The sequence below is a fragment of the Xiphophorus hellerii genome, chromosome 3, assembly GCF_003331165.1.
Source record: "Xiphophorus hellerii strain 12219 chromosome 3, Xiphophorus_hellerii-4.1, whole genome shotgun sequence".
NCBI classification, from domain to species: domain Eukaryota; kingdom Metazoa; phylum Chordata; class Actinopteri; order Cyprinodontiformes; family Poeciliidae; genus Xiphophorus; species Xiphophorus hellerii.
In genome coordinates, this window is record NC_045674.1 from 21,335,101 (window position 1) to 21,479,279 (window position 144,179).

General features: G+C 37.2%; 4 protein-coding genes and 2 long non-coding RNA genes across 9 annotated transcripts; 1 reads left to right on the forward strand and 5 right to left on the reverse strand.

Moving 5' to 3' along the window:
* Positions 1-1,493: 1,493 nt before the first annotated feature.
* Positions 1,494-13,224, reverse strand: LOC116717369 (secretagogin-like). Its single transcript, XM_032558706.1, has 11 exons — positions 13,048-13,224; positions 12,707-12,777; positions 10,066-10,158; positions 6,129-6,218; positions 5,419-5,475; positions 4,866-4,943; positions 4,293-4,348; positions 4,127-4,172; positions 3,279-3,338; positions 2,327-2,395; positions 1,494-2,025 (listed from the first exon to the last, which is right to left on the reverse strand). The coding sequence occupies exons 1-11, from the start codon at positions 13,115-13,117 to the stop codon at positions 1,897-1,899; spliced, it is 819 nt and encodes a 272-aa protein (XP_032414597.1). The 5' UTR covers positions 13,118-13,224; the 3' UTR covers positions 1,494-1,896.
* Positions 13,225-13,399: 175 nt separating this feature from the next.
* Positions 13,400-66,934, reverse strand: LOC116717368 (F-actin-uncapping protein LRRC16A). 4 transcript variants are annotated; one of them, XM_032558701.1, is made up of 40 exons: positions 66,497-66,934; positions 61,516-61,613; positions 47,711-47,761; positions 44,718-44,777; positions 42,382-42,503; positions 41,580-41,674; positions 41,310-41,380; positions 41,079-41,152; positions 40,800-40,875; positions 37,076-37,164; positions 36,627-36,721; positions 35,425-35,511; positions 34,091-34,194; positions 33,048-33,125; positions 32,441-32,517; positions 31,037-31,141; positions 30,475-30,544; positions 29,557-29,568; positions 28,642-28,723; positions 28,445-28,544; positions 27,831-27,885; positions 26,253-26,425; positions 25,827-25,895; positions 24,289-24,382; positions 24,042-24,140; positions 23,697-23,825; positions 23,331-23,462; positions 23,053-23,228; positions 22,875-22,962; positions 22,547-22,687; positions 21,909-21,926; positions 21,018-21,084; positions 20,347-20,573; positions 20,071-20,183; positions 19,675-19,929; positions 19,389-19,599; positions 18,688-18,724; positions 17,985-18,245; positions 17,733-17,873; positions 13,400-16,889 (listed from the first exon to the last, which is right to left on the reverse strand). In XM_032558701.1, the coding sequence occupies exons 1-40, from the start codon at positions 66,534-66,536 to the stop codon at positions 16,717-16,719; spliced, it is 4,245 nt and encodes a 1,414-aa protein (XP_032414592.1). In that variant the 5' UTR covers positions 66,537-66,934; the 3' UTR covers positions 13,400-16,716. The 4 variants fall into 4 exon arrangements, with proteins under 4 accessions (XP_032414592.1, XP_032414594.1, XP_032414595.1 ...); XM_032558703.1 differs by lacking the exon at positions 29,557-29,568; XM_032558704.1 differs by lacking the exon at positions 21,909-21,926.
* A 2,769-nt stretch (positions 66,935-69,703) lies between these two features.
* LOC116715238 (tumor necrosis factor receptor superfamily member 6B-like) lies at positions 69,704-71,767 on the reverse strand. The gene is made up of 5 exons (XM_032555872.1): positions 71,695-71,767; positions 70,974-71,355; positions 70,651-70,830; positions 70,441-70,522; positions 69,704-70,341 (listed from the first exon to the last, which is right to left on the reverse strand). The coding sequence occupies exons 1-5, from the start codon at positions 71,701-71,703 to the stop codon at positions 70,116-70,118; spliced, it is 879 nt and encodes a 292-aa protein (XP_032411763.1). The 5' UTR covers positions 71,704-71,767; the 3' UTR covers positions 69,704-70,115.
* A 4,474-nt stretch (positions 71,768-76,241) lies between these two features.
* On the reverse strand, positions 76,242-102,058 carry LOC116717801 (tumor necrosis factor receptor superfamily member 11B). The gene is made up of 6 exons (XM_032559423.1): positions 101,939-102,058; positions 88,311-88,538; positions 87,740-87,884; positions 80,505-80,705; positions 78,256-78,474; positions 76,242-77,638 (listed from the first exon to the last, which is right to left on the reverse strand). Exons 1-6 carry the CDS (start codon positions 101,984-101,986, stop codon positions 77,244-77,246), a joined length of 1,236 nt encoding a protein of 411 aa, XP_032415314.1. The 5' UTR covers positions 101,987-102,058; the 3' UTR covers positions 76,242-77,243.
* LOC116717802 (uncharacterized) lies at positions 93,949-98,862 on the reverse strand. Its single transcript, XR_004338811.1, has 2 exons — positions 94,731-98,862; positions 93,949-94,618 (listed from the first exon to the last, which is right to left on the reverse strand). It is a non-coding gene; the product is annotated as an uncharacterized LOC116717802 (long non-coding RNA).
* A 23,056-nt stretch (positions 102,059-125,114) lies between the features above and the next one.
* Positions 125,115-126,178, forward strand: LOC116717743 (uncharacterized). The gene is made up of 2 exons (XR_004338797.1): positions 125,115-125,195; positions 125,271-126,178. It is a non-coding gene; the product is annotated as an uncharacterized LOC116717743 (long non-coding RNA).
* Positions 126,179-144,179: the final 18,001 nt, after the last annotated feature.

Genomic DNA, 144,179 nt, shown 5'->3' on the forward strand with positions numbered 1-144,179 from the left:
TAAAAACAGGGTTTATATTCTCTTCTTCTCTTCCCACATACAGTATAAGCTTGACAGATGTTCAGGATTGAGAACACCTCCTCAAATCTATATATAGCATCTATAGATGATGTCTTTGCATTAGTTTATTAGCGATATTGCATATATTGCTAATAGATATACACAGTACAGTTATTCCATTACTAAAGGATACAGCATTTGCTTTAATGCTTCTGATGTTTAGGTCTTCAGTTCACATGCCAGGCCTTAAGTGAAGCTCTTAGGAAGATGAGATGCATTTTAATAGATCATTACTTTCGAATGAAATGTTTCCTTAATGGCCGAGAGTAACGTTGTTTGACGGCGGTTTCACTTTGAGGCCACGTTTCTCAAGCCTACTAGCAAAAAAAAAAGTGTGAACTTTTCAGATTACAAGGACTGAAAATAAATGTCAGAAGTCATACTAGCAACACAGATCATAACAAATTCAGCCAAATAATCAGAAAATACAAGAATCAAACTAAGCATAACTCTAATTCCCCATATAATAAAATGTAAGAGTGAAGCTTTAGTCAATGTTATTTCTAACGTTTCGCGTGACAAAAGAAACACTATAGCTCCACTGATTCTGAGCCATTCAGTGCTTTAACCTTGATGACAATTTGTTTCATTCAAGTTTTCACTCCAGCCTCGCTGCAACTGTTAACACATACTGAGCTCAAAGTGTTTGCTTTGCAGCAGCTGCATGTGTCTCAGCTCCTCCTCCCACACAAACACAATCATAACCCAATAACTGTACTGCTACACAGTATACAAGAAACTAAAGCCATGTCCTGTAGAGTAAAAATACATTTAAACTATTTACAGTGCTGGTGGTATGTTTAATTGAAATACACATATGAATAAATGGAGACCATATAAAAATTACACACCATGTTGGCTTTGACTCCAAGTGCATCTCAGTCTGGTGAAGAAAGCTTTTAGATCTGCACCATTAGGTTCATTTTAGTCACTGAAAGAACTTCCAGCTATGAGGTTGAAATTTTCTCTCTAACTTGGTACATGGCATCTCATACAGCTGCACTTGAAAGTCACCAAACATTTAGACCCCACTGTGAAGTTGTTTTCTCCACAGTGTGGAGAAAGAAAATTCAGATTTATCAAAGATAACCTGAATAAATAAAAAAAAGACTTCTTTTAAGTCAGTGGTTCAAAAATCTTTTTCTGCTGGGCCCCCCTTTGGTTATTGAGAAAATGTTCAAAACAAAATGTTTCATTGCATGCAGTATTTTCTGTTGCTCCTGCAATTAAATGCATTTCAAATATTTACCACATTAATATCTAAATGGAAATTGCCACGTTTTCTTTCTGGTAACTGAAATGGATTTGATTGCATTACATTTTGTTGTGCACTTTCATAGCTCCAAATGCATTTGAAAGATCTTTTTTTTAACATTTCTTTATAAATATCCAGTGTAGATGCTGAAGGGAAAGAAGAAAGACAAACATTAATATCCCATCACTTGTCATTGTTTATTTTCTTTATAGCTCATTACTGTATATTATACACCACACAACATACCATTACATTTTTATAGAAACATGCAAATGTAAAAGCCTCAACAAAGAACTTTATATTCAGCAAATTTTCACTTTAAAAGAGACACTTTCACTTTGTTGACCAGCACACCAAGTTACCCTCAATTACAAGCATCTCACACCAGCGAACAAAAGCCTTGTGCTACCTTAGAAACCCAGTATGAAGAGTCTAATTTGTCATAAAGTTCATTCTATTATTTAAGGATTAAGTTCAATTTGATGCATGAAAAATTAGCGAGATTATGTGGATAACATTCCATTATTATCAGACGTACATCATACAGTCAGTTTCATTCGAGGAATGTGATACAGGGTTTTCTAAGGTGTTGGTTTCACTCCCAGACATAAAGCCAGCTCATTTTTCTGAATCTTCCCATCCTTGTTAACGTCGCAGTGACGCAACAGAACGGCTCGCAGTTTGTCAAGATCAGGACCCGTCAGGTTGGGCTGAAGTAGACAGAAGGCAAGAAGTAGAGCACTGATTAGTGAATGAGAGATTAAGAATGGAGGAAAAATGTTTTACCATTTTCAGCTTTTCATCAGGAGGTCAATCACATTTTACCCTCAAAATTAAGAGGAAATTCAGGTGCAACAGCAGACCCCAGATTGTCGAGAAGTGACAGAGAATCAAAAAATGTAGTGATATACTTGCATACAAATCAGAAAAAGTCTTAGAAAATGTCAATAAAATAGTATAAAATGGTTTTACAAAATTTTACAGAGGAAAACGAATAACTAGGACTCCTACCCTGACAAGCCCCATCATGTCTTTGACGAACCCATCCACCTCAGGACCTTCCAAGGCTCCGGTCTTACTCTGGAGACGGATAACCAGAGGGAGGAAATATAATCAGATAGAAGGAAACCGAAAGACGGGACAATGGCAGAATAATATGGCAGCAAAAATATAATTTTAGGCTTTTCCAAAAATCCCAGAGAACTTCAGTATAATTTTTCCATGCAGAACTATAAAAAAACAAAAAAATGAATCATTGTAATAAAAATATTACGGTTGTATTGAAACAGGTTTTCAAAGACCTTAAAAAACTTTTAGGAAAATAAGTTTTCCAAAAAGACTTGGTCTAAACAAATTGAAACATCTCAAACCTGAAAACATGTCTGTCTCTTTATGGCAACAGTTCAGGCACACAGTACTTGTTCTCCAGCTAAACTCAGATCAGACTTTGTCCATTCACACTTTGCCTAGAGTTTGATAAACCAGGTCATACAAGCATAAAAACGAAGATGCAAGTCTTTCACACTCTGCATCGCATTAACATTAATTGCATTGGTACTGCTATTCTGAACATCGTCTCTGTAAAAGCCAACAGGTTCAGTAACAAAACTGGTGGCCTTGAAGCTCTTCATTCAAAGATTAAATGGTGAATGAGCAGAAAAGGTTCTCAGGCATTTGGTTTCACAATCGAGACGTGAACCTGTTCAAGAGTTCTGATTTTACATGATATAATGAACCAGGGTGTGACTTGATCACATTTTAGCCGTTTTATCTTATTACGTTTTATTACGCAAAATTAACAAAGTAGATTCATTTTCTCCGTGCTGAACTTAATGTTACAAAACGTCCTTCTGTAAGATGTTCATTTACATTTTTCCTTTCATTATTTGTTGCGTAACCTAAATACATAAAAGTGATGATTTTGTAGAAGATAATTTCCCACAGAGTTTCTTAATGGACTTACAACATCATAGTGGACAAAGATCTTCTCAAAGTCCCTCTTCCTCTCCAGTTTACTGGAAGCCTAAAAGAAAATTAGAACACATCTTTAATCAAACAAATATGACGGTAAAACTAGATAGGTGGGTTTATTTTTATATTGGTTTTTTTTTAAAAGGGACTGTATTAAGTAAAGTAAACTTTTTTTTAAATGAAGATGTCACTCCCTCATCAAAACATACCTGGAGTGTTGCTTTGATTCTCTCATGCATGTTTGAGTAATCCTTTAATCTCCCCTGTTAGCCAGAGGAGCAACGGGCCAAGCCCAAGCGGTAATGGATTCAGAAAACGAGTGGTGAAACCGAGTATTGCTTTGAAAAGGCAACATTCGGTTACACCACAGAGTGCTGATCCCAGAGTCTCCGAGCCGAGCTTCTGCCTCTCAGAGCACACCTCCCCTGCGATTACTCCACATTGCTCCTTCAGACTAGCCAGCAGCAATTAGCAAACATCTGGTGGAATCTGCCGAGTTCATCAGACAAGCTACTTCTCACTGAAACGCTGGTCAAAAACATTTTGATGGCATTCCTGATAGTTTTCCTTGATAGAGGAATATTGTTGTTATGTGGCAGTGTAGGAAAGAGCAAGAGCTTCTTAAAGAAACAGAGGCTCAATTCCAAGGTGTTAAATTGTGAAGTCAAATTTCTTTTAACTTAAGTTTGATATAAAAAGCATTTTTACAATAAATGAAAAAATGCTTTTTTTCAGCAGTGGCACTGCACAGTCAATGCCATTTTTGACTGTGCTATAAAATGGCAGTTTGTGCACAGACAATACATAATACTGCCCCTTCAAAAAGACTAAGATACTTACATCCATCTGGAACTGAAGCAGAAAGTTCTCTTCCAAAGCCAAGATCCTTCAGCATAAGCCCAAGTATTAATTTAATTAATCATAAAAGGAAAACAAACAGACATTGAAATGTTTTATAAAGCTTTAAGTAGTTAGCTTCTGGCACAAAATCTTTGCAGAAATGTACCTGGCTAAATCATTCAGATCCAAACGGCCGTCCTTGTTTTTGTCAAATACTTTCATCTGAAAAGAAAGGATTTGTTAGTTTTCAAAATCACAGAAAATTCACCTCTGCTCAGTTTTCTAGACTTTTACAAAATGCGAATGTATAAAATCAGAAAACTAACTTCAAATGTTGGCTCTCCCCAAAAATTTATAAAATTGATTATACCAACAGTAATTGTGAAGAGAAAAAAAAGTTTGATGTTTTTAATCTCCCTTTTGATTATAATACAAGATAATCCATAACAGGAAGATTCAACTCTTACAGGAGGATGTACATTTGAGTTTGTAGAATAATATTTTTGCAACATGAGAGCTGTTCTCATCTCTGAAAATCTGCTCAATCAAAGAGATGAACAATAATTGCACCATCTAAACAAACAAAGCAAATACTGCCTGGTAAGTCCTAAAGGTATACAGTGTTAAAATTAATAATTCCTTTGAATAAAAAAATGTTCTATAGCTTTTTGAATTGGACAATCAGTCAAGTTTTAATAAAGTGTGACTATGTGTTGAGACTGCGGCAGAGTTTTTATACCATTGCGTCGGTGTATTCTTCCAGTTTATCAGGGGACACTTCTTTGTGGTGCTGCTGAAATAAATCTTTCAAAAAGGCCTGGGAGAAGAAAAACCAGAAAGAAAATAACATTTTCATCCATTGAGCTCGATTCCCTGCAGGGGCAACAGTTACAGTTACTCTCAGATCGTTGCTGTATTTTCTATTCGACATTAAACATATTTTTTACCTTCCATAATCAATACATTAAAAAGGTGTACAACTTAAATATTTAATGTACATTTTAGCATTACTACAATTAGCCTCGGCTAATTGCTTCCTGGAATTCATTACTAGTAGAACGTTTGAAGGTATTTTAGAACAACAGCTATTAAAGCATGTACGTACAAAACATTTATACACACATGAAATAATTTTAACTGTGCCACTTTACCCATTTTGGGAATATCCTTTCCAAAAATGCTGTAAGTACTGTATTTTCAACTATTTATGTTCTACTAAGAAAATGTTGAAGTAAGCTGCATCATATCTAAGATCCAAAAAAAAAAAAACGCTCGTCTTTGATTAGTCTGACCTTCAGCTCCTGGGCTGATATGTAGCCGCTGCTGTCGATGTCATACTTCCTCCATATCTGCAGCGGACACAGCAACACAAATCAGAAAATGTTATTTATAGCAATAAGAAATTATTCTAGCATTAGTCTGAAAAATGACAAGTCTGCAGTCAATGAACTGTCAAAACCAGCTAGACTGTACTGATTATTTATTCAAAAATTCAGTTTTATGCATTCTTACCCTTTTTAGAATTCAACCTTTTACAAAGCAAATTTCTAATCATCTAGAAATTTCTTCAAGACATTGACCAATATGTACGTGCCACTCAGTCCAGGTCCAAGTATCCACTTTAAGAATAGCTGGTTTACGTGGCAATACTTTCATTAACAGATGAAATGTTGAACTTTGTATGCTGTCTGGACCACGATGATATTATAAAGCAAGTGAAATAACTTTTAAGGCAAAGGTGGAGTGATGCACTCGTACTGTCTTTTCTGGTCAACAGCACCATTTATCATAGGCATGACCGAATAAAGTCATTTTACAGAGACTTCACATTGATCTAGGCAAGATAACTTCATGGATGTCTCAAGTAAATGTGTTTCTAAAGGCTAGATTGACATCCAAATGCAACAGCATGTGGTTACCAGACCAAGAAACCTATCAAAGTAATCTACCTCATCATTGAGCAACATCTTCTTCATGTTTATGTAAATGTGTGCATCTTCACCTTCATGAAATCAACGCTGTTGTCCAGTGGAGCTTCTCTTCTGAAAACTAACAAGAAGTTTTCTTCTTCTGGCAAAATCATGTTGGCCAGCTAGAAAACAAGACAGCGAGCAGAGATCTCAGTGAAACAATGCATACTTTATGTACTGAGTGCTTTATTCCGTTTTTCTGTTCGAACACATGGAACATGCAAAAGAAAAATGTTGGCACGTAAAGAATGGGCAGGAACAGATTGTTGTATAAGATAATCTAAGTAGGCTGGAGCCGAGCCGAGTTTTATGTATCAGTGGCATCAAGTGATTGTATCTCCGTAAGCTTAAAGGAAGCCATTCAACTTTTGATGTGCAAGATGTCTGCTACCTGTTTCAAACCTTAAAGCACAACGATAGACAATATTTGAGGATCGAAGATTTCTGGTATTTGAGAAGGGGGAAAAGCTAAACATATCTTTAAAAAAGATAAACTGCAACTCGATTTCCTTAGCCGGACACCATAACGGAAGATTTACAAACCCACCGCTGAACGACCTCTGCACCAGCTGACCTGGATCCGCTCCAGTTCATGTTGAGCCAGTTTTACATTAATAGATTAAACTCTCCAATGAGAACGGAAATAAAGGATGCACCCCACAAGCAAACAAAGATGAAGCCATAACAAGGACAATGCACCAACAGTGCTGTTTTTTTGCAGAGATGTCCTACAAGGCCTTTTCTACACACTTTATATGGAGTAGATGGATTAACTATTTAAGATCATTTTCTAAACAGATGACAGCTAAAGGCAGAAAAGGTGTTCATCAAAAAAGTTAATAATCTGATTATTCTCCAATTCATGCTTTTGTAAATGATGACCATGTCAGCACAGCTCTAAAATAAAACCAGAAAGTGGTTTCCAAGAGCTTTGCTGGTAAAAATGCCTTCACATGGCAGCTTTACATCACTGTGAGTTGAAAACCGCTCAACATGAGGATTGTTCACAATGTAGTCACATTTCCTAAGTTTGACAAGAGTGGTCATCGTTAAACTTTTCTATACTCGATATGCTAGTTTTCACATTTCACTTATGGGGCAGTAGAGGTTGAATGTAGTTCATTTCTCTTTCTTCTGATATAAGTGAACAGACACTGAAAGCATGCCAGCACTTCGTGCAACTTTGACAGGATCTTGTGGCTTGCAGATAAAATTGTGGACTTCCTCTTTGACTTCTATGCATCTGCAAAGACATCTTATTAAGCAAGCTTTCAAGACTGCTAAATCCTTTGTACACACAGAATATCAAGTAGAAAAGTGACAACAGTGGAGTTCACTTGTGGAAACGATTTCATTTAAAGATGCATTTCAGCACAAGACGGTCTGTTAGAAAATGCTGTAACAACAGGACATTGTGTAAGACAGAATGTTTGTTGCTTACCAATGGTTGTTCAGGTCTAAACATCCTGTTTACACCAGTAGCTTTTCTTGTTTTCCAGAAAGCATTAGTAAAAGTTTAAAAGTTTCAGTTGCCTTTAAGCATTATTTGAGGATATTAGAATTTGTAATGTGCGGTTATTCAAATGAAAAAACAAAACACACTGTATGCTGCACACAAATTAGGTTGATTTAGCTTTAAAGTTCATTTTGTTTTGTTAGGTTCAGTTTTGTTTGCGATTTCATAGTCACGGCCCAGGATTTTTCCAAAGGGTGCCAGTCATTTTGTGCCTCACTCTAATATAAAATCAACCACCATGGGTAAAAACATTTCTTGCATGTGAGATTTTGTTTCAAACAATCAATTGTGCTTTCGCAAAGAGTGATTTCACTTTGTTGCGATTTGTTTCATTAGACCCATTTGACCCAAACAGGGATCAGAACCACAATGAATTGAAGGTGAAATATAAAATATTTACTACATATCCTTCTAAACTAAATCCTACTTGAAATTTGAGCATTTACATGCACACATTTTAAATTCACCCAGAAATAATTACTAAGAAAAACACGGTGATACACAGATATAAATAACAACTAGTTTATTTGCAGAAAGCAGAAAGATATTGGCTTCATTGCTGAGGAAATGAAGAGGGAGTCTCCTGCACCCACGCTTAATAAGCTTGTTAAACCATAATAACATTGCAAATGATATACATTTTTAGCATTTACAGGACATCTTGTCAAAGTTCTTGTGGCGTTACAGCTTCAGCTCCAGAACACATCATTCCTAACCAGTTAGCTGAGGAGGAACCTAATTATTAACCCATTAACCTTTAAATCCAATGTAAAATCTGGGGCATTTTACCGATGGGTTTATTAGACGATTTTTCTTTCTTCGTTTTTTACAACAGCAGGATTTCTCAACTTTTGCTATAACTGATGCAATAGGTCTAATGACAATATTCTTAGTATATTTTGCATTGAAAAAATGTGACGTGCCATGAAAACCAAATGACAAAACACTTAAAGTATCCCAATTAACACCCATACTTTCAAAGTTTTCTAAAAAGAAAACATATTTTAGTTTAGTTTTTGAATGATTACTAATTTGTCTTTTTTTTTTTACATTTTACATTTTACATTGCCTTTTTTAAATGCCCTCACATTACAGCTGGTTTTTGCAGAAACTACCTTTGGTAAAGATGTAGGGGTCTTAAAATATGCTTAAAAAATTAGAGCTTTGGCATTATAAGTTAAAATGAAATAAATGTAACCAATCAATACATGTACATAAAACTTCTAATATAAATTAATTTAAAGTTACAATCATATCGAGCTCCTCTAAGAAAGATCAGTGCAGGTAGATTTGAAATATAGAGCTTGTAACCTGTTAAACACCTGAAACTGCTACAACAGCACTTGTTGGAACTGATTCTTGGCAGGAGCTGTGAGTTATGGATTCAGAATCGTTTTTTTAATAAAGAAAAAAGTCAGATAGGCAGGGGTGTACCATGTTGAGCTCACCGTTCCTGCTTCAACTACAATAAATCACTGCATGTAACAAGCCACTAATAGAAAATGCATATTGATTTCTTCTTTCAGTATTAGAGCAAGCCAAGGCCTTTGGTTCTGTGGGTGTAATTCATCAAAGGAGTGATCCCAATGAATAGTTTCTGTCCTCTGAAATAAATAATACACTTAATTACATTGGAGAGGAGCATGATATCTTACACTATGAGATATCCTGATTAACTAGGCTGCAGCCTGGGATCAATGTGAAAATAATAAAGGTGACTTAAACCAGTAAGAATCAGTTCCAGCATATCAGAAATTACTAGAGAGAACTGAAATAAGCAGCATTCAATTATTAAATGTGTATTTTATGTAACACAAAAAACCAAGTGAGGAACAATTGAGTTCTTTTCACTTTGGAGCTTTTGAGAAGACAAGATGGTTTGGACGGCAGTTCTTTCATATGTTGCACAATGTTGGTGTTAATTTTAAATGCTTTCAACAGTAAGGTGGTCAATTAAAAAGGAATGGGGCTGAAGACAGATGATAGCCTACTGCTGTAGAACAAAGAGGACGTAAGCTCAAAGCAAGCAGCTTTTAAATGTGTCATGTTTGACAACAACACAGAAGTGTGGAGAGGAAACTGAAGTTACAAAAAGAGGGCCAAAGGTTAATAGTACCGTAATTACATTTTAGATTAACTAAAACACAGCTTTAAAGTGTATGAATAATACATATATAATGCTGTATTCCAGTCCATCCAAATCACAACCAGTCCCAAAGAGTTTCTGCCTACGTGGCTTTGTTGAGACAACCTACTTATTGTCAGGCCTGAAGCATTCGTCTTTTATCATTTAATTATAATCGGTCCTATTTCAGATCTGCTACTTAAATCAATAAACCTGTGCCCAAACCCTCCATACTACCATTCGTTTTTGTTTAAATGGAGCAGCATTCTGTTAGAAATATCTTTAAATTGGTTTCTGGCTAATATAAATGAGGCATGAGCAATTGTACCTCTTGAATCTGTAGTTTACCATCAGCAGTCACATCATAGGCGGACATGAACCTCTGCTTCAGTCTCTGAACTCTCTCCTCAGTGGCTTTCTCCTGTGGAAAAAAAAAACAGCAAATCAAAATGAATCAATGATTTTTAGTTTTGCTTCACTCCAAACCAAACTCAGGGTAAATAAAGTCTGATTTTGAAGGAAATACAACAAAAAATTTTAAATGTAAAGAATATAATATAAAGATATAAAGAACCAGACTGCATAAAAAAACAAGTTTACATCTCCAGCTTAGTCACATTTGTTTTTGGTATCGTTTCCATGGATACACCTTTAATCTAAGACTTTTTCCTCCCTCAAGATCTGCTTTTTGAACTCAAGCAAACTAACAGGGTCTATGGCACTTGACCCTAACCATGTCATCCAACAACAGAAGTTGTTTGACATATCCAATAAAGCAGAAATCCTTCATTGACTATTTGGCTCTCTGCAAATCAACTGTCCCAAATTGACTGCTTGCTTCAAGAGATGTAGAAATCAGTCAGTAGCATTTTTAAAGAACGTCACTGTGAGGGTTATCTGCAAATAAAAGACCTATTCTTTTGTGAAGGGCTGCAGATAAAGAGGTAAGACTGACAGCAGCACTTCAGTTCCCATGTGACCCTCTGGTCTCAGGTGTAATACATCCCACTAATCAAGCAGAAGTAGTGTCCTGACATCTCCAGACCTGCAGGGGTCAGCACTCTGTCTATACAGTTTCAGACAAAAATAAATAGCAACAAACTACTAACACTTAGAAAATGGGGATAGAGTAAAAGTATGTGTAAAACTGATTGGGCATATGAAAAAACAGTTTGAGACTGAGATCCATTTGTTTTGTTTTTTTATATGTTTGTCTGAGTTTTTCCAAATATTCTATAAAACTAATCTCAATTTAGGTTCCAGTCACATCTGAAGGTAATTATACTTTCAGGTGCTGAAATTATTCTACTTAGCAACCAACTTTCCAAATTATACACTCTAATTTCCAGTCACCTTCCTGTAACTATGGAAACATGTTGATCCATGGTGCTTAAACCTGAATGATCACTTTGTGCACAGCAGAGGACACAGTCTGCAGACCATAAGGTGCCACAGAGTTATCACGAATCAAGATCAAGAGACACACTATAACGGTCACTCAGAGAATGACACTGAAAACAAAGGCAAGCATAACATCTGACAAGTCTCAGATAAATACAACTACATGTTTAAAATTATATGACAAAAAAAGTTAAACATCATGTGGTTTACTGCTTCCCCAAACCACCTGCAACATTATGAACACATTTTGTTTAAACTGAATGATTTTTAACATCATTTAGATTCCCTGATACAAATTTCCTGTCATGCCACGGCAACAGTTGTTTGATAAATTACCTTATACTGTATTTTAACCTTGGTTCGAAAGAGAATATAAATAATTCACAGTCATTGATGTGTTCAGGTTAAATGGATAAAAACTGTAACCCAATACAGTATTTTACTGTTTTTTTCTGTTTTTGCATCCAAACTGACTCCATTTCAAATTTCAAAACACAGACTTGTCAAATCAGAACTTTGCAATTAAGAGGCATTTTCTTTCTTTTTTCAAATCGTAAATCTCTGAAATTGATGTGTTTATATGTTATACAGTTGCTGAGTTATTTTATGTCTCTTCATACCCGACATGTTTCTGTCTTCGTCAGAGGTGTCACAGCTGTTCCCTTTTTCTGTTCATGTATCCTTTTGATTATACAAAAATGTGTGTGTGTAATTTAACCTGACAAAATGTTAACTCCACATCAGATCAAATATCAAAATTACTTATACAGCAGTACAGTACAATGAACAGAAACTAATTATATTGGAGTAAAGAAAAAAAAAAAAGCCGACAAACCACAGTAAAAATTGGCAACAAAATGATGCACAACAGTAAACGGCAGACAGAGCAGATGGGATGGCTGTGCAGTGTCTTTGTAGCTTGACAGAAATCCATTGAACATCATCCCTCCTGAGGGCATTAGTGGCAGAGAGCAAACATCAGAAAAGAGAGAGTAATATAAGTGTGGTAATCTGTTTGTTTTAGTGCAACCCAATTAGTATCCAAGGGAGTCTGCTCAGAACGCTGAAGAACAACAGGCAGTGGATGTATGCTTATTGGAGTTTCCATTAAAACTGGGCAGGAAAAGGGCTTGGCCATTACTCGGCTTAACCACATTTAACTTTGCTCTGCAAACATGATGTGCCATTAGTGAACATGGCCAACAGGCTCTTTTTCTCCATCTCTGTTTGGAACTGTATCGACTTAGATTGTTCTCTGATAGTTTCCAGATGTTTTTAAATGTACTGTCCAGCATCACTACAGAGACCTTGCCCATTCAGACGGCTGCAAACATCTTTGGCTACCCAGACAGCAGAGTGCTCCATAAAGATGTGAACCTATTAACCTTTCAAATAGGGAAAAAGACGAAATGACAACTTCAAATACAATTAACTGCACCACACTGCTGTTGCTTTCAGGTTGTACAATTAGAAACGCATGCAGATGATGCCACAAATTTTTGCTAACTGTCTGTGAAAGTGTATTTATAAATTAGTGGCACATTTCTGCAGATAAAATATTCACTTACCTGTGGCCCCAATCTTTTCATCATGTGCCGGAAAAACTCATCCAGCTCTTTACCCTCAATGTAGCCATTATCTACAAAAACAAGAGTAAAAATCAAACAGTTGGAATATGTAGCAGGTTATTTTTTTGTGTGTATAAAAAGTAGATTCATAAAAGATTTTCCAATAATAACCCATAAAAAAACTCTCTTACTTGTTCAGTGCATACTTATTTGTAACATCTCAGTTGCCTCTATATCCATGATACAAATAAACCATCTGAGCTCTAATAATGCAAGCCCAACAAAATTGTCAAATCTGAAACTGGTTCATATTAAAGAATAGCAAGATGAAATGTTCTCACCATCTGCATCAAAGTGTTGCCAGATTTCCAAGAAACCTGCTGCATCAAGGTTGTCAAAAGAACTCTCCATCTTTCCAAAGAAACGCAAACTTAAAACTTTTACACGTAAAAACAAGGACGTCTGAAGAGATGAACTGTGCACTCCTCAGCCGTCTGCTTGCTTGACATATGCTCTCTCAACTAAAAACCACACCTCCTTCTTCTGTATGTCAGTAAGTCAGTCTGTTAATGTCGGATTTTACAGTACAAAACATATGCGCCATCTAGTGGAGGTTTTGTTACACTGCAGAGCAAAATAAGTTCTAAGAGGCTGACTGGAAATGTACCAAATGAGACCAATGAAAACATGAAGCAGAATGTAAAATAATTTTAATCAGTATTAATAGTTGCATAAAAACTCCCAACACAAGGATGATTAAAACATGCCAAGTCATGACAGAATAAGAAACAATTTAATTAAACAGATGACCAAACATTCAATTTCTATCATGTAGTCCCAGGTAAAGTTTGTTTCATTTTCTAAAACACGTTCAAAGTGACAACAAACATAAAAATCGACAAAGAACATCAGCCTTCAGTTGCTTTATTTTATTTCAAATAAGTTACAAACAGATCCCTAGTATAGTAGTGCACTTAGTACAAAAACAACGTAGGATTTCATGTGTTCACATAGGCGTGTGAATGTGTTACATGAGCTTATGTTACACACACATAAACACACGGGCCCTATATGCAAGAAAGCACATATGTACATACAGAAAAACTCACAGCCACATCATGCAGTCACATACAAACTGGCACGTCTAGACCGAATGCTATTGAGTACTGGCATGTTTGTACACTGAACAGCAACAGAAAGAACCAGACGCTCATGTTGTTGAATAATTCTCAACTTATTTTCAGTCTCCATCACAATGCAACAGAAACTCTGCTGCATTGTGCTGCTGCTGCTGCTGCTGCTACGGCAAAAAGAAAAACTCAGAAATGGCAACTGCACACAGCCACATATGAGTGCATTAAAATTTAAACAACATGCAATGTAGAAGCATCCTGTCATTTTTGGTGTCCAGAGACACTTCAGAGACAAAAAAGGATGATTCTGTAGTCATGTACATCCAGGACAGATTGACTATATACACTAGAAATAATATCTGTAAACCGTGAAGAGTGACAAGAAAAGGAAAGCCCCCCCGTAACGCCGTAAAAGGACATCATCAGACACCACATTGTGGGAAAGGTGCACTAGTCAGAGCTCTGGCCCCGACTTCAATCTGGATCTTTTAAAGTGAAAACAAAAAGGGCTGCACAAACAAATCCGACTCTTACTAATGAAACTTGATCATTTAAAGCAAAATTTGTGTTCTGGGATAACATTTTCTTTATTCTTCTTTTGCAACTTTTTGAGGAAAACAAATAGGAATGAAAGAAACGTTCTTGATATTTAGATATGAAGCAGGATTTAGACTCTGGAGCCTGTTTCTAGTCTTTTTGTCAGGTTTTAAACTGGACTTGGTTTCTGGCAGTAATCGAAAAAATAAAACATTCAATTAAATAAAATTTAAGTTTTAATTTGATAAATCAAAAATTGCAGCTCTGATAAAGTCAGTTTTCTGAAATTTTGGATTTTATCAAACTTTTCTGTCAATTTTCCAGATTTACCCAAATATGGACAGTGATTAAAATCTGATTCAGGCTGCATAGTTAGGAGCCCTGTACACTTTGCTGCATGCAAATGCATTCACACAGTGGCAGAATGCGCACAAATGCAGACACACAGAAAAAAATAAAAATACAGCCATGTGCCCTGGAAATCTGGCATTGTATTTCATTAATCTGTTTTTTTTTTTATCCCAGCAACAATTATGTTTCCTTGTTTGTTTCTATTTATTCACAATAGTCACAGAAAATTGAGAATTAAGCCAACACAATCATGACATAGCAGAACAGAAATATAATGATCATCCCATACTGTTTGTATGGCATGGAAATATTTGAGAAAACAATCAAATATTTCAATTGTAAACCGTGCACTGCTAATCATCATTCATTTACGCTAGAGTTTTTTTTATTACACAAATTCATTTTCAGAATTAGTCAAACTCTACAGCAGTGTGAAACAGGTGTGTCGTCTTAAAACCAAAACAGAAGAATCGGCCTGACGGCCAAACTGATGGCACACAATTAATATACACCCACCGACAATTCACTTTCACCCCACACAGTGCATTATTGTTTTTGAAACAAGCAGTACGATTGCCGCCTTTATTCTGTGCATTTCTCAATTCTTAGGCATAAAGGAGAATTAAGAACATTTTCAAATTGCTAATCTAATGAAGCAAAATGAGGCAGACTTTTACGAAAAACTTGTGTGCTGGAGTTCCTTCAGTGTTTTGCTTTTACACAAAGAACGAAGACTGTCTCGAACTGTCTTTTTCTATTGAGATTTCTTTATGTAACAGGCCTATTTTACAGTAAGTTCCTTGTCGTCACTGGACATGTAGAACACTAGCATAGTCTTAATGAATGGGATTCAAGTTTTTCTAGGAGCAATTCAAATTCTCAATGTTATTTATTTACAAAAATAACAACAAAAAACAAAGTTCAAAACTTCTTTTAAGAAATTATACTACAGATATGCTCCAGAAAGAACCAAACATAGCTCTCTATTGCACTTTAAATATATTCCCAAAGCTCCTCTCCCAGATTAAAAAAAAAAAAATGTTTTCCACAGTGTTTGAATATAAAAGAGCAATTTTTTAACAGTTCTGAAGCCATACTGATTATCAGTAAAGACAAAGTGTACCACAGTCCTCTCAAAGCAGTAACACATCATATGGCCACTCCAGCTTTCACATGGAGTAATACACACTGTTGCTTAGTGTGCATCAGTCTGCAGCTGTTCCACTTATAAAGTAAACCACACATCTCTGATCTATGTCTTTGCTGAGACACTCAGCTGAAACCTGCTTATTCCTGTAAATAATAAAAAAAGGAAATTGCATAACATTTTCAGTCACTTTGAATCCTATTTAGTAGCACATACAGAAAACAGAGTGTTATAAAATCCATCAAAAATATATCAGAAACGGTCCTGATTTGCTAATATGGTTTGGCTTCAAGTACAGTGAAGTGGTATGTGGCGGTTATTCTTGTGTTTGGTCCCTGGGTGTCAAGCTGTCGCAGCAAGCAGTAGAAAATAGTAGTTAGTTATAATCACACTCTCTCAAAGCACCTTGCTTTATTTTTAGAGATTTCAAACTTTAACTACACTTCATGATTTATTATTTACGGTCTAAGTGAGTAGGACCAAACCCTGATGATTCATCTTCTCAGACCCTGAAGAGTTAGTAAGAAAAGTGAGGATGAGTAAAGTTGACAGGACATCTGGAGAAAAATACTGTTTGGATCAAGGAAGCTCTCATGAGATGAAGCACAGTTTTGGTTTTTTCTTTGGAGGCGTACTGCATCCACTGCGGTCATATCGGTCATGCATTAAGGTCAAAACTGTGTTTCTGCTTCTAGAGCACAGCTCATGCCTACCAGGTCTGACTTGTACTTTGTGGTCAAACTGGACCTGCAGGTATGTACCATATTGTAAAAATAAACCATGGGAGATGTGTTCCCTTGGAGTTAGTTTTATATAAAGGAGCCTGAGACTTGGTGAGTGGCTCATATTAGTATAAAGTCCTTATCTGCCTCTTCCCCCGAGTCCGAGGACTTCTTTCTGGTTGCTTTGCTTTTGTCTGTGTTTGCACAGTTGTCCTTGGTTTTAAAGGAGCCTGGGTCATCAGTGTTGGTGCAGTGAGGGCTGGATCTCTGAGCAGCGTCTGATGCCGACTTCACTGAAAACAACAGACACAATAAAATAACATTAATAATGTAACTGGAACAAATGGAAAAGAAAACAAAAATAAGCCAAAATCCCATAAATTTATATGGATATTTTGCCATATTTCTATGACCTATTATCCGAAGATCGATTTACCATTTTAGAAATTCAACGCTATTCTTTAATAAAAGACAAGAGGAGAAAATGGGAGAAAAATTCAGGGATCGAAATTTGATGTTTCTTCCTGTCACTGTGGTTGATTGCTAGGAACCCAAACACACCTTTCTTTAATGTCGGTCTTCATTAATCAAATAAATACAGTAATTGAAATCTTATAGTGATCTGTTTTTTTCCAACTAAAACGAACTGTCAACTACTGTGTGTACCTCAGTACATGATCTATATTCTGATCTGCTTCATTCATGTTTTACAGAGCGAAAGCTTTTATTCACGAAAAAACCTTTTAGATTTTAGTTAACAAGTGAAACAACAAAATGTTATAACACTACATAATCAGGCTTCAAGGTTTAAAATTAGCCAATTATTTTTGCAAGAGTTCTTTTTCTTACTTTTAAATGCAAGGTTCAACAGTCTGTAAAAACAGATTTTAAGGATTGCTCGATACAAAAAAAAAACAGTAAAACAATACTTTGCTGATTTATGATGCGTAACAGATAAAATACAGTTTTAATCAGAATCTGCCAGTCACATCGGTCACTTGCTAGACACAGAGCAGCAACATGAGGTCACAGGGGAACTAACTCTGTTAGATTAACACAGTTAAAACTGTTCAGAAGAGGCTGCTAAGATTATTTAGTGTTTGAAACTGAAAGTTTCAGCTAATTTTGCGACTCACCTTCCTGAGGGCTTTTATTGGTGGAAACTCCGGTCTGCAGAATGGGCTCCTTGTCTTTTTCTGACATTGTCCTTTTTAGGGTGGATGGCAGAATTTTGGGAGATACATGGCCGCTGCCGATGGGGGAAGCTGAACTCTCATCTATGTGAAAAAACAGGCATGAAACATACCTTTGTAAAATTTGGCTGTTTTTAAAGTGATTCAAAAAGCCTGGCAAGGCTGCAGACAGCTTGTGCAGACTGTGTATCATACCTATGCTCCTGCTGCTGTTGGCCCTCGGCTTCTGGGGGATGGTGGGCCGTGCAGCCAGGGCTGGCTTTGCTCCTTGTGGCACTGGTGGCTTAGGGTTTACTGGTCCTGCAGGGGAAGTTGAGGAAGACGTAGCTCTGGGACGAGCGGAAGGTTCAGACTTGGCTTCACTATGGGGTGAGGACTTTTCTGCAGCAGCAGCATTGGTTTTGTTAGTGGGACAACTGGAAGTCTTGCTTTCAGTAGTTGAGGACTGGGACTTGGCTGTCAACAAATTTAAAACAAAAACAAGAAAAAGAAAAAGGATAAAATAGTAACTCTTTGAAATCACCACCAAAAACCATCTAAGCACATTGCCTTGCAAAAGTATTTCCTGAACGTTGCCGCATTTTATCCCAATACAAACCAAACTTTAATGTATTGTATTACAACGTGGCACAAAATTATGAAGGAGAATAAAAAGCCTAATTTGAAAAGGATTTACAAAACTCAAAATGTGTGGTGTGCATTTGTATTCAACATTCGTAAATCATTCCATTGTACGGTCATTAAAACTCTTTTCAGTCAGACTGTCTGCTGTAAGAACTGAAAACTTTTCAAGTTTTCCCACAGAGCCGACTGGGCCATTCTGACATGAGGATGCTTTGATCTACAGCAAACGTTTTCTTTGCTAATTTTTAATCATAAAATTTTCCTTATAGCTTACCTGCTGCATTGCTGTCAGGCCTGTCAGGGCTGGAAGACTACAAGACACACAAAGACAAAATATGGAATCACTGCCTGTTACAAACAGATGTAGATATTCCTCTTTAATGCAGTTTTCTAAAAGAACACAAATTTACAGCTACATCTCAGAGGATAAATGACCGACATGGTGAAACACAGACGATGCAGCTCCTGCTCTCTTTGACCTTCTTTCAGAAAACAGTGCTATCCATTTCACCTGCACACACACCTAGAAACCTGCTAGAACAAGCAGAAGGTTGGAGCAGCTCTGACTATTTATCTACAGTCTAAAAATAATAATGTTGCAAATATGAAGCACATGCAGGGAATTACAATGGGATGACTTGCTGAGAAAAAATAAATCATCGGGAGGAAAAAATGTCCTGCTCAAATATAGAGTCAAAGAAAAATATACAATTAGTGTAATTTTGCCAACAACAATTGGATCAGACATTCATTTTATGCAAAAGTTCTGGTTGAAGTCAAGAGTGTTGTGTGATATACAACAATACTGAGGTCATAGTTTTCCAGACTCAGATTTCTAATTACTTATATGTTCTCAAGGTGTTCAAACTAGTGTGCACAGAAAAAATAAAGAAAAGGAAGATTCCTTGTAGAAAGTGGATGGATGGTTTTATTATTCTCTAAACTACCACATGATTTTTGCTTGACGTTGCTCACCTTGTATGCTCTCCTCTCATGTTTTGCTTTCATCTCTGCCAAGAGGCCACTTCCCATCATCTGCACTCCAGTGTACCTCTTCCCACCTTGAGGACTTCCCCTGCCGTCTGAACCCTCCCAGGGTTCATCTATGGAGTCCGGAGTCCTCAGTTCTTCGGACCGGTCTGAGCTGCTGCTGTAGTCTGTGGGCTGTGAGCGGGTGGAGGAGTCTCTGGATTGGAGACAGACACCGTTAGAGGAGTTGAAACTGAGGCACACATTATGTGTGATCAGGTGTTAGCTATACCTTGACTTTGGTTCAGGAGGTGGGCTCCTGACTGCCACCTTTGGAGAGGAGGGCTCCTCTGGGATCGCAGAGGCTGCAGCAGAGGCTGCGGGCGCACCACAGGATGTTGGAGCTGCTTGACTTTTCTCTGACTTATCTGATTTGTCAGATTTATCAGACTTATCGGATTTGGAGGATCGCTTGATGAGATTCAGAAATCCTCCTTTACTCTTCTTCTTTTCTCCATCTTGAGATTCCGAGCTCTTCGAAGACCGTCTTAAAAGAGGCAGGAAGCATCAAATGTTAAAGTCAAAACTAAACAGATGATCAAATACAATATTAGAATATGTTCATGTTTAACAAAATGGAAATGGGTTTATCTGAACTATTTTGTCCTTTTTTTCAGTAGTTTCTCACTTTGAATCCATCTTGGTGACTTTCTTAGAAAAAAACTCATCCACTCCTTCATCCACTCTGCCCATCAGACCATTTTGTTCACCGCCATCTTGAGATGGAGTGCTGTTAATTTGCTGAAAGACAAAAAGCAAAAAGAAGAAAAATCCAATATCAATGATCTACTCTTACCTGTTTATTTCAGCACTTGCAAGGCCAACAACTTAAAATTATTGACAATTGACTTAATAACTTTTGACTAGTATTTAAGTCGTAAAAGAGAAGCAATGTTTTACTTACAGCTACTTTACTAGAATGCATCTTTTTGTTCCTTCGCGGTCGTAGTTTGGTGAAATGCTGCAGTTTCTTCTCTTCCTCAGACGGCAGCTCTGCGATCGCTCCGGTCGGACGCTGCTCCGCTTTGGGCCCACCTACAGATGGAGTGGGAGGAGTTTGGGACGAAGTGGAGGCGTCTTCCATGTAGATGGGAACATCCTCCAGGGCCTTATCGAGATCAAACTCCATCTCTGCAGGTTTGAATTTTGATAAGATTCTTAAACACATTCGTCATTCCATTAACTTTAATAAGCTCATACACCAAACAATTGTTACTAATAAAACACTCAGGAGCAACTTAACTGCTCAGAAGTTAAAATAAGCTCATTAAAGATATTGATCTCATTAATTTTGTGCTTTTTGATTTATCTGAACTTTGCTTCAGGCTGAAATGATCATACAAGGAAACAACTTAAATAAAATTTGAAAATAAGATGGATGGAGCTATGAATGTATTGTGGATCAAATCTAAATGAAATGCTAAAATATAGCATTTAGTTGAAAGTCCCTTAGCAAAAAACACATTACAAGCTATATGGGATTTGTAGCTATTGACAGCACCAGCACTGTGTCTAAGCTTATTTCAAAAAATGTTATTGATACATTAAAGTTAAATTAAGAACGAAACAACTTACCAAAGGCACGAGACACAGGCCGCAGCATTCTGCTGTGAATGCTTTTCCTTTTCGACTTAGGAGTCATCTGAAGAGAACAGCAGAAATTAGTCATACATCTCAACAGCAGGAAAAAACTTTGTGGTTTTTAACAAGCAAGCATTTCTAGTACAATGCATGTAGAAGTCCATTAAGCTCACTAAGTTTGTGCAAATTAAAAATAAATCAAAAACAATAAAAGCATGTATTCTCATCCACCAAAACACAGAGCTACAAACATCATCATGAACTTTCATTTTCTTTGTAGACTGCATGGCAGTGTGTTGTAACATTCTGTCTTTTATTTGTACAACTGATAGAGGTCAGAATATCATAATATTTGTAAAACATTCCTCCCAAAAACCTGAGCAGTTTTGCAGGTCATTATTATAAAAAAGCATAACTTCAAAAATACCAACAAAAGACTGTAATTTCACAGTGTGTAAATCTTAAAACACTAAGAACTGGATAATAATGGAATATTAAGTGACTGAACTGGGATATATCTCTGGATCATAACATGCTCTCTGTTCATAGTGACTTCTTAATGCATCCCATTTTGATTCTGACCCACATTCACATAGTGACAGCGACAAATGGTGCACTTCATGAAGAGGAACAGAGCAGTGTGACAAAAAAAATAGTGCGGAGGTTTATGAAATCTATTATTCAACAAGATGATAAGAAGAACAAATTACCGTTAGTCAAATAAAGTGCATTTTCTGTACAGAGTTTTAAGCAGATGAAACAGAGCAGCTTAGAAGCCACAGAGGACTGTCCAGCAAGCAAGCACATTGAAGAGAGGTGAAAAACAAAGTAAGACAAAAACGGAAGAGAAAGGAGTGTAGAGAGGGGCAGTCCTGCGTTACTTACGCTGGTGCAGCACAGAATCTCCAAGGAGCAAAGGTAGAAAGGGCAGGAAGGAACAGAAGAGAAGATTGAAGAGAAAATAATACACCATAAGGTTTAAGGAGGAAAATGAAAAACTCATGCGGCAAGAGAAGTGGAAGAAGAGGAAGAAACTGGATCAAGAGCAGGGGTGAATATACTTATGGGCACAAGTACTATAGAAAAACAACAGATGACAGGAGACTGTGCTGCACTAAGGCTTCCCTGTGAAGTCATTCAAATAGTTTCACAAATTAAAATGCCACCAAAGTAAATTAGATAAAATAAAAACGATAAAAACGACTCAAGCTAAAAGTCAGATCACTTCCTGAAATATATTACAAAAAAAAAAAACACTTCAGAGGAAAAAACGATCAAGGTAGTAATAAAGCCAAAGTATAGAATAAAAATGTGTTGAGAGAGGTACACTGACATTTTACAACTTTACACAATATAAAAGAAATTATTTGCACAAAGATGTGAAAGGAAACCTCAATTAATAATAATAATAAAAAAAATTACAATAAACGGTACAAAGAAAAAAAGTGGATTTAATAAAATCCTCTGTGTCCAGTGCTGGCCAGTGGACTGGTTTACCCACAAAAAACAAAGTGGTCACCTACCATGCATGTTTCCAGATCCTCAAGCCTTTCTGCCTCTAGTATCTCAGCCGATGCTCGTTTAGGAATTTTCTCCTCAGGCACGTCCAGATCCATAGACTCCTGCTGCACCAAGCGGCGTCCTCGTTGCACAAGATGGTCTGCCTGATGAGACCAGTTAGGAGAAAAACCAGAGAGAGACTGTAGGCAGGGTTCGGCTTTCCTGAGCATGAATAATAGTAGCAAACATGAGGTGTTAACTTAAGAATCTCATCAACTTGGCTCTGGATTTGTTTTATTTTGATATATTCCTCCGGCTGTGGCAAGATGAAGTAAACTGGTGTCTTCTTACCAGTGTGAGTTGTGATGTGGAGAGAGCCTCTAAGATCTCATCAACGATGCGATCCGACAGAAAGGAGGCCAGACTCAGTTTCACTTCACTGAGTAATTTCAGAAGATGAGAGAAGGTAAAAAGTCAATATAAAGATAAAAAAAAAAGCATTCAAAGCCAGTGTAGTGGAGATACAGACCTGATCTTGTTGATAATATCCACCCCAGACTGCTCCAGGAGGGTTTGAGTGACGAAGCATTTAGGTACAACCATCTTAGTTGAGCTTGCCTTCATCAACTCTGGACGAAGATTTCCCCTCTTCATCACATGTGGACACAGAGACTCCGCAGTGTCCATCATGGACTCTAGCAGAGACTGAAAGCCCCAACCACATCACAAAATGATCATGCCAATTTTGTTTAGTTTCCAATGGTTATAAATATTTTTTCCCCCAGATGCTTAGCCCAAACATCCCACCTGGAGTTGCTGATCCATGACGGTGGTGACCTCTCCAGCCATGGACTCCAGTTTCTCCTGGATGGGACCTGCTGATGAACTGTTCAGCTCCTCTCTGGATGCTGATCCAAGGTGGTAAAGGTTACGGAGCAGCTAGGATCACGCAGAGAAGTCAGTATTCACAGCAGCACCACAAACATGTTCATTCATTCTTAAGATAAGCTGCAGTGATCTAATGTGTTGAATCACATTAGAGTTACACTTTAAAATTAGAGTCATTTGAATAAGCAATTGCTTATGTAAAGTATTTTTTATAGAAAGTAAAAGACAAAAAAACCCCAAAACACTAACACAGTGTGCAGCTGAAATTATTGCATGTTTCCTCACCGTTTTAGAGTTTCTTGCATCTTTGATGAGATTTTCCGCTGATCTGACGTCTTCCAAGATGGCGTCAGCCTCGGAGTTCTTCAGTGAGTTCAAATGGTCTTGGACTTTGACACAAATTCGGTCTATCATCTGGAAAACAAGACCATGACGGTTGGTCGTTTACTGTATTTGCATTTAACAAACAGTCACATCCCCATTATAGACAAATTGTTCAGAACAGAAACCAATGAAGGTCCAAAACTTTTTAAAAATCAATCTATGGCATCATTGTGGAATTACAAAAAAAACAAACTTAAAACAGTGCACAGTGTAGTTCCTTGTCTTTGTCTATTTGTGGTCACTCACCTGCTGAGTGGTTGTGGTTACGATGCCCTGCTGAAGGCGATAGGCCTGCTCCTGGAGGTACTTTCTGGTTTCATGATTCCTGTATAAATACGTCTCAATCTGCGAAGAAAAAACAAAAAAACAGTAAATGTCTGATTTATAAACACTGGTCATGAAAATCTAAAATAGAGTCGGTGTTTTGTCGATTTTACAGATTTGTTTTAATGAGGTAGGAAAAAAAGAAGAATTTAAGTAACCTGTACTGTACCTTTAACAAGGCATCCTCTGTTTTCTCAGGGCTGGCCTTCAGGGCCTGCGAGGCATCGATGATTGGGATGGGCATGAAGCGAATGGTAAAATTTCTAATGCAATACACAGAGCATTTCATTCCAGTATGAATTCATATTATGCAAGAAGAGAAAAATATGTAAAGACTTACAAGAAAAGAAAAAAATGTTTTCTGACGCTGGAAAAAAAGATTACCGTACATAAACTATATCTACTTGTAGTTAATTTAAGTAAACAAAAGTATAAGCATCGCTAAAATTCATAGGTAGTAAAACAGGGTTTACATACATTTATCATAATAAAATTTTATACTTTAAGAGCTCCCAGTTCATTTGTTAATGAAAATAAATGTGAGAATATGAATGCCAGATATTTCTACAGAGGTGAGGCTTTTGAAACTGATCCTATAAAACCATAAAGTGGATGGAGGAACATACTTATTGGTTCAACAGTCATCTGGATGTATAAAGACATTAGGAATGGCTGAATGAAAAAATAGATAAAAGGACAGACAAACAGACAGGATGGACAAAATGGATAAACGATGAATACATTTGGACAACGGCCCAGGGCATTAAACATATAACTTCTCATATTCATATATTTTCTTCATACTTGTGAATTTATTTAACTTAAATTCCAGTCTGACTAGGATCTCGATAAAATACAAAGCTTCTTCTAAAACAAGCATAAATTTGACATTCTTTGCAGAACTTCTGAAATAAATCTGGAATGAATGAGCAGAGCTGCAGAGACAGAGGAACATTAAATGAATGGATAAAAACACACGACTGCTGCACAGAATCATGATCAGGGACAAGGAAAAAGAAAAAAAAAAAAGACATCATCCTTTGAATAATGCAACCCAGCAACTCAAAGGGGAAATGGGGCGACACACTGCTGGGAGAATCAGAGCTGCAAAGAGAGGACATGCTTGCATCTGAACAGCCACCAAGAGCTCAGATACTTGTCCCAGAAATAAATGCAGCCGCTTGGGAAGATTCAACATTTAAACAGAAGCATCAAAAAGCCGATATCTGATCTGTTCAGTCCTGATGTTTTTCTTACTCTGCTGTGTTTCCCTTTTCCCTCATAGGTTGTATTTTGTCATCTGACAGTTCCCTGTTGAGACTTTGCCTTTTTCTCCCCTGCCTTCCTTTATTTTCCCTCCTTCCTGTCTATAAGTTTCTCTATTTTTCTTTCTGCTCAGCATGAATGTAGAAGAAATCACTGCTGTAACAGCTAACACAGATATTTTAACTTGGGTAAGAGGTAGAAAAGCTGAGTGATGTTCATCTTTTCACTTGCTGTGCATTTTTTTAAATACACGTTTTTACTCATAACATGTAGGCACAGGCTCAGTGTAACCATGTCAAATAGGTTAATTCTTAAATATGTAGATCTAGAATAGCTTTATGTCAAGATGAACATTGCTAATTGTAGTCATGAGTAAATCTGTCAGTGAAAACGTTAAGCTGTCATGATTGGTGCATAAAAAGATTTTACAGTACTACTTACTTCTCCAGAGCGGTTGCTACATCCTGAAGGCCCTGAGGGCTGGTGTTGTTTTTATCCCAGATTACAGTCCTGTGCAAAAACAAAACAAAAACAAAAACAGACAACTCTATTATCACAAAAAATAATGGAAATATGGATTTTGAAGCATGGAAGTTATCTAAAGTGCATGCTACATAAGCATAATTCAACTAAAACTTGAGTTGTGATTCACTTGTATCTTTTAGTCACTGTAACATTCCGAGGTTGTTACCAATGTATTTAAGTCTGTCATACTGTTTTGTTGTGCTTATCAATAACCCCTTAAACAATAAAATTTTAATGGGAAGCTAGCTGATTGGTCACTGCATGTAGAAGGAATATTTTGATGAGTCCAAAGCTGACAGACATGTGGGATGGTCTTTTGTTCCTGAACACCCTGGGAGTCACCTGAGTTTCGAGTTGATTTGCAATGCCTTCGCCAGCATCTTGGCTCCCATGTCCCCCATAGCGTTGCCGCTGATGTCCAGCCTGGTGAGCGTGGAGTTGCTGCCGAGGGCATTGAGGACGATGGTCAGGTCACTTTTGAGTCTGGAGTCTGCTAAAGACAGAGAGGTGAGGGGCTGGGGTAGAGGGGATGGAACGATAGGAGGAGGGGAAGACAGAGAACAATGAATCAAATCACAGTATCTCTGTCTGAAAAAGCTGCTTGGGAAAGAATAGGCAGTAGGAAGTAGGCTAAAATATCACAAGTGCCAAATAAAAAATTTGTTTTGGCCCTTTAGATAGACTTTCACTGTCCTTTTATACGTAGGAATTTTCACCTGTAATATCTCAAGGTTTCCTAATATTTTGCAGCACTAGATCATATTAAGAGAATGAGAACTGCACTCACATGACAGACTGGCAATACCTATAAAGTCAGCATGGCAATGCAGATTAATACTCACTGAGGTGTTGGCTCTACAATAATTCCCTTTTAAAAAACATTGTAGCAATGGAAAATGTTTATATTTTAAAGTTAATGGTACAAATTGGAGTTTTCTCAAGAGTAAAAAAAAAAGAAAATACAAAAGTGAGCAACACAACAACAAAAATACTGCTATGGGCTCAAATGTAACCCCCCAAATAAAGCAATTGTCCCTCAAGTGCATTTGTACACTGTAATCTGTCTTTTTATGTTAGTTTTGGAGTAACGGCTTCTTCCTCTCCATGTGGCCATTCAGTTCATGTCGGCGCAGGACTTTGTGTTACTGACAATAATGTGCATCAGCTACAGGCAGCATCTGCACATGCAAAAACATACCACTGAAATAAAACAATAACTATGTGTGCAACAATGTATTTAACTGTATAATTTTCCAAAAGCCACACAAGCATTTTATCTCAACAAGCAATCACTTTAATGTCAGATCTGGTTGTTAACTGCTTGTACAATGCAGTAACAAAAAAGTGCAACTTGCACATACAAAAAAAGAAATAAGTGCTCTCTTATTTGGTCATTGCTATAATTATTCTTTATTAAAAAAAATCCACATTTCCTTGCTGTTCACACACTGAACATCTTTCCGTTAACCATCTTAATTCACCTTCCATCCATTTTAGTTTCTGTGTAGTTTAGCCAGCTAAAATACCAGTAAAATACCCCCCCCCAACACTAATGATGCACCTGCACCCTCGCTGCATAAGCACCAAGAGAGAAATTGAACTCATTGCACAGAAGGACCATCAATCCATCACGGGGGCAGAGAAAGAAGAGCAGACACCAGAGTAAAACCTGTTACAGCTCTCATTACAGGGTTAGATAAGACAAAGCAGATGGATAGAGGGACTGTGAAAGGTTAGACTAATTCTTTAAGTCTCCATAGGGAGAAGGGCTCATCAAGCGTAACAGTTCCTTGACATGGCAGGTTACACACTCGCAACACAAAACCTGTGCTTTTATGGCTTCACTTCAGCATTATCGATCGGTGCACAAAGCTACACTCATGACTCACAGAGAAGAGGGTGGAGAAATTAAATACTTACTAACTCCTCTTCTTGAATCATGTGAACCAGGCCATCCAATACTGGAGCAAGGTTTCTAATACAAACAAGACAAGAGGGAGGAAAAAAATTGGGGATTTTTTTTTCTTTTACAGGCAGTGCAATGCAGCAGTTTTAACAAAAGTTGGAGCTTTTTCTACATTTCGTCATGTTACAACACAAAATTTCTGTGTATTTTATGTGAAAACTCCCACATAATTTAGCACATAATTGTAAAGTGCACTAATAATTATTTTTAAAAACAAAAATCTGAAATGTAGCCTCCTTTGCAGAACCACGCTTCATTTCAAGCAGTGCAGCAAGTCTTGTTGGGTTATGTTAGGTGACAAGAAAAATGAACTTGTAATAATTAATAATTCATGTTGTAGTAAACATGTTGTAGATTTATTTGCTTTTTTGCTGCTAAAGCTGCAGCAAATAAATCTCGCTGTCACTGTGCTTAGTATGTTTTTAAAGACCATTTGTCCCTTCACTGTTGAATGTCAGAGAGAAAAAATAATCAGATCAAATTTTTATGTCAAGTTTATTTTAATCCTAACCAGTCATACCTCCACCATCAAAATCCATATTTCCCACCCCTCCTCCTGCATGCTTACTTGGACTTGATGTTGTTGAAGTTCTTTCCCAAGGACAGGTGTTTGATGGAGCGGTTCTTGGCTAACCAAACAAGAAGAGTGGACAGCTCCGAGTCCAAGCCTAAACAGAGAGATTATTACATTTTTATTGATGTTTTTCAAACATCTTTGGTGATTTTTGACTCAGAAGTACACAAGCATAGGCGTTGCCATCGCACCATTATCTGAAAGATCCAGACTGGAGATGTTTGGGATCTCTGCAATACAACCTTCAAGGATCTGTGAACCACCCGAACGAAGCTGAAAAGAAAAACAAAAAAAGGCAGGGAGAGTTAATGTGTTATTAGGAGACTTATAACATATATTGCAAAGTTTTATAAGTTCACTAAAGAGTAAATGTTTGTACACATTTCAATAACACATAAAACATAAAAATGTGCAAAAAAAAATTAAATGGTGAGATTGGAGATAGTCGACTTGTGACGTGTCAGGAACTAAAACATCTGACCGTTTTATGGTCAGTGCACACATCATACTTAACCAGTACGATGTAGGATTAACAACAAAACTGCTCAGTTCCAGTGAGGCGTAAAAGTGCAAGGTCAGAGATGGAAAACACTGCATGTAAAAGTGAACAGTTATTTATGATATTAAGACATGTCTGTGGGCCAGTCAACATGCAACAAGGGGAAAGAGAGCATGACTTTGGCAGATATTCAGAGAACATGCACAGATATGTTAGCTGTGTGTATCAGATCCTACACACATTTGTTCTAAAATGGAAACACCTTTATGGCAACTTTTTATTAAATACCTCTCTCACACACTGTTTTGCAATGATTATTCAACATATAAAAACTAGGAAAAACCTTTTGAATGTTTTTTTTCTAAATTACAGTTACTAGAGAAGTCAGAATAAAACTGATAGGGGCAAGTCCTAGTTTTACAAAATCCAGATATGGGAAATTTGCTACAAAGTTGTGATCTCCCTGGTTTATTCATATAGGTGCTTTTGTCTAAGATGTAAAAAAATAAATTATGATCAGCAGGAGAAGAAAGTGCTGAAGCAGACGTGCAAAAAAAGAGGGAAGAATGAGACATTCATAAATAAGATTGAGCGCATAGATACTTACACAATGCCCAAGCTTACAGAAGCATTAGGAGGAGAAAACAGCATGTCAAAGCCAAGCCAGCAATTACCAGCAACGAAACCCACAGATGCTTAATGATCATTCTTGTGTTCAAATACAAAACTCATCAAAGACAAACACACTGGCATGCAAAACATGCTCAGCAGGGAGTAGCAGAAAGGCTGGATTTTTCACACCGTTTTGCTCACTCAGAGCAGCTCAGGGCCGCCTCTGTCTAACGGTTCATTACAGGCTTTGAAAAGGCATCATTTCACCCCGAAGATTCAGTTGGAGAAGATTTTTAGAAGAAGACATCCTGTATAATTTGTATTCATGAGCTATCTTTAGTCATTATGTTCTGCAGCAATCTGTCTCTGTTCAAACAAGGGAGAGAGGAGATGGCAGCAAGCCTTAGTGCATCCTGTGATGAAACAGAGGGAAACTGGACCCCCCTCCTCTCTTTCCCGCCTCCTCCATCACCCACTCCCTGCTGTATGCCAACGAGTCCATTATGCTGCCTCTTGGCACTGCCACTGGCCTGTCAAGTGGTTTTCAAGTGCATCCTAAAAGCTCCATCGCATTGGATGAGAAATACTTCGAAATTGATGAAAACTGGAATCACAAAACTTAAGCTAACAGAAGCAATCAAAAAGAGGAGAGTGCAATAAAAAATACAAACCTTGGTTCCAATGGTTGAGTGTTCTGATTCATCCAACAAAGTTTACATCAACTAGTCAGGTTTAATTATGTGATTGAGCACCAATATTCTCAAATGGATCTAAAAAGCTCTCCTCATATGGACGTGTTAGTGCACCCATCATTTAGACTGGTTTTTATTGACACAAACTGAGCAAATAAACAGGTAATTAATTCATGTAGAATATGAGAGTGATTGTGCGCTGGGTCTTAAAACGGTCTTACCTCACAGCAGCTGAGATCCAGTGAGACATCCTTCAAACTGGGATTACTGGCCAGGCCGAGTAGAAGTGCTCTGTTCAAAGTTTACATGGTGAATGTAAAATGCAATAACTTTAATATACAGAACAAGGGAAATATTTACAGCGTCAACTTAATATTAGTGTTTATGAACCAGGATTTTTTTTTAAAAAGTTGTTGTATAATAATAAAAAAACACCCATTGATTAAAAAAAATCAGTTCAGTATGGAGTTTCAGATCCAATCTTTTGTCATGTTAACACACAAGAAGTGCTTAATTACAAAAGAGAATTGCAAAAAGTTTAACGGTAGAGGTACCAATTAGTGTGGTACACACAATTCACCTAAAAACTAAACAAAGGTTGAGTTACACATGTATTTATTCTAGAGTGAAAATGCCATTTTAATAAAAGATGAATAAAAAGGTGTAGGTCATTACCAGGGATGCTGATAAAAGTAGAAATTGCTATTTTGAGAATCATCTTAAAGAATTTCAGCTGAGACGTAAGGGAATGAATATGAACTCGTGAATGAATTTCTGTCTCACTTGAGAGCCTCTGGCGGCAGCTTGGTTCCCGACACATTGATGGAGCTGAGAGACGTGGCGCTGCTGAAGAAATGCTTAAATGATGGAGGCACCTCTTTGCCTTTCCTGTGCAACCCAAAAGAAAACAAACGCAATAAAATCAGTATGACCTACAATTTAAACCAGCATCAATATTTCGATGTTCTTTTCATGTAGAAGACACCCGTGACCCAGAGTGTATTTAATTTGTCTTTTACAAAAAACATCTGTCTGAGCTCCACAAACAGTTATACCATGAGAATTTTAATAAATGAGAGTTGCAAAATACGAGGACACAGAGAGAAAAACACGTAGAAACATTCCAGGTTGGCAAAAGCACAAACCCCATACAACATGGGCACTTTCCCTTGCATGTATGATGTAATTTCCCTTGGTAGCCAGCAGGTGTCATACACCAACATGCTCACTGTGATATACAGTAGACGTTGGAAGTAGAAAAAGCAGCAAAAACAGCAGAAAATTCTCAGTATACAGTTCTATACAGAAAAAAACCCCATCCAGGCTTCAAACACTTTTTTAATCACAAAATTTAAAACTTTACTGAAGTTTAAAAAACTTTGCAATCTAACCTGAATTACCCATTTACTACGATCTACAACTCTTGGGCTTTGCAGATAAGGATTGGTGTATTCTACACTAAATTCACATTCTATGAGATACAGTTTGTACCTGTGATTTGTAAAGGAAGCTGCAAAAATAATGAGATTCATGGCATTTATGACATTTTAGACCAACAACCTCAAGTGTAGTTCAACATGGATTTGAAGTTTGACGACCAAAATCTGTTTGGTCTGGTTAGATATTTAATCAGTGTACATGTAGTCTGAAAGTAAAAAAAACATCACTGATTTATTAAAAGTAAATGTGAAAACCGCTGTGATACTAAAGCATTATTAGAAATGTCTGTTTTTGAAAAAGGAAGAAAGGAATAAGATTTCTATTTTCCATACTTATCCAGAACTGTAAAATAATAATGGAAAACATTTCCGTACATTTCAAGATTGTGTAGGACCCATGGATATCTCTACCAGCTCAAAGACAGCACAACAGCCAGAACAACAAAGAATGATAAAATACAGATTATTCCAGACTGAGATCACATTAAAACATATTCCAGATACTCTATCTAGGACCTTCAACTGTCTAGTTGTAACCAACTCACATTGAGCCATTTTGGCATTTAAATCCTTATCAAAAAGGCCCAAATATTTCTATCAAAGTAGGAAATAACAGACTTTGTTCCTCTAGTATTGATCTGGTCAGCTTTTATTTTAACTCACTCGTTTCCCAAGTACTCACAAAACATTTGGAATATACAAATTTCCTCGTTCCGTTTAAGCTACTAAAATGTTGATATTTATTTACCTGTGAGGGAAGATGCTTTTGGACACATTGAGAACAGAGAGGTGTTGAGCTGAGCCTCGCAGCAGAGCTGAGCAAACCTGAAACACAACAAAACCCTCACATAACTGCAATGGTCTCTGCAACGTGGTGTTCAAATGACAGCGAGTTTGAACATGTGGGCAGTTTTCATGGTAAAACGGTTTTATTTGTCCACATTTCCATCTGACTGTGAAACGACAAAATATGATTTCAGGCTTAATCGATAATTTCAGTGAATGTATGACAGCTGGCTACATCTCAAACCAATCAATAAGCCGTGGCTGGCTCTCAGACCCACATCAATATATCACCAACACTATTCAGACCACTTCATCGTGCAGTGACCTGCAACAACAAATTGAATGGGTTTGCAAAATTAGATTACACCTCCCACTACAAAGTTATTCATTGGCCAGCAGGTCATTTTCCACGTAGCTACAACCCTAACAACACGTTATAGTTTACAGAAAGAAATGCTGAAAGTTTTAGGGGTAAGTTCTGCTATGAAATTCTGTTACGATCGATGGAAATATTTGCTCAATACAAATACATTTCATCTAGCTACTTTCTGTTAGTCTTGCAGCCTCACCTGATCCAGTGTGCAGTCTGTGTTGGAGAGGTCTAGTGTTGCCAGGCTGTTGGGTTGACCGAGGAAGTTGTAGAAATGCTAGGAACAAAAATAAAAAGGCCACAAATTAAAATGTTTTATCTGGTGGAAAACGGACACTGTACATTACACCAAAAAAAACACAACAAAAAAAACACAACAAAAAAACACCTCCCCATCAAGCATCGTCCCACTGTGGGATATTTTTTCACTATTGTTTAGAGTTGATGGAAAGATGGATGGAGCTGAATATATAAAGTGGAATGAGACGGTTTACAGGCTGCAAAAGACTTTATTCTGGTGTGAAAATTCACCATCCAGTTGAAGAAAGACTCTAAACATACAATCAGATCAAAGCACATTTCATGTGTTGTGATTGTCTAGTTGAAGTCTAAATTTAAGTCTACTTACCAATATGTGGCAAACATTGATAACTGTTCTTCATATGCTCTCAATTCAACCTAAACCAACTTGTTCTGTATTTTCTAATAAGAATGGGAGCAAATCTCAGTTTCTAGTTGTAGAGACAAAGGGCTGTCAGCTGTGACTGCCAGCTGAATACAAATGTATACCATGCTTTTTCCAATTGTACTGGTAAAGACTTTTAAAAGCATGCATCATGTCTGTCACATACACACAAGCAAGAACACCCAAATGTACTATGCTCAGTTCCAGTTTCTCAAAATTAAATCACATTGAATACTAGTGAATTTGCTTTGTGTTCTTTTATAACACAGAAGCAAAATGTTGTATTTTTTTGATTTTAGAGAAAATGGTTAACTATATTTTATCCATTCTCTTTTTTTTCCTCAAACATGCACCTAACTTCTTTCCAAAACTTTGTTCTTGTGTCTGGTGTTACTACTGTAGACTTGTCCAGAGAAAGAACAGATGCACTTCTTACATGCAGGTCACACAAGTCACTGAGCGTTTTCCAACATGCTAGGTATTACTAATGTATTAATATTTGTTTTCTTTTTGACACTTATATTTAGTGATCCAGCTTGAGTGGGAGGGTTATTCACCTGCATGTCGTCTCCTCGGAGCATGTTTCCTGAGAGGTCCAGATGGACTAGGCTGCTGGCGATGGATGGGTTGGCACTCAGTGACTGGCAAAGGCTGTTCACCCCTAAAGCCCAAACAGACACAGGCAAACACACAAACACGCACAGATAAACAGCCCTGTAGTGTTTGGCTTTATCACTACACTCAAATCTTCACTTGACATTTCTGAAATCATTTTGAAGGAAATGACAGAGGAAATGAGAAGCAGGTGAAGGCTGGAGACAGACGGGTCTGGTTGTTAACACAAAAGATTCTGAATTTTTATGGTTTTCAAAAGGTAAGTCAATGTCCTGCTACACAAAATCACTTTCTTGCATTATATACTTTTAAAAACTCCAAAAACAGAAAGGTGTCTCTGCAGATAATGCATCATTGGATCACTTCAAAGGTGCCCAGTGGTTTACATATTTGAAAAATAAAAGCTGTTTCTATGGCAGCCTGATGCAGCTATGTGTTCAGCCTCTGATTTGTGCCATGACCATCACATGACTGACAAGCTGATTTGACAAATTTCAGCAGTGATGTCCTGACAGACTGTCAGGTCATAAATCCCGAGACTCTCCCGATCAAGTTAGACAGATGGAAAAGAATATAGCTCGTGTTGAAAAATAAATAGTTAAAATGATATTTAAAATGTGCTATTAATTCTCTGGGGCCACAGAATATGGACTGAGCCTTTGGCAAGGGAATCAGGCTACAGTTTAGGCAGCACAGGACCTTTCAAACATTCAGAGTGGAAACATGATAGCTCTATCGACTTCCTGAGAGCAGAACATGTTGGCAGTGAATCCCGACAGGCTGCCTGGTACTGAGAACAGGGATGGGAAACATCAGCAATGAAATCTGCATGTAATGTTTGATGACAGACACATTCATTCTTTCTAAACTCTCTGTTGTGTGTTCATCCCATTTTGATGAGTGAAAGGACTTCCCATTATGTAAAACGGTGTTTAATTTAATTAACTAAAGTTAAACGCACCAGGGAACACTCATTATGCAGATAGAAATACACAATACGCTACTAAACAGCTTGTGAACACAAATCGTCTCCTTCCTTTTTCATCTTGACTCTATTAGTGCTGTAATAAGTCTCAGCAGCAAGTCAGCTGGAGATGCAATCAGACTAATGAAAGATATGAATTGTATCTGGTATTAAGGGAAATCAAAACAGCAACAATTCAAAATAAAATAATCACAAAACACTACAATTTTATCTATCAAAACACAGCTTCATTACAAACAACACATTGTCTTCTCTATTGCCACAGCTGTGCAACTGGAAAATTGCACATACCTTTGGGTGAGATTGAGGTTTTGGAAAAGTTTAAATGCTTGAGCCCCAAACGAAGTTTAGCAAACTGCACACCGAGAGCAGAAACACCTGCAGCAAGCAAAAAAACAAACAAACACAAAAACATGTTTATTTTATATCTGTAACAGGATGTGTCAATTACCTTTTAACTTTTAAATACAAAGTGCTTTACGGGCTAACTTAACAGGAGCTACATTCATTTTGATGCATTTAAATTGCTGACTGGCTATAATTTTGACAATTGCGGGTTCCAACAATAACTGCGATTCCAAACACAAATTAAAACATTTAGCTTCTTTAAACCCAAACTCAGACCCATTCAAAATAATGGACTGCTTGAACCTCAAATTACCTGCAAATTCTGCTGCTATTAAACCCAGGACATTCGTGTTCTTGAGATTTTTAATCTCAATGAATTATTATCCTGTTTAAATGAATGTAAAAAAAAAAAAAATCTGAAAAAAATTGTTACATTTCCAGCTAATATTACCCTGGATGCTTTAAAATGGCTAAAAGATGATTGTGGTTAGTCTGCCAGTTGCTGAGGAAAACAGAGTGAAGATAAATATCTAAGAAAAAATAAATTAAACTATTGTCAGAGGGTTTTCATTTTAAGAGGCAAACTAAAAAGCGATGGCCGATAGAAACCTAAATGTCCAAATTAAGTTAAATATGATTTAATTAAATAAATAATTAATTATTGTACCATTTACTACTCATTAATTAAGCTTTATTTAATTAAGTTAAATAAAGCAGTGCATATTACAAATAATGGTGGAAAGATTTTATGAAACTAAATAATAAGGTTTTAGGTTTTACTTCTGTTTTGCTGCTTGGAGATTTGTTCAAATGTAGCCTTTATGTAACACTGTGCTTTGTATTAGATTTTATTTAATATTTTGTCAACTAGGAATATTCTCTCATCACCAACCATTTGGTTCCAATTAGTTCTAGGTAAATAACTCCAGCATAGAATATATAAAAAGCAGAATAAAAAAAAGGACTCAGTATTCCTTCTTACGTCTTGCTAGTCGCTACCTTAAATATGAAGAGAGCTAAAGCAGTATAAAGAATGTAACATAAGAGCAGTGCAGTGAATGATGGTAGAGGCTATGAAAGGCATAAAAGGGAACTTTAAAGCAGCAATGAATCAATCAGCGAGTGGATCAGGACTTTGACTGTACCTCTGTCTTCCAGTGGATTGTTAGCAAGATTAATGGAAGCAAGTCCTGAGCTGGTGTTGTGGGCCAGGGCAGCAGCGAGCTTCTGGGCAAACTCTCTGCAAGTTGTGAAAGGATTTATTGATAACATACTCTTGGGAAATGCAAAACATTCATTCATCCACGGAAAGACTCAAACGTAAAATGATTAAATATCGATATGAAGTAGAAATGTACAAAAATCACACAAAATTAAAATTAAAATGATCTATTTGTTAATTTATCTGATAGAAAAACATTTCAAAAATTTACTGTTGCATCAAAGCCAAAAAATAAGCTCTAATTTACTTCTTTTTACTTTAACTTCAGATTATTCCCTGAATCAAATACTCACGCTTCAACAAACTTGGGCAGAGGATTCTTCCACAATTAAAACAAAGCAGAAACAAAATTTAATTAAACGTATGGCTTACGTTTTGAGTCCTGCGTTGTCCAACACCAACTCCTCTAGTCGACTGGATCGAGACACCACTCGAAGAATCTGCTCACATACGTCTGCAGACTAAAGGCACACGAGGAAAAAAAATATTCAGAACTTTTATAAAATGTGTTGTGGGTGTAATAGCGTCTACAGAGTGAGTGGTCAGCTCAGTTCCCCCAGTAGCCAATTCCACCATTTAGTGCCAATCAATGCCATTTTCTCCATTCTGGCTTGCTTTGTAATCTTAAAAAAGATGTGCATGAATTTATTTTCATGCATTACTGAGATAGGCAATCATAAACATCGCCAAATCTCACTTGCAATTTAAGTAACGTTATGTCCCATTCTGAATTATACCCTATTTCCATTCCTTTTTATTCTGATGCCCATTTGAGCCAACGTACACTTCAGGGAAATATGGCAGATTTTGATCCCTGATCAAACTAGAATGACTAAACATCACTCTGGGATTACTTTGAAATAACTTTGCAATGTGTAAACTATTTGTAGTTCAGACTTTCCTTTCATTGCTTAACTGCATTACCAAGTGACATAATTTCAATATTCATTACTTTTTGGGTTATTTCTGCACATTCAACAAAATAAAAAAAAAGATAACTCCATCAACACTTAAAAAATAAATAAATAGATGTTAAAATTTGGGGGTTTTTACACTCCAGTAAATTCTATAAAATATCAATAAAATGATTATTTATCGATCCCATGAGACGTAAAACATCAAAACTTGAGACTGACGTAATCAAGGTCACAAGAAAAACTATGCTGAATCTCTTAGGTTAACAAAAATGCAGGCCGATTAAAACTGTGCAGCAGAATGTGAAAAAGAAAACAAGATCTCAATCCTCCACCTGAAGCTGTTCATGTGTGAGAAAGACACATCGGGGAGAGCATACTCAGAGAGGAACAAGTTGCCTCTCTTCTGTGGTCTCAGAACAACAGGAGAAAGCACTCATATTTAAGCAAAATTAAAAATTCAACAGCTGAACGTCTGAAAACCACCTCAATGTTCACTGACCCACTTCACCGAGCGCTGCGTCATAGCCAGACATGAACTGTGTGACGCATCGATACGCACTCAAAATGACTTCTTTTTATAATAAAAGTTTTTAAGAGTCTAGCAAACAGTTTTCATTATAATGACAGAACTTTACTGGAATGTTGTGTTATTATTCCTGATTAACAACATCAGCCCTACAAGAACTGCTTCTGTTTGCCTGCTGTCTCAGTGTGGCGGAGACAGGGGACGCATTGTCCAACGCGAGTCAGCAGCGAGGAGGAGAGAAAGACGGGCGCAATAATGGAAAAGAGAGAGAATAACTGGACAGCACAGAAGAAGGGGATTGTTGTTCACACAGCTATCCTGGAGAACCATGAGCATTAAAGAAGCAGAAGGAGAGATGGCAGCAATCTGAGGAGAAATAAAATATGAGTATTGAGGGGGTGAAATGGTGTGAAACGTGAGAAAATAGTCAAATGGAAACACAGAGAGGTCCATTCTGCACAGTCGTCACAGCAGCACAGAACAGTGACACTGTCAGCATGTGTATTGTACCATTTTCTCCTCATTAAATACCAGCGTGGTCATGAATTAATGTCCTGACCCGACATCTGGTCAAACTGAACATGCCACCACAGTTTCTGTCCAATCTTGAGATTGCCAGAAGGCTAGTCCTCTTATCGCTGCAGTCCTCTCATCCTCCCTTCTTATCTCAATTTGGCTCAACATCTTGATCACCCCCCACGACTAATAGCCTGATTGAACTGGGGATGAGCAGCATAATCCTTCGCTGTGAAAGCCTGTCGTGTGTGTGTATGCGTGTGTGTGTGTGTTGTTTATCTAATGAACAGCACAGAGTTTCCTTATCTGTTTGACTGAGGTGGTCAGAATGTGAGTTGGACTTGCAGCTTTAGGATTTGGTTTTACTCATCTTCTCAGCAACATTTTCTTCTCTCTTCATGTTCGACACATATCTGTTCAGTTTTAGTTATTCCAGATGTAAAATATTAGATTATCAACAGCACTGATATAACACTCATAGTGCTGAACTTCTGTAAGTCTGCAGGATTAATTTGTTCTTGTTTTGGAGACTTAAAAACTGAAATTTGTGTATTTTCTATCCTTCTTTGAGGCTTCCTTTTCAAACGCTGACTTGTTTTCTTATTCATCTGTCATTTTCTCCCAGGCTTCAACATTTCTCTGTCTGCTGTGTCACCACTTTTTCTCCCTGCCTTCACTCATCTCCTTGTGATACCCTTGCATACATGAAACACCACAGGAAAGAACACAATGACAACATCCTGGAATTTTACAATTAACTGCTCAATCCAATATCTTTTTAAACAGACAGTTTCGAATGTTTTAATAAAGTCTGCTCAAAAAGAGCTACTTAACTCAAGTCAGGCCTTTAAACCTTGCAGAGGCTGGGCAACCACATAACGGTTTCTAATACTCACACATCTACAAAGGGCTCTGTTTTTAGAAGTTCGCTAAAAACCTAAAGGCCCATACATCTGCTGCCTTCAACACTTAAATATTGCACCTGCAAGGACTAAATGGATGGACATATGAACAAATGGTTTTATGGTTGGATTCATGAATGGATGGACACGGATGGTTGGATAGATGGAAATAGACATATTTTTCCAATCTACGTTCTCATTTCCTACTTTAATAAACTTGAAAAATACAAGTTCCAAATCTTTCCAGACTGTGTAGGAACCCTGACACAACGATCTGCATATGTTACTTTATAGCCATGCAAGTTCATTCAACCAATACTTTATTCTTTAGGATGACCATGGTCATCCACAGTATTAATTAATTAAAAATTAAAGCATATCTACTAAAGAAGGACAGTTACAGCGAGTAAATCCTGGTTGGGTTTTTGATAGAATGATCTTCTGTTCCAGTGAACCAAAATTATGACATGGAATTTCTCTGATTTTTGCATCATCGAAAACTGTCTGCACCTCATATGAATGAGGCGCCAACGCTCATGCTAAATTTGTGCTGCCACAAAGGACTAGTCAAACATATGCCTGCAGGAACCACTGCTCCTTCAATCTCCACATAGCATGGTGAGGGACGGCTTTTTAAGTTTCAATAAAAGGGAGGAAATGTCTGTGACGGAGGTGTGAGGTAATTGTTTGGACAGAGGAAGCTGCGTGTGGTAATTTGTGAGACTGAGAGAAGCGTGGAGATGCTGAGTTAGTAATGGAGTGATGAACCAGGAGTGGGGGTGGGAGGGAAACAGCCTCAGACATTGAACCCCTTTGTCTCATTTGGATTAGGAGTCTTATCACACAAGAACATTTGGACTGATCCTCAGTCAAAACACTGCAGGGGAAGACAGAAAAAAACAAATATTCTCTACAGACAGACAGGTTCAGCTATGCACAGTCCAACACAGAAGAAGAAAGAGATGAATATAAAAATCACACATAGAGGGAAACATAGAAAGTAACCTAGACTAGAAAATTACAGAAATGAATTAAGGCATTGAAATGGTAGAATTGGTCTACACTTTTCTTATTAAAAAGTGCATTTTTTAAATAAAAACATATACACTGCCAGCAGCCTTGACTCTGTGTAGTACACTACCTCTACACATTATAATAAAACTGTGATGCTCTTAATAAATAAAAACATAAACAGGAAAGGACAAGAATGATTGTTGATGTTAGCAGGTACTGACCAGTTTGTAATCCTTGGTAGACAGCTTGGTGAACCACTGGTTGAACTCCAGGACTGCTATTATAGCTACCAGATCCCTGATGACGCAAAGAGGAGCCAGCAGTGAATTTTTCTTAGAAATACCATTCAGTATTGACATACTTGCTTTTGCTTATTAATGGTGCAAACTATTAATCTTATCCCTCCAAAGAATATCAATTTTATTTTGTGCAAAATGTTATGTTTTCAACAAAAATAACCTACATTTTGATCAGTAAGACTAAAGAAAGACAAGAATGACCTGTTCTCTAGATGGCTGAAGTCCTGCAGGTTGAGTTCTCTGCTGTCTTGTGTCAAGTAGATGGTGTCAACATCCTGCAGAGGAAACATTCAATAATACATTCAACCTTAGTGTTGTTGCACTCATATTCATCAAAAGACAGCATGCAGTTTTATGTAGCCAGTAGCAAACCAGACAGATGCACAGCTTTAATGTGAAACTATACCAAAAAAGACAGTAAGCCACACTTACCCACTGCACTTCTTCTCTGTAAGGTAGTCCTAACCAGTCACACACACATCTGTACATCTGGGAAAACCCACCTACAGGCAGAGTAAGAGACACAGAGACCCATAGTTATATAAGGTGGAGTGACTGATATAATCAGAGTACATCTGGCCTTGTGCAGGGAAAGATAAACACCAGCAGCAACTAGTAGGGGTGTTATATTAACACTCACTCACTTCTTAATATTACGTTTTAAAGCCCGACAGCAATTAAGGTAAAGTGTCAGGATCCTACCACAAGGTCCAGGTTCAGCAGGCTTGTTTTCCCACAGATTCTGCAGGTAGCTCAGTCGGTCTGGAGGCTCCATGCAAAGCTTCTTCATCACTTTACTGACGAGAGAAGTGAAAACGTTTAGCTCATTCATTTCTGTGTTGCAGCAGATGAAAGCCTCAGAAATTATCCATTGTTGTAGATAAAAGAGGGATTGCTGAACTACTTTTGCAATGCTGCAAAAAAAGACAAATCTGCTAATGGTTTAATTGAATACTTATCATCTAAAGTCCCCATATTTATTTAAAAAAATTTTAAGATCAACGCTAAGGCATATTACATAAGGCTCATTAGATTAGAACGTCATTACTCAGCATTTTGAAAGACACTTGCCCTGTTTAAACATCAGATTTAGTTTGAGTTTAGCTTAGTTAAATATTTCTGTGAGCATAAATCCAATGTTAAGATTGGATTTTGAAATTATGAGACTTATTAGATGAGAGTAATGACACCTTCAACACCTTCAGAAAGGAGACTTCAGCTTCCTTCGAGTCTGTCAGAGGTTTAAATGGGTCATTAAAGTACCTGCAGAAGCATTTTACTACTGTAAATATAAAACATACATGGACAATCAGAAAAATTATACATGCATGCAAAAGTTTAACCTTCTTGGGTTTTGTGCAAGGAGAAAACTCAAGTGCTGAAATGACCCACTGAGAATACAAAAGAAGGACTTTTGTAGAATCATTGTTTTTGGACTAATGAGTCTAAAAATGTATCATCTGAAATAAAGAGAAACACAGAAATCTGTACTGACTACACTTACCTGGGTGGTAAACCAGGACATATCCTGAGCAGACAGTTTCCTACATGAGCGACCACATCATTCACCTCCTCTGTGGAGAGCAGCTTCACTGAGAACGAGCCTCGCTCATACTCTACCAGTAGCTAAAAGCATAAATTGATAATGAATGATCAATACAAGTCAGTAAAGAAAAAAAAACTGCTCATAAAGCTGACCCCATAGACTGTCTTTGCCCTTTATGCTTGTCTTTTTTATTATTGTTCTGAAGAATTAGCTTGGGAAACATGAGCAAGAACATATTCTTGTTTTATTCAATTATCCCTCTTTTCTCAGCCCAAATGTCAGATTATTTTTTTTATGAGACTTTAATGATTTCTATATTTTGTTGGGATTTTTTAAAAGTATTTTACTGCAAATTAGCTCAGTCATGGTTTTTTTCATTAACACAATTAAGGATTTATTAGATATAGGCAGGGGCTTAATAACATAACCAAGTCTGTTAACCATTGCAGTCTTCACTGCAATTATGCAAATGCTGATATACTGACACACATGCTTCCTCTGTGGGCCGGAATTAGCATATTTCTTCCTGGCTGGGACACAGGAGACCCTCAGTCAAATTATTCAGAGAACTGACAGTCAAAATGAGCAGGACAGGGGTACAGCTGCAGAAACAGGATTGTCTGTGACAAATTATACTCTGAATGTTGCTTCTGCTGACTGGCAGCTTACTCGCTCCAGTCAAAAAGCCTTTGGGGGCTCAGCCTAGATATGTCTGCTATTAATGAGTTTTAAGGATTATAGAAGGATTCAGATATTGTAAGGGTGTGTTTCTGGATTTGTCCATTTTATCTCCTCATTAAAAATGTGTTGCGATTTTAAGGACGATCCTCCAAGCAGAGATGGAAGATTTAAGAACGTTTTAAAGCAAACACTCGTTCAGATGATTTGCATCTAGAACTTTAATATGTTTGTGCTTTTTCCAATGAGAAGCCAAAACATTACAATTTGACACAAATGACAACAATGTCTGATTTTCTTCCTAGCACCAAACCAGGTCAGGGATAAATTGAAGCGTGATTAGGCTGCCATTTTTTAAGCTCAGAATGAAGAACATGATGATTAGATCTGAACAGCATCAATTCCCAATCACACAATTTATAGGAGCTGCTGCAAGTAGTATGTGTGCAGGAACTCTGTGCCTGAGACTTGAAGAGCTTCAATTTAGAAACCAGCACACTTTTATAAGTTTTTCCAGAGGTAGTGTTTATTTTTTGCTTCCTTTTTTCATACAATACTCCTGAGATTTGTCATTGCAGGGGTTATTTCAGTCATTATTACATCCTCTGCTAGTTTTACAACAACTGGAGCCATAAATATGACATTTCCAGTTTTGCAGGTACATATTTAGTACATTTGACATCCTTTGTACTACACAAATAAGTAGTACATATATGTAATAGCAGAAGTACTTCAAGTCCAGAGTTCATGTATTCAGTCCCCTTTACTGAGATACCCCTAAATAAATCTAGTTCAACCAACAACTACATTATCAAGTTGCCTAAATAGTAAATAGTAGTGGTGTAATAGTACACATATTCATGCCAAAAGTATCTGGTGCAACCCTATTGGTGGGGTATGTATAACAATTTAAGAAAATAAAAAGTAAAAAAAAATCATATATTAATTCTTGTTGATTGAAGGGTAATATAAATTGACTTTATACAAAAGTAGCTGGTCAGACTTGATGTTAAGACGAATTTAGCAATTTAATTGGAATCCTGAAGGAAAATCTGCTGCAAAAGCAGATATTTATATTTCCAGCACGACGGTAGTGGAAAACAAACAGCAAGGGCTTCTTGTGTTAGAATGGCCCAGTCCAAGCCCAGACCTGAACCCCACTGCAGTAAGGATCAAAAATTGCCGTTCAAACATACTCTCCATCCAATTAGTCTGAGTTTGAACTATGTAGCAGAGAAGAATGGGTGACCAGGTAAATGTAGATGTTCAAAGTTGGCAGATAAAATAAATACTGTAATATTAAAATATTATTTACAGCTGTAAATACAGTGGAAGGCCTGCATTCAAGTATACAGCACAATTTACTGATTTCTATCATAAAATCTTAAGTATGTGATTGTAAAATGATAAAATTTGAAAGAAATTAAGGGGTATGCAAGCCACACAAAATTAGGCTTAGTTTACCCTGTGCCTATAACATACTTAAAAAGACTAATGCACCCACTTTTAAACGACAACCACTGTCTCCAATAAGCCATTTTTCTTCTACTCTATTTATATTTCCAAAAATGTAAAACCCTTTTCAATATTTTATTCTTGTAGGTAATGTGCAATACCTGGGTCGGCTTGCTGGAAGCTATTCCCTGGATCTCCAGATAATTAAAGGAGTGTTCCACCTGCAAAAAAAGAAAGAAACGAGATGGAAAAAAAACTTATGAAATCAGACAAAGAAAGGAGCAATGGAAGAGACATAAAACAGATCTGATACATTCAGCAAGAGTTCAGCACTAGTTTATTCACTAATTTCATTCAAAAAGTATGTTTCTTTTCAAATGGGTTTGATTTTTGATGCATATACATAAAATGTGACTATAGTCACTTTTACCGTCAAAACAAATCATTATATATATATATAGTTTATAATTTGTTCAGCATTGCTATTTCCAAGCAAATAAAAATCCACTCTTTCATTAACATATTTTATTTCTGTTTAAATTGCATTTTAGGACAGATAAAAGTAGAAGGAAAAACCTCATTGCTTATACTTCCACGTCTAAAAAGAGACCAAAATAAGTCGTTTTATGTGAGACGGGTATCCTGCACACAGCCACAATGAGCACAGTTTTCCACTGCTTCTTCCTCTTTCAGAAAGGCGAACAGCAGAGAGCCTGAGGGCAGGCCAGGCATCGAGACCAGACTATTCCAGGTGGGAGCTCTGTTTCTCAGGCTTGGCACAGAGATGAGAGAGAGGAAGAGGATATTCAGTCTGTCTACTGTCTCACTACAGTACGGAGTGTGCATGTGTGTGCGTGTGTATGCCTTTTTGTTCCCAATGGCTTTGAACACACTCTTGAATATATAAACAATAAGATTTTTTCCATTTCCACTTGGAAAATAGATGCCCACTCATTGATTTCCATTCTATGGAATCATCTATAATCATTTCAAAGAAGGAAATAAATAAATACACAAATGATACAAGACTAAAATCCCAAAGAAATAAAGCTAAGTTTGTGACAGATGTTGCCAAACACACACAAAAAGGAGTTAGGCTTCATGTTTTCACATTAGATTGTGTAGCGTTTGAAATGACAAAAAAAAAGAAAAAAACTGTAGGAAGATAACCTTATTGACTGCTACTTGCTTCTCTGTCACAGTTCATTCCACATGAGCAGAGGCTTAAAGGCTGCATATATTTACCTCAGTGAATATAGTACAATGTAAAGCTTAAATTATGGGCCTCAGTAGACACCAGCTAAGTGTGTGTCAGGTGTACATTACGGGTTTCTGGATATCAATAGATTTCTAGTTGTGACTGTGCTGTTACTACTTTGCCTGTGAGAAAATCTTTGCTCGATGACCAAAGTTCATCAGCAATACTTGACATACCCACTGGTTTCTACCAACACTTTAATCTTCTGCTACACAAACTATAATTACAGGCAACTGTTGGACTTTGGTGTGACACAATAATATACAATGCACCTTAGGCATGGATTTTTAATTGTTTTATTTGCAATTTCATCTACTTCTGCTTTCTGATGGCTGGACAGCTCTTACTGAAGTCAATATGGTGATAAATCCAAGCTAACGAGTGACTACAATGTCACACTGGGAGCTGTGTGGAGGAACCAAATGCTGTTTGGTCAGTCATCCACTATCCATCTGTCAGCTTAGTTGCTCATCTTCTTTATGTCTGTTGTGGTTTCAAGTATCTCTTTTCATTTAGGCTTCATTGGCTGATATAAAAAGATTGGTTGTAACAAATCATTTAACATAACTTTAGGTTTTATTTCTATGCTTTAAAGTACAGTATATCTTAGCATATCTGTTTTGCTGCATCACTTTGAAACTGTTTCAGATTTTTTCCAATAAAGAAAGAAACATGGAATAAAACTTATTCAGAATCAGTCACTAAGCAGCAACACACCAAAAACAGAAATGAAAATGCCAAAACTATGATTAAAATATTGGTAGTGTTTATCTGTGGGTTCCCTCACTCGGTGCCACTAATAAGTTTCATGACAATATGAAAATGAGATGTTTCAATCCAAAGACAAAGGATGTAAATTGAACATAAATCTATGTGAAAAGAACTTTACCCATTCATTTATTTAACTTTTAAGCAAAAGTGTAGTGAATGAAGTTTGAACACATGAATATTTTTTGACACCGAGTTTTCATTCTTCTATGCATAGCCAAACCTGGAAAATACTAAAAGAAAGTTCCAGATTTTTCCAGACCCTGGCATAAAAAACAAACAAAGAGGGGGGAAGCAGGAAGAAGACATGAATGATTGTGTGAGAGAGAAACAGCCTGTGTGAATGCTGCAGAGCAGTCACAGACTGTTAAGCCCCAAAGCTTTTTACAAGAGGAGCCAAATCATCAATCTAAGAAACTCGCACAGGAAAACCCGCTGAGAAGAGAATAAAAGGAGCTACAGGCAGTTTTCAGCTCTGAATTTACAGCCAGGAGCAAACTGAGTTTCCATACTGTAACATAGCAAGTCAATACTGAAGCTTTCTGCTTCTAAAATCGATGAATTCCCTCAGCCTCAAAAGACTTAAATAGATTGGATAAATTCTAATATTTCTGAGCTTTTATAAGTCGACCAAACAGTAAACAGTCAGGGATCAGCGGTCATCTTGGAGTAGCAAGAAACTTCCAAGTTCAAATCTTTTTGCATGGAGTTTGGATATTCCACCTGTGCATGTGTGGGTTCTCTCAGGGTACTCCAGCTTCCTCCCACAGTCCAAAACATGGCTGTTGTGTTAAATGGTCTTCTGGTCAACAGGTATGAGTGTGTGTGCATGTTGGTCCTCTGTGCTGCCCTGTGATGGGCTCTCGACTTATCCATGGTGTACCCCGCCTCTCGCCCAATGACCACTAGACATACTGTAGGTACCAGGTTAGATCTCCTTTAAATGTATCTTTGAATAAATTGTTTATTTAATTGAAAAAAGTATCAACTAATGTTTTTTTTATAACTAACATGAGAGAGTACGTTGTGACCAAAATGATTTTAGTTCAGCACAGTATAATTAGTGCATTCCACTGGAGTTTTTTTTTTTTTTTTAAATAAAGACGATACCTCTGCCATCTTTCTTACCTTGGCTGGAATGCGTGCTGTTAGGAGGTAGGCTCGGTGAGTCGCAAGAGCCTAAGAGAGAACAGAGGGATTAATGAGTGTGTCGCAGGAGATGTATATAATTAGCAGCTTTAAATACACTCTGCGAAACAAGAACAAGAAAATCACAAGGAACACAGAGGAATGTCCCGCTGACTCAGAGAGCAGCAGACACAAACATTTCCATAAAAAACACAAAACAAGGACGAACGGGGAGGATTTTAACTCAATGCATTAAACCAGTAATTTCAGAAGCTTTTTAAACTTTAACCAAATAAAATCCCTTAAACACCACATCTTAGAGTGATGCATTGACAGATGCATCACTCTGTCAATGCACTTTGAAGATTTCGCCTGCTGACCAGAGAATCTGGAGCCAAGGTAGAAGAAATTAAGGACTCATCTACTGAAACATCATGACTTACACAATGAATGTAAGTGATTTTTATTCATAAACAAAGGTACAGTCATAAAACAATTTTAAAATAACATCTCAAAGAAAGAAGGTATATACCTCGACCTGTAACTATAAGCAATCAGAGGGAGATTTTCACCAATTTGACAGAAAACTTGTGATGGTCAGCAAACACAACTCCCACAAAAAGCTGGAACAGCGATCTCTGTTAAATATCTGAAAATAATTTCAACAAATGACTGTGTTCAAGCATGCCACGTTGAGTAAGACACATTTAGCTTCCAGTTATCAGCAAAACACCAGCCAGAAGTAGACTTCTACTTCTACTTCTACTGATGCCTGAGAGAAAGAATACATGGAAGGTGGTTTTCAAAGAAAAACAAGGAAGAAAGTGTGTAAAAGAGATGAAGGGCAAAATTATCTGAACAAATCCAGCAAAGAGAAGAGAGGCAAAGCAAAAACATAAAGCAACGATTGGATTCAAAAAGCCCAGAAAGTGCCATTATTTCTAAAAGATGTGAAAGAAGGAAGCAGAAGTGTGTGAACTAAGGCTAAAAAAAGGATGACAGTGATTTCTAGCCCTGTGCGGGTCAGCTCCACAGGCAGCGTTTGCATATTTTGATGTGATGGAGGCAGACAGGCAGGCCTGTATGGCCAAAGATAACCTCTTCTAAAGAGCAAGAGTCACGACTGGTTTGCTCAGCCTTTCCTCTCCGTGCACTACGTCTCATTCCTGCACTGTGGACCTTGCATGCTGTGTGGCTGCAAGGAAAGGGAATCTGACAGTGCAAGATGATATCTAACACCAGATTGAAATGTAAATAAGCCTGCAAAATTATCACAAAATGAGCATGTCAGTTTGGACAATAACAAAAATTTTTGTTTCTTTGTTTTTCTTTTTTCTTTTAATAGGTGTAGTTATCTGGCAGGTCATTCACGTGTTTAATGATAGATTTACTCTGATATCATTTAGCCAGAAAAAAAATCTGACATTTGCACTTTTCATCTTTAAACTTTTTTAAATGTTTGGCAACTACATTTGCAATTGAATTCAAAAACAAAAAAAAGAAAGAAATGGACGCAAAACTAATCAGTAGACCTTCATAATCTTCATCTCTCCTTTAATAAACTAAAATTATTTTAAATAAATGTTGGTTGAAGTACTGACGTTCTGAGTAATAATGCATTTGATGCACACAGAAACAAAAATATTTTCCTTCTTGTTTTTAGTTTTTTTTTGCATATCTATTTGCTTTTGAACCATTCACTTCTTCATGCATGTTATAAGCATTTATTTTGCTGTTTTACAAAGCACTCATATAAATTAGAATATGATGTCGGGATATGTGAAGCTCAGCGGAAAAGCTTTTTGACAATCATTTGTCAGGTTTAAGCTGTGTGTTATTGAAAGGACACTGAAAATTAAGACAAATAATATTCTCTGAGTCGTTTGTAAAAGCGGAGCTAAATCTAGTAGAAAAATGCAAAGGTGTTTTAAAGATTGTCCCAATTTACACAAAAATGCACATAACCCTAAACTGTATCCAATCTTTACTCAACTTAAGCTGCAATAAAGCTAATTCTGCTTTCTGATGAATTTACAATTTTTTATGCATTTATTAGATGGGTAAATAAAACCAAATTCACCAACTTCAATCAGAAGCCAACTGATTGGCATATCAATATGAACCATTTATAATTACATTTTTGGACATCAAGTCTCACAACAAGTAGACAAGTAATGTCATTTGTTGTAGGAGGTACGATCATTGCTTGAGAACATTAACAACAATAGAAACTAACTTGTTCAAATGTTGTATTTCCTTCAGATGAATTTGCCATTACAACTCATGCTTTTCTCCAGCTTGCCAACGTCCTATCATTTCCCTCAATGCATGACTGTCCCACTGCACTCTTCCAGCACAGGGCTCTCTCCATCTGCCCTTTCAAAGGGACAAAGGCATTACAGTCCGTGAACCCCCCCTTCTACCTCTCTCCATCTCTGCTCACTATCTTAAGTGGATTTAAGCCTTGAGCCTTCCTCCATCAGTGATTTCACGGTGACCAGCTCTACGCCCTCGGATACACTCACACAACCAGATGGCAGCAGTACTGGAGCATGTGTACTCGGCTGAGGAGAGCATCTGCCATTACTCTCTCTCACTCGCTGTAATGCACACAATCTACCACACACTGGTGGCTTACATTCAAAAGTACTGCCACCGGCTGTACAGTACCATTTGTCTTGTTGGCCTGCAGCACAGAGAACACACAAACACTGACACGGAGATGAACCGATTGCTCAGCAGGAGACTGGCATAAGCCGATTTTCAACTTGACTGGCCTGATCAATGACCAATTGACATTCAATGTTTCAAAGTAGTTTTTTTAATTTTATTTTAAGACATTTAAAAATAAAGTTGGAAGAGTCCAACTTTAAAAAAATTTTTGTGCTGGTAACTTCTTTTTTTTTTTAAGACTAAATGTTTAGCATTCAACAGAAGTTCACCTGAGTCATCTGAAGGTTTAGTAGGGAAAAAGCGACTGGGAGTTTGATTCTTCCTGAGACAGAATTATTTAGGATGTTGTCTTAGAATAAGAGCTGGAAACATACAGCCATGACATTAATTCACAGATCCACTGCCGACAGGCTTTTTATTGCATAACCGTTGTCAGAATGTCCTTCACGTGCAGGCCGGCGTATCTGACTTTAATGAGTTGTGATGTCCCAGCTACAAACATAAACTGTCATCACAGCATGACAGAAGTGACTACTTCTAGTGCCAAGCAGAAAAGGAGGGAAACCTCACAAAGACCATCCACTGAGACAAACAGAGTGGAGGCGATGAAGATACAAAGGAGGCCATAATTAAATAAAAGGGACCCAGAGGAGCAGAACAAGTGAAATTATTAAACAGATGACCCAAAATGGAGCCACTATTGAAAACAAATTAGAGTTGAGCAGATCTGTTAAACCGAAGGGTTTAAAAGTTTTATCTTTCTAAAAACTATTGCACCGTATATGAAAATAACATCAGGTGGTAAAGATGTAAATTAATTTAATTTAATTTATAAAGATATTTAAAGGTAGGAATTTTCATCTTGTAATATAAAATAACTAAAGAAAATGAAATGCTCAGTTTTCTTTATTTGTGCATTTCACAACAGTGTCCCACATTTTAAATTCAATGTAATCTAGGAGAGCAGCAGGTAAAGACATAAAGTCCAAACAGAAAAAAACAACACATGACAAAGTGGAAATGGAGATGAGTTTTATCATTTAATTTTTCTTATGTCCCCTGAGTCAAATAAGTGGCTAACCAAAAATGACTTTCATAGCATGTAAAGGGAAGTTACATGCTAATGGGAAGTAGAGGGAAGGGTGTGAAAAGCACATACATGAGGGTGGCTGACAGTTAAGATCTTTCTCTTTGCTCTGATTGGCTGTTTATGACCGGGAGCTGTGCATTTCTCCACATGTGTACATTATCACAGGGGGAAGCTAGAGGAGTTTGATATTTTTTTTTCTCACAGATTATCGGCCACAAGTTTTAACAAATGTGTAAAAAGAAAAAAAAATAAACAAAAAAACATAATTTCTAAAAGTTACATATTGCAGCTTTCTAACATTTTATTAAACAATGTTTCACAAATAAACTCAGTGGAGTTCAATTATCTTTACTTTGTAAGAGTTTTGTGGAAATCTTAAAGAAGCCACCTACATATGAATGACTGAGGTAAACAGTTGAATTCTTGTAGGCTGTTACTGTGAATCCAGGCCTGTGAGCAAACAAAGCAAGTCTCTATACTCTACAGGGCAAAGACCTTCTGCAGCATCCTCTGCTATTACAGCTCATTATTCATGAGATCTACATTAACCTAATCTCACTGGGATAGTTAGAGTCAGCAATGAGTAATAGATGCATCATGTCCGATATCATTAAACACAACAAGAAGGGAACATTTTAGGTAATCCTTAGCCATTAGAAAGAACATCCAATTACATGGTTTTTTGAAAGAATTGGTTTTAAATACAGTAACTAGCTATTAATATTACCTGATTCAAGATTAATAGGTTAAACATTATTGATAAGTCACGTGGGAAAGAAGAGTAATCCTCTAAAGGCTGCTGTAACACTAGAAATTTCTAATTGGTATTCAAAGTGACGTTTATAAAGTAAGATGTGAGATGAAAACATTAAATGGGCATTTATTAAAGACCCTTTATACCTGTATGTGTTGGACAAGCCGACACAAATCTTAATAATCAAATAATAATTGATGATTGAATTAAGTGGATCACAGAATACAACACTGCTGTAGAAAATGTAATACGGATTAAATAAACATGAATTTAAGTCACAGTCATGTTTCCTGTCACATTAGACACAAGTACTTTATCTTTCACAAACAATATTTACAAATAGTTAAAAAAGTAGAGTTAAAAAAAGACAATTTACCAAAATTTGATTCAACCCCAAAACGCTTAGATTGTTTTTTATATTGCCAATTTGCTTTATGAATCAATGCTTTTTAGGTACCTAGAATATGTTAACTTGAAAACATAGAACTAAAAAAAAATAAATTAATAAATAATAATAATAATAATAATAATAATAATAATAATAATAATAATAAAAAAGTGGAAAAAAATCAAATAATTTAGAAATAAATGTAACAGATTTATATTCCTGAGCCATAGAGATCGTTCCTGTCTTGAACTGAAACTAAACAAACTGCAGGAAAAAAAATAAAAATAAGTAAATAAATAAATAAATAAAATAGTTAAAGATAAACAGTGAAAATCACTTGTTTCACATTACTTGTCCACAACAAAGACAAGCTGTTGACAACACAGCTGAGCATCCTGCGCTAAAGTCTGAGGAGTCCTACTACACCAAAATTACAGATCAAACTATACAGGTAGTCATGGCACAACATGTTCAAAGCCTATATTTGAGGGGAAATATTTAATACTTCTCCATAAAAGCAAAATCTAAATGCAGACTCCATAGGACTCTCTATATTTAATAAAACACATTACCACCAGTAAGGATAGACACCTACAAGACAAAACAATGAGCAAAAATGCTTAAAATGCAATTTTTCCTAGTGAAGCATTCTCAGATTCCCCAGATACTAATCAGGCAGGCAGCAGGAGACCACTTTTCCACATTATTATCTGCTGGGCACATCCTTCTCATAAGCTGTACTGGCAGCCTCGGTAAAAACAAAAAAAAAAGACATCAATTTTCCTTTATCACTGCCCTGCTCATCATTATGTGTTTAGTGCTGGAGAGGGAAGCTCGGAGAAGAACAAAGGCAGCCGACAGTGGTGCTTCCTGAACCGATTTGATTGGCTGGTTTCATCAGACCACAGCTGCAGTGAGCTGAGGCATGTGGTGTCTGACTGTGTAACATTTCATGCTTTATTTTAATGCTGTTTTTGGTCTCTGCTTCTGGTCTTGCTTATAGAAAAAATTGCCAGTGTATGTGTTGCTTCATAAATGACAGAAATAATGTACAGTACATTTTGGATGCTAAGAATACAAGGCAGCAATTCGGAGACAATAAAATCCCATATAGCAGAGTTAAAAAAAATTCAGCTGCATATTTAAAATGTTCAGAGAACATCCTCCGCTGAAACCCTCCTAGGAGTAAACAAACAAGCAAACTGGCTGGATGAAGGATTATTTGGGTTTTCAGATTAGGATTATGTTCAAGGTTTCGGCTCCAGGATACAGATATTAAACTGACACACTTGTGTTTTTACAATGAATTATGGTGGGAATGAGACAGCTTGTTCTTTGTTTCAAGCTGTGGAAATTAACTGGAGACATTTGTCCCCGTTTAGTTTGTAGAAAAATCCTGCTCATTCATCAGTATTCCAGTTACAGACAATGGGGAGGACGTGGGTTTGGGCTCTGTGTGTGCAGCAACGTGATTCTGACTCTTGGCTTCTGGGTAAATAAGCAATCACTGCAGACCACAGGGATAAACAAGACAGGCAGGAAAAGCTGAGGTACAAACAACAATACAAGAGGCTACATCTCACTTGAAAAAGTAAAAGTGGAAGACATGATACAGACATGTGTATATGACAAAAATAAGAAAATAAATAAATGAGACAAAAGACAGAGCAATGTGGGGATGAGGGAGGAGGAGTCAATCGTGTTTGATGTTGGCAGGACCCATACTTTTCCTCTGAGATGGCATCAGTGAACACTAATAAGACACACAGATGAACACAAACCCCTGTTCAGCACCAGGGATCAGACAGTCACCACATGATCCAACTACAGGATAATAAATGCTCAAAACGATTAGAGTTGTATTATTAAAGCTGAATTGTTAAAGATCCATTATGAATATCTGCAGTTTATAGGTGTCTATACAGTAAGTTACTAAATGGGAGCATATCATTTTGGGAATATTTTAAAGCGAATGACTGAAGATGCATTTATTTCCTCCCCCCCCCAGTTATGCAACAGTTGTGCAACTGCACAACCAGTGATCTTAAGAAACAAAACAGAAAATAAACAGCTGGTTTAATGATTGTAGGATCATTAGGATTGCAAAAGTTATTGCAATTTGTTGCTATGTCTTGCAGAAAACAGTCTACGTTACCCAAAAGATATACAATGAGTGCCGTTTTTACATTGTTGGATGTTCTCCTGATCTCTGCACACATAATTTGGGTGCAGAGATCCCACACTGACCATCCTGTTTAAACTGGGTTTAGGAAACACTGTGCTCTGAGTGAATATACTTATTTCAACAAGAATTTTGAAGCATTTTTATCCAGGCAAACAGTCTTTTTTCTTGAGCAACAGCCTACACAGAGGAAGCCTTCCTGCTACAAGCAATTAGCCTTGAATATAATGCTGATGATCCATTTGCTGTGATGGATGCTAATGTGAACCAGAGTATGAAAAATGCATCATGGTTGTAATAAGCATGTTTGATTGGTTTCCATTACTATTTGGGTGTCAATCTGTTTTGGCATAGTGGCAGAGGATGCAGTTGTTTAGCAGAGGACCTGATCAGAAATTTAGCAGTTACGTTGATATCAAACATGGCCATTCATTTTTTATTTTTTGCAGAAACCCAGAATATTAGTAAAGTTCACTGAAGAACAAATGTAAATTGACGACACAAAGGGTAACATGAATAGTTGTATATTAATCTGTAAAAGAGTGTTTATGTACATCCGTAGAAAGATACCAACAGGATGTAAGCCTGGCTGTAAGCTACACACCAAAAGCTTTGCAGTGAACTAACTGAGAAGTAGCTGCATGTGTTCAAATTTCTATAACAAACTTTGAAAACAAAGACGATACGAATGATTTGACTCTCCTCTGGCCTGAACTGGTGGTAAAATTCATCTTCTATAAAGCGAAACTTGAAATCCAACCAGTCAAGGATAATGTAACTGGGAAGCAAAATAAACTACAAATAATTGTCTTTCCTGAATCTGTTATTTCAAATATGAAACATATATTCAGATCTATTGCTTTGTGGATGTCTAATATAATGTTAAGTAGTCATCATTTTCAATTGTGACTTCTTCTGTGACCTACAAACCTAATTCAATTACACCAAGTGAGAACCATCTGACCCACTGCAACCCACTGCAACACTAGAATACATTTCCTATAATGCTACACCGGTCATCATGAAAAGGCACCATTTAAAATATTACCCTATATCAGAAGTCATCAAATAGCTAATTTGGTCCCTTTGGCTGAGAGTTGAAACTTGATTTACTAGAAATCAATAATGTAAAGGTTTTAAAACAAAATCATTCAGGTCAATGACAGGGTTAAATTCATTACCAAGACTACGTGAGTGACAATGACCCTGACCTTTGAGATAATCAGGATCAAGGCTTGTGGATGGGATTTGGAGACAGACAGACAAGTTCTTTTTTTTTTTTTTCCAGAGAAGCTTAGCTGCACATTGTCAATTAGGAAATTATTTTTTAGACAATCTTTTCTAGAGAAGAATTTTTCATAATTTCTCCACTTCACATATAAATCTAAAACAGTGGGTTGCAAAGTGGGGGTAAATTAGCAGTATCAAAGTATACTAATGCTTCAAAAGATTACAGTCTCAGTATCACTATGATTTTCTGCCCTGCTTTTCTATTTAACAAATGCATTAATTTTCAAATGCTTCAACATACAAGACCAATTTGAAACAAAAAATAAAAATATTGATTTAAACTGTAAATTACAAAATACTATCAATTCCTTTGTGATTATGTTGAAAAAACAAAATGCTATTTATTGCTGATAAAAAAAAGAGTTACATTAGTTCTTCTATAAAAGACAAAACAAGATCACTGGTTCTTATAAATGCAACAAGTAACCATCATGACATAAGGACACAGGCCATTTATATTTTTCCTGTTCCTCCAAATAGTTTGGTTAGGGAAAAGGAAAAAATGACAAGATTTCAAACTGTGTTTATAGTTTAACACCATATTTGATTTATTCCCAAACAAGTCATACTCTAAAGTTACACTTCATGATTATTCTCATCTCAGCCTCATCCCCCTGCCATGTCAAAAGTCCTCTACAGACTATTTTGATGTTTCTTTTAGCTCCGTCTCCATTCATCCACTTCCCCACGGGGTGTTTGATGGACTGTTGTTATTATCACCTTGCCTTTCATTCCTTAATCTTTAAAGGAGAGTGACTACTGTATCCATCAAGATTGAGTGGGCTTAAGGGACACCTCAGGTACTGTGGCGCTCCACTCCCAGGAAAAGAGAGAAGGGCCCGTCAATGTTTGAAATAGGAAAATTGACTTAGGAAAAAAATCTAGATTTTTACAACCGTGTGTGTGCAGCTTTATTGTAAATTGATATGGTTGAATAGAGATACATTTGCTGAAGTTGGAGATACAGCAAGTAATTGGCTGCTGACCTGAGTCAGCTAATTTTCCATCTGACCTCTTGGTCAGAAGTTTACCGCTCTTTTTTTAATCAGTGAACGCACCATACAGGTGGGTTGCTGTAAAGTGTGGAAGTTGTCACTGTGGGAAGAAGACCTAATGTTAGTCATTGTCAGTGTTACTGAGGTGTTTAAAAAGGATTATTTGAAGATGAAATCAAGAGAATATACAGATACACATTTAGGTGGTTTTTTCAAACTAAAACTGACATAATTTACCATTATTGTTAGTGGATGAATAGCAACACAATAAAGAGTCTCAACAATCAATACATTGCACCTTCCTTTGTAATAGGGAAATAAAATATTTGTTCCAATTATCAAATATGTTATTCCATTTTCTTTGTTATTATGCAATTTAACTCATTTATAATTGTTGTGATGTTGTTAAGGTCCTTTTTTTAAAGGGACATTTGGTTATCTCCATGAGAAAGGAAAAACAAAGTGACCCTTCCAAAGCTTTGCTGCATCCTGTCTGTAGACCCTTGAGAAACTCTTAAAACTACCATTTGATCACAACCTCTGATCTCCAAACCATCTGTAAATAAATGCTCTTTCATCATGTCTCGTTACCCCAACACTAACAGGTTACAGCCCAACGACGAGTTTGTTTTCTCTCCAAGCGGCTTCCTCCAAAATTGCCCCTTCAAACTCGGCTTCTCTGCAACAACAAACAGGGGTTTATTTGTCCAGTTCAGTCAAGCAGAGCACTGATACGAACCCCTGCTCTGCGTCAGGATGAAATACCACAGCCGCTCCACTGGCATTCCTCACTTCCAAGTCCCCACTCCACTACATTTTTTTGTCTGAGAATGTGCATGCACTACTATGGCCTCTGTGTCCTGCTCCCACGTGTTGAAGCTGTGATGCCCATTTTAACTTAAGTTGAAACCAAAAGCTAAGACGGACAACATTAGAGGATGAAAGAAAACCTGCCACAATACCAGGGACTTTAGGCATCAAAATGTATTGCTTGAAAATAAAAAATAAAGAATAAATCATTATTGACTTATCAATATCAGTTAAAAAAATAATAAACCCCCCTTAAAAGGTGGGACATTCATTGTTTAATTGAGGTGTGCGTGAGCATGAGCTGGATAACTAGCATCAAGGTCTTAGAGCTGAATATACTTTTCATCACTGCATTCCTGTTGGCTATGAATTATTTTAATGAGGTTTAGAGAACTTGCTGTAGTGACCAGAGGGTTTTTTCCAACTATATAAAGCACACAGTGCTATTTGCTGCATACTTGCAGTCAGCTGGTTGTTGGAATGTCCGTACAATTTTCCTTTGCTCACAAGAAACATAAAACCAGAAGTTAGGAAGGACTTCCTGCATCTTCAAATGCAGACAGTCATGGTGTGGAAAGAAACCTGTCTCTCCTGCTGAGCTACTGCAATTTTAAATATATTGTTGGTAAACTATGATAAGTAGATGACTGGTGGGAAGGTAATATTTGTGGCACAAAACAACATTAGAAAAATAATAATCACTGTTATATTATTAACAATTTCTTGTTTTGCTTTGTTTTTTTCAATAGTACCGAAGCAAAGTCGTTTTTAATCAAGCCATGAATGTCATAAAGAGTCTATAGTTACATATAGACTGATGCTTTACCCTCACAGGTCAGTTCCTCTGTAATTTCTAAGTTTGTGTAAAATATAGGCATATTCAGAGGATCACCACCAGTCAGTAGTTTTAGAGCAACACTTCTTTGAAACAACACATTACAATGGGGACACCTTGATTAGTTAGAAAGGCTATAAATATGGTGAATTTAATGGCTTGTATACCTTAAAAATAACATTTCTGTTATAATGCAGCCATACTAAGGAACTGTGGTTTCAAAAGTACAATATCAGCAGATAATAAGGTGATGTCAATTCCTTTCTGTGGGTGTTCATTTCACCACTTACTGCTCTGTTGTTTCAGCACCACTCAAAATTACAACAGAACTGTTCAACTGCTAGATTTTTGGAAAAATAAAATGTGGTAGTGGTGTCTTTTGCAGGAAATGAGCAGAGAGAGAAAGGGAATAAATATGCAAGCAAAGCTCCCAAGGTCATTTTAGCACTACACCAACCACCTGAAGCTGAAACACAAAGTGAGCCACTAACAAGCAGCTAAAAATATATTGAATATATTTAGCGGAGTTTAATTAAATGTATATGATGCACCAGAAGCAGTGTTACAATCCAAGAAAAGTTGTTTTGGCAATGTTTGGTTTTTTTTTTTTGTATTTTACAATATATTACACTTTAAATTAAATTCAGTATTTTCTATGTAAGAGATTGTGGAAGAGAAATAAACCATGATGACGTCATTATTTTTATTTTTTACAAGCTATTTATATATATTTGAATAAATAGTTTTTCATTTACTTCAGAAGAAGTTTCAACATAAAGCTATCAGGGAAAAAGCTGTTCTTCTAGTACATGCATTGTTTGTCCAAACTGCAAGAGTAATTATTTAAACAATTGATTTCAAAAGAGACCAATACTAATCATGATTATTATTGATTTTCCATAATTGGGCAGCTCCATCTTGCATCACAAAACACACATCTTAGACCAGTTTTAAGCTCCCCAGCCCCTGTTATCTGAAGGCCTTCTGAGGAAACTTGATCAGCTCTGGTGTTTCTTACCTCAGTCGTTTTCCTACATCATTTAGCAAAGAGGGTGTGAGAAAATAAGGCTAATTACTTTCACCTCTCTCTGCTCTTGGTCCCTGTAGATGTCTTCCAAAGAGTAATATTTAAGTTTCCTAAAACATTCAATAATGTTTGGAATAGCATGATGATGGTAAGATATGTCTGAAGCAGACCCTGGCTCTGTGGGTTTAATCTCTACGAGGCTCCAAAGTTTTCCTGCTTTTTCCAAACAGTGTATTCCATATAGTGCAATAAAACTAAAATCTCCCTTCACCACTGAGTCTTGCATAGCTAAAAGGCTTCTGTCATGTCGACAGACACAAGCACATTACAGTAAATCTCAACAGCAACAAAAAGCTTTCCGACTCAGTCGTGAAGTTTATAGACGCTGTCGAAACACAAATTTAGCTGCTGACTCCTAAGTGTCATCATCTTATTATCCCTGTGCCTCTCAGATGGAGACAATATGCATTTTTAATCACCAACCAAGAATCAATTATTCAGCAGTTGGTGAATTTATGTCTCTTTACCAAAAAGGTAGTAATTGAAGCAGACATTTTCATCTGCTTTGAACACATTGAGGGCTGATGTTTAAATACAGAGCTGTTACTGCTAGATGAAGATATTGACCAAGTCAGTGAATTAAACGGTTTAGACAAGACTGTCCCAAACACCACAGCTCTCTATGGCATTTAAATAAAGTCAATAAGTCTAAAAAGGTATCTTTATGCCCATATTACTGAGCTGCATAATCATTCCCTCCAATACTTGGAAAGCAAATACCATCCAATTTTGCTGTTTTGTTGGAAATAGAAATGCACAGAGGAATCGATCGGAATCATGTTAAGCTTGATGGGGGCGACCTGTCTGAATTTGAATTTTGAATTGATGAATTTATGTCAGACATTCCACCAAGAGAAAAAAAAGCAGGACAAAATAAAAGCATTATTTACATATTCCTTGGTGTAAATGCAACACCCTATAGCCAACCATACATTCACAATTACACACAAAATCATCACTTATTTGGTAACTGTGTGTTTGAAAAGTGGCATGAAGAAGTTGAACTTATTTAATGATGTCCCTTTTCCATCCTGTAGATCATGACATGAATAATCTTCCCATTTTCTGTTCTCCTTCTAAATCAGAGTTCCTAAACCAGATGTAAATAATACATACGCCTAAACACCCCAGCACACAAACGCCTGCATACATAATACATATACGTAAAGACATACCTATAAATACACACACAAACCTACACACGCATGCTCAAAAAAATCCGCAGTGCTTTATTACCAGTCCAAAGCCATCACCCCTGTTCATCCCTTTACTTTTTAACAAGAACCATTTTGAGGCTTTTCTTAAACAACCTCACTGTTGGAAACCCAGACATCATGCACCTTTTACAAATCAACAAATTTTCTACATTTCAACATCAGTCTGTGGTAATTTCAGTCTGCAAGAAAGCAAGAGACAGCAATGCTTTCACAAGATAACAGGAAGGCATAGCTGAGTAAAGGCTAAACTAATTTTTATTTTTTGTCATTTTTAGCTTTCCACCTGTCTCATACATTATACAAGGTACTTTGAAATGTTTGCTGCCAATTAGGGAGGTAAGAATCTTGTTAGTGCTAGAAAAGAGGAAGTTTGTGTTGTCAAAACAAAACTATATATTTTATGAAAAGCATTATGACATTTTACAACATTAAAGGTTTTCCAAGTGATAATGAAGGACTTTAATAGCAGTAAAAATTGACTCACCAAAACTCTGTTCTCCGTCTTGTCTCCTTTGATTTCCAATTTGACTCTTTTCCTCAGTGACAACTTCACCTTCCTCCCCACTGCATCCCTCACACTCTCTACATAAAGGACAAGAAAGAAAATGAGAAGAGAGTGAAACTTATGAGGAAAATCTTTTGAGTCGAGTCAAGGAGAGGATAGAAGAGGAGATATTTAGCTCTGCTGACTTTGCCCGACACAGCTCAAGATTCTATTGCCACTGGGGGGAATAATTCCCCATTTTTGCTAATTAGGAAAAACTAGATGTTCAATGAAGAATTTATCAAATCCAATTTTAATTGACTACGGGACAGGGGGGTTTTAGTAGTTCACATTTAATTTCCCAGTCCAGTGTGTGGGAATATTTTTGTGGAGTTGTCAGTGAATGAGATGTGAAAAGTCACATCAATACAGACATGTTTTTTTTTTCTTAGAAACTAATATATTTTAGAAATATCCTTACATTTCTACCAACAGAATTCTGATAGGTTGTACCACTAATTTACAAGCATTCTCATATAAGATGAACGCTTAACTAGTGTTGCGATTGTTCTGAGCCGTGTTTAAATGGCATTGGTAAGCCAATTCAGGTCAGGAGTAAAACAAAACGACTTGTACTATTTGCTTTTCATTTTTGTAGCATATAAAAAAAGACAGTTTTCAAATGCCATCATGGTTTCTCTCAAACATTCTTGATGCAAATGAGTCCAAGTGTAAAAAAGGTCTCAAATTCTCAGTTTGCCGATTCCTCCCAGAGAGAAAATCTGGAACCTGAAGATCAAAAGGTTAGGAAGGATTGAAAGAAGTAAAAAAGAAAAAAAAAGTATTTTTACAATATGGAATGATATGGAAAGTCAAAGAAATTTAAAACACCATTCCCAGGTCTGCCTGTTCAAGAAAGTTCATCCTGAAAGTTGACTTATAGAGGCTAAATATAGTCTCCAGAATCCTAAAGGTATTAGCATTACAAGACCTATGTCAAGGTCTTCCTAGATAAAAAATATATGTCTTTGCAATCAGAAAGACAATGCATAATTTAAATTTTCAAGACAAGTGTGCAGGGAGGGACTTTTTGCTTTCCATACACACGTGCAAAATTGTGTTTGGTCACCAGAAAACAGACCAGAAGTAGTAAATGGCCTCTACTTGTGGTTCACTGACTGTGAACGCAACCATCAGTGAAGAGGAACACTCTACTTTTAAGAATAAGGTTAACTTTAGCGAAAGAGATGTTAAGGCCCATTGAGAGTGATGTAGACAAAGAATGAGAAATGTCTTGGCATAAACAATATTGTCATTGCAAATTTGGTCACTTTGAAATTTCTTAAAAAGGAATTTAAGCATCATGACAGTTTAGTTTAGTGGATTTATTAGCCCTTGTATACCTGGAACCCCTATGTGACTCACCTATTTGTGTTTTTATAATATATATATATAAAGAAATTAGATGCAAACAAAATGACACATGGTTTTCTGTTCAAATTCATTATTCACACCCAGTAGGACAGTGATCAGCCAGACAACTGGTTTAAAACGTATAACTGGGTCAACCACCTCTTCATACTATGCATTCACTTCACACATGCATTACAGCTGACTTCCAACAGTCTGTGCACGCGTCTGACACGGGCAGTGTTTCTGGGAGCAGGCATCTGTATTGGCATGCACACATCCCCGCCTCCAGGCTTCCTCCCACCATCATCAGATCAAAGCAACACTAATAATTAGGTAGAAGGCAAGAATGGTTTATCTGCCAGCCTGAAGCTTTCAAAAATAAACATCAAATGTGCATCCTAATCCTCAGCAGAATTGCCACCGCACAAGCACAAAGTAAAACACATAGAGGTGAGGGTTTTTTAAAAATGTTTTATCCAAATATTAGGCCTTTCTGAGTTCACGAGTCTAGCCATCTTGGGATCACATGCAGAAGGTATCTAGTGGTTTGTCAAATGTGGTTGTTCTGTCAATTAACTTCAAAACAAAATCTTAATGAAATATGACACCAAGGTCACTTGTAGAGTCTGGATAAACTATTCAGACACAAATAAATGTTCTTTGAATCATCCAGAGGACCGTTATTCTGCTGCATAACTGAAGTTAACTTCATGATTTTCTGGTAAAGAGCAAAATTCATGGTGCTCTCAATTATGACAAGTAGCTCAAGTCCTGAAACAACAAACCATTCCCAGGCCATCACACAGCCACCACCATGTTTGAATGTCAGTATGACTTTCTTTCTGAAATGCTGCGTTAGTTTTCTGCTCGTTGTCACTGGCGACATATTATCCACAATTGGTTAAATTTTGTATTGTCATTTCACAGAATATTTTCACAATAGTCTTTGGTATAATCAAAAAAGTTTTGAAAATAGTGCCTCTGGTGTTCGTTATGCCCAGCTTCTCCTCCTTATTCCTGAATCAAGGACACTGACGTAAAATGAAGCAAGTGAGGGTATAAGTGCTTTAAATTTTGCTGTGGATTTGTTTGTCATCACCTGGTTGACTCATAACATGCTGGTCTATTTTTTTTAGATCATCAGCCCTATATTATGTTGCCAGACAGCTTCTGTGTAAGTGGTTTCTAAATCTATATGCTCGTCTTCGGAAATGGTTGTGAGTTGTGAAATTGAACCAAAAAACGGTAATGAAAGTATTTCACAAGGAGAGAGGTGACTATATCTTTATATAGAGACAAATTGGGTTGAAAAACAAGAAATCTGTGTTCTGACATATGTAAACTTTGCTTGATCATCGCTATTCCTCACATCCATCTTACAGAAACTTGTCTCCATAATAAGTGCATATATATTCTTTGAAGCAGGCCATGTGAGAAAACCCACATACTGAGATCAAATTGATTCTTCACTGCTGAGATGATACAAAAGTGTCCCGATTATCTCTGTTAGATATATATAGATATTGTGTTTATTCTGAAAGCTTTAAGATAAAAGTTAATAGGCCTAAGAACTAGTTATGAAAGATGTCTAAGAGGATATAGAAAGTTCTGGTGTAACTTAGCTGAAATCATCAATTTAATTCAGTCAACAGCATCGTGAAGAATTTTCTTCTTTGGGATGCATGCCAAGAAGGATAATGCGTGATGTTAAATCACAGGCAGCATGGTTAGAAACAATGACCGGGTCTAGTTCTCCAGTCAACACCTCATGACTTGAGAGTCATGACCTGCTAGATTTCCTATGCAACAAGTAAAAAATGGGGTCAATAAATCAACAAGGGTTTCAAGAAATTCCAACGATAAAAGTCAAAGTTGCAAATATTAAGTGCAACTAATATTTGCACCTAATATTAGCTGCAATATACAAATTCATCAAATGTTTGATGAATTTGTATAAAAGGTAATTAAAACTTTTTCTATAGAAAAAAATATCACAACCAGAAATTGATCCAGTCTACACTCACCTGTTCCATTGCCAATCACATGGCAGACACTAGAAGAATGGGACCCTTCTGTAGTAACAACAACAAGCTTCCCTTTGTGTCAGAAATTTAAAGTTCCTCTGCTTTGTTTTTCCCTCGACTCCAAGCAATTGTGATATTATTGTCAATAAGCTGATTTTCTTCACTTTTCTCTTTCCTTTATCTCGTTGTGATTTCTAGCATCTCTGAGAGGTTTGGTCATCAGGGGCAACGATAGCCTATTAAACAATTTTTCTTATTTGCATGCAGATTTTTGCTGCATTTTACTTAAATTACAATTGTGCCACCGCACTCTTAAACTATGATAACGATTGTAATTTTAATATAATTTGTGGTTGTTGTTTCTGTCTTAGTCAAGAGGGAAACCTGAGGAGAAGACTACATCCTTATATTCTCAATGTTCAGATTTAAAGATCATTCTGAATTCTTCTTCTGTCTTTGGTCCTCCTTTCTGCAGGGTTTTAAAAAAATTATCATGGCAGTTGTTGCATAACTTTGGCTCAGCTGTCAGTTTGGGGGAGTGAATAAAGTTAAACCAACAGAACAGATAGCAGTGAGAAAGAAAGAAATCTTAATAATATTCTACACCGCCTAAGGCAGGAGTGTCATACTCCAGTCCTCAAGAGCCACTCTCCTGCAGTTTTTAGATGTGCCATAGGTACAAAACACTGAAATGAAATGGCTTAATTACCTAGATCTTGTGTAGATAAGTTCTCCAGAGTCCTGCTAACGACCTAATTATTCTATTCAGGTGTGGTGCAGCAGAAGCACATCTAAAAGTTGCAGGGCAGTGGCCCTCCAGGACTGGAGTTTGACACCTGTGACCTAAGGGTTTTCACGACTGTGAAATAGGCCAAAAGCATCTTGGGCTTGTAAGAAATGAACCCTGAGAAACAGCTCAATATTACACTGAGGAGTCAGACACTGAATTACTCTCCCAAACAAAGAAACCTTGATCTACAGCCAAAGAGCTACAGGACTCTGATGTTATAATAAAGACAAATAAGTGAAGAAGCACAAGAAAGCAGAAATAATGAGGCTGCTATGAATGCTAAAACTGCAGGTCAGAGATGGAAGATCGGCCCAGACTTTCCATATGAGGAAAATGATCCTGTGAGTAATGTGCACAGCCCAGACAGACAGACCACTCACATCTAAACTATTTGGTTTCTCCTCCTAATATAGTCCACATTATGAGCGTGTGAGCTCTGTGGCAAAGCTCCATGGATAAACAGCTTCAAGGTTCAGTGCAGCTGGACCACCTTCACATGATAAACTCTGCATAAAGTGCATATATTTAGAAGGATAATGGTTTGCAAACCCTACAATAATAAAAAGGAAACTGTTGTCAGTGGAGGAAATTTTTTTGCATATTTAAGAAGATAATAACGCAACTTTAAATAAGATAATGAATAGCCACTCACTCTAAACCCACATGGAGCGAATGATCAGAGTGGGATAAAGCAGCAGGATCAGTGATTGTTTGCAGGAGGGACACATGGTTACAAATCACTGTCTGTTCTTACCCAGAAGCTCTTTAGGAACATCAGACGATTCTTCGCTCATTTTCTCTGGAGAGAAATATTCCCAAACAGCGCCGAGAACTGAGTCAACACATGGAGAAGCCCTTAATTTGGAGGGGAATAATGAGGAGAGTGGAAGAGAAGTGTCAGGTGGTGATAGTGCGGTTCTCCCGGTTACATGCTCCTCTCCTCCGCTCCTGTCCGGACAATGTATCCGCGTTTTGGTGGACGCATCTCCTCTCGGTTGGTAAAATTCCCTCGGTCCCGAGGACTTATAATAAGAACAAAGGCAGGAAAAACAAAACGAGGTATTGTTTAAAATCAAATCAAAGCCCGGAGCCTCGGGTACATGAAAGGACCACTGTTCTGAAACATCTTTTCGTCCCTGGCCCTATCGGAAAGCCGTCGGTATTACAGTGCAAACCAGTAGTACTGAACGGAGCCCCTCCCCGCTCGGTGATGCCACAGCCGGGAGCCGATGCGATGCTGGGGCGTCACGGCGTGGCAGAAGGGGGCGTCGAAGATGGTGGTGACAGACTGTTATTAATGAGACGTCTACATAGGTGGATTCTGTGAAACAGTGACTCCTAGCGGTTATGTAAGCTTACTGACCCCCAGGCAGTAAATCCGTAAAATATTATTTTAGGGAATTACTGCATATTCCGAAAGTATACAAACATAGGGTTCTCCACGACGGCTAATCACAGCCATTGTTGCTTAAAAAGAAGTAGATTTCCACCAAAAAACCCCCCCAAAAAACCGTCAAAAAACTCAGAAAGTTTTAGATTAATCTCAGAAATTTTCTAAAAATTTCTTGCAAGTCAAAAATGTCAGAAAAAACTCCATTTGTCCAGGTGTTGAGGAAGCAGATCAGTCTCAAATCCTCACACTATGGCCACCATGTTTTGACTGCATGATGTGCTGTTGCTCGTTGGTTGTGTTAGTTTTAGGTCAGATATAACACTTCCAAAAAATAAAAAATACAACTTTTCTCTTGCATGTCACAATTAGGCTGACAAAACTATTTAGATCAAAACATATTGTGCCTGAATTGATGACAGACAAAGTTGTTGAGTCTTATTGGCATGAATAACATTTGTGATAATATTTTATCATCTACATTACTCTAGTTTAGGTAAATCACGTTGAGTAGGGTTCATTATGTGGATAAAATGTAGACTTTCACAAACACTGCATGGTTTTCTGATTTTGGGACGCATGAGTAGGAAATTGGACTGGATCAGAAATCATGCCTACCAAAATCCTGCTGAAAGTTTTTTTTAAATGATGATACCTTCGTTTAAATTGTTGATTTTCCTTGATCAAACCAAACCTGGCATTCAACTTTCACAATGATTGGTGAATGATGAAAATACCAAATTCTCGAAGCATATACTTCCGGTAGCCGTAGAGAAGTGAAACAGCGCCACCTTGTGTCCACGTATTGCGATTACACATGAAGACCTAAGAGCTGCGCTGGTGAAAATAACGTAAACTTCATTTTGGTGCTTTACCTGGATTAAATTATAGTTAAATATTTTTTTTATTCTACCACTAGATATATGGACAGCAATCCTGTAAGGTTAAGCAGGGATGGATGGATGGATGGATGGATGGATGGATGGATGGATGGATGGATGGATGGATGGATGGATGGATGGATGTCTTATTCCTCTTTTTATCTATAGATAAAAATGAGTCAATCTGGGAAAATCATGTCAACTTCAACAAGTAAAAGTATCTGACTCCTTTATGTCTTATTTTTATTACATAAAAGTGAACATTTTGGAAATACTCATGACTTGTTTTATTGTCAATATACCTCTCCATGGAAATATCTGCACCAAATTGGAACTAAGCTTGAGTTGATTTTTATTTTCTTCATCTGTGAAAAAGAAATGGGCTGCATTGTGTTGCAGCTAAATGCTCAGTTCCCCTGCAGCAACAAGGTTCTGGCTTTAAAATTCAGGCCAGGGCCTTTATGTATGGAGTTTACACATTCTTCCTGTGTTTGTTTTTTTCTCTGAGTACTCCAGTGTCCTCCCACATTTCATATTTTAGATTAATTTGGGTTTCCCTTAACTTCATGGTTGTTTCTGCCAACAACAGACAAGCAGCGTGCTCCCTATAATGACCACTGGAGATAAAAAACACTCTGCAAGGATAATCAGGCAGGACATTTGAATGTAAATAAGAAATGTGTTTAGAATAATTTCATTTCAACTGCATTTTCATTCTACAGACACTACATTGATATGTGCTGCTGTTATCTGAAGTAAAACTGATATCTTTATAGGGAAACAGTGAGTTTCCTGTGATTTGATCAAACCTGTCATTTAGCTTCTACCCTGACTGATGCTCATTGTTGAAAAATGCAAATAACTCCATAGTGAAATGTCACCATAAATCTAATTCAGGTTCAAAAACAGAAACATTGTTAGACTGTGAATTGAAATATGAATAGATAGAGTTTCATTCATTCCTAAAGCCCTAATGTACATAACTATCGGACTCATTATGTTTTCACTTATGTTGCTGAGTTTTGATGGTGGAAGTTCTGCGATCAGATTGTATTTCCAGTCAGACAAGGAACTCATCTGAATATATGGGTGTTTTCCTGTTATCAAATGAGTCACAATATTTACATGAGAAAGGTCAAATTTCTTGCGTAAAGGGAAGTTAATATTTTGAGATGTGCATAAACTTACGTAGGAACTCTTGTTGAAAGTTATGTTTCATTAAGTAGAAACAGAAACAGTTTGCACTGAAGAAGATCTAGAACAGACCCTGAACATTATTATCATGTAAAAATTATTAAGAACATGACAAGCTGGCAGATATTACTGTAAAACATCATTTACAGCATCTCTGGTTTACCAGCGTTATTAACCTCTCCCAATCGTTTACATTAAATGTCTTGTCTTTTCTAAAGATTTAGAACAACAATACAGTTTAAGTGTTTGCTTTCTGTTCAGAGGTAGTTTCAAAATATTTTCTGACAGTAAAGAGTTCTTTTAGAAAATCATGAACAAGCCTGTAGAAGGCAATGGAAATAGGCTGCAGTCTTAGGTGAGTTGATCTCAAGCATACTGTATCATTCCTGGGCTGAAGTTGATTTCTATCAAAGAAGTTTTAAATATAATAATAATAAAATCATTATAGGAGACATAAAAAGAAAAAATATAAATATGGTCACATGACTTTCCTGAGTTACTTAATACAACTTGAACTTTATTTTTGTTGCCGTACGAGAACAGTTTATTAATTCAGTTTGACTTCATGTAGTTTACAAAATGTTTTACATTCTTTTCATAATATTCTAAAGCTTATTTTTGACACAAATATAGTTCAGTACTTCACCGGGATATTCAAAATAATACGTCATTATGCTCTTATGAATGGGAACCTGGCCCATCGTACAGGAAACTAAAACAAAGATTGAACAGTTTTTTTTCCAGCCTATAGAGTCATGAAGAACATTTAGTAATACTGATAACGTCTGTTACTCCCAGTAATGCTGCACATGATTGCAAAATTAAAAGCGTTCTGTAAAAAATATGTTCAGTAAACAAACACTATGAGAAAGGACGTTTAAGTTCAGCACAGGCTCCCCACACAGATTTTATAGACTGCAGGTAGGATTCCGCTGCTTAATTTCATCAAGGATGCTTTCTAGTTTAGTTCCTATGGAGCTAAACTGGGAATCCCTCATGGATTTAGCCAGCATTTTCAGCTGCTCTGCAGAAGCCTGGGCCAGCCACGCTCTGATCACATCTACAAGAGGGCCTCTCTGCTTTGGTAGAGCTGAGTCTCCGGTGCAATCATCCTCTTGATTCTTATGAATGATCCTGTTGTAGGAAACAAAAAAAAGATGTTTTAAGCATTAAAGAAATGAACAAATAATGGATGAACAATGTTATTGCAGAAAAGTTTAAGTGTGATCTCACTTGTGAATAAGTCTTTTTAAATCTCTTCTTGGTATCCTGCTCCCAGTAAATGATGCAGACAGGACTGCTCTGAGGTCATCACCTGTAGATGAGAATACCAGATGTTTCAATTAAAGTCTAAATGTTTCGCCTTACCAAAACTTACTAACCTACTTTGTGAATTTCATTAAATATTTGAGTCATATGAAATTCCAGACTCAAGTTCCATACCTCCATTTGCAAGACTTTGACAGGTGCCACAGACTGTGTCGTGGAACGCTGAGCCTTGGAAGAGGATGACTTGTTCTCCTAAGCAGGCCTGATGTTTTACACACTGATTCGAGGCAGAAGAAGAGCTGGAAAAATATCCTTTCTGACATTTTTCACACACTGTGTTCTTTGTTGGTGTACCTACGACAGAAAAATAAATTTGCCATTACATTGAGTTAGGAGCAGTTGTGAAATTAAAGATCTCATAAAGGTTTCTGTATAATGTAGACATAATCAAATCTTTCATATTAATACCTGACTATGTGTAATAAAGCTAGTGTTACCTATAGCCTGAACTCCATGTCCAGGGCCACATTCTGTGTGTCTGACACAGAAGTCCTCCATCATGTAAAACCCTGCTTTGCAACGACAGACTCTGTTGCTGAGTTTAGAGCACTCAGTCTCCACTTCCTGGTTTTGTGAGCAGAAGTTGTTGCAGTACAGACACCTGTTAAGGTAGTTCCACAGCTCCGTGTAGTGGCCAGGCTGACATGGTGCGCACCGTGTATCCTTGCCTGCAGTGCAGTGAGCGGTGCGGTAAGTTCCCGGTTCGCATTTTTTGCACTGGAGAATTTCACCTGTTATACGGTCTTGGTGTTCATAGGTGGGAACCTCTGGGGTGCAGAAGAGAATGCCAGGGAGCAGGAGCAGGACTGACAGGGAGAGCTGTGGAGAGAAATATTAAAGGATGAGAAATGACAGACTCATTTCTAATCCTGTTCATTTTGGACTCTGGTAATGCCATTTTCCATTTTCTTCTAAACATAATGTACTGCAGGTCTCACAGCCATCCTCTAAAATGTCATCTTGAAGTTTTTTGAAAAGTACATGCTGTATCTCTCAATCAGTTAAATAAACACACGAGTAACCAGCCCTTTGTCATTTAAAATGCTCCGTCATGTTTGTTCAGGTTTGGAAAAAAAACAAATGAACTCTAATTTGGCATCAGTTCAAGTAAAATATTTGAGTTTCATTCATCATTAAAGCTATCATTCAGACACTCACCATGCTCATGATGTCTTCACTTCTTTAAAGTGGATTTGACATCGGGAGCAGATTCAGTGACTTTTATAAGGAAGTGATTGCGTAGGTGGTTTTTTTGTGGTGTAATCTTTTGATCAGCTTACGTCGAAAGGTCAATCTGGTTCCATGTGATGGAAAGCACATGCACAGAGATGTAAATCAAGTTGCTAAGATCGACGACAACAACGACTGCTACGTGTGATTAAGTAGCAGAAAATCAGCATTTAAAAAAGCTGATTTACTTTCATTTCAATGGGCACCAAATGATTACATGTAGCAACGAATCATGCTATAGTTCTAGTAAAAACATGTTTCTCCCATTTTCATGAAAACAAGGAAAGCAAATAAAATATAATGACAATCAATGTGGTGGTGATGTTAAAGACTCAGACTTAAGTTAAATTAGCTTGGCTACAAACTGATGTATGCTGAATGCATTGCCTGCTAAATAAACCTAGACAGAAATTATTATTTTTATCTGATTAATTCACCTTTACAGAGCTTTTAAATAATGCAATAGATAACACACAGACAGCGGCCTCATCTCTTCTCAACATGCTCTTTCCAGCCTCATTGCTAGCCACTTCCTTAAAACAAAAGGTGAAAGTATCTTATTGCATGATATGAATTGACTGGCATTCCCATTGTCAGTACATTTCATATTTACATTTGAATTACAGTAAGTAAAAATGAACACCGCTCTTTAAATTCAATAGCTACGACCTTTTTTTTTAACACATGGCTAAATGGTTTGGAAGTTGCTGAAGTTGTTTAAAGATGTAGCAAAAGGTTTAAAGAAAATATACTTTTTTGCACAACTTGAAAAACTCCTGCTTCCCCAGCTTTCCGGAAATGTCTCTTCTCTGACATTTTGCATGACTACATGTAATTTTACTCCACTTTGTAACATTTGAAAAACCTGAATAATAATTTTCTGCTCACTGGTGAAAACGAGGTTAATAATTCCCCGCTGCTCTTTGAAGAACCCGTCAGTGACTCAGAGGTGTGAATAGTAGAGTAATTTGCTGAACTTGAAAAGTCGCTGTTTGAGTATGTGAGTGATTTGTGACTCAGACGGATACACGTGTCATCTGTTCCTGTTTTCATGGAGCACTATACTGCTGAAATACAGTGTCAGAGTTAAATGGCTGAATAGACTAATTTTATGCTTTGCTTGACATTTTGTGATATTCTATGCTTAACTACCTGGCAATGATTTTTTCAAAATGTTCTGATTATAAAAATACTTCATTATTCTTTCACAAAATTTTATTTTTATATTTAAGATCAGTGTAGGGAATATGAAAAATGTAATCAAATCTACCCATTTCTTTACTAAACAGTCTTAAATCCACCTTTTATAATAACAGAAACTTCCATACCTTTTGTAAATTCACCTGAAAAAATGTTAGAAATGTGTGTCTAATAGCACTTAGAAGAGTCATATGTAAACTCATCCTCTACCTACTTGCCAAATTATCAATTTGGTTTTGCCTATTTTACTTTAGCCTATTTTGTTCTTGACTAATTAAGATTTTCACAAGAAATTACTGATATACGCATAGACATCCATTTGAACGTTAGCAGAACTTAATTAGATGATGTATCATTGATGCAAAACAGATATAATTAAATGACAGCTAGTGCTGTGCATTATCTTTGTGTCTGAACAAAGATTGTGCAAGATAAACAGAATAGCGTGGTTCTTCTTCTGGGCTGGAGCAGAGGCTTGTTCCGAATTCCCCCCCCAAGGATGCGGATACCTTCCGAGAAGTCGATGCAATCTTTTACTTCAATGAAAATCTCCCGTTGACCATGGTCTGTCAGTGTTTCTTTCACTTTCACCAGAAGCACAGAAGCATGCAGGAGATTCCCCTGGGGACCGTAAGTGACCAGTATCCTTCTTTGAAGAGATAAAAAAAAAAAAGGACAGCCTGCGGACACAAACTGGAAGAGGAAATGAATCAGATCTTTCCGTTTTATTAATAAAACAACCATACCATCCATACTCTGACAACAAAGAAGCTAGTGGGTCAAACCATAAAGTTAAAACTCAGATTCAATTGGGTTTATGTATATAGCACCAAAACTCAACAGGTATGTTACAGGATGGTAACGTCCATCACCAAATATATGCAAATGATTCGCATGAAGTTTTGATTATAAATTTGTCATCAGACACATTCACAGCAGTTGGCAGACAGAGATTGAACATGTTCCCCTTTCATCGTTGATGCCTCAAGCCCTTTTATGGGTTTTTTAGATACATTTTGAGCAGAAACATGCACATTAGTGTCCTGCTGGATTTCATTGTGCAGGACTGTTCCTGCTCTTCCTGCTCTTCTTTGCATAAAGGAGGAAGTAACTGTCCTGCTGCTGGGTTGTTGCCCTCCTACATCCACTTCCACCTCTCCTGGTTTCTCCTCCATGCTCACAGAGCAGGGGGAAATTACCCTCTTAGGCTTTTTTAGAAATATTGTAGTTTCTGAGATACCAATTGTTTTAAATATTCAATGTTTAATTAGCCAAACTTTACACAATTTTAATACAAGACATGCTTTAAAAGTTTGTTTTACTATTCCACCATGTAACAGGAATGCTGGACGAAAGACTGTTATTTTTAGAGGAATGAAAACATGGAACTTATTCCCTTCATCTGTTGTGAATGTAACAAATGCTAGAGTTTTTATAAGAGCCCTGCTTAACTATTTTTGCTATGTAGTGTTATAATCATGAAATATGTTATGTTTCAATCATAACTTAATTATTTTATTATGTAAAGTGTGATAATTATGCATTTACGAATTAATGTGCTATGTTTCTACAGAGTTACAGTGTGTGTAAGTGCTTTTTTGCAATAAATGTTTTTATGATGTGGACCTCAGGAAGAGTAGCCATTGTTACGGCAATGGCTAATGGAGATACAAACAAACAAACAAACAAACAAACAAACAAGCAAACAAACAAACAAACAAATGGCAGACCTTCTTGTCACAGCTCACATTCATGTATCATCTTGGATGTTCAGGTTTGTTCATTTGCATTGGGGCACCATCTAGAATCTGTGGAATCACAAGTTAAGCGTTTCAGTCTCTCGTGAAGGAATGAATTCCGACCACCGGACAGAAGAAACTCTTCAGACAAGGAATGATCACTGGCACAATTATTAAGTCTGTGGATTTATTAACAAGCTTCTTTCTCTAACTATCAACATGCAAACTTTTCTGATGGAAAAGAAAAAAAGTAATGTGTATATACTGAATGATAAAATGGGGATCAAATCAGATTAATGAACGAGCTATGATAAAATGAAATAGAATACTGAATAATAATTTCAACAGAAATTGATTAATTAAACAAAAAAGAAAGAAAGAGAAAGGTCAGCAGAGCCACGATGCTACTAAAGACAGTATCACACGAGAGACATGAGGAGGAGTAAACAAAAGGAGAGAGAGTTTCAGACCTGCCCACCACTTTGGAACAGAGAGTCATAAAACTTGACCATGTACTCAGGCAAAACCTTAAGTTATACCAAGGACTTTGGTCTTTGCACAACAAAATGAACATTGGTGACAGCAAGAGGATAATAGTGGGGGGAAAAAGGGAAGAGAAATAGAGAAAGAGGAGATGGGCAAGCATGAAGGATTCTTTCAACTCTGCACAAGATGCAAATCACTTAAGCTCTGACCTTATTTTTGAGAGTTGATCAGACTCACTCAGATTCAGACATGATATCCAGGGACTGGTCCAAGAGAAGGATCAATATCTGGAAGAATCGCTGACTGGCTCTGTGGACTTAGGCTCCTTTTCCAGGGACTTCTGCAGTGTGCTGGACACAGTGCGAGTCTCCTGGACCTCAGCTCTGGCTGATGTAAAAACTCTACAAAAGCTGGACACACATACGGCTTTCTTTAAAACTTCTCCAGGGTACTCTTCGAAGGTTTTAACAGTCCTTCTTCCAAACAGCAAAAGAGAGGAGGAACTGTCTTTATTGGAAGTTGACTCTAAAAGACAGCTTTATTTTCTTCCCATGTTCCTTTATAATGGATTCAGTTCTTATCTGATCACTTCTGATGTATTGGAAACACAGTGAAGGCTCTATTCAATTCCCTGTAAGTGTTGTTGACATTGATGACCTTGACAAATCTCCAACAATGTTAACTTGTGCACAGTTTTGGTCGCATATCTCAAGGTGTGAGTTCCAGTAGAACTGAGTCGGGAGGTGGATTTAATTACTGTAATGTCACTGTTGATGTTAGGAAGATAAAAACCTTCAACCACCTCTTCTGTTCCAGGTAGGTTCTTCTGGCTTCACATGAACGTGTTCTTTCACTTCTCTCTCTTGTAACCAATGTAGGTTTGTTTGTTCTAAATTCAGGCCATAGAGCAATTGAAGCATGTGACAGTCTGACAGGTTTTGGTCTTTGTAGTAACGTGAAATCAGAAGAGAAAAACGGAAGCTGAAAGTAAAGAACTAGATCATTTTAGGTCAGGATTTTAGTTGATAACAGAAAAGCAAAGACGCGTCATTTTTTCCTGTTCAATGCTTTTTTATAATAAAACAAGACTTTTTTACAAACTGATTGTCGTCAGAGTTTTACAAATCTTCACAACTTAGTTACACAAGCTTAAAGAGAAACAGGCAGGCATACTGTATATATACTGTATATATATATATATATATATATATATATATATATACAGTATATATACAACATAGACCATCCACTTCCAATATAAAAGTGACAAAACAAAATATAAAAAAATAGCACTTCAGGGACTTGCAGCATTTCAGAATCCAGTATTTACGATAAAAAATTATAAAAACAAGCTTTTACACTTTAAGAAAGTAAAATTACACTTTAAATAAAGAAAACACTCAATTGCACTCCTTTATACATTCATATAACTGACCAAAAAAAAATAAATGTAAAACAAACCAGCTTTACTTTGTAGCAGTCCAGAACAAATAAAAATGGACAGCTGAGTAAAATAAATGTATTTCATTATGAAATCAAATTCTTGCTCTCAAACAGCGAGAAAGCTCTAATAGTACAAATCAGAATCTTCAACCTTTTTTTGTGAAGCAGCCTCTTGTTTACATCTTAACTAGATCTTAATTTTCAACAGACTCTGGTAAAAAAAAAGGAAAGAAAAAAATGTTTCTAGGAAACAGATGTGAGGACACATTAGCTGTGGGAGTTCTTTTCTTCCTGTTTCAGGATAATTAGATTCATCCCTACACATTGATACTTTAGATTCTGGATGACAATATTTGCCTGTGGTATTATTTGAAGATCAACAAAAAAATGTACTTTCTGTATGCTTTCCTTATATTTCTGTACTCAATGTGCTTTGCTTCGTATTTCCTCATTCACAACGTTCTCTCACAAATGACTTTTTCTCTGTCCAATGGCTGCTGTGTTCTTTTGCTTCTTATGTACCTTTTCACGTGTTTTCAGTCAGATAATGCATTTGTGTTTTTGAAATGCTGTCGACTGCATAGTTTCATGTTTGCGCATCTCACGACCTCATTCGTTTAGCTGCTTATGAGCTTTAAAGCACGACTCATCTTGAAACATGCTCATGAACATCTTCTCGTACTTCTTGTGCGCTGACGTGGTCCCTATGATCCGGCTGATTTTCTTGAGGCTTCTGACGAGATACCGCGGCGCTTCTTGGCTGCGCAGCACCCTCAGACTACGAGTCAGACCTTTGGCTAGATCCAGGTTGTAGTTTGCAGATTTCCACAGGTGGAGGATCTGCAGGAGGTACTGCCTGGGCAGGCAGGTGGAGACCACGGCCTTCACATCCTGCTCCTGGACCTTTACTCCCGGCAGGCTGTTGGTCACTTTCATGAGGTCGTCTATGGTCAGGTTCTTTAGAGCGTTGCAGCGGGAGACCTTTCGCTCACAGTGGTTCACACCTGGGGAAATGCAGGGACAATATTATTATGTATAAGTGACAGTCATAAATAAAAGTGTGCAGTTGCTTCCATATTTTATTGGCTTTCCTGGTTTGTATTTTTAATTTAGCTACAAAAATTGCTTCAAACAAAATCAAAGTCCACCTCTAAAAATTTTTATTAAAAAAACCAAAAAAAACGTCTTTTTTTGATTTATACTTTAGTTATTAAGTTGATCAAGGCAATCCAAGGATTTTTCATTTCTAAACCACAACTTCCTGTTTCTCTGTGGCATGAAGCACTGGTACATTTCTCCTAGCCACTCTGTAACAACAGGAAAAACAAGAAAATAGTTCCTACAAAAAAGGCAAATGTATGATTATGTTCAGAACTGAAGCAGTGGTTGCAACAAAACTGCTCCTTGTCTAAACTTGTCCATGCAGCTTGATCGTCAATAAAACGTTTCATTCCTGGTCATTGCTTTGGACCAGGATCAAAAACAATGACCAGGATCCAATTTTTTTTACACAAACATTACATAAGTTCCATAGCAACCAGTCATTTTAAGATATCTGTCCACTTCTATACCAGGGGTGTTAATGGTTAGATTAGACATGTTTCAAGGCTTCAATACATACCTTGTATGATGCCGTACAACTTGTCCTTGTTCTGCTCTCTCCACAGCCTCAGTAGGTGCAGGACCTGCTGCTGAGGAGAGCACGCCTTCTTCAGCCTCTCCAGGCTCTTGAGATCAACCTTCTGTCCAGGGAGATTCTCGAGGATTCGCTCCAGAGGCACCGAGGACAGTCGCAGCGAGGCCAGAGACTGGAAAACTGCTTCTTCACACAGAGTTGCATCTACAAAGAATTATAGAAGAGAAAATATTTGTGGATTACAAAAATGTACAATATATAGCTACTTGGATTGCTTACCTGCTAAATATTTGGAGGTGTTCTTCCTCTTACTTATATTTGTAATTCATTAGAAATGTGCCAAATCCATGGTAAATCCCATACATTTAGCAAATGCATTTAAGCAGAGCTTTAAGTAACTGTGCTTTAAACCTGGAATTCCTGACTTTGACAGTAAGAAAAAAAAGGAAAAAGGATTAAGAGAAATGGGGAAAGAAAGTATTCTTCAATATACATTTTTCATATCAAAAATCATATTACTGTTAAGCTACAAATTATTCCTCCCCCTGACAGATTTATACTTAAAATAAATTCCAATCAGAAAGTTTGGTTCTGATAGAAAATTAGACATCTTACAAAATTTGATATTGAAATATTAACTTCTTTATTCACATTTTATTTTTAGAAATGGCACACTAAACATTACTCAGCTAAATAATCAGTTAAATAAATCGCTGGGATTTAGTTCATTGACATTTCAGTAACGAAGCCTTTTTTAAAAAGGCTGGCTAGCCCTTTCCACGTAGGATATTTGTGGATTAGCTTCAAGTCTGTGACTATGGAAGGCCTGCTTGCCAACACCCCAATCTGTAGCTCTAAAATATTACCTCCAGTTAGAGTAAACATGTTCAAAAAATTTAATTTACTTTATACCAAAAATTTTGGGAGTTTGAATAATTATCCTGACTCTGAACATAATAGATTTCGTTAAGACTTTTTTTTTTTTTACTTTACACGTGTTTACACGTGTTTTTAACACATCATACCATTTGGAAAAACCACGCAGTCTTTTGTCTAATGAGGGAAACTAAAACGTTTCAGCAGCACAAAACTGCAAGTGTGAGGCTACAAAGAATACCTAAAAAGGCAAACTAAAAATTGCAAAGAGAAGGGTTTGTTCAACTAAATTTGACTATTATAAAAATGCAACTGTTCTTGTCAGTGTGGACAGTCCCAATTTGCATATGACATTCAGAGCTGAAGGTAATCGGAAACTTTTTGGTGCTTAGATTCATGAATTTAAGCAAATCATGAAGCGCTTCTGTGCATACGTGTGGGTTTCTGATCAATTTGCAAATATTAAGTTTCCGGAGTGAGCAAAAAATTTTCTTTTTCAAACCTAGAGGTTGACTTTACAGTAATATGAAGAAGGCATTTGGCTTGTTTCTCTACTACCCTGATGATGTAAGTGTGGTTTTCAGTCATGGCATCCTGAAATCCCTCAAAACTTAACTTTGGGAACACCACTGATCTCAGTTTCACATTTTTCTTCAAACTGCCCAACCGATGCAAGATTAGCTGCAGACAGTTTGTGGCTATGTGCCTCAAAGGAAGACAGCTGGTGAACGAATGTTTGAGGGAAGCATCATTCTTGTTGAGTACTGAGAGTTTTGTGAATGATCTTCAAAATATTCTACATACTGTGCAGGAGTGTGCTGGGGTTTGGTCTTGTGAGTGATTTCTAAAGCTGCAGGAATTCAGTATCATATTTGAGGCTTTGCCTTTTGAAATATATTTAAGCATCCATCATAGCTGTAGTCTGAGTAACAAAGCCCCAAAAGCTCATTTTGTGTCTCATATTGACTCAGTTTCCTTTGTTATTGTGTTTGAGGATGTGACAGTTAAATGCATAATTGGTCCATCATGGGGTCATTCCGAATTGAGCGCCATAAACATTCATTGCAACCCTTGGTGAGTCTCTCTAGAGCTGTTTTTCAGACATGCAAGAATTAGTAAAAAAGCCTGGAATCTGGAAGAGAAAACGGACTGAGGAAATCCCCTGCCTTGGGGAATGAAATTGACCACAAGTCTGAAATAGCTCAGCTCGGAATGATTTTCGGTTGTTGACAATTGAGGTTTACTCTAAGCGCTCCTACATATGCATGTGTAAAGGAGGGATGTGCTGGATATAAACTAACCCCTTGCTGGAATAGTTCTAAAGCTTTTCACATCCGTTGTGGCCTCTATGTTCTCACCATTATGGCACAGAGTGTGATGCTGGGAGCAGTCCTTGATGTCAGGAGAGCCACACAGGCTGTCTGAAGTGGATGTTCCCCATCGCAGAGTCTTCATGCCAAAATCAGCACAAAGTCTGTGCGGCTGACACGTGGAGGAGCCGCCAACAGAGAAATAACCATCCAGACAGCGTTCACACACGGTGTCACTTTCAGGTGTACCTGCAAGACATCCACAAATAATTATTTTGATTTCAAACTGACAGAATGGATTCTTTCCCTAACAAAAAAGGAGCAACCTCAAAGCCACCCCTTTGACCTTTTCACGCTTTTTCATATCCCAACCTCAATTCTTGTCATATTTTAATGAGATTTCATGTGTGCAGTCATCATGTAGCTTACAATTGTGCAGTGGAAGAAAAATAGCGGAGCGGAGAGAGAACTCGCAGCAGCTTGGCACTGCTCTGTCACATAGAGAAAACAGGCAAAATACGACCAGCAATTTTGCACTGACATACCGTTGCTAACAAAATTTCAATATATTGGCTTGGGCATATGATGACAATAAAGTATATCAATCTATCAAATGTACTGTTTTTTTCAAATGCAAAAATATTTTAATAATGTGGCCCTGCAGTTTTATACCGACATGTCCATCAATCTGAACACTCCATCCCTCCATTCAACTTAGTGGTGTTAGCATCACGAAGCATCTTGTGGGCAACATTTTCTCAGAAAGAATGTTGAAACTGGTCAAAGTAGGTCAAAGCAATACGGAGCAATCCCAGAAGAAGATCTGTTAGAGACTGCAACAGAATCTGAAGGCTCCATACAACATACAACCAGAGCCACCATGGACAAGGTTAGATCAGGCGTTTCCAAAGTGTGGCCCTCTTAACGATATTGTTCTGCCCCTGGCCACAATTCATGAGTGGAGCATATACAGCACAACAAGAAGTATTTCTCTTTTAACAACTATGTTTGTGCTTTTGTGTAGTTTTGTAGTAAAAAGAACCCAAGCATCCCCGGCTCACTGATTACACTTAGCTAAATACAGAAACTACTGACTTATCTCCTTTTCTTGTTGTTAAGAAAAGCCAAGAAAAAAAGATTTCTTGCCAAAAAACCCCAAAGTGATCCACCTCCTAAAAATGTTAATTATTTGCCTATCTTGTTATGAGTTAATCAGGATTTTAATTTTTTTAATCAACAGTGAATTACTGATTTTTTTTTTCTGCAAAAAAATTGCCCACTCTGTTCGTTTCATTAAAATTCTGCATTATTGACCAGTACAAAACAAATCACAAGAAATGTATTTTTTTGTCTTTTCCTTTAAAAGGTTGCTTTTTGTGGCCTCTGTGAGCTTGCCTATGTCGAAATAACGGGCAACGCACTACTGCAGGTGTTTCACACAAACTACCCTGTAGTGAACTTAGCTAACCAGAGGAAGTTGAAAAGATGCCGCATCAGTTTCAATAGCTTGCTGGTAACCTTTGTTTCATCTATAGCCGCTGTTTTCAGTGTGTGAAAATCTCCTCCCTCATGAAGATCATCAACTAATCTGACGTAATTCTAGGAACCAAGCCGGCAAACATATGTCCATCAATCAAAACCACAGATAACTGTATGAAAATGACTCAGACAGGTCTTCCTCATCACACCCACATAGTTTCTATAACTTATAATGTATCTGTAGTAGCAGTTTCTGTACTGTCACGACGTTGAGAACATGACATGTGATCATCATGGTTTTACATAAAAAATATCACGAGAGGGAGGCGGACTAGATATGAAAATCTTCTATATTTTTTTCCACATTTTATGCAATGCAGTCCGAATGCCATTTTCCTATCTTGCAAAATGAAAATCTATTTTGTTGAAACTCCAATTAGAGGTGGTAATGAGGGATTCCTGCTTGGTAATATTACAATAAATGGTCTTGGATTCTGGTACTTTCCCCTGCAGATCACATGACTACCTGACATAGCAGAAATAGTGGTTTATTCACTTCCTCTTTTTATTTTAAAACTTTAACCAAAGAGTTGAAAGTGCGTGGGAAGCCACCGTGCCCTTATCAGATGTAACATCTTCATTCATTTCCCGCTCACAAGGCATGCGTGCGTTGGCTTTTATTATTACGCAAAAACAAGAAACCACCTGCAGATATGCATACGGAAAATATTTCCTGCACTGATGACAAAGCACATACAGTACAGACTTGTGAATGACACAGGTGACTTAAAATATACGCTGACATTAATATGTTTTTCCTAAAAATTTACTTTTTGTCAAATTTGTATTTTATCAAAATGCTTGATAGATGTGTTTTAGAATAAACACTAAAAAGGTATTGAAAACCCTTTTATTTTTTCAATATAAAATCGCTACTGCGGAATTGCACAGGAAGGCAATGGCCAGGCTATTGTCTAAAAACACTATTTTCTTTCCTCATGTTGAGTTATGTTTCTTAGATACTTGTATTTTAGACTGTTTTCAGTCCTGTTTCTTCTTTTGGTCCCAGTTGTTTGTAATTTCAGTTCAGCTCCTAGGTTAAGTAGGCTCATCTCTTGCCACAGCTGTTCCATATTTCATCTGATTAGCCTACTCACGTCTCATGTATGTCAGGGTTACAAACTGTCTTCCAGCATAACAATAAGCTGATTAACAAAGCCAACATAACAAAAGAGTGGGTTCAGGAACAGTCTGTGTATGTCGTTTGGTACTCCAGACACAACCTGGACTTAAATCTAATTTCACATTTCTGCAAAGACCTAAAAATAACTGCCTACTGATGCTGCCTTTCCAACATGACTAAGCTTAAGAAAATCTGTAAAGACAAAGGGGGGAAAAAATAACCCAAAACTTGTGTGCCATATTGTAGAGACAAGGCCTAGAAGCAATGAGTGTTGATATTTTTGTAGCTGCTACATTTAAATGGTTTTATCTTCAATGAATTTACTTTTGATAATTTTGTGAAGATTATTAAAAAAAAGTGATCCATGTGTTCGGACAACTAATCAAACAATTAATTGATAAAAGCCAAAAACCTTTTGCACTGGTTAAATAACTTATTGCTTTATTGCTTAATCCCACTTGTTACATCAACTACGAGAATGAAAATCAGCTTGAATGTCTTAATTTCACTTAGTGGTAACAATCAAAGCAAAACAGAGAGAGGCCAATTGAAAAAACAACATAGTCATAAACAGAACGTAATTTATTGGGACTGAAACAGAAACTTGTGGTTTAAAAGTCTGAACTGCAACTAGACGCACTGTGCAATAATTCCTTGAATCCTTCAATGTGTCACTTTCTGCTAAACTTGGACCAACTCAAAAGTTTGTTGTGGATTTATTGGGAAACACTGTCTCATATCTGAGCAATATAGCACTTGAGAAATCAGACGATTTGAAGACAAATCGTCTACTTCCGTGAATACAAGGAAGTAGCTGAAGTCACTGGAATGTACCTGAGAATCAGAGACTTACTAAAAGGTTCCCCTCAAAGCTTGTCAAAGAGAAAATGAAAACTTGTAAGATCAAGTTTAGTGAGGATGAGAAATGTTGGTTTTAAAATATCCATGTTGTGTTCTGAATCAATGTGACAACATCATAAGAAGATGTTTTTGGGAACTGGAAAATGTGTTGCACCAGTTTTGTGTATTGGCTCTGGTAAAAAAAAGAAAAATAGAAGACTGTTGTAACCATATGTCAAAAAAGAATCTGGGCTGAATGGTAGCTTAAGCTACAATGTTTTAGACTATGTGCTTTGTTGCAATTTATTGTAAAATACCTATATAAAGTACAACCTAACTTTAAAATCCCAAGTTTAGCACACATTAAGCATAATATCTTTTATTAATAAACAAATAACCTATGGAGGATAATGGGTTTAATTTCCAAACTGTTTATTTCTAGTCACGTAGTGATTTTTTCCTCCTCTATTGTTCAAATGGACAAACTCTAAATGATTCAGTTCTGAATCTGAGATTCTGAATAAATAAATTGTCAGCACAGATTATATGTTAACTACCATGAACCGAATTTCAATGAAATAAAAGAGGAAGGAAAATCTCAGGCATTCAGTGGAAACTGTGTCACTTTACTGAGGCTAAGCAGATGGCCTCCAGTTTCCGCTTACAGCCAGCTGTAATATATCTGTCACTGTGGATGACAGTGTTACGCCACCGTGCTCTCTGACATGTCAAATAACACTGAAAGAGGTTTGGCCCAAAAAGATATATGAGTGCTTAATGTCTTGAGCAAACATTGTAGCTGAGTGCAAAAAAAAAATGGTTGATCCAACTTTTATTCTAGCAATTGTACTGGTGGAGAGCATATTAACTGGTCCACTGGGAGAGACTTACAATACGTTACACTAATCATGACTAAGCACTACGGTGCAGATGTAATGGAAGAAAATGAGCATCACGCTTTGTAAATATTTAACAAGACGTTGAGTATCACATTCAATAAAGATATTTCAGACTTAGTCACCTCTGATAAATGAAACTAAAATCCCATGTTGCACAATAAGGTGAAATACAAAACAAAACCATTACTATTAACTGAAAGACGTAAATCAGTTTTATTGCAATAATAAATTCAGGCTCGGGAACTAAAACAATTTAAATGTTGAGGGCAAACACGTCAAATTTCATCAATTCAAACCAAACTTAAAGCTGTAAAAAGTTTAAACATGGATCTCCCCTTTGGGTATATTCAGTTTGAATCTGATATTAACATAAATTTGTGAAAAGAAATAACTTTTCCTCATTTTCTATAATTAAATAAAACTGAACTTTTCTTCTGTACTATTTCAGCAAAGACTATCAAAATTATTTTTGATTTTAAGCTGAGTTAAACCATGAGAGATAAATATTGGAAGGAACTCAGCCTGCTCGATGTATGACGCAGTGGCTTAATGTATTGTTTTAATGTTTAATCACAAATTAATGTAGTGGTTACAGACTTTAAATCATTAGATTTTAAAAAATATTGAAAGATATGTTTACAAAATAACCTTTAAATAGCCCTAAACCTACCACTTTTACTTTTCTTTATCAAATTAATACACATCTTCATGTTCTTTAAATATGATCCTTACAATGCAGACACAATGAGTCATTTTTTCGCCAGGCAATGGCTCATTCCGATTTTATAAAAAAGCCAAATCAACTCAGTTGACTCACATTATTTCCTGGTATTAGCCAACGGAAATTTGGTCTATGTAAGATAATTACAGGAATACAGAGAAAGAACGTGCATTTATGCTGTTAGCATTAATGCAAGGGACTTTTAGATTCAACAAAAGCTGGCATAGAATCCAATCTTTAACTGTGAAGAATAAAAACCCCGTCTTTCTACCATTTATCTGATATTTAAGCACATAGTATACTATTTATAAGCATTAATATATAACATTTGCTTTAGCACTACCTGAAACAGTTTGTTATACTTTAAGGTTTTTGGTCTAATGTGATCTGTCTTGATTCCAGGAGCATTTATTTTTGAGTATGATGAATACATCATACATTAAATGAATGAGGAGGACATGTGGAGAGAAGTCGAAGCAAACAGAAAGCAGCTAAAGATGTCACACTCCCATAAAACACCTGCAAAAATACATAAAAAACATGCTTTTTCAATATCTTATTCTTTAATAGATTCTTTCTGTCATCAAAAAGTACATCGAAAAAGAGATTCAATAGAAAAATGTCCTAAGGAGATTGTATAGACCATGAAAAATTTCTGAGATTGAGCAAGTAGGACAACACAGAGAGCATTTCTCAGAAAGAATCGGTCTTTGAGAATGTATTTCTGGGTTTTTTAAAAGAGATGCATACATCTGATAAAGATTTGATGTGGTGACTTAGAGGAAAAGAAGTAGACATGCTTCTGCTCATCTTATATAAGAAGACTGAGATAAAAATGCTGCATGTGAATCCTTTCAAGAGCTTCTGCCATATCATTAAATTAACAAAAACTGAGAAAAATACAGTTTTCTCTACTGAAAACACTAAAGGATAAGAGCTTCAATGCACATCCACACCCCCCCACCCCCACCCCCCACGCCTATATACACACACGCACACACACACGCACACACCCCTACATAAATACATACATACAAGCTGAGAAATGTTAAAACTGTCTCGCAAAAGAAAGAAGAAAAAATTAAATGCTGCAAAAGCAACCTTTTGTGCATTTTAATGGAGTCTTATGTGGCAAACCTACAAAAAGTAGAATGCTAAAAAGAATTGGAATGAAAATGATTTATGATTTTTAAAATGTCTTACATATGAAACTTGTGTTGTGTTGTATTCAGATCCCTTTAGTCTACTACCCCAAAATAAAATCCTGTCCATGTGTTTGTACCTTAAAACCCCTTAACTGCCTGGAGGACACTGGTGATCTCAACTGGATAACATGTAAGTGTTTTCAAGTGTTTTCAGGATAACAGTTATCCAGAAAGATAGAGAGGAGGTCAAAACAGTGTTCGTTCAATAAACTATCTATTATTTTTCCTTCAAGTTCACAAGTATGCACTACTTTCTTATTAAAGGGGCAGTATTACATGTTTTCCAGACGCACAGTGCCATTTTATGCTAGCTTGTTAACTCCAGTTGTTTTAAAAATGCTATATATATATATATATATATATAGTATATTTACTAAATATATCTAATATTTATTTAATATTTACTAAAGCTCAAGCTCTTCCTGGAGGAGTACAGGAAGTCATCACAACAACACTCCTCTATTAACCCTTTGATAATGTTTTTAGCAACGATGCAATGAGAAGTAGTTCATATAATGAGCTCAGGAGAAGCGCAGTTCCATTGGGTTTGCTAATCCCTGCCGGCTAGTTTGGAGGAGCTGAGTTGAGGCAGTCACGGGGAAGGGATGTTCTGTGAGGCCGAAGCTTGGAAACTGCCGCTCCAAGGAGGAACTGCGTCCGAAGGCGGCGCTAGATCCAACCAGACGAACGGTTGTCACGGTTTCTCAAACATGCATGAAAGAATCAAGGCAACACTCCAGATACGTTTTTGATGAGGGAATAACATTATGACATAATAATGCTCAAAAAAGTCGATTTTACATAATACTGCCCATCACATAAAATCCTAATAAAACACGCTCATGTTTGTGGTTGGAATTTGACAAAATCTGGAAAGGTTTTAAATAATTACTACACCATATTTCTTGTAGTTTAATAAAACCTCGTTGTTTCACAACAAAGAAGAGAGGACCTACCCAATACTGTGACTCCGTATCCAGGCTGACAGGTACTGTGTGCAATGCAGAATTCCACCACTAGATGGTATCCAGGTACACATTCACAGAGCTGGTCATGCGTGCTGTTGCACTGCTGTTTCACTAGCTGTCTCTCCTTACACACCTAGACACAACACACACTGGTTACAAATATTCCAACAATGGATGAGAAAAGAAAAAATCCAGAACTTATTCATAGATACATACATGAGAAATATGTTTTTAAAAGAGTTACAAACAGTTCCAATTGATAGTTAAGGATTAATTTACTTTAGGCTGAAACAATTAATCAGACTTATCTTGGTGAACTGATTATTGAAATAATCTTCATCTAATTTCATAATCAAATAATCACTAAACGTGCTTTAGGAAAGTATGCAGAGAGAACACCCTCGGAGCAGTAATTAAGTCGAAACTGGAAAAATATATATATACAGTACATTTTGCATTAAAGATTAAAATACTTCTTTGTCTGTAAATATATTCTAATAAATAAATAAAATCCTGTCTGATATAGGAATGTCTGTAGATGAGTTTGTGTTGTACGTACTGAGGTACAGTACTGACACGTATCCCCCCAGTGCCAGTTTTCAGCAAAATGCCTCTCAGGACAGGGCTGGCATTCGGTTGGCGTGTCAGCGGTGCAGTGTCGTTTGACGGATGTACCGGGGGGACACTGGTCACAAGAATGGACCTGAGATGTCACTGGATCTCTGTACTGGTACTTTGGTGGCACAGGTTGCTCCTGAAAGGCCCACGAGAAAGAAGCCGTGAAGAGCTGCAAGAGAAAGGAATTCAGTTTAGCAAGCGATTCGACAGCATGGTTAATATCCCCCATGCCAAAAAAAGGTTCTAATATTTTTTCACTCATTAATTTATGAATTTGTGCTAAACCAAACCGTCCACAGAATGGGTTCAAATGAAGGTCAATGTGGCTCAGGTAAAGCTCTTAATGGGCTTGATTTAAAGTCTGAGAAGAAACTTCAGCAACTTCACTGCTTGTCATAACTGCAGGGAAACAACCTGCCTGTATCTGCAGGCAACGTCACCTCTTGAGGCAATATAAGAATGTTTTCTGGCACAAAGAAGCTGTCAGTATGACTCCTGCCACAAACCAATTTAGCTATTGCTTCATTAACCAACTCACATGTCACTCACTGCCTGCGCAAGATGTGCAAAGCTTTGGTCAGGCCTCAAATTTAGGACATTAATTGGGAAGCATGTCAGACATGCAGCCATGAAGCAGGACCAGCCCACATGCAGACCAGATGTCACCCACCAGGCTCCCTCCTCTAAGGGCCTCAGTCATTGGCTCAGCGGACTTTCCCTTTGGCAAGGGTTCATCCTTACTGTTTGGGCAGCTAACAATAGATTTAGCATGTATTGTTCGTGTGCATGTTTAAAGCGTGCATCTTAAAACGCGTTCAACAAACAAGAGTGCTCTCTCAGGAATGTGTTTTCTACTAGTGTGTGTGTTTGCTGCCTGTTTGTTGAGCTTCACGTACAATTACGGTCTTCCTTAGTGTTGGTCTTTGAGCTCTGTGGCCTCCTGTCCTGGCTGCAGCACATAAAGGGAGCTGCTAGAGGTTTGCTGGGCTTTCCCCTGTTTGCCACCAGAGTACAAAACATTCTGTTCTACAGTTTACCAAACTTTAAACTACTGATTTGTTTCTTGCGTGTGTGCATCTGTACTTGTGATTTACCACAAAACACAGTTTAGTATTTGTTGATGTGTTTGAAACAAGATTGTCATCAGTGTAAAAGAGAGATATGTTCAAGGGGAACTTCACCATTGCCTCACACATTTTGCCACAGATCTGTTTTCTTAATATTTATAAGAATTTCATGTTTCATAGCAAGTGTGAGGGATATAGCATATAGAACAGTTTCATCAAGCATTTGTTGAAAGCAGGTATTTTCACTCTATAAAAGGACACATAAAGTCAACATTTATTCAGATTAAAACCTTTCCAGGTGTGAAATTGGACAAATTGCTAAATGTCAGAATAATGACAGAGATGTTTATAGTTGCTGCAATTTCAGATATTTCCCAACTATTTTGCAGGGCGGCTTACTCACATAGATTTCTTCAACTTTGCTCACAAATTTTCTATTGCAAACAAGAGCAAAAGACTGACTTTGTTGTCATTGAGAAGCTTTGCAACTAATTTGGTGCTGTGACTGGGTCATCCAAAATTTGCAAGACAAATTTCTGGTAAAGTATTAATTTGCGAGCTTATTGCTAAAGTGTTGCTTCAATAATTCCTCAAAATGTTCTTTCTTCATGATGGCATAAGTTTTGTAAGGTTTACAAGTTTATTCTGCAGCAAAGCACACGCACCTCAAGACTTTTCGTGCACAGGTCAATTCACACATTCCACCCCCCTAAAATTTCTGGGAAACAGACCGTCTTTGCAGATGGAACCCCACAAAGCCATGGAGTGTGTAAATTGTTGAATTTTCAGTAAGTAATAAGAAAATCTTAAAATAAAATTCACTCATGCCATTCTAACGCTCAACAATACGGATAACGTTTGTAATCCTAGCTGAATAAACAGAACAGTTTATTCAGACTAAATGTAAGTGGAGAAAAAAAAACACGTGTATTTTATTGCAGTGTATGTAAATATATCAGGGTCAGCTGTATTTGCTAGTAAATGAGGAAACACAAAGTTGTTAAAAAGGTCAGGCTATGATCATACATGCATCTCAAATGAAAATATAAAAATAAGAAATAAATGTGTGACCAACGCCACTATAACAAAAATGACAATCTTTATGTTTTTTTTTGTCTTTTTATATAGTGTACATAAATAGGTCAAAGTAAAATTTATTATCAACATTTGTGATACATACAGGACATACACAGGATTGAAATTACTCCCCAACCCATGGTGCACTGAGCATCTAAATAAGCATTAAACATTAAATTCATAATAAAAAATGTTATATAATACTAACTAATTTATACAATATAAATAGAATAAAGCATTTAAGCTGCTTTGAGTTTTCCTTCCTATCAATTTATTACAGTTTGTGCACTGTGCCTATAATTTAGAGCTGAATACTGCTCATTTTTTTAATCTGTTACTGCTTTTCTTTGCAATGTTGCTCACAAAAGAGGATGGCAAAAATAGATGAACGTTTTTTAAACACCATAATAGAAACCCAAGCTTCAAACAGTTTGGCGAGTGCGGCGGTTTTCCCGGCAAAACCTATCGAACTCTGAATACAGCGTTTTTAAGGGCAAGCTTTCATCTACAGCAGCTCACTGAGGAGAACCATAACTGCATGGGTTTGTTTGTAGTATGGGTGGCCCCATCAGGGCTCAAACCCACAATCACAGTGTATACATTTGCTATTAGGGCCGTGAAGCCACATCCTATTAAGTTTAGAAACATGAGGAACTACTGATGATGTGTGCTGATGTAGTGGCAGAGGGTCACCAGAGGGTTCTGTAGATCTAAGTAGCCTAATTACTGGGACAACTAAATAGAGCAGAGCAATTACAAGAATGGATAAAAAGCCACAACAGCAAGTTAACTTGAAATTTCATAGATGCTTTTTAAAACAAAAATATGATCAAACATTAGAAACATCTTTGATCCTACTAATATGACTTTAACCGCTTGATCATTTCGTCTAAGCCCCATCATTTGAGTTTTCTGCCCTACAAGTTTCCTGGGCAACAATATTAAACTGTGAAAACTCTAATATTGCAGATTTGGGAAAATGAACAAATAAATTATCTCAAGACAATCATTACAATGCATGCAATTTACCTCTAAATGCTCTACACTGGTGGTTATTCAACGTTTTGTAACAAATGCCACTTCGGAGAAGTCTAAGGTTTCCAACTAAGCTTAGACATTTGAAAAGAGTGATAAACTCTTGGACTTTTGAAATTTTTCCACTTTATTGTTGAATAAAAAAGTAAAAATAAAAAAAAACATATATCTCTATAGAGAATTTCAAGTTGAAGGATGTAGTTCAATAGTGCATTAAATTTTTATTAAGACGTCAGAATTTCCAAGTTGATTTTAAACATGAATGTCAAATGTCAGGGGGTTTTAAGCAACCAAGAATCTAAACCCCATGTGGCTACATAACTATAAAAAGTAGTGATAACTTTTATTCATTATTTTTATTATTATTTGTTATTTAAAAAGATTATAATTTAAAGCCAGTGTAGGTAAAATGTTCATTTACTGTTTAAGTGTGAAAAAAAGGGGGGGGGGGGGGATACTTAGCTTGTATTGCTAATATATTAGCTTGTCACTAAGCACAACCTAACATATTCATTAATGGTTACGTTGGTTGTGATGTTATTCCCAGATCCATGTTCTGGCTTCAGAAGTGAAGAGGCCACCAACACTTCTTTTTGGTTCTCTGTTATCTGGTTTCACTTTATCTTGGCGTTTTCCAAATATTTTCCTCTGTACTTCTCTTTTGAAGAAAGGATAATGTTTGGATCATGTTTGCTCTACATTATTATCAATAAGATTTTATTTAACTAAAATAGTTGTTACCAAAATGGTTTCACTAGAGGCAACCAAGGTATTACCATTTGCAACACAAGTTCAGAACTTTAGCTTTACATGTAGCTCTGTAATTGAAAAAGACTTTCTAAGAACTACTGCAAATTTTGTCTTACACTTATTATGAAATTCTTATCTAAAATGAAAACCAACAAGGTGGACTGTTAAAAAAAAATCAGATGTCTGGCCTTTCACATATTTAACTGTAACTTTCTCCAAAGTCCCGTTGCTGATCTTTGTGATTAGCCATAGCGCCCTCTAATTGTATGCTAATAAAGTTATCACCATGAAGCATTAGGACTTTACAAATGCCTATGAATAAGAACCAAAGTATAGCATATATAAATCTTATTTTGCAAATTTAGAATTCCAGAAAGTGTTGGAATTATCTACATTTAAAAGGCAATATATTATTATTCTGAAATAGATAGTCTTGTTTTTTATTTCAATAATTCACATAGGAAACTCCACTCAGGATCTCGATCATAGCTTCTTTAAATTCCAGGCCTCTGTTTAGTTCAATGAATATGATCAAAATACAGTATATGTATATATAAATTAAAACAGATTTATTTTTTTATTCCTAAAGCTAAATGTTTCCTACAGTCAGGCTGATGAAGCGACCACAGAATCAGCAAAAAGCTCCTCAGCTGAGTCTGGAAAAACTTGGTAAATTTGTTGCGATAAATGTTTGGTTTGCTTTAATAATGCTGGGATTTTTTGTAAAATCTTTGTAAAATTTCTAGCAACTTATTTTTTTTGTTTAGTTCCCACAAACGATATAACTGGAGTAAGTCCCTCCTTGACTTTGTTAAACATTTTAATCAATTAAACCAGAACTATGAGCATTCCACCTGAAAGGACCTTCCTGGTTAGAACAAGAGCTACCTTGCTGAAATTTCCTAGTCAGCTGAGCTAAAAAATATTATAAAATAATTTTTTGTTTAGCATTTTCTTAATGACGTCATTAGGTAATAGACCTTACTATTCATTTGATAGAATTCTGAGAAGTATAAGGCATCTCATTGCTTTACTCAATGAATTAATGACAAATGTAAGGAGTGATTTCTTTTAAAGATTATGTGATCAATTTTCTTTTTCTTGTTTTTATGTCCAACCTAGTGGGAGTAGTGCAGAGATGAATTATTGAAGGAACAAAAGAACTTACAGAACTGATGAAATGACAGGATGAGCATAATAACACAATAAACAATGAAAACCCGGAAGCTTAGACACTGAGGAGGTATGATTACCCAGTTAGCATTGAATGTTCAGGCGACGTCCGCTGAACAGTCGCTGAATGTCCGCCGCCAACGTTTTCCGGACGTCAAAATGAAATACCATTAAATGTCCGCCGACGTTCATGAGGACGTTTTCGGGACTCAAAATTAAACATCATTAGACTTCCGGCGGACTTTCACAGTAGGTCAAAATAAAGTGCTATATATGGTTCTGCTAGGTCTGTGGAAATGCTAATGTAGCAGCAATTTCATTGGAATGAAAGGTTTTCATGAGGAACTTCCATTGCCTAGTCATATTAATCCAATGTTGTAACAAATTATAAAATCGATAACAAGTACTTTTAAAACACTTGGCAAAGAATTCATTAATTATAGAGAATTAACATTAAAGACTACACAAGACAAAATATGATAAATAAGAATCACATTTATTCATACATATACACGTGTACCAAAGACATTAATGAAACCTTCCTTAGAACAAAGTAAAACAACACAGTATACATTTTAATACAATAGCTTTTCAGAAAAGAAATTCACAATAATAATAAATCAAGGCAAAGTCAGCATTTAAGAACCAACCACTGCTTAAAAATATGATTTTAAAAGAGATATTTACACCAGAACTGATTTAATGAGCATTGACACATGCATAAACTACTTTAAAAAAAAACACAACAAAACAAACAAGCCAAACAACCTTGAGCCTTCTTAAAACTGTTTTGGTGTTCTGAATCTGACCATTAGTCCTGAAAAACAGACAAAATATATATTTTAAACTGAGACGTGTATTATAAAGAAATGTTTCATGGTTTTGTGAAACAAAATGTTTCATTGGCTACAGGGAAATGCGCACGACAAAGTCCACCTATAGGATAATGTACAACATTACACAACATTACACAATTTTAGACTGACAGGTACATGAGTTTATACTTACTACATATTTCAGTCACCAAGTGCTGGTGAGCGGAGAGACTTCTCTTTCCACCCCGTTCGCTCTGCTGCTCTGCTTGGTGGTTTGAGAGGATTTTGGATAAAATGTTGCAGACAGCAGATCAGGTCTCTCAGAGATTCAGCTAAAAAAGTAACAAATAATTTAAAAGTCAATATTTAAACTACTGCCCCTGATGAAAGGGTAGAATAATGTGAAGAGAAAGGCTAATTAAGTTTTCAAAGAATTATACATACTATTTATTTCTGAACAACTCCTCACTCCAGTTTTTGGCTTAGGACTTCTAGTTTTTCTCCAGTGGAGGCTGGAAGGCCGAGCTCATCCAGTGAGTCCATCTGTTCAGCAGAACCAATAGCTGTCAGTCGGGTCAGAACAGCTCGCTATGTTTCCCAGGCCGTCTCCTCCTCCTTTGCACATTTGACTGTATAAACTTTAAGTATTAATGCATTTATTTTCTTTAACCTGGCTTTTTAAAAGGGACAATGTGCAACTCAAACCTAAATGTTACCATTTGAGTGCGCTGAAAAAGCCAATTCGCATTCAGTCCCTTCCTATCATTTTTACTCGTTGCCAGCAGCTTCACTCCCCCTGACTTTAGGTAGATATGCGGACTGACGCCATGATGTTTTTTTCTCTAGGCCCTCAGTCTATGCGGTCCGTACGCAAACTCTCTGGATTACCTGCTTACCAGTTATGTTGACACTGTGGTTCAGAAAACTACAACATTATGGGGAAAAAAGAGCAGGACATTTCACACAGAATGATATTTCTGGCCGCGTCAAACTTATAATCAAAGTTGAGAAGAAATTAGATAATGGCACCACGTGGTCGGTATGAAGGAGGAGTGAGCCAAACACGAAAGGCGTCGGTAACAAATACGGCTTTCTACGCTCTAACCACATGCTTGCTCAAAAAATGGTACAAATAAGTATGGAAACCAATAACTTACCGAACAGATCCCATCGGTTTCATGTGAAATACAGAAGCGTCGTTTCATGACTGCAGAAATCCGAATACAATCCGGGTTGGGAAGTGACGTCACTCGGTAGAATATACATATTTTTCAAATGAAAGTACGTCTTAGACTTTTATTTAAGTATTACTCTCCTTTGAGATACATTATTTTATAATAAATGCAATGCAGATTATGCAGGAAAGGGAATGAGAAAATCAGACTTGTAACCATTATTTGAATGGAGAGGATAATGTTTGGCCATGCGTGGAGCCCCCTAATGCCTAAGTGGGGTATTGAAGCTAGTAAACGCATATAAAAACTAGCACACGGATGTTCAGACAACTTTCAGACAACATTCGCCCACATAGCAAAATTGGTCTGGGCCAGATGTGGCCCACAGCTGGCCCTTACATCTGACCCACATGGCGCAATTAATGACGGCCCCCCCATGGCCCAGTGCTGGACCAGTTCACACCTGGCCCAGTGGTATATGGTCCATATACCATATGCTAGCTATAGTATATGAACCATAGCTGGCCCATATACCGTTTCACCACTGGCAAATCAGACCCCGGCCACTGGTGGCCCGTCATACATTGAGGCATCTGGGCCAGATGTAAATGCCATTTTTGTCCCAGACCACTTAATGTATGTAAATCAATAAAAACACATATACAACACAAGTATATCAACACAATTATTTTATTGCAACATTCTAATTTCATACACAACGTATATATTGATGAATCTGTTTCCATCTCCAATGTCCACCATGCTCACGATGAGTCATGGCAGCTGTTTGGTAGAATTCCCCTCTGTGCTTCACCATGCTTAAATACCCTTTGTCAAAAAGGTTATTTCAACCTGAACAATGCAGAACATCTGGAATCAATCTGGCCAACAGCCAAAGGCTAACGACTCAATGCCAATGGCTCGATGCTAACAGCTATGCTACCTTCAGTGCTAAATAATATTCATATTAACAGTTAAAAAGGACATTTTAAAAGCTATAGACATGCATCAGCAGTCAAATAATGTCAGTGAAAATAATTGATAGAAAAATTCTTAATAATTAACTAAACTAAAAATTGTGCCGTGTAAAATAGGGTTAGCTAAAATTTTCAACGCCACAATAAAGGACATTGTAAATAAAACATTTCCAACCGTTGTTGAATAAATAACACTTACAGGTGGTGGTAAAAACACAGCTATGAGTAGATTAAAATAAATAATTTATTTGGGCTTAAAAAAAACAAACCAAAAAAGATAGATATGAAAAACTTACGGATTGAGTTCAGTTCGACATTCAAGTGCTATGGAAACCAGGTGAGTCGAATCAGAATGCCCAAAATCCAAGAAAGAATATTAAACAGGGTAAATGAAGGAAAGAGACTAATAAACAAAAAGAACACAGAGAGCTGCACTGAATAAAACGATCCACAAACCAAAAGGGGAAAAACCATTAGTCTAAGAATATTAACAAAATTGCAAAGAGAACAAAACGTTAAACACTCAACACAAAGAATAGGCCGAATAAACAATGCAGGAATGAACCCAACACAAAATGAATCATGATATAGAGACTGTTCATGTCCAAATAGATCTGTGCAGGAAATGCTATATGGTTTTCAATTAAATAAATAACTGTTTATGATTTAGTCAATCAGAAATCATCTGAGTAAGTAAATATGGTAATCGAATATAATTTCTTTCAAAAACAGACAATATTCCAACAACCAACCACACGTGCAGCTTTTGGCCATAAGGATAAATGTCTTGTGAGTAAGGGCTTCTACCAACTGTTAGAGAGATATTGAACTTTTTACCCTAGTCCTCACTTCAGAAGCCGCCATATGAAGACATCCTGGACAACCCCGGAAAACCTAAATTATACTGTCATAATTATACTGTCACCATTTTCTGGGAAGCCAAGAGGCCCATCATGGAGCTCATCCAGCTGAGAGGAAAGGATGGACGGAGGTATGACTGGAAGCAGAATTTTAAAGAACCTACATAAGCGTGCTTGAGCGATACACAAGGGGCGGTGCAACTTATGAACTCTTTCATGTAAAACTGCCTGACGGAGAAGCAGACTCCCATAGGCTGTGAAGCAAATATACTCAGAACCAGACAATTGTTTACTGAACGTGAGAGGATGTTGAGTGAGCAAAGCCTGAGTTGTTCACTCTGTTTATATATCACAGGCTGCTATTGGGAACTTAAGCATTGTATAATGTTGTCTATTTTTCAGATGGCGCCAAAAGACCAAAGAGAGCTGATTCTTTTTTGACCAACCTGATGACAGAGCTGAAAACTGCCTCAGGCAACGGATGAGAGAAAGGCAGGGAGAGAGAGTTCAAACAAAATTACTCTATAAAGACGGTTAACCGAGGTCTTATAATGAAGTCATGAATGCCAATTACATCATCAAACAGTGAATTTAGTCTTAGCGTGGGGGAAGTCATGAATTAATAAATCTTTGATCTTTAAGTTATCATTACTATCTCTGATGCAAATGTTTATTGGTGAAGCGTCTTTCAGCATACACATTTAAAGGGTTCGAGTTACATTAAACTTTCAGCATTACTGACATGCAACACAGGCCCAGACTCCATGCTTGGCCTGCCTTGGGGTTAGCTTGAAAGTCATGGCACGAGGAAAGGACCAATGGCACAAAGGGAGCAAACCGCACCACACCAGCTCATGCACCGAGCACATGGATTCAGTTAACTGTAGAGCGCAGGTGGTCTGAGGGGGGATTCCAGCCCTCTGGTGTGTGTGTGTGCGTGTGTGTGTGTTTGTGTTAGTTCACTTGAATATCAAATCAGTCTTTTTTTTTTAAACCACACAGAGATCTGGAGTGACTTTGGAACACGCTGCCAAGCCTTGGTCTTTGTTCATGGAAGTCTTAGAAATTATTTGCTATTATGGAGGGTTTTTTTAGGTATGCGAGTTAATGTGAGAGTTGTCAGTTATTATTTTCAGAATATATTTGGTTTTGTTGAAAATAATATTGTTCCTGCATTAGAGCTGGGCAGGCAATGTAATACGGGTTCGTTCAATTTGGCTTTGTGAAGTCGTGTTCTAGTATTTCATAAGCAAATTTTCATTGCAGATTAACTTGAAATAAAGATATCAGTTATGAGCTATATTAATATTGACAGGAAAATCGGGATTATATATTTTCACACGCTAAAAGAGCCGAAACCATCCTAGGCAGTATAAATATTTAGATAATATTCACAGGGCTAAAGTTATATTGAGGAGGTAAGAACTGATTTTTTATTGTCAGACAATTACCATATGATCATATAATTTTACAGTAAGATCACACAGAAGGCAACAGACTAAATGTAGAGGTATTGCACCTTTGACATATAATGCAAGTTTTTTGAAGGCGACTTTCTGTGATGTAAAATGCACAGAAAGTTGCTTTTGAGATTTAAGTTAATATAAATCTTATATATTTTATCTTTTATCTAAAGAGCACAGGTAATAAATTAGTATCTATACCTAAATAATGTTTGTGTTTTAATATGTTTAAATGTCTTTTAGCTATTAAAGTTACAACATTTCTACTCTAAAATGCTGATTAAAATCTACAAATATAAAAGTTATGCAAATTGAATAAGACTGAATAAAATCTACAGTTTATTTTTGTCAGTGTAGCTAAATCAACAGAGTTGGCAGGTCTGGCTAGCAGCCAAAACTAATTTAATAGCAATTGCAAACAGTCATAGGCACAATTTAGGCACAAACAAATTTCGACTTAAGTAAATACAACTTTGAATTTCGAGCAGGTTATAGAGCTATGTAGGCAAATGATGCACATTGTTTTTAGTTTTAAAAAACTGCAGTCTGAAATTGAAAGAAGCCTCTTTTTTGCATTTTATTCAAAGTCAGAGTCACTACTCTCGTCTCTCTACAGACTTAAGTTGAAACAATTGAAAAACAAATTGAACAGTTGCTGCAATTCTAAAAACGCTTCACACATTTAAATCAGTGGACTTTTTGAACTGCCTGTTCAAATTCCAAGTCAAATAAATCAAACTCTTCTTGTCAGAAATATTGTTTCTGAAGAAATTTGCATCCTGTTTTTAATATAATCTGCAGAGTGATAAGAGTGGGACTAATGTAAGCGCTTGGGTATGATTTTAGCATTTTGCAGCAACTGTTGTATTCATTACATTTTGTCTACACCTGATGCATACATAGACTGTCTTAACTTATTGACTTGACTCATTTGTTGACTTACTGATGCAATTTTCTGCACTGATCTTTCATTTAGGGATGTAAATGTAAAAGAGGTCTGTAATAAATGCCGCACTTTCTTTTTATACTTGAAACAGTTGGATATTTATCATTGTCTTAAAAATTCCATGCAATATTTTGTCTTCATCTTCAAAATCCCAATGAGTACACTGAAGCTCGAGGGTGTACTTGTTACAAAATGTGGACAAAAGTCTAAGGGATGTGAATACTTTTACAAGGCGCTGAACATCGTCTGGATCCGTTAGTTTGTCACAGCTGTGCTGCACTCATAAACCATCCCAAACACACACACACGCCGGTACACACTTCTGCTATCAGAGCTACTGTTGATGGAAAAGGGAAGTTAGGTGAGGAAGCAACTTGCAGAGGTGATTTTTGCATTATGAATCCACAACCTTGATTAATTGTTGTGCAATTTTGATCCTAGACATTGACAAACACAAGTTTTTTTTTTATTATTTCATCCTGGCTCATGCAGTTCCGATGTTTTGTAGAAAGAAAAAAAAGAGGAGGTCAGTATTGCTGGCTAATTTGCCTCTGCACATGTGACCTGCACTGTGTGCAAAGAAGCCTCCAGGTTTAGGGAAGTTGGTGCTTCATCCAACGGCCACAACAGAGACTTAAGAAGGTGGGGGTCGCCGAGATAAGGATACAGAGATTGCAGATAGCACATAGCACAACAGAGGGATGAGAACTTCTGCATATGGATTTAAGTGGAGAGTAGGGCACGGATTGGAAGAAAAAAATCCCACTAACTGTCCACTGGCGCCATACCTGCTTAGACTATTTTGCGCTTCTCGTATATAAACATATTTTCTCATCCAAATAGACAGAGCTGCGTTAGGTTTTCCACTGACTGCATCCTGGAAAAAACTCAAACAAAATGCCTTTGTTTTAGAAGAGAGGAACATGTATTAGAGACAGGCGGGAAAACACCAAAGCAGACAGGTGAGGAAGAAATATTCCCTTGTTAAAGGAAAACTCAGAGCATCATGAGCTACTGAAAATGAACCCTGCAGGGAGCAAAAGATTCAGTTGAGTCAGAGAGGAACTGATCTGTGATCATAACACCTCAAGATGTGAGCACACAAAGTAGCTGCGCTCTCACTAGTCATTTGCATGTAAAGACCCTGGTCCTTTGAATACATCACACAAACAGAATCTGTAACCGACCGGGATTTATCCAAAACATGGGCTCCTTTCACAGCTGTGTGACAAACACACACACGCGCGCACACGCCAGCACACCCACACAAAACACCCAGACCATAGTGACAGATAGTGAAGCGAGTGTTCTGGGTTACAGAATGTGGTCTGTCTCTCACCTGATATACATCGCTATTACCATATGCAAAACCTTAGAGGTCTGCACTGCATGCAAAGCATAACCCTTTGATCCAAGAGGCGAACATTTCAAAAACAACATACTGGTGTCATGTCAAACATACCCTAAGAGGAAGGGGAGAAGGGGTCGGCCTGGGAGAGTAAAATATCATTCATTGTAAAGGTACATGAGCAAAAGCAATGAAATGTGAGCTAAAGTAAACTGTCCTTCAGGACTGAATTACATATCTTGTTTGTATGAGTGTATTAACGAGAAACATGAGCGTTGCCCATTACTGGAAGCAAACAGCAATAAGTATAAACAAAGTTTAGCTTTACTTGCAAAGAATTTATTAATGATCTGAAATGTTAGTGGGAGTTTCATATAATATGAAATTGTTAAGACAGTATTTCTTAGCAAAAGATAAATACACAGTCTAATGCAACTGATAACACACAGCCTGTTAAGTTGTACCAGTGCTTTAACCTATTAACTATTTTCAGCAAATAATACCTGACTCTCAACTAAACGACAATAATGCCAGTAAACAGTAATTACATTTGACATAAAATTATTAGCTAAATTAAAAGAGGAAGGCGTGTAAGTGTGGCGAACATAACAATCTGGAGCCCGGGAAGCTACCTGCACCGACTGACTGCACAACTCAACGCAAAGTAGGGAATATTGCGTTTTTTCCACAGTTTTACACTCAGCATCTGTGCGACTTGAAGTCGTACAGAAACTGAGAAAAAGAAATAGAGAAAACCGCTTCATGCCTAACTTTAAAAGTGTACGCGTTAGGATAAAACAAGACGATCTGCTCCTTATGGAGAACATCTGTATTCCAGCTGGCCAGACGGAAAAGCGCAGAATGCGAAATTCTGGTTACTCACCACTATTAGTTTCATGGCAGGGTTGGATTTCATTATCCGTGTGCTCATCTTCTCTCAGTAACAGCGAACTGCAGTGTGATGGGGTCTCCATAACAGTTCGGCTCTTATATGGCTCAGAAAGAGGGAGGGAAAGACAGAAGGTGCCCACCCAGCACGTTGTCCCATTGAAAAAAAAAAAAAATAGGGCGCACCCACCCCACGAGCGCAGCGATTGTGAAAAGTAGGTGTACAGCATCAGGGATGAAGAAAACACCGTCCCAACCCCCAAAAGGGGGTCCATCTGTATTTTAAACAGACGTGACAATTTTTTTTTTAATTTTTATTTTTGGAACGCATTAAGCTTTGAGGTGTACTATCAAAGACAAATGGTTCAAGTTTCTTTTATAAGATCAATTGAGCGAAAAACAGCAGGCAGCACAGCCACAGAAAGACGTAACAGTTTTCTTTCTTTTTTAAATTTCTCTAAATAAAATTTAAACAAAAAAAGAGAAAAAATGATGTCTTTTCCAATTCCTCCCATGAGTTACAAAACTACAAATTCTCTATCAGAATGCTATTCAATATTTACGTGCACATATATAAATGTATATACAAATTTACACATGTATTACATTGTGTCTCTATGACAGCTGAAATTTACATCATCCATCTCCTCACAATTCAAACTGTAAAAACAAAGAGAAATAAAAAAACAGGCTGTTTGAATTTCTCATATCCGAATGTTTCTGCTATAACCTGGAATAAATTATAATGCTCTGATATGCAGATGTAGGTTGAAGACAAAGTCTATGTGCATATATGTGTGTTTTACTCTTTGTCCCCACACCCCCATAGCTTCTTAAAACCCTGGTTTGGGTTAAAAATACACATTTCAGTGACCTTATTCCATATTTGGATATGTATTGGCAACATTTTCTAAATATTCTGAATATCCTTGGTGCATTTTTAAATGTTCCACTTGGCAGAAGCAAACTACTGTCCACAATTCTCTTCTTTGTCCTTAATAGTTCTCTTTCAAACAGTTAGATGTTCTTGTAATCACTTCTTAAGTGAATCCTCGCTGGTTACAATGTTTTGTTGAAATTTGACCTGAAATCCTACTTGGACATAAAAGATACACCCTATAACCTGACCCAGTATAAGGAGTAGGGTAAAGAAAGCCTAAAAGGAGTTTTGTCAAACTCATCTAATAGGTTACAAAGTTTTTCCGAGACTACTGTTTTTCCATGCAACATCTGACTAATCACATAACGCCAATAAATTATATGGAACTGCAAAATAAGCATCTTTGAAACAATAATTACCCATTTCATTGTTGAGGTAATAAAACCTTGTAATAAAAAATAAAAATCAACAAGTTTTACATAACATTTTGTGGTCAAAGTATTTATTACCCATAGAATTTCAGAGTGAAATTTAAGTTTTATCCAGAGCATTTTGAGGTTCAGAAGGGATTTGTTTATTGTACAAACTATCGGAACGTCCTGATTACAGCCATTTGTTTTCAAACCCAATTCTCAGACAGAATGCATTCAACTTTGCCAAAGTAACATAGGTAAACCTTTACTGCATGTTATTTGTAACACTGACAATTTAACACATTGTTTTTCAATTTGCTTCAAACATGCATGCATATTCTAGCCTGGTGTCTGATGCACGCTACCAGCTGCTGAGTAAGATATTCCACTTTGGGTTATCTTGCTAATCCAGTCCTGAGTCATGTGTGAACCAATCCAGACCATGGTTTATTTAACACAACAAGGTTGGATAATGCATTTGATCCAACATACTGTATTTGGTTAATTAGTATTAAAAAAGGATTTATTAATTTTATTTTATTTTTACTTTTAGTTTAATTTTGTATGATTAGATAAATGCCTAATGAGACTTCTATTGATAATTTAATTAGGATATTCTTAATATGTAACTTTGTATGAAATATTCTCTTTGTTGTATGCTGACTTTATAGCAATTCTTTGGTCAAAGTATGAATGCTGAATGTTAATTTGAATCAGGGTTGCCCAAGTCCAGTCCTGGAGAGTCGGTATCCAGCAACCTTTAATTGATTCCCTTCTCTAGCACAGCTGAATCAAATCCAGCCCTCTGCAGAACTGAATGATTACTGATGAGGGGATTTAGCCATTTAATCCAGGTGTGTTGGAGAAGCAATGCAAAAGTTGCAGGATCTCCAGGACTGGACTTGGACACTCCTGGTTTAAGTGAACAAAGGTCATTCACAAACTCTGGTGACGTTAACATTATAATATAGCGTTATTTAACTATCTTACCCTGTTTTATTTCTTCCTGTGAAAGAGACTTTGTGTAATGAGAACTTTGTGTTGTCTTTCGGTCTGCATATCCGTTAATAAAAGCTTGACTTGTAGAATAAAAGTTTATGATGTGTCAAGAACAAAATCATAAATGTTCAGTCCATTTTACTTGTAGCCCAACAAGTTTCACATCGGCATCATATTAGGAGTTTCACACAAGCAGATATGAGTCTATGTGCTGCAGAGGGGAATGTTCTTGTTTTTTTTTTGTTTTTTTTTTACATTGTCAACATGTTCTAAATTACCATTTAGGCATATTGCAAAATGACAGTCAGGTGAAAAAAAAATCCGTGGCACCTCTTCCAGCCACCTATCAATCTGATACATATCTGATGGAAGTTTTATGTTTTGGGTCATGCCTCAGGGTCCGGCTCTGAAAACACAGTGCTGTGTTTGGTTTATGCCAAATTGTCACATGTTCTGATGTCCCAAAAATCCATTGTCTGGCTTTTCTATGAAAAGCAAGAGATCTTGGAGACGTCTTTGAGTGTTTTGCAGTCTGGTTTCAGTGAGATGTTGTTTAGGCAATCAGACCTGGCCATGTTGTTTTAAATGTCTGCCACATATTGATTGGAGGATTACGAATTCATTTGAGACCAATTAGATTCCCTTGCCAGACTTTTTGGCTGTTGCAGTTTTCTGTCTGAAGACCTCTGGCAGCTCTTTCTGTTTCACCATGGTGTTCTCTCTCCCTTCAACAATCAGGACCACATAAAACTAAATGTCAGAGTTTAAGCCTACAAAATGCTAAGAATCAGTTTTCTAATCATATTCTCTGCATGTGATGCTTAATGCATTTGTGCTCATATTTTTCCCAATTTAAATGTTTCATTCCTCACAATGAATGCTTTTATTACATTTTCACAGATATTCTAAAAGTGATTTTCTTCCATCTTTGTTTATTTGTTTTCTAAATATGTATCAGCTTTGCTTACATTAATATCATGTTCTACCTTCAGTTTGCTATGTAAAGTTTTTGACCTTTGCCATTTCAAGAATTGATGTATGATGCTGTTTTTTATGTTAAGACATGCTTTCAAAGTTCAAGGACACTTGGAAGAAAGTATTGTTTATGCAAGACACTGCTGGTTTGAAAGTAATATTTTATTTTTTATTGTATTTTATTTGTTTTCCACTTGTCATACAAAACTGTTCAATCTAGTGTTACTTGGCGAATGGTTGATTACTGTAAGCCCCTGCTACTGAAGGATGCCTCTTCTGTACATACAGTGAAAACCATAAAACTCAAACAAAATCATCACCACTAAAGTACAGAAGAGCAGAAGAAACTAACACACTCTCCTGCGGCCAACCACATTAAATTAATTAGAGTCAAAAAAAAAAAAAAGCTGTATTGGTGCACCTATCTCCTAGAAATCTACAAGAAGAAAAACTGCTGCATGTCATTACAGCTGAAGTTGGGATGTGCTGTGGTGGCGCAGGGGTTAAGCACAACACACATATGGGGGCCTTAGTCCTCGCAGCTGTCGCAGGTTCAGTTCCCAGCCTGGCGACCTCTTCCCCTTCTCTCATTACCCACTTTTCTGTCAATTAATTATCAAATAAAGGCCAATAAAACCAAAAAGGAAATAACAGCTGAAGTTACAGGTGAGAGAAAAACTAACAAAGTCAAGGAAATGAGACAAAATAAACCTCGGATAGGGTCTGCATAAGAATCCCATGTATGTGCAAGCTTATATTTTGTATGCCTGCTGAATACTTGCCAGTTTATTGAGAATAGCAGAAGCAGTTTAGCAACACAGGTCCACTTTTCATGAGTGATAGCACAAAGCAATAAGCTATACCTGTCGTCATTTGTAGGCGGTGCTTCCTATCATATCATGTGGACACTGTTTCAAATGAGTCAACGGTCTGTTTGAATTACTCATGATTTCCAAGGTAAACTTGTGCAAAATCTTTCTTGTAAACTGATAATTGACAGAGATTATTCCTATGCTATACTCTCTTGTGTTTATGCCGTGTGCTAAGAAAAGACAGTCTTTTAGTAATTAGAAGATAAACTTACACTAACACAAGCACATTGGTTTCCATAATCAAAGGACCAGCGAGAAAGAACCATATAATTGGATGAGACCATTTTTAGATAATGTTTCAGATTTCAAAGCGATTAAAACTTTCCCTTCTGTTTTTCCAACATTGTAATAAAATTGTTCAAAAGAAATGTTAATTTTGTCAAGTACAGTAAGTCTATTAAAGTACCAGCAAGAATTAAAAACCACCTAACATTTGCCAAATTGCATGACAGTCAACAGTTGCACCCACACACTGATGTCAACACTGCCCCACCGAAACGACACGCGTGACGTGAGAAGACCCACAACAAGTATGGTTTTACAGTTTGTCCTTTTTGTCGCTGTCCAGTCCAGCCTGAGCAGAGGGATGACCAAATGTCACACAGATGACATAGAAGTACAAGGTCTCAACGTCATATACAGAAATACACACTCGCCCACGTACGAGCCGCTGAGGCGTGTAATGGAAATGTTAGAGATGAGGTCAAAACTCACCACAGCATGACCAAATACACAAATACACACACTGGCACAATCATGACTACAAAAGACTGAAACAAATACACAGGCTGCGGAGATCTTTTAGCACTGAGGTCAGAAGGGACCACAATAAGGGTATCACAAACTCAGGGTTTAACCTCTCAAGCGCACACTATTACACACGTATCAAAACACATATGAGACAATCCTGTTTGACGTTTTGAAATGAGTTCCTCTAGTGTTGAAGCGGGATGACAGTGGGTGTAAAGATGTGACTTTTGCTGACTTCTCTTACAGTGTAAATTATTTGCTGGTTTTGACCTGTCAACAGCTGTGTTACATTTTTGTAGCATGTCTACAAACGATTATGGTAAAGTGTTTATCATTCAGGTTCCTGGGTTTCCTGAACAGAGCTCTCCTGAAGTGTGCAATACATAGACTTTAGCAATCAGTCTGTTCTTCCCACAGATGCTGTCAGGTGCCATTAGATGGGCTGATAACTTTGTTGGAAATTCTCATGTGATTATGTTCTCAATTTTCTCAGCTGTGTTCCCAGGTACCTTTGATGCTCTAAATCCACAACACAGGTTTTGGCTGCAAATTTGTTGTTTCAAGTAAGTTTGTGTTCAGTTTATCATAATTTTATAATAACGTGTAAATGAGCTTCACGCACATACGACTTGGGTGACTTTATATTCCTAATCCACAGGACTTGATATGATATTGATGTGAACTGTTTTCTAAAAGTTATGAGCATGAAATAGTCCAACATGTCTTGCTAAAGATTAACAAATCAGTTTTATTGAAACAAAATGGTCAAGCCCAACTTAACATGAACAATAACAAATAAAAAGTATTTTAGTGTAAACTTCCTCCTAGTTACTTTCTTCTGTGCTGGTATTGTTGTAAAATAGACGTGGCATAAAATCCTTCAAATATTCAGGGGTAACAAGTAATTTATTGTGATTTCAAATGTATCAACACAATACAGAGTAACACATTTCTCTTACTGGGGGATAGCATTGAAGTACTACTTTCCCTCAGTTGTGGGAGAAGAAATCACTTGGAAGTGGAACAGAACCTGGTACATCTAAAACAGCTGTAGTTGTCCACAGTCTGAAGTCCATTGAACAGTCATATTATTACATCGTGATAAATATGTCACCTACTAAACACTTGGTCCTCCACCAGTTTAATCTTGTAGTTTTGAGAAGGATCATAATGCAACTTGTAGCAAAAGCAGTTCACTCCACTAGTCCAGGTAAAAGCTGGCGATTAGACAGCACCATTTTACTGCTGCCAGGGTCACACACACTGATGCCAGTGAGTGTGGAAACACACCAAACTGGAAACAGCATGGTGGAAACCCCCCCACAAAGTCTCCTGGTAGAGCAACTTCGGCATTCAGTCTCCATGGTAACTAACTGTCCTGGGTGCTTACAGATGATGATAGTCTCCATTAAATACAGTTTTAGGTTTTAACTCAGACATACACCAAAGAACCAAGATACTGGTTTGGCATTTAACTTGAAAGAGAGATTCTTTTGGGGTCAGTCAAAAACAAAAACACAACCGTCTCTTACCGGACAGTGTACATTAGCCTATGTGTGTTTATACTGGCAGCTCCAAGTAATCCTTCTTGTTTTGAGATGATCGCTAGCATGAAGTAACAGTAATGAAGCAATTTCTCAAGGGTCACCTCATACTCACAACAGTCAAATATTTGTAAAGGCCTATATATGTCACACTATTCAATGTGTCCCCTCTAGCTCAGTTGGCTGCCTTCTCTGGTTTGTCATGCAGTAACAATCTCATAATCTTCCAAACATCAATGAAAGATGCATAAAACAGGTGGCTGGGTGTTTAGTTTCAGTTGATCAGTTCAAATAAATTAATACACCAATAACAATGTAATGTCATCTCAATGAACATAACTTCACTTCCACTGACAGGAAACTGTTATCCCAATGGGAAACTTAATGAATCCCTTTTTCTCTCTCTCTCTTTCATGTTTCCCAATAAAACTTACTAAATTAAATATTTCAGTGGCAGTTTTGGCTCACATTTCACTTGAAACCCCTTTTATGTATTTAGCAAAGGACTGGAGTCGTTACCCTATAATCTAGGAAGAGGATATAGACTATATTTCAACATAAACCAAAATATTTTCTTGACCTTACCAAAGTTGATTTTGAAGGCTAACACTATTTCTTTTTAACACACAGCCTTCACCACAAGTGTTTAAAGCTACAACTTTCCAAACACAAACCAAATACAAAAACCAAAAATGGGAGTTTTGAAGTGCAGCTAGAGGTCAAAACAGTTTTCCGAGACATCGGTTTTCCAAATTTTGTGTCCAGTCAATCAAAGGAAGAGATTCAAGAAATAGTCGTGTTTGCACATGCACTATTAGATTACGCCTTGGTGTCCAACGTCCATGGTTCATAAAATTATGTTATTACATTGCTATTGATAATACAGTGAGTTTCTAACTGAGAAAATAATTATCACTGTTAAACTAGATATATAGATAAGTATTTTATCTTTTAACAATTGTCCATTGATAACATCATAGGGGATCAAAAATAATGGCGGATTTATTAAGACTTGTAGGAGTGAAGGGACTTCTGAGTACTTGGTTATTAACTCAGAAGTAAACTAGATCGACCTTATCTGTGCTGGAAATCAGTGGCATAAGGTGACCCTAAGATTTTCGGGAAATCTCACTTTTTTGTTGAGCCAAGACAGAGTTTTACCTTCTTGGGGATCTTGACCTTCTCATATGTGATGCTCAGCCTTCCTGCGGTCCACCTCAGAGGTCTTGTTTCAGTATACTTTTTAATTCACATTGCTCAGACCCTTCAAATGGAAATCAGAGTGGACATGTCTTTATTTTACAAACGGATGACAAACCTTCAACATGCAAATTAGTGTGGGGCAAAGATGGCTAAAGTAAATGTAGCCTCATAAGGGCAACGGAAATGTGTAGGAGCAGAACAAAAAACTAAAATTAGATGAACTAAGTAGCCAAACACTTTCTCTAAAGAGGGTGAAAAGGAACCAGTAGCAGAGAGAAATAGTCAGACAGGGCTGCTGAAAAAAAAAAAGTAGGCAAAGAGTTCCAGCAGACTTTCTCCAAGTCTTGGAAGTCTTGCCAGTTAAAGCAGTGAGTCACATGTGACCTTGAGAGAAGAAATAACAGTAGAGGGATCCCTGGATTTCCACAGCAGCTGATGTGGTCACCTTGTTTTCTCGGGTGAGGTTTCTGAAAATGATTTAGGGGAAACTCTTCTGGGCTTATGAACTGTGTGGTGTTGAGAGTGACGCATACAGTGAGCCTCACTCTGAGGATACGCTTCAACGCCTTATCTGAAGGAGAAGAATCACATGTAGATCATTTTCATCCGGTAATGAACGTCTGAGGGACTGGACGTCTTACTCAGTTCGGATAGCAAAGTCAACTTGTTTACAGGATTACTGTGCTAGTACAGAAATTATGCATCCCAAAGAGAAATAATAATTTGTAAAACTGGCGAAATATATTTTCAAAAACTAAAGGCCCCCAATGGGTAGAGATCCCTGTTTCTTTTTTCTTAATTTATTAGTTTATTACATGAATGTTTATGTAATTTGTGTTTTTCTGACCACATACTAAGCCAAATAGAAAGGTGTTTGTCACTCTAAGCGTATTTTCTTTCGAATACTGAAACCCGAGCTGGCTTGCCAAGTGTGACTAATGCAAGTCTGAGAAAAAAACTTAAATATCACAGTTGAGGTACCTTTCTGAACTCAGTTCTCAATACTTGTTGGTGTACTGTGATGCGTTTGTCAGCTGCACCAGCAGTGATAGCCAGCATGCTGATACAATTCCTTATTTTGTGTGCACAGGTTGCGAAAGACCATACAGATTATTTTATGCGTCCAACATATATGGGTTTTCCCCAACAAACAGAGGTAGAGGTGTTTTCTACCTCTTACAATGATGTTCAGAGTGAAAAAGAGACTGCATTGGCTGCTTTGCTGTCTTTTGTCTTGTGAGCTACTCTGCATGTTGTGTTCAGACAGATATTGATGTTGAGAGGAGAAAAGTGAAGGACATAATGCTTTAAACTGTGAGAGGAGTACCCAGAGAGAACCAAAGCATGTGTGGGGAGAACATGCAAACTCCACTCATAAAGAGCCCAAGCTGGGATTCACAACCTGGGATGTTCTTGCTGCCAGACACCATTGCACAAAATATTTTACATTTCCAAAGACAAACTAATATTTACTTATGGCTGTGAAGTGTATGAGCTACCAGCAATTTCTCATACATCAACAAGTGCAGTCTACATAACTAATGACAACTCAAGTTGGTGTTGTTGGAACAGATCATGTACCGTCATGGACAGGAAATGTGATACTGAACCTCATAGCCATGATAAACTCTGCTGTTAACCAGACCGTGAGCTATGCTAGATTGGAATTGAAAGCATCAACATTCTTGAAGTCCATAAAATCAGGTGCTCTGAGGTATTGCTGCTAAGACAGTCCGACTGCATTCACTTTTAAGAATGAATGACAATGTTTACAGACAATTCTTTGCTGGGAAGCGCCTGCTTCCTGTAAAAACGTATTTCAAATAAACACGCAGCTGAATTACAAGGATGCACTTTACAGCTTTTTCATTATTTTGCCGCCAGCAGGGGAAAAGTGATGGTTGGGAAAAGTCAACAGACAAGAGTCGGCAGCCTGCTGCCTTGTTTATGTAATTTGTTTCATGAAAGGATCACTCAATGTGTGTATTTGTGTCAAATGTTTGCCATCCAAAATGAGCCCGTGGCAAAGAAGGCCTTACTCACCGACCACAATCTACAGTGGCGTGGACCCAAAGTAAAGATGGCTTAACTGTGCAGCTACTGTACTGCGCTGAGGCTTCACCCCTGTTGCACCTCATGAAAGGGTGAAAATTACACATTCACAATTACACATTATTACTCAGATGTTGGACTTCCTATGAGACGTTTTCAACAGCAGTAAGCACAAGCAAATAAGCTGCAAATGAATTATTAAACGGCATGATGCTGTTCCACAAAAATTGGACACCAATGGGTTTTAAAAAAGAATCGTATTGTATTTAGGATATGGTTGAAGTTCATCACCTTCCTACTATCCATTCACTTCCTTGCACGAACAGTCATCTCTTTTTTTTAGAATAAATATCAATCATTTTTATTCAAAGATGACAAAATCATCAGTTTGACAAGAGTTTGACAACAGCCTTTCCACTTGAGTCAAAGTTTTTGATGATGTCTTTTTCCATCATTATCTGAGTTTTTTCCACTTGGACAATCTCCTGCAGTTTCTGGTTACCTTGGAAAAGATGACAAATCTTCCAGCAGCCCTTGACACAGCAGCAGGATTTCCTGCTCACTACAGGACGCCATTGGCATGCAGCCTGCAGGCTTTCCCAGCACTGGGCTCTTAGCTCAGTCGAAAGGTAAGGCCCTTCTCCCTGTGAGACCGCATGCCTACAGAGGACTCTGTTTGGGTGGGCCTGTGCGTTAATTGGGTGATAAAGACAATTACCGGAGAGGGTGAGTGTTGCTGCGTAAAAGTAAATGAAACGAAAAAAAAAATGCTTCTCCATTTCAACATACGACTAGTATCATTTAAGCTACATTTTGTTGAGTCCTTAAAATCTATGAAGGTATTTTAATGCCAAACACATTCTCAGTGCTGGTATTGTTGGAGTCACATGACGTGTCACAGTGACGGACAACATTTGGAAAAAGAAAGTATTTTCGGCTAAATATTCTGTCACTGCTTTTAATCCTCTTGTACAGTAAAGAACAAGAACGTTTGGCTGAATAAAAGACTAATTTGTTGGGAACTGCTCTCGTTTGAAACTCCTTCAGTCTCTCTTTCCTCCTGTTTTATTAGAGGTCGTTCCATGTATGCACAGCAGATCCCGCTCTAGTTGTAAAACTTTGGCTCAAAAGCATCTTTTGGAAGCATGTGGCCGCTTCTGAAGGTCTTAGAAGTGACACATTGGGCTCAGCTGCAGGTACAAGCTCAAGAACCATTCAGGCTGCCTGTCTCGTAAATACATAGCCTACAAAAGTCTTGGTCAGGTCCTCATGTCTAGTTTATGATAGAAAGGCTGGTTTAAACATACTGCTCTTTTAAAATTGAGCCAACACAGTGTTGCCTGCTTTTGAGTCTAGCTTGAAGTGGAGCTGAGATGTGAGTGGGATCAGTATTGAAAAGCTAAAAATGAAGACTGTATAAAATATGAACTATTTTTTATAATAAAATAAACCTTGTTAAATTTAAGGTGGAAGATGCCTTCAGTCAAATGCTAGTTGTGCTTTCTCTATTTTACAGCAATTCAATGTTTAATGATTATGTTAACATGATTTTCAAAAAATCTAGTAAAAGCATACTGCTTGTGTTGTATTCAGGAATGTGCTCACTCATCAAAAGCCATTTCAAAGTTTTCTGTAAACATCAGAGATTTTAGAGGTGAAACCCTTTTTAGCTGAAGCATTTATTTGCTTATTTTAACTAGGGTATGCCTTTAAAGGAGGCCCGGCATTAAATGCGTGATTTCCAGTCATTATCCCTTCTTTATTTGCAATCAATTATACATGTTTGTTATGCTTATTTTCTTAAGCTGACACTAATTTTACAGTGATGATAAACTTTGGAAGTGTGCACACAGAACAGCACCAGGTAGTGTTGTAACAAAATCTCAGACAGATGCTTTCATACATTAAATTACCAGTCAGCAGGGAGCAATTGCGATACCCACTGAGGGATCCACTGCCTCTATGGGTGTTAAAATTACTTGTCTGAGCAGGACTTGACTTACTGGAAATGGCATGGAGAATAAAAATGCCTGTAGAAAAAAAAACACCAGAAAAATTAGAAATGAGACAGAAGAACAAAAGGGGAAAATGGGAAATTATGCAATTCAAGTTAAACTGATATATTGATTTGGTCTCACAGATGACACGTAAGGAACAAGACGTCTTTGGAGAAAGAGATTAGGTAAATATTAATAATTGTGCTCCACTGGGCCTTCAAAACAGTGTTTTATATGTGCTTAACAGAGGTTGTCAGGAGGAGACATATTGGGAAGCTTCATCCAGGCAATCCATGGGAGGTTTCCCTCTCTGACCACAGTGGTGGTGTACTGAAGGTTATGCTGTGGCCAAACCCAGCTCATAAGCTGGTTAACTTTTTTTTTTTTTAAGTGATTAAGACAAGACAATATCAAAAGGTGAGAACAGGCAGACAGGAAAAACACAACCATAGGAACCAGAACATTGTTATATGAATGGCCAAGAGTAAGAGAGTAAATTGGAAAACAGCGTAGTGATTAAAATGTATCAACTCTTCTGGGACGCACTGTCGACTCACACCTACATGTGAGTCAATGGTGAAACAAAGAATGTGTATCTGTGGTGCTAAACCTGTATCTGTTTCAAAGAAATCCCAGGAGCCCTATTTACAGTGCAAAATGTAAAATAAAATTCCAGAAGATTTTAAGTGAAAATCTCCTGGTATTTAAAATCTCTACCAGGAAATTTAAAATACCCCATGTACTGCATCTGCAGTACAAGAGGGACAAGTTACTGTACTGCATGGTGGTGTTGATGGATTTGAGCCGTAAGGCAAATATTAGAGTTTATTAGTTGGCCTTTCACCTATAACTGACGAGGTTGAGTTAGAAAAAGAAGAATGATCTTTGTGTCCGGGGGCTCGTGATTTGGTTAATAAGACTTTGAAAATAAGGAAGAGGTCAAAGAACACCTACTGCAGCTGCTCCTTCAAAGGAGCTGGTTGTGTTGGGTTAAGCACCTGAAGAGGATTTCTCCTAGGTCAGTCTCTCTGGAGATTAGGTGGTCCTGGTAAGCTGGAAGGAATGCCCATTAGCCATCTAGCGCTTCCTGAAAGTAATTACTTTCTGACTTTTCTGACTGGAGGACTTTTAAGAAGACGCTTTAGTCATATAATCCTTTCTGCTTCTGCTTTCCATATCACGACATCACGACAGTGCCTTATTCTTCTTGGATGCAGAGAGGATTGACTCATGATACATGCATGTGAATCAGATTCTCTGAATCTTTTTCTTCTTGAATCCTAAAATGTTGATGCTTAAGTTGTGTTATTACAGATTTTTTTTTTCAATGGCACAATTAGTCTGTTATTGTATGATTTGTTAAAAGTACTTTTCCCTTTATTTCTACTATTGTTTAAGATGATGTCACTTTAAGACCTGATGCTCCAAGTACTGATGGGAATAGATGTGCAGTACGCAACTGATGAATCAGGCCTAAAAGGATTGCAGTCTCACTATTAGAGCAGATTAAATACTGAATGAAGTTAAATGGAAATGTACATGAAATTAGAGCTATTGCAAAATTTTTGTATTTTGTCAACTTTGTTTTTGATTTCCAGAAAGGCTACATGAAAAGTTTATATTTTACCAAAGTCACTGATTGAATAACATTATCCATCCATTATCTTACACACTTATCCTGCCTGTGACATCAGGTTGCCTTCCTGCCTGGTCTCCCCTCAAAGCTGCAGGTTGTTAATCAGTCACCTGCCACTTGTCTAGTAATCAACCTCCCCAAGATTTAAACTCCTAATTCTCTTTCAAGTTATATTCTTCTGTAACCTTCCCTCTTCTGTAACCTTCCCCTTTATGGTTTTTCCATTAGTCATTTCATTAGTCTTTCCATTATATCTCCTGCTTCTCACTTTGCCAACTAAACATTTGGTTTGACATTTGGTTTAGAGCTATTCTCCTATTTTTGTAAATTCTTAAATATCGGTTTCTTGATTATCTCAGGTTTTGGTCCTTTCTTCTATATTTTCCCTTATCTATTTAGTTATTCCAGGGTTTGCTTGAGTTTTTATTGTGTGCCATTAAGTCACCGCACAGCTGGAGAGTATCCCGTTAAGTGAACTTAGTAGTTCCACTCTCCAGGTAGCATTTCTTGTAATCCTCCATCCTACACTCATTCTTTCCTAGTTTTTCCTATTTCCCCCATTTTGTTTAACTTTACTCTTAGTCTCCTTTTGTATCACAGACTGTTGTTTCATTAGTTTTTTCCAAGGAAATATTTCACCTGTTTGTTTCAGGAATAAAAGAAAACTAAGTGAAAAAGCTGCTCTGAAAAAAAGGGAACTTGAAGGATTTTTCCATGTAAATCAGTACAAAATCATTTAGGAAGTGCAGTGATTCAAAATCATGAAATAGAACTGCTAGTTTAAAAGGCTTTTTAAATAGATTTATTTTTCAACTATCATCAGACTAAGCAATTTCATTTGTATTTAAAATAACTTAAAAACGTTTTAGTAGAGAAGACGTTTAAAACCATCTGTGTCCAAAACATACTTGTGCTGTACTGCATGTTTGACTTTTTGATAGTCAAGCATTTGCACAGCTTACCTGTTGTCACTGCTTTCCATATTTTGTTTATTTCATCTCATGTTAAGAGCATTCCATATCTATTTTCTGTTACACTAATTTGCTTGATTTCCATTTAATAAGAAAAATATGTAAAACATATACTGCTGGAGATGCAATCTCCTGCAGTATATGCACAAATGATTGATATATCCCACAGAGTCAGTATCCCACAGAGCCAGTGATCTTTCCAAATTGAGTGATGGTTTGTTTTTTTTGATGGCATCTAAAAATAAAGGTGCAACTACTTACACAAAACATTTCAAAGAAAGTCTAAAAATAGTCTTTAATTTATCAGAATACTTATGTCTGCAGTTGCCAAAAGCTATTTTTATTTTCTCCAGGTTTGGATTAGCAATGCCTTGAATTACATTGGTATTTAGAACATTTTCCTATATTTGGTAAGGCACTTCACTTTTTTGAGTCAAAGTCCAACCTAATGTTCCTGGTATTTAAAAAGTGGTTATTTTAGGCATTCCTAAAGTTGAGTATCAGCAAAAAAAATATATTAAAATGCCTAGAAAAATAGAAACATTATATGTGAAAGATGGAACAGTTAGGATTTTGTGATAAAATGACAAAATGAGTGTAGAGAGAGTTCATAAACTGCTGCCTGCTCATTCTTTTTATCCAATTTAAGCAAAAGGTGAAGCCCAGAAGGGACTGAAAAAAACCTCACTGTGCATGAAATGAGTTCATGGATTTTTCTGTGTTTCTAATTCCATTTCATTTGGTTTATTTATACAAAGACAATTTACAGGAAATGTCTTCTCCATACATGGTACAAGACAAACAATGACTGTGTAGGGAAATGGAGGTTACACAATGGTGTGGTGGATACCATTTAAAAGAAATAAATCTCTGCTCTAAACATCGGCTGTGCTGTTTTCCCTGGTAGTCTGGCATCTTCCCACAGCCCACTGATATGGAGGTTGAATTATTGATTCTAGTTTGACCATAAAATTGAGTGCATGTGGTTGTGTGTCTCTATGTGATTCTTGCCATACACTGGTAATCTGTGTAGACTTTACCCCACCTATTACCATTTGGCATCTTATATTTCTGCAGTCTTCTGTCTCTCAAAAGTTTTGAAAATTGCTGTATGTTGGCATCATATGTTTGATATTAAATATCAAATTTGGTCTCTTAAAGTAACTGCATTATAAGCAGTACGAATATTTTTTGCAGTTGAAATGATGCCTCAGAAGCCATAATCCGCAATCTTCTGTTGATCCCTCTGAAAACAATTTAGTGATGCCTGTCTGGTCGGAAACTATTTACTTCCTTCCAATACAAAGGCAAAAGGAAACACAGACGAATGTTCCCCAGTGGAATCACGTAGTAGCATGGTGCTGGGAAGGCAGTGTGAGGGAGCCAGCTAAATTGTCATGAACGGCTTTGTGGGCCAGCCAGTTCCTCTACTGGTAATACAAAGCAATGGGTGGTAGAGTGGTGGAGAGTTCCTATAAGTCAGGGGTGAATAAACGGTGAGCTCTGCTGTTGTAGAGGCTGGCAGGAATCCTCACAGTTAGAGTCTCTTTTGTTGGCTCTAATGTACTATAAGGTGGACTTTGATGGGATTTACTAATGTAACCAGCAATTAATTCTTTCCTTGTAGCAATGTTGTGTTTGTTTCTGGTCAACATGGTGATGAGACAGTGTGTTCATTGAGAGAGAACATTGTGAAAGACTTTATGAGGTATTTCCCCAACTTTGTTGTTTATGTGGTATAGGTAGAAGGATTTTGAAGATGTACAAGAACACAGCAGTTCCTTTTTGTAGACATCTTGCACTCAGAGATGGAGAGACTATGAAAATAATCTATAGAACTAAAACATTGTAAAACCTTACTTATTAAGTACAAATCAGTAGTTTTAGTTTTTGTCCTGAGTATGCAGTAACAAAACCATCATTTCATCCATTGCCACAATACCTGTTTAATTTTCAACAGGGTTGTGGAGGACTGCACTCTTTTACATCACCAAACTGATGAAGGACATGGCAGCTGCTCTCTCTATAGTTTGGCAATGGTTCTTTGTTGTGGTTACATGTCTTTTTTTTTTCCTTTCCAGAGACACAAGAGAACAAAAAGTTTTAAAACTGGAGTCAACGTGTCAATTTGGTTTGATATGAAAGCATGAGATAGTATTTATGTGCTGTAGGTAAACAGTAAAGATTATAGAAACAACATTTTTCCACTGATTGATGTCATATATTGCTTTGCAAAACGGTTTTAAAAAAAAAAGTCAAAACACTGCTGGCACAGATGTAACACTGTGCCGTTCCATGGACTTCTACTCTTGTTGTTAACAGACGTTGAACAGGCAGAGGTAGTTTTATTAGACGTTGTGACATATTCTAGATTTAATGCTCTACAACAGCGGTGTCAAACTCAATTTCACCAAGGGCCACTTCAGCATATTGGCCACCCTCAACGGGCCACATTGACGGTATAAATCAGGAATGCCCAAGTGCAGTCCTCCAGACTGCAACTTTTAGATGCATCCCTGCTAAACATACCCCGGACAAAAAGTTGACTTCCCTCATTAGCAGCAACTCAGTTCAGTAGAGGCCTATGAATGAGTCAATGATCCAGGTGTGTTAGAGAAAGAACGCATCTAAAGTTGCAGTGATAGGTCTGAAAAACTAGACTTGGGCAACCCTAGCATAAATGTATGAAAATACAATGTTAAAAATAAATTAAACAACACCTCATATTGTTAAATAACTGATTTTATGTATTCAAGTTTTAAATATTACATTTGAGTTTGCATGGATGTAAAATTACTGCTCAGTTTAAAAATTACAGTATTTTTAAACTGAGCAGTTTAAAAATATGCTCAGTATTTTAATCTGCTCAGCTAAACTTCGCTCTTTAGCTTGTTAGCTTGTCGATGTTTCAGTTTTATTCGCTGGGAAAATTATTCTTTGTCTGCTTTAAAGATAAGCAGACAAAGAATAAAAACAAGTTTTGATATTAACTCTCAACTTCATTCACAAAACTTTTTCGTTATTTATTACACAACGAACATGTATTTCACATAAGAACAAAACAATGAGGTGATGTTGCCTGTCCTTGAACACAAAGCTGATCCCTCTTCACCCTGTCACCAACTCACACACATCCTCATTGTGTTGTGTTCTGTAAATAAACAAAACACAAGCAAAATCAATAAACTATATTCATATTCCAGTATACTGAGTTTTGGTTTTACATTCATTCTATTTAAATTTAGTTTGTTTGTGCTTACCAATGTTTTCTGGCCAGATGTCTGGCACCGTTTTCCCCTGGTCAGTTCGTCCATGTCTGGTTTTAGTTCTTGTGCTGAGGAAATCCGCAAAACGGCGTGTAGGTTTTCGTCAGTAATGCGCGATCTGGTCTTGGTCTTGTTTAAATTCATTATTGAAAACACAGATAGGTGCTTCCAAACGTGGACAAAACACGAGCTGCATGGAGTCGAAGCTGTGGCATCAAATCAGGGGGTAGGAGACGGTAAAAGTCCTCGATTGAAACATCTCGGAACTTTGCTCTTTAGCTTGTTAGCTTGTCGATGTTTCAGTTTTATTCGCTGGGAAAATTAATAATCAGCTTGAGGTGACTCTGCTGCATTCTTCTTCTTTTTCTTCTTCTTCTTTAGATTTTAACGGCAACTTGCATCCATTTACGTTGCACTACTGCCCTCTATTGACTCCTACCACCTACACCTCAAATTCTCTTAAAAATCCCAGTGTTGTCTGCTGCACTCTAGTGGCGAGAAGCCGTAATGTTGGCTGGTAAGAATCGGAAGGCATTATGGGAGATGTAATTTGTAGTCAATTCGTGCTCAAAACCTATTTTAAGTCAATCAATAGGGCTGTAAAACGGTGGTGGGGGGGGAGAGGGCCACATAAAATGACGTAGCGGGCCGCATGTGGCCCGCGGGCCTTGAGTTTGACACATGTGCTCTACAATGACTCAGTTGAGTTTAATTCCACTCCGCCGATGGTACTGCAACATCAGCTTGATTTTTTGGGAAGCTCATTGATGTGCAACATACATTTCTATTGGTTATTACTGAATAGAGTGCTTCATTTTTGTGGCTTAGGAACTGCTTTGCGAATTTAAAAAAAAGGTTGAAAGTGTCTTTTGGCACCACCTGGGTCAGACAGAAATGTCAAACATTGAGCTGGAAGAAAAAAGGTCTTATTTAGTATTCATGTTGCTTACTATGTTGACTAAAGATGGTAATTTTTGGTTCATTCAATGTTTTTCCAGTCTGTGATTAAATCTGGCAGACATGACTCAGGAGTTGGTGTGGTTAAAACTTTGGCTTCCCCTGCTCACTTGTCAAATTCATGAACATTCATGCAAATGACTGAATTTGGATTGTACTGCGAAGAACTTTGGGGTATTTTGCAAAGCTAAAGGAATGCAGGATGAGCTACCGCAACACAAACACATGCTGTTGCATCACAATGATGTGTTTAAAATTATTAAGTAACTCACCAAAAATTGCAAAGAAAGTTTTTAGAAAACATCTTTTAATTTGATAGCCAAAAAGTTGCATTCGGTTTGGTTTGGGACATGAGTACAGTGTTTTTTGTGTTATCCACTTTGACTTTTTGATTAACTGCATTTCATCTGTTGCCTTTCCACCCTGATCAGTTGCTCATTTAAATAATAATTTTAAAAAATTGCTGTAAAAACTGATCATGCTAATAAAAAGAATCTATTTGGTGGATTTGATATATTTACATTCCTTTTTCTTTTTATTCATTTTCAGATTTTTGGTGTGATTAGACTATTTTGCATGTTAATATTTAGGTCACACAAGCACAATGTCTGACTTCCTGTTGCTGTCTTCCTTGGCATTCACGCTACATCATAAAATTCCCCCAGAACACACTTCAGCAGCTCATCAAGTGTGCTCCTTTTTTCACCAGGACACTTTTTCAGTGAGAACATACTTGGCAAGAAACAAACCCAGACATTCTTATATTACTTACTGTTGCCTATTCAGCCTTAAAATAAAGCTTAGATAAAAGTGACTCAGACTTATTAACAGACAAACCATGAAACACAGTGTGAGCACTGGCTGGTATTCTATACTGTGGCTAACCAAACGTCACACAGTTCCTACTGTAAGACCAGGCAGATCTGGGCTGCCTGGATCATTTAAGATGTCTGTGTGTTAATAAAACTGCAGCCTCAGGCAATTTTGCCTTCAAACCGAAGACTCACATACTGACTTTTAATTATAATGCAATACAAAAAAAAAAAAAATTCTCAATAAAAGATTTTTTTTTTCTTTTTTTTGTCATACCAAAGTGTTTCTTCTTCTTTGCTGCTGTGTGTTGGGGAAGCAGCATCAGAGCCAGCGACTCTAATAGACTGGACAAAATCATCAGGAAAGCTGGCTCTGTACTGGGACTAAGGCTGGAGTCCCTGGAAACTGTGGTGGAGAGGAGGACACTGAAGAAGGTTCTGTCTATTATGGACAATAAACAGCAACCTCTCCACCACATAGTGGACAGACAGCGGAGCACCTTCTCACATAGACTGCTCCAGCTCCGCTGCCGTAGGGACAGATACAGGAAATCCTTCCTGCCACATGCCATCTCACTGTACAATAAAAGCTAAATCATTGTTCTGCACTAATCAGTCCAATTTTGCATAACTGCACTGTGGCATACGTGCTGTACATATATTTACATATACATATCTGCATTTTTTGAATCTTGCAAGGACTGCTCTTAAGTTGCTTTTTATATTAACAGCATTTTATATTTTTACAATTTATAGCATTTTATATCTTATTTTTTATTTTTTATTTTATCTACAACTACTACTCAGTGGTAGTTGTTATTGTGTCTTGTCTCTATGCTGTAACTGCGAAGTAATTTCCCTGCTGGGATGAATAAAGTACTTCTATTCTATTCTATTCTTCAGACCAAACAAATCTAATTCAAGACACAAAAATAAGTAATTCAACAAGAAGAAAGAACTTGGGAATAATGGCATCCATGAAAGAATTTCAAAGCAAATCTCCAGCAGTCAACGGACGAGAGGCAGGGTTCGCCCTGGACAGGTCGCCACTCCATCGCAGCTTTCACAGTATTACACTGTCACAATATAATGACAGTTTTAATAAATAAATAAAAAAAACAATAAAAAAATTTTTTTATGAAAGTTATATACTGCAATCTTAATGGATAATACACAGTTTTAGTGAACTACAGAGATCCACAGCTACATCTGCGGTCATTAAAATAGAGAAACTGAACAGTCCACCTCCATTTACAATACTTTGCTGCAGCAGTTTTCTTGCAGTAGGGTGTGAGAACTGTTACTGTTCTGTCTATTGCAAATAAAACGTAAGCATTTGAAATCTCGTTTGTTTATTTTAGTCTTTGCAAAATTTAGCAAGGTCAACAATGATGTGAAAAAACACACAAACCCCAAATGAGCTATCTGTCGAAGTTTATGAAGTAAAAGCGAGGGGAATTTTCACTCAATGAAACTAAGGTTTCACAGTTTTTCTGCCAGCCTACAAAATCTGTGTTAGGGTGTGGTTCTTTGGGTGTGTGAAAAACACAAACTAATAGCTAGGTTGCATGAATCACTCACAAATGTTGTGTGCTTTCACTTATGTGTATCTGTCCATCATAGGGACTAAACCAGGCAGGATGTCCTTGGTCTATGACTGGCAAGAGTCATCACATATCTACGAAGTGAATCACGGTTTTCTCTGTGGTTGTGCATTTTCACACTGAGATGTTGACTGATGTTTGGTGTAATCACAGCTCACAGATGTTTTGTGCTAGTAGCATTGACGGCAAGAGTAGTCCTTCAACTCAGAAACATCTTGAAGTGATACTTAGTTGTAAGATGCAGAGCGAAATGCTGGGAAATGCACTTGTTCTCATCTCTTCATTGTCCATGAAGCATTTTACAGAGCTGCATGATATTTTGGTAAGCATTTGCTTCCTTAAAGTTTTTTTGATTTAGCTTTTCTATTGTTTGCCTTAAATACAAAGTTAACTTAAAAAGAAGAACAAAATGCAAGTTTTCAAATGATAATTTAACCTCTTGAGGGCTCTCACTGAAAACCATTCCCAGGAGCGACTGGCTCATACATACTTTTCTCAGTTTAGATCATGATTCAACACTAAGAAAAATATTCTGGGAAATTTGCATTGATGAGAGAGTTCTTAGGCAAAAAAACCCTCTGTTGACCAAAAAGAATACAATGGCCTGTCTCACATTCCCCCCAAAACACAAATGATTCCTAGGACTTTTGGGTAAATATTCTGTGGACTAAACGTGACTCTTATTTGGGAGGCTTGCATTCAGTCACATTGGGCTAAAAACTTACACAAAATTGTACAAAATGCTGACAGTCAGGTCAGCTGCTTTGTTGGTTTCACACCTACATGACTTGCTGTAATTGATGAAAACATAAAATCTTCTTTGCTCTTCAATATCTCAAAGGGAAAAGTACCACCATTTATTTATCAAAGGAGGGAGAGGAGAGAGATGAGATGAAGTCTGGTTGAGGGTTAAGGAGGGCGGGGTTGAAAGAACATGACAGACTGTAAAGATGGGTGAACTGGATATAAGCAGACTCCTGGGAAATTAGAGGAGGGGATGAGGCATGGCCCTGGCAGGTTAACACATTAACTTAATTTTGAGACCTTAAGCTGAAGCATGCTGGGTTACGTTACGTAATACAGTAACTATCAACAATCCATGGCACACCAGGAAGTCTGAATGACTCAATAATTAAGGTACTCAACATCTCCACTTAAATGTCAATGTTATGCTCTGGCTCAACAAAGTATTAGGTTTAGAGGGCAATTACTTTTCTTTTTTTTTTACATCAGACCAAGTTGGTTTGAATAGTTTTTTTGGGGGTGAGGGGTACCTTAAAAAGAGCAAATCTTTTTAAAATTGCAAGTTATCGCTGTGTGATACTAACTCTTTCATGAGCTGAAATATTAAAGGGAGTCCAAAAAAGCAAACATGGAAAATAATCTGTAATGAGGCAAGTACTTGTTATAAGAACAACGTACAAACAGACATGGACAAAGTCAGACTTAAAAAGGAAAAAATTTAAACATTTCAACTTTTACTGTAATATTTTATTGCTAAGAAATACACCTGTAAAAAGCAAAAGAAGCATAAAGGTATGGTACATTTATGGTCTCATGGAAGAACAACTTTTATATCTTCAGGGCATGGTATTAAAAATACTTAAATTATATTTTGGTTTTAATTACCTTTTAAATATGCATATGCTTTTGGATGTACAAGGACAAGAACGCCTACACTCTCTTGACCTTGCAGGGTTGTGGAAGGAGCTGGTGCCTGTCTCCACATAGCCTCGAAGTAGGGTACACCCTGGATAGATCGGTGATCTGTCACAGGGCAACAAAGTGACATACAGGACAATCATGAATGTACACATATATGCCTCAGGGTGATTTAGAGTTATCAGTTGAAATTTTGAAATTTTGAAATTTATGAAATTTATTCGAACATGATACAAATATAAAAATAAAATAGTGCACAGTAACAAGAAGTGCATAGAAAAGAAGAGAAAATACAGATTTTTTGTTTCAGTTAACATATCATGCTCAAAAAAGTTGATGTGGTTTTGGAGGCCAGAGAAAACCTACACATGCACAGTAGAACATGCAAACTCCCTGCATAAATATCTCAGGCCCAGGTGTAACCCGGGTATAAATTTTAACTTCCATTCCCCCATTATCCGGTTTCTCCACTCCCTAACCGCTTTATCTCAAATCTCGCGATATCTTTAATGTAATGTCAGCGATTCTCGCGAGATTTTCACACAGCCAATCGCTGTTGGAAATCAGTGTTACATGTACCGCAGCCTATCTGCTAGGTATATTAGCAGGAGCCGGGAGGTATGAAACATTAGGACGCGTTGGGAGGAGCAGAGCTGCAGGTTAGTTGAGCGTTGTGTCATTCATCATTCACCTTAAATCTGTATGATGCTTACACATAATGTGCTGAACTGTAGGAGCCAACTACTGAGAGCCATAAAGGAGGTGAAAAAAATCTGTTTGTGTGAGATAAAACTGCGGAATTGGCCAGGTTCGATGGCGAGCTAGAGCCCAAGAAAAGATTGCACTTTTGGTGCTGGAAGACTTCTGCTTCTCCTGCCAGGCTGGTAGGAGGCTTCTTGCAGCTAATGAACAATTTTCTCCCCACTCTGATCTGACTTTAGTCAGCTGATGACCTGCACTGCACCAAGCTTTTTAATTGTAATCTGCTTGGGACCTCTAATCAACCCCAGCTTGAAGGTAGATGAACTGAAGGGTGTGGGTCCATTTATGTTGGAACTGTGGGATTGATAAATTTTGTTTTTTGTTTATTTTGTGTTTTTTTTGTTTTTTTTCCCCCTTTCTTTTTTGCGCATTTTTATATGGCCATTTGGATGTTTCCACTGTTGTAAATATGTATATAGTTTTTTTTCACACTATAAATACAAGGCACTCGCAACTGCAACCTTCTAGTCTGTCTGCTCCTTCACGAGTCGCACCTACCTTCTGTAAAAACTAGCCCATTGATCTTATTGGTCACCATTCATTTACATTTATTGAAAATATAGTATATTTACAAATATGCTACACAGTACTCAAACCTTTGTGTTGCAAGACAACAGTACAACCGACTTCTTCACCAGCCTTATGTAGACTGAAACTGATATCAACTTTTAACTGATTTTCAAAATTCAAATTTCAAACTGATTTTCAACATTCAATTTGCATAGTGTGACCCTTTTAGTAGAAACAGTGCTGTAGTCATCACTACTGTAAACCAGCAAAATTGTTATGACAGAGAAATGTGAATTTAAACCCATTTTATTTCCAGTTGATAAAACCACTGAGTGCTTCCATCTTGCAATAAAATGTTTGTTTTTCTGGCTTTGTTCTTTTTTGCATGTCTTTGCATTCTTTTACATCGCAGTTAAGTCCCAGATGGTGCTGTTCAGCAACTTTTAATACTTTTAGGAGAAAGACATCAAACCCATTGTTAAAATAACTTTAGCTGTCAGCTGTAATCATAATGACAAATGACTTAAATTCATCCACTTGGACAGCTTTTGAAGTAAAAAGCTCTATTTTATTGAAATAATACAGAACGTAATAATTTTATTACTTTAATAAATGACAAAATGCACAAGAATTGTTTCTTGGCGATTGTTTTGACTGCTAAAATGTCTTTGAGTTGGTTTGACGGAGGTCCACCTTCCATGAATAATATGATAAAAATGCATTTGGTGTGGGAGTTTGCCATGAATTCATTTTCTTGATAAGAAATAAGCTCTGGGGGACAGAAATTCAACGAGGGGATATTCCCGGCTTTTGTGCAACCTGCCACACTACAAAGACTTTTGTTGAGCCAAACCTCTACCAAGAGGCAGCTGCACAGAGCTCTGAAGGCAACATCAGAGAGCAAAATGTGGTTGCTGGTGGTTAACCAGTAACCATATTATGAGCAGAACTCCTAAGTCTCTTTCTAAACCTTCTGGAAGATCAAAGAAGCACTGAGGTTTGGGGAGAAGGCCACTCTGTCATGCTCCCATCTGAATGGGAGCAAAACAGTGGACCAGCGTGAGTGGAATGGCCAAACAGGGTCCATAGTTTATCAATGAACATCTGGAAGCTGGGTATGCGTGTGGATCTGGGTTCATATGGTCAGTGATGGTCTGAAACCATCTATCGACTACTTTGTGTAAAGAGTTATTGAAACTCAAAGCTAAAAGAACCTCATTTGATGTGTATTTTTGATGCAGTACTGTAAAAAGGTGACATCATACAAGAGTAAAAAAATCCTCATGAGGTTATTTCCTGAGGAATGCGAAGAACTTCAATCATCTACACATTTCCTTCAAAAGAAATTCTGCAGTGTTAAATGGTTCTAAGAAAAATCTGGAAAGAATGTGTTCAGTTACAGTGAGTGATGATCTGACTTACAATCGCTACCATGTTTATTGTGCACGTCAGTCTGTTGTATAATATCAGAAAGTAGTTGAACTTTAAAGGAAAAGTTGCAAGGTTTTCAGTGTTTCCAGGAGCTCCACCCTTTCTTGTCTTCCATTTCCTTTTTCCTCTGACCGCCAGTGTCCTTTCTTAAGTTTGTACGTTAAACTACGCCTTTTCTCTTTAAAAGTATATAATAATTCTGTCTTTTAGTATCTTACTGTGTTATGAGTTTCCCTATTGTGCATCATCCCTATTAAATTAATAATGAACACACACTGACAAGTCTAATGAGCCATCCTGTGCTATTGTGAGTTTGAAACGTTGCATTAAAGCATTTTTGTGTCATTTTTATTTTCTGCAAGTGGTAACCATGTGTATCAATCCTCATAGATGAGTCTATAAAAACCTTTTCTTTCCAGACTTAATGTAACAAAGCATCTTAACCTTAAATCCTTCACAATTGGAAAGTCTTTTTACTACCTATTAAATCATGCCACATTTGTATGGAAAGTGCATTTATACTAAGCTGTGCAGAGTTCAATACATGCCTGGTGCCAATGAAAAACTTTCCAAATCCTCTCTGCCAATGCCAAAGAGCTTTCTGGTGGAACCAATGGAATGGTGTGGGGTGGCACATACCTCAGGTTGAAAACCAAAAAAGCTTGTCATCATCAGAGACAATCTCAATGCAGACAGATATTGAGATGAGAGTCTGGAAACTTTGGCAATCAACACCCCACATCTTCCAGAATTTGGGAGTCGAGACGATGGAAGGGACTGCCTGCAATTTCTAAGCTCAACTTGTGTGATCAAATTGGGTGTGCTTTTTCGCCAGAGTGGCCAACACAACCACAATTGCTGACTTGTGAGAATTGTAACTGGAGGATAGGATGCCCCCCCTTCGCAGTGTGTGACCATGTTGGTGACCACCGCTAGGAAGAGCTGCCAGGTTTGGTGACTGTGCACAGTTTTCCAACACACTGCTGCAAAGGCCTATGTTTGTTGATTGAATAAATTGTTAGATAAGAATTTGTCTTGTTTTTTTTTACTTTTATTTTTAAAACTTCAATAATTTACTACAATGGAGACACCAAACATGGATTGACAGCAGAATAAGCTCCTAGTTATAGTTGGAGAGAATTTGACAATTTTTTAATGGCTGAAACCAACATATGTATTTTCCTTACAAATATAAAATTTAAAGGGAAATAAACAGATGTTTCAACAGTATAAAATTTATTGTCAAAGACAATTTTTACAACAAAGGAGTACTTGACCAAAAGCAATAGTTCAGCGCTTTTGTTTACGGCTTAGCCCTATTCACATGTTGCTGAGCCCGACCATGGGAGGAACAAAAAGGACTGAGCTACACCCAGAAACCATCTGCTGCTGCATGTACCAGTCCAAGCAGAAGGCTCAGTCCTGTTCAACAGGAACAATATGGTTTTCATCCTGGCTGTGGGACACTGCACCAAATCTACACCCTGAGCAGAGTCTTTGGGGATGTATGGGAATTCACTTGTGTCCCACTTGTGTGGGAATTCAGCTTGTGTGTTTTGTGGACTTAGAGAAGATGTTTGACCATATCCTATGGGGATTCCTTTGGGGGGAACTTCAAGAGTAAGAAGTGCCAAGCCCCTGGACCATCTGGTGTCAGAGAATGGTCCACACTGTTCAAACATGTTTCTGGTGAGAGTTGTACTCTGCTAAGGTCGCCCTTTGTCATTGATTTTGTTCATAACCTTCTTGGACAGATGTTGAGGGCATCTGCTTTGGTGGCCTCAGATTCGGATGTTAGTTATGTTGGCTTTATCAGACTGGAGCAGTTTTCAGTCAAGCGTGAATTACCCAGAATGAAAAGCAGCACCTCCAAATCCAGGACAATACCCATGAGCTGGAAAATGGTCAAATGCCCTCTCTGGGCAAGATCTTGCCCCAAGTGGAAGAATTTTAGTGGGTGATTAGTGGGTGATCATAAGTGGATTGATGTCTGAAGGGATGGCGCTGCAGCTTTTTGTGGTGAAGAGAGAGCTGAGACAAGAGGTGAAACTCCACATTTACAGATTGATCAATCAATGTTCCTACCATCACTTATGGTAACAAGCTTTCAGTCCAAAAGAATGAGATTATGGATGGACTCTCCCTCAGAGCTGAGAGTAGAGCTGCTGCTCCTCCTCATTGAGAGGAGCAAATAGAGGTGGCTCAGGCATCTGGTGAGGATGATGCCTCCCCAGTGAGATTTTCCATGCAGGAGACCCGGGACATGCTGGGGGGACTAGGATTCTGCCAGAGAAGCTGCATAAAGTGGTTGGGGATAATTCTGCATCATTCCAGATCCTCGAAATTGGTTCTTATTAAACATAGATGTTTACACTGAATTGTGATATCACTTCATTGTTTCATTGGTTTTAGTTTATTGTTATTGGTTTGTGTTTGTGTGTTCTCTTTGTTTTTTTAGTTATGTTTTTTTTCGTTTTAGTAGGTACTCCAGTTAAATGTTATTAGTCTTGCTAAAGAGTTTTCTAACAAAATAATTTTAATGTGTAGTTGAAGCAATTTGTTAATACATTTTGGAGGGCTATTGCTGGGTTATTCAGAGTATGTGTGCAGAGCTTTTTGTTTAGGAATGGAAGTGAACAAATTCACTGCTTCATCTATTGCATAGGTAAACATAGCCAGGTATGTATAAAACATTACAGTTCCCTTTGGTATTTATTAACAGCCAAACCAAACGTATCACTGAGAAACAATATTTTCATGGCAGTTTCTGACTCCCAGTCTGACCCCCAAAGAGCTACAAATAAAGACTAAAGCTTTCATAGTTTATAATGAAACATTTGAGCATTTGAACTACGATTACACAGTGTTTAATTTTTTTTTCTCATAAATACAACTAAGGAAACGCAAGATGAATCCAGTTGCAAAATACCCAAAGATGTATTTTCAAATTAATACTTTGGCTCTGTGGTTAAGATGCCCCTGTTTCTTGTCACCGTTTAATTTGTTTCCAAGTTTCTGTTTTAGTAATCAACTCTGTTCCACTGAGGCAGGGTAATGCGTTTGGAAGAGCTAAAGAAAAGACAGAAATATCGCCTTAATTTTTCCCAGTCTTAGTTTGTATTCTCGGAAGGCAAAATAGTTGATGTGGCTTTGTAATCGGTCATGCTAGGTACTTTTTATTGCTGCCTGGTCATCCTAAAATGTTGTAGCAGTAAGTAGGATAGATTAGTAGAGAGAAAAGCACTTCAAAAGCATTTAAAATAAGTGCTTCAGTATTTATCTTTGAACTGTTAAGAACCTCCAAGCATTAGACAAAAGGAGAAGCTTGAACTGAGAGCTGGATGAGAAAAAGAAGCCACATTTCAGTGGCCCCCCTTGTGTGACACAATCCACCTTCCTGGGCCAGCTAGCCAGGTCGCTTGCGAAAGTGACGATTCCAAAACCCCCTTTTGGGTTTTCTGGCTTTCCCCTTCTTTTTAGTTGGGTAAATTAAAGCCATTTATGGCCCTATCTGTGGTCACACAATGTTTCAATTTCTCCCTCTTCACCTTAAATCCAATTCTCTCCTTCCCTTGTCTTTTTTCTACTGTCACATATAGGAGCTGTCAAATTACACATTTACACTCAAATTTCATGCTAATGCTCCAGTTTTGATTGCTCAATTGAAAAAGAAATGTAGTGTTTTCCTCAGGACAGTTATGGGAAATCCAGGGTGCATACGAGTTCAGGTTGGAGCACTGGCATTTACGTTAGGATGCACCCGTATTTAGAGAGGACACATCAAAGCATTTTCTGACCACTAAACACCAACTGTTCAAAATATGAAAACCTTTGAAATGTAAGAAAAGAAGAAGAATATAATATTCGGCATTGGAGAGACAAACAAAGGCCAATATTTGAAAACTTGGTTTTTTACATTGGCAACAATAAAGTAATGATTATGACGAGGATGATTATAAATGTCTAATTTTTTATTGATTTTGGCAAAACAATGCTGCTGAACAAGAAATAAAGATGTGCTTGTTAAAGCAACTTGCTTGAATTTTCTCTGGTTCTGTGGTGTTTACTAGTCAGCATCTTCCCTCCAATAAATAATGGCTCGTTCATCTCAATGTAGGGAATTAAAATGTTGACGTCTCCACAGACTCAAGCTAATGAGCATGGGGCCCATTTCCTTGCAAAAAGCCTCAGTTTTCACTTTAAATCGGATTTTATGTGAGCAAATATCAAATGCAAAATTACATTGCATGAAGGTTTTATAATATGTGTAAGATTGACAATCTTTTGAAATAGAAAGAGAAGAACATTTTTTAATAGTTAGCAAATGTATTGTCACCACAGGATCAGTGTGCACAATAACAAAATCATAAATAGTTGTTTAAAATGCAATTTTTGTTGGTTGTGTTATTTTTCATAGTCTTGAAATCTCTCTTTGCCATCCAAAAATACAAGCAGTAGACTGGATGGAGTCTCAATGCAGTAAATGCCCAGAGCTGACGCAGTTTTTGAAGTTGCATAAGGCCACTGATAGAGTTGTAAGCATCTTAACTACAAATGACAGCAAGTAGTGTGTAAAAATTTACATTTCTTGCAACTCAAACAACTGCTGACTATTTCTCTTGCAGAGGTGACTTGTGTTTCAAGATATCTGAAGCATCCATCCTCTTATCAATATCTGAAAATGAAGAGAGTTCAGATCAGCTTAAAACCTACTTGATCATAATCCTCCACCTAACCTGCAATAATCAGCATTAATCTGAGAAGCAGTAGAGATGACTGTAATCACTCTGCAGAGATGCACAACTGAAGTGGGAGAATCTGTTTACAGTACAACAAAATATGCACTCAAAAAATCTGACTCATATAAAAGAGCAGCAAAAAGAAAGCCATGGTTGAAAGAAAGTCATTAGAAGTCCTGTTTGCAGGTTCTGATGCAATGTGGGAGACACAACAAAAACATGGAACGGCTTCTCTGGTAAGATCAGAAAAATGCTGAGCTCTTTGGTTTAAATGCAAAACACTGTGGCAGAAAACTAACACTTTACATTACCCTGAATGCACTACCCCTACAGGACAAGACAGAGAAAGCATCATGCTTTGGGTAACCTTTTCTTGAGCATAAACAGAAAGACTGATCAGTATTGACAGGAAGATGGAAGAATTTAAATAAGACCAATCCTAGACAAACACCAGTTAAATTCTCCAAAACACTTGAGACCAGAGCAGATGTTCACTTTCTAACACTACAACCACCTTCAATATGAAGTCTGACTTACAATAAAACTGTTTATGTCAAAGCTAAGGTATCCCAGTCAAAGTCAGGAGATAGGATAAGAACTGAGAATCTGTGGCAAAACTGTAAAATTGAGGTTCACAGATGCTCTCCATTTATTTTTAACTTCCGTTGTTAGCAATATGCCACATAATATTTTGATATCCTTTTTTGTCTGAATGGACACATAAAACAAATTCTAATAGTTTCCAAGAGATTGTTCAAGCTGGAATGACTTTTTTTATTATGTGTATTTGAACTGTGCATTTTAATTGATTATTAGCATACTTAGTGCTACATATAAGAAGGACATCGTCAGAAAACTTTTTGATTTTCACAAATAGATGGGATTTTTTTTTTTTTATAGATTTTTGTTTCAAACTTGGCCTTTTAAACCAGCACTAAATGTTTCAAAGTGCAATACTTACCCCACCCAGAACTAAATCAAAAGATGTCACAAATACAGAACCCAACTCCAACACCATGATAATTATCCAAAGCAATTGCAAGCATCCGTAATTCACATGGTGTGAAAACAGGCCAATGATCTTATATGACATTCTGATGTTCGAAACATTTTTAAGTGAATGAGATCCAACAGACACATTCATCATGTGAACTGTTTATGTCTGTAAAGTGAGCTGGTATGTACTGAGTGTGTCTGTGTGTGTGTGTGTGTGTTTGGCTGTGACAGGGGAGTTTCCAGACTCCACAGACCCTGATGAATGGGTCACTTGTGTGTGTGCGTGTGTGCTTATGTGGTCAGTTGTAACATTTGCTAACTCGTTTTCTCATCAATGCAAAAATATTCCCTCTTTTTAAAACTGTGACGCTTTGCTTCTGTATGAGGTCAAACTATCGCCTTATCCATTAATAAATCATGTGAACTTTCAGAAATTTCCCCACTCTGGGACAATGAAGGATATTTCTATCTATATTGCATGATTGGTCTTATTCTTTCACCTTCCAGGCAAGCCTGTTCCTGTCCTGCCACAGCCTAAGTCGGATCAGATCTTCATCAGTTCTTTGGTGACTCACGCCCTGCAACAAGTAGCAATCTGCTGCTCTTCCAGACACGCGACCATGACTAAACATCAATGGACTTTAAAACTACTGTGGCCGCCCAGATTAACAGGCAGAAACCCTCAAATCCCAGTCCAATATGATGGATCGGGGTTAAACATTACCACAGTAATTTCTGGCCAAAAAGGAAGGTCCGTGTTCTAAAAAAAAAAAAAAAAACACACACATGTGTGTGAGGGTGGGCTTTGATCCTGCCCATAATGACCAAACCCAGGTCCGGTTGTCGCATTGCAGTAATATGCTTGGTCAGGATTGATTTATCTTAGGCAGCCTAAAACATATGAAAGTGATTAGTAAACGCTGTCCGTTGCATTTGAAAGGTTTGTAGCAAAATCACTTTTTAGCCTGTTTACTGGAAATGGTCAGACATTCATCCTCACTTTATTTTTGGATTGCTTTACTTTTCCAGTAAGTGTTCTAATTTTGAAGCAGATGACAGACAGATGAAAAAGGGATTGAAAAAGCAGAGAAGTGTTTAGTTTCCTTTGGGGTGGAATTCCCACGGCAATATTTTTGCATTAATAGAAGTGGTACAATTTGGAGACGGGAATCAGTAGGCACAGACTGTGTTGGATAGAAGACACAATTGGGTCTGAAACATGGAGCCTGAATGTGTACCTCTGCTGGCAGTTTAAGTGTCAGGTCTCCAAACCCACATCCCTGCTCAAATTATTTGCATTCACAGATTATCCATTTATATTGCAGTGAAGAAAGACAATCACACGTACATCTGTGTATGGAGGCGCCAGGCTGAGAGATTGCAGTATGGAAAGAGAGAGGTCCTCACATTTGATCTTAGAAGATTCAAGTGGACTGAAATGTAAGTGAATCCTGTGAAGATTAGACGTGCAGGCCTCTCTAATTACTGTTCATTGCTTTGTAACATCTCATCAGTTTTAAATCAGTTGCAGACTTTAAATCAGTTGCAGATTCAGAGGGAAAGATTTATATATTTGTATTGTAGGATTTTGACGTAGTAAATTTTAGAGATGGCTTCGTAGAGTTTTGCTTGTGTGATTTAATTCGTATTTAGTTCAGCGGAGTTATGCCATGTTCCATAATTAAGAAGATACATAGCTATGACATTCAAGGGCAAGCTGAACTGGTTCTGGAGTACATATTTAACATCTGTGTCTCTTTTCTTCACTGAGTTGTTGATAGTGACATTGCTGCTATTAACTAAGTTTACTCCCTTTATTGCTTATTCCTATGAAAAGAGTCCGGACTTAGTCTTATTTGTAGTTTTTCTATATCTCTATCCTCTCCTCTCAACCCCGGCTGGCTACTTTAGATGAGTGGTCACCTTGCGCTGGGTTGTAATGGTGGTTTCTGCTGGATAAAATGTTGTTTCTCTCCGCTGTCACAACGAGCCTGCTCATAAAGAGGGATTGACGGAAAAACAACATTGAAACAACTGTGTTAAATAACTGGATTAGTTTGAGCTGCATCTGGATTGAATCAGATTCAGCTGTTTGTACGCTGGCATTTGAACTGAATTCATTTGTCTTGTAAAGTGCATTAAGATGATATATATTGTAAATTGGTGTTATAGGGAAATGAAAGGAATTGTGTTTAATAAATGATATTGCAAATTTTCTCCACTGTATAAAACAAAAACCTGCTTTTAAAGATGCAAATTCATTACATATGGTAATCAACAAAAGTTTGGTAACAAAAATCTCCCTGCTTGCCGTGGACTCTGCGAGACTGCCTTTTTTTTTACACCTCGGCATGTGTAAATATGTTAAAATAAAAATACACAGTGGTAATTATTTCTAGGTAATGGTAAACTGCTGTATCTTTCAGATACATGCTCCAGACCATCCCATGCAGATCTAGAAGGACCTTTGCTGCTTTGATGATGTAATGTTTTCTAACAAAGCTGTTACTTCCTCGGGCCTGCCAGTGCTCTGTCTGCTTCACTCATCATAAAGGGCCAGACCAAAACACAAGGACTCTCTGTCCTCCCACTTTACTTTAAAACTGCATTTGTTTTGCTAGCAGCGCAGGGACAGATTTAATCCATTTGTCAAGTGGAGAAGGGAACTGGCTGGTGGAAAAATTAAAATAGGCGTTCCCATTCCGCAGTTTGAAAGCCCCGATATGCTTATATTGAAAAACAAGGGAACGAACTGAGAAATCGATTAGTAATGTCTGATTTTCACTCTGGCTTTAGAGATGCTTAACTGCCTTCTGTCAAAGCAGTTTGGCTAATAAGTCACTGCATGGTCGCATGTAAGTGGAGATCCTCTGAATCACAAAGTCCTGGATAAATAAGTGCACCAAGAAATATGTTTGCCATTTTATTACTAAAATGAGAATTGTGTTTCATGAAATTCAATAAAAACGTATTTGTCAAATACATTTTAATCATCATTACTAACATGAAGGGAAAAAGGTTCAGTTGTGGATTATGAGTCTATCTCCACAGGCAGCTGTTTTTGCACTTGAAGTACCCATGATCCCATTTTCCGACTGCTTTCCCAAAGGATTTGGCATGCATGAAAAACTAAAAACAGCCATGATCACTTTCTCCCTGGAAAAAAAAACCTTGAAATTTGTAGGTTCCATACCATTTTTGGTTTTGTTCAATAAGAGAAAGCTAACACAAAATCGCTGATGCTTTTGAGAAATAAATTGTGCCCCAAAAGTGATTTTGCACTTTTGCACAGTTATATCCTTTATAACTGTAGGATATAAAGTTTAGAACATCCATCTTTACAGACCTTGTGCAAAAAGCAAGATATTGGAACAGAAAATTAGGTTCACATGCACACAAAGCATAATAAGCACATGAATTTGATTCCTCCTAACATAGTTTTTGTCACTACTGCCAAAACAACTCAACCTTTGTTTTGTCTGACCATAAAACGTTTCTCCAAATGGGATTTGGCTTGTCCATGTAGGTACCAGCAAGTTTCAGCCAGGCTTAATGGATTTGGAGGAGAAACTTCTTTTTTTTTGTTGGCATAATCTCACGGTTTGTTGTTTCTGAACACCCAAATCAAATTTCTTTCTTCTAAAGACAAAAGCTTGGGTTTCCATTAATGTGTAAAAGTGTCATGTTTGGCAATCAGAGTCTGAAGCAGGCAGCAATCACATACACACAGAGGAGGTAAGCAAGAAGGTCCCTTTATTACTGGAAGTGGAAGAGCCTGGAGGAGCGATGACAGATGAAGGAAACCAGTCTGGTTCCACACTGGAGGGAAAGAGTTTGCAGAAAGACAAATGTGAGCAGAGCTGAGGGAGACGATGGGCAAATCTTGTTGACGAAGAGAATCCAGGGAAAAGGTGAGTTCACCCACTGAGGTTGAGATAGGATTTCCAGGGAGAAAACATTAAGGGAAACATAGATCGTGGGAAAAGAAAGGGCAAAAAAAAAAAGTGCAATGGTGAATGTGGGTTACCACTTCAGGTGAGAGAACCATCTGTTTCTGGGAACCAGCTCCTCTAAAAGTGCCTCCTGATTGCTTCTGATTGGAATCAGCTGGATGCCACAGTGCCTGTGTCCTCCTGCAGAGAGAAGGTAGGAAAAAGAGATTGCCACTGGGGCATAATCATTTGTGACATAATGTAAATTTGATCTGTAAAAAGCTTAAACTTGTTGGACTGGTCTAGGCTATGAAAAAGACATCAAATCAACTGCAACTGAGAAGGACTTGTTTTTCTGTTAGACAGGATTCTTAGCACACATTTCACAAAGATCTATTAGTTAAAACTACCTGACTATTTGTCAGCAAGCAGTAGTTTTCATTAATAATAGAACGAGTTGCTGCTGACATATGCCATTAATGAAAAATGTTTTAGAATTCGGCAAAACACCTGAAAAATCCCAAACCACCTAAAGGTATTAAAACTACAGTGTTTTATGGAATCAGTCATCACTTCTAGTCTGAAGGTTGATTTTCACTTGATACTCTTCTCTTCCTAGAAGTCGCTGTATCATTTTCAACTTTATGTCTTTGGGAAAGATCATGCAGGCTTTGATGTATAAAATGAAAGCCTGTTATTGCAAGACAAGTGAAGAGGAAAAGGGTTTGGGAAGGACGTCACCATGGATGGGAAGAGTAAGAAGCAAGTAAATCTGAGATTATTTACGAGGAGTTTATGAGATGAGTCAGAGTTATGAGAGCTCATATGTTCATATGTTAGGGTTCAATGGGAAACACCTGACTTGTGCAAAATATGCTTTTCAAGAACTTGAACATCTTAACATCTTAAAACTATGGCATATAAATTAATTATATTAGGTGTTTAATTATTTTTAAAATAAGTCATTTTAAAACACCATGCTGATACCGAAAAAGCTTTGAGAATATCACATTTATAAGAGGCACATATAGCGCATGTGGCTGCAACATTAGCATTAGATGATTGGCTGCTTATTGGCAACAAAGGAAAGGATGGAGTTAGCACTGTTAGGCTCAGATTTACTTAAGGTCAAACATGTTATCGAGAAACTAACTGTAGATTTGCTAGAAAAGTGTAAGTGGTTTGAATGACATTTTGGCAATTCTGCTACATTAGTGCATTTATAACCACGTGAGGAAAACATGGCAGGTTATCTTTAGAAATGGGAGAACATTTCTTACAATTCAATGTAGGCTTTTTAATCGCATAGTTGTTGAAAGATGTATGTATCCATCAGAGTAACATTGTTAACAGATCCAGAACAGAATATACAACATTCATTTTTCTATCATTTTTCATCTGTAGTGGTCATTTACCACTGTAGCAAAACTACAGACAGCCTGAGCTTGTCACAGAGAGCATTTAAATCCCTCCAAAGGATGCTGGCCATATTGTGCTGGTCACTACTGTGTTTGAGACTTTCCTAAGCAAATCACCATATTAATCTTCATCTTATGAGCTCAAACTGGATCTGGAGACTTTGCAATTGATGCTTTCATTTTGAGAGGCTATTATGTTATGCACTGATGCTCGAATTTAGCTTGACATCATCACTCTTGGATAACTGCAGTGTCACTTCTGCCTGCCTGGTGCTCACTTTCTTTTCATACACCCTTTTTGGAACATATCACATCAATTCGGGGCATTTAGCCATTGTGAGCCATAAAGCCAAACACAACAGAAAAGGGGTGTAAAGATGGCAAGTTAATCCTTGTAATTAAATAATCAAAAACGAGTGTCCTGGTTAAACTTATGCAACCTAAGACTTTCATACACATGACACAACTGATGTCCTAAAAGAAGAAAGTCCCAGTGTGTTTTTTGGATTGGTAATGGAAAGGAAGACACAGGCGATGTTGATGCAAGTCAACTTCTTTCCGGTGGTTTCTGGGTGCTGGCAAGCACGGCTGTGGGTGCTGGAAAAAGCTGGCCATCACACTGTCACAGTCATGTGATTTGACAGCAGTTAAAGGAAAGACGAGCACAAGCCTGTCTAAGAGGACAAGCAGTCATAGTTTCAGAGCCAAGAAGACAAGAACAGGACAGATGAAATGAGAATATCACAAACGTTCACCATCTCATCTGCGATGACCTAATAAAGCCAATAATTGTGAAGAGAAGTTGTTCAACCTAGCAGAAACAGAACCAAGGGAAGAGCAGCACAGCACCCTCAGCTGAAGCGTCAGTGAGCTGAGAGCTCTGCTGTCAAACCAAACCAGCCAAGAAGACATATGGATTTTGTTAGGCCATGAATTACTCCCATATTGCTGAAGCTCTGGACACAGTCAGCGCATGGCTCACTTGAGTTTAAGTGTTTTACAAGTTTGAATTATGATTTCAGCTTTTATAAAACATAACATATTTCCCACAAAGACTTGTACCTTAGTCAGACACTGATGGGCCATATATCTTATTATATATATATATATATATATATATATATATATATATATATATATATATATATATATATATATATATATATATATATATATATATATATATATATATATATATATATATATATATATATCTTATTGATATATTATTTATCCTCACTTCCACAGCTCTGGCAGTAAACCAACTTATGGAGCTCATATTAGCTTTTCAGCTCTGACAAGTAATGGTTGTCACTTGCATGCCACTGATGGATCTTATGAACAATTACTTCACAAAACATAGAAAACAGAATAACCATCAATGGCGTAAGGCAATGAATTGAAGTATTTTCTTCTTTAACTGCAGGTTTGGACATTAAAATAATTTATGCGGAAAGAACCTGAATTTCATGATGCCGGTATGAAAGATACTATCTTCATCTTTGTTGGACACAAAAGTTTATGTTTTGTCAGGAAAAGTGAGGACATCAAGTGCATCTGAATCAGGTAAATATTCAAAGAACCAAAAGTAAAATCTGTGTTTTCTGAAGCCCAAGCAGGACCAGCAGGTTAAATAGCTGTAGAGCTGGATTCAAAAGAAAATAGAGCTAAAATTGCATAGACATTGAAAAGAGATATTGTATTGAAAATAAAATATTGTCACCAAAAAAAGAAAACATTGTCATCAAAAAATGAAACACTGACACACAAATAACAGTGACATTGAAAAACGTATGACTATGCTATCACGTTCAAGTGCAGCTTCTCAAGTACAAGTTAGTCTTTTTTTCTGATCATCACTATTAGATGTCTAAAGACAGCCACAGGTGATTCAGATTTAGCTTTAAAATTAGCTAATTGGTGATTAATACTTTGAAGATGTGTCACGCTAGCTGCTAACCAAGAAAGATTGTTGAAAAGGATATTTTTGGAGACATGCACCCATGTAGAATTAAATGTACGTTCTGAAGCAACACTTTCTTGTGCCAAATGGAAATATGTTTGAAAAATACGGTGAATTTGAAGGCTTTCCAGAAAAGTCAGCTATTATAGTCTTAACATGTAAGATTATGATTACATAATTCTAATTATGACAGTATGTGTTATCTAAAGTGGGGCGGTCAGAGACATGAAACTCCATGGCTGGAAAAGAGTCCCACTCTCATCTTGGTACAGTGCCATTGAAAACCTGTCTCATCCAAAACAAGCTGCAGTATAAAATGAGAGCATCATCATAAATTTTTCAATGCCACTGTTTCCTTTTTCAGTTACAGTGTTTTGTTTGTCGATGTTTGATTTAACAGTGTTTTAGTTTTCATAAAGCCAAATCTCTAAATGTCAAAGTCACCTTCCCAGCTCCATAAAGGAGCGGCTCTCTGCAGCACAACCAAGGATTTTAATATTACTTCCCCCCATTTCCCTTGCCAAGATGAACTCCAGCTGCTTGTTGGGACATTCTAAAGAAGCAAATGTCTGGACAGCTCTTTAGGGAAGAGCAGACTTTGGGGACAGCTGCTCAAACAATGCTAGTTTGTTCTGTGCAAAAATAACAAGCGCTTTATGAAAATAGCTGAAAAATCTGTGGCGGAAGAGATAAACGGCAGTAAATTGGGAAAGTGCAAAGCTTGCAGTGTAAACTGAACACACACTTTGACTGAATATGAGTTTATTTGTTGATAGAGGAAGAGTACAAAACATTGAGGAAAGGGTAAAGTTGCCCAGAACCACATTAAGGAGTTGTGTTATGGTGCAATGAAAGCAAACTATAATTTTTGGCCAGAGTTCCAGATAAGTTACTTGGCACAAAAACAACACAGCACACCTGAAGTGAAATATGGTAATAGCAGTATTATGCACTGAGGATTTTATGAAGGTAGGTGAAAATATAATCAGTTCTAAATACCACTCATCTTATCTGTATCCATGTATTAATGTGTGTCTCTGCCATTCAGTGCATTTTTACTGTACATGTATCTCTGCCTGTAAAACCGTGCTTCTCTTCTGACTGATGGCGCATCTCAGTTCTGATCTACGGTTTGTTCTCTCTGCAGCAGAAATAATATTTTAGCACTTTGGAAGAGAGAATCAAACCAAACGGAAAAGAAAAGCAAAGGCAAACAGAAAGAAATATTTAGTCAAATAAAAATAATCAAAATTTGGAGCCAGAGTGAAAGACATTAACGAAAACAAAAGATTTTGTTTCCATTGGCTTGCTTGTTTTCAGAACCAAATATGGATCTGATTTCAAGGAATCTCTTAAGGAAATCCTCCAAACCAGAAGAAAAAACAATAAGCCAATTAAATCCACTCATGTATTTCTATTCGGAGATTCCCAATTTATTTAAACCAGACACACAGTTATGTATTGACTTACATATTATGCAGATTATGACAGTTTTTTTTTGTATCATTTAAAACAAGACTGCAAGCTAAAGCCTATATGCAAATAAATAAGCTTAAAGCAAGGCCTTTCTTTCTGTTTTGTGCTGTCAGTCTATGCATTTTTGGTTTTGAATCGGAGTATTATCTAGATATAACTTTACGAGGCTTTTAAGTGGACTATTCACAGATTCTCAGCTGAAATCAAATCAGTTTGGATACATACCATCCCGTGTTTTCCTCCACATCCTTCCTCCTATCACTCCATGAGATAATTTATCAGGGGAAAGAGAGGAAAAACATGCAAAGTAGGCCTGTGTTTGCCACACTGTCACAGAAGACGGGGCATATTTCGTGCAGCCGTTCAAAACCACACATCACAGTTTCGAACCACATATCATGATCTCAGCCCACACATCATGTTAGAAGCTGTAATGCAGTCGCCTGCTTGAGCTGCCAGCGCGGATTTTAATTCAGGCACTGTCGACATAAGAGGGAAACAAAGCTGTCTTCCTGTAATTACTCCAGACGTGAGGTAAATAGGCCAATGAAGTGTACATTAAGTAGAAGATTAAGAAAGTAATTGTGACTTAGAATCCCCTCTCAAGTAAGTTTCACACACCCACGGGGGTTTTAAGCACACGCGTGCATGCAGGCCTGGCTGTGCCTAAAGAAACACTAGTGGCTCCAACCTCAGTCTTCAAAAGCTGCTTCAGCATTCTGTTGTCATTCCATAAGTCATCCACCACAAATTAAATTTTCTGTGTAACTGATTTATGCCGTGAAGAAAAAGTCGTAAAAAAAAAAAAAAAAAAAAGCTCTATGTTTTTAATCCAAGAGTTTTCAAGTAGTCTCTTCAGAAAGTTTTTTTTGTTTGTTTCTAAGAAGGGATTCTTGAGGTTCAAATTATATTGTTTCTTTTTTAAAGTCTTGAAAAGAAGGATTTTTTAAAAACCAAAGTGTGTTTTAAACTATATCAAACTTTTAATTAAAGCCCTATGTTCCAAAGTTAAGGTCATATTAGGGTTTTTATTAATTTACAAACGACTGTGATCATTTATCAAGAAAGACTTTAACTGTGATTTTGTGACAAGCTCACAGAGACTGAATTTGGTGACTAATACTTTCCACCACATGAACTTTTTATATGAACACAGAGGACGACAGCATTCACCACAAATGAGTGTCTTCAAGCTGCTGATGTACTGTGTATCTTGCCATGAACTGTAGCATTTCAAAAATTGTGCTCATGTTATGTATGTGAGGAAGAAGTATTTCCTCATTTGTAAGCTGTTTGCATTGGAATGACAGGCGTGAAATTTATGACGTGCCATTAAAAAAAGAACAGAGCAAGTTACTTTTGCCCTGACATACCTGTCTCTCTTTTTCCCCATAATGATACTGATTGCCTGACAGTATTGGGCTGTGAGACCAATCACCCGCATAAAGTAATGAGTCCCTTTAAATGAACAAATTGTTATTTGCTGAATTAATCAGAAAGTAGGATGGAGGCTCCATCAGCTGATGGAGCTGAAGTTTCTTCTGAGGGTTTTTGGAAACCTGGGTGATGCCGCCTGCAGCAGTTCATTCCAACAGTGAGACTCAGCATAACATCAACATGAACGCTTTCAAACAAAATATCAGATGTTTATTTTATTTTATTATTACTACTACTTACGTTTACTAAATTATAGTAGTATACTGACTGTAACCTACACTGACTAATATTCCCTCATTTTTTGCATGTCAGTCAGTTTTTCTTTGGACTTTGGCTACGTTTTTATTTATATCAGTCTTGACTATTTTCATATGATTTAGTTATCTCTTAAGATGACTAACTTAGGTCTATTATAGTAATAGCTTTTAACTTAAGGGAAGATTGACAATTATTTGTTTTTGGAGGCCCACAAAAGGTAGTTGGTGCTCAACATCTGCACTGGGTCATGGTGATGAGGATTATGTGACTGCTCCTTCACAACGCGTACATGTTTTGTGAATGCTGCTAATCATGGAGCTTTAGGATTCATGACATATTTTGAAAGAGCCCTGTTCGATGACCACTTGCAGACACAAGAACTGGCACATTTTAAACTGCAAGGAAACTTGGTGACTCCACCCTTCATATATTTATCAAAAACTTTAGATGGTTGCCGTCTTTGGTTCCAGGCTGTCCCTCTGATGTCGTCACAAGAACATAGTTTTGTTTAACAGTTTTAATGACTTTCTCAATAACTTGGAAGTAGAAGCAGTTCTTGCATGAATAGCAACCTGGGTCAGCCCCACCTTCCGTTGCCCCCTAATCCAATCAAAATGCAGGACATCATCTCAATCCAGGAGTGAGATGAAATGCATTGCAGTTCTTTACAAAACACTTTATGTAGTTGCACTGTTCTCAGCAGCAACATCTCTTCACAGTA

Coding starts and splice junctions, on each gene's coding strand:
- LOC116717369 (XM_032558706.1), bottom strand. CDS start 13,117: ATGGAGAGTTCTTTTGACAACCTTGATGCAGCAGGTTTCTTGGAAATC. Junction 12,778..13,047: donor GCAACACTTTGATGCAGATG/GTGAGAACATTT, acceptor TTGTTTTTGTAG/ATAATGGCTACATTGAGGGT. Junction 2,396..3,278: donor TCTTTGTCCACTATGATGTT/GTAAGTCCATTA, acceptor ATCCGTCTCCAG/AGTAAGACCGGAGCCTTGGA.
- LOC116717368 (XM_032558701.1), bottom strand. CDS start 66,536: ATGAGCGAAGAATCGTCTGATGTTCCTAAAGAGCTTCTGG. Junction 28,545..28,641: donor TCTGGATCTTTCAGATAATG/GTGCGATGGCAA, acceptor CTCTCTGTTTAG/GCTTGGACTCGGAGCTGTCC. Junction 17,874..17,984: donor CAACAGCAGCAGGAGCATAG/GTATGATACACA, acceptor TTTTTCACATAG/ATGAGAGTTCAGCTTCCCCC.
- LOC116715238 (XM_032555872.1), bottom strand. Junction 70,831..70,973: donor ACATGGAGTTCAGGCTATAG/GTAACACTAGCT, acceptor TTTCTGTCGTAG/GTACACCAACAAAGAACACA. Junction 70,342..70,440: donor TTAAAAAGACTTATTCACAA/GTGAGATCACAC, acceptor TTCCTACAACAG/GATCATTCATAAGAATCAAG.
- LOC116717801 (XM_032559423.1), bottom strand. CDS start 101,986: ATGAGCACACGGATAATGAAATCCAACCCTGCCATGAAACTAATAGTG. Junction 78,475..80,504: donor TCACACTCTGTGCCATAATG/GTGAGAACATAG, acceptor AATTCTTTGTAG/ATGCAACTCTGTGTGAAGAA. Junction 77,639..78,255: donor GTTGTACGGCATCATACAAG/GTATGTATTGAA, acceptor GCATTTCCCCAG/GTGTGAACCACTGTGAGCGA.